This window comes from Rhamphochromis longiceps, linkage group LG20 (genome assembly GCF_057381845.1).
Source record: "Rhamphochromis longiceps isolate RC_006_pf linkage group LG20, R_longiceps_female_GT1.1, whole genome shotgun sequence".
Classification (NCBI taxonomy): Eukaryota; Metazoa; Chordata; class Actinopteri; order Cichliformes; family Cichlidae; genus Rhamphochromis; species Rhamphochromis longiceps.
In genome coordinates, this window is record NC_140576.1 from 20,642,845 (window position 1) to 20,768,846 (window position 126,002).

The following is a 126,002-nucleotide window of genomic DNA, read 5'->3' on the forward strand; positions in this document are numbered from 1 at the left end:
CCCCTCTTCTGTGGAACCAGCTTCCAGATTGGATTTGGGAGAAGGACGCTATCTCTACTTTTAAGATTAGGCTTCAAACTTTCCTTTTTCCTAAAGCATATAGTTAGGGCTGGATCAGGTGACCCTGAATCCTCCCTTAGTTATGCTGCAATAGGTGTAGCCTGCTGGGGGATTCCCATGATACATTGAGTTTTTCCTTTTCAGTCACCTTTCTCTCTCAACATGTGTTAATAGACCTCTCTGCATTGAGTCACGCTTGTTATTAATCTCTCTCTCTTCCACACCATGTCTTTATCTTGTCTTCCTTTTCTCACCCCAAGCCGTCGCAGCAGATGGCCCCTGAGCTGGAGGTTTCTTCCTATTAAAAGGGAGTTTTTCCTTCCACCTGTTGCCAAAGTGCTTGCTCATAGGGGGTCATATGATTGTTGGGTTTTTTTCTCTGTATGTATTATTGTAGGGTCTACCTTACAATATAAAGCGCCTTGAGGCAACTGTTGTTGTCATTTGGCACTGTATAAATAAAGCTGAATTGAACTGAATTGAATCCACTGCAAAAGAGCACAACTGATTGTTTGTGATAAGGTCTACAAAGCCGATATATTGGAGACTAAGCTAACTAACTAAGCGAGACAACAAGAATCTCAGCAGCACTGATAAGGGCGCGCAATAGGGGTGGGGGGAAAATTTGATTCTGTGTAGTATCGTGATATTTTGTTTGCTAATAATGTATCGATACAGGGACAGCAGAAATCGATATTTTGTTACAAAAAAGGTTTTTGTGCTCTGACTTCAGAGCATGTTGATCCTGACATTCCTTCACTGTCCAAATGTGTTTAACTTTTTTTTGGCAGCAATAAACATGACAGTTTACTTATTTAAATTTAAGACATGTTTTATTTTAATTAAGTTTAAAACTTTTTTATTTAATGTAAATTATATTTTGTTTTAATTTACTTTCAAATTCTTCAGTTGCTGAAGGGGCTGCATAGTTTTCATAAATTTCATAGTTCAGAATAGCTATAATTGTACCAGATGGTTGCATTCAGTTAAGTTGGACTAGACTGTAATACAAACCGTTCAGTTTGTCAACAATAAAACTGACTGAAATGAGAGAAACAAGGGGAAATCAAATAAGGAACAAAATACAAAAAGACATGAATACTAAGACTGCTGGGCCAACATGGCCCAGGATCATGACATCATCCCCCCCCCCCCCCCCCCCCCCTCAAGGGCTGGCTCCCGACAGCCCAAACCCGAGAACCAAAACACCAGACAAACAGAAAACAACCCACGCAGGGCGGGAGGCGGGGGACCAGGTCGGAGGGAACGAAACCAAACAAAAGACGAGGAGCATGAACCAAAACTGAGTCCACAAAGACACAAAAACAGTTCAAAATAGGGAGGCAAATGTCCAAAGAGGTCAGAAGGTCGACCCGGAGGGGCGACAGCACAAAAGTTGACAGTTCGGCCACGTGGAAAGTGGCAGTGGCAGCAGAGTGGGTCCGGAGGCCGGCCGCGTGGAAGACGGCGGCGGCAGCAATTAGACAGAATTCAGTAATTAAGGGCATAAAATGCAAGAACGTGGAACATAAAATCAGCCTTTATGCGGATGATGTGTTACTCTTTCTCCAAAATTCACAAACCAATATCTCTGGGGTGATTGAATTGATAAACTCTTTTGCAAGAATATCAGATTACTCAACTGGTCAAAATCTACAGTTCTACCGATTAATTGCTCCCTCCATAATTCCTCTTCTACACCACTGCAATCGGGAAATATAAAATATTTAGGTATTAATGTTTCTCCCAAGCTTGCAGATCTAACTAAATTAAACCATATCCCACTTTTAAAGAAGGTAGAAGATGATCTGGCTAGATGGAAATGTCTACCCATATCACTCATGGGAAGGGTTGCCGCTATAAAAATGATGGTCTTACCAAAAATAAATTATTTATTCTCAATGATCCCAACTAAACCGCCACAAGATTGGTTCAGATCTCTAGATTCATGTATGTCCAAATTCCTTTGGAAAAATAAACCCCCACGTATAAGCTTAAAAACACTACAAAAGACCAAGGATAAAGGAGGACTAGAACTGCCTAACTTTCAGCACTACTTCTTAGCCAACAGGCTTCAGTTTATCTCAGGATGGCTAAAACATACCCTCTTAGATGAACCTTGGCTAGATGTAAAACAAGCACTTTGCAATAATCTAGAGATCTCAGACCTACCATTTATCAGCTCAAACATCCAACGACATGAATGCTTTAAAAGCATCAACATCAGCGCTTCTCTGACAGCATGGTGGGAGTTTCTAAAATTGACAGCGTCTTCATTAATCCCATGCAAACATACACCTATCTGGAACAACCCTGACATATTACAAAACAATAATATGATAAACTTTTCAGATTGGAGTGGTAAAGGAATCAAATATTTAGAACATATACTAGAAGGAACAGAATTTATTTCATTTGACAGACTAGTTACACAATATGGGATCAACAAGAAAAGATTTTTAGAATATCAACAAATTAAATCCATAGTAAAAAAGAAATTTAAACCGGGTCAAGTTGAACTACAAACACCACCAAGTGTGGTTCAATTTCTTACTCTTAAAACCCCCAAATTACTATCCAAAATATACAGAATGCTTTCTAAAACAGATGAATCAATATCACTTCCTATTGCAAAATGGGAAGCGGATTTATCAGTTAACTTAGACCTAAACTTCTGGTCTCAGATTTGCTTAAAAACCTTTCATCTAATTAGAAATCCCAGTCTTCAATTAATTCAATACAAAATATTACATAGAGTGCACTATACAGCTCATCGGATGTTCAAGATGGGCTTTACGTCTACCAACAACTGCTCACACTGCCAAACCAATTCACCGGACAATTATATCCATGCTCTTTGGTTCTGTCCACCAGTTCAGAAGTTTTGGCGCGAGATATGTGAAGACTTATCGAAGTGTCTGAAATGTAACATTCCAACTTCCCCCTTAGTGTGTTGGTTGGGCAGCTTAGATAATGTCACTTCAGAAAAGAATATCGCCCATATGGTTTTCACTGCCCTATGCATAGCCAAGAAAACAGTCCTCATGAACTGGAAAAATAAAAATAATCTTAATTCTAACCAATATAGAAATTATCTATTAGATTACATTAGTCTTGATACAGCCTCTGCCACCACATCAGATCAATTGCTCTGGGCTCCTTTGATCAGCTCCATCACCTAGTGGGGGTGGGGGGTCATAGTTTGGTCCCGCCTTCACTGTTGTGATTGGTGTGGGGGTAGGGACAGGCTTAGGGCGTCGGGGGGTTCCCCGGAGGCATTTTCCTTGGGGGGCTCAACCCGGGGTAGCGGTCATGTCCGGTAAGGGGCTCTGTTGGCTCTCAGGTGACTGTTTCCTCGCGGCTGCGTGCAGCGGGACTAGGGGAGGGTCTGTGCTGACGGACGTGAGTTACTGACCTGGTAGCCTGGCTGCCCCTGGGTGGGTCCGGGATGGGCGTGAGGTTCTGGGGGCGCTCCGTCTCTGGGCTGGGGCCCGGGCCGGGTCTCGGGGGCTTGGGTCCTGGTTGGTGTGTTGCCGGGGTTGTGGGCGGGTGGGTGCATGGGGGCCCAGCCCTGGAGCAGGGTGCCGCCGGTGCATCGAGCCACCTGGGGGGCTCTTCAACTGGTGGGGAAGATTGTCACATCTTGCAGGAGCTTTCCTCTCCTCAGGGGCTCTCTCTACAGGAGGGGGAGATACAGGAGAGGTGGAGGAAGATCTCAGCCTGGGTGTTTATTGTCTTATGTAGTCTGGAAGAAGAGTGGATGGTGGGGTGGGTGCAGTTTTCTCTGTGGTGGGGTTGGGTGGACTGTCCTGGGCTCTGTGGGGCCGGGAGGCGCTGCTGCGCTGGGCCCCGGTCTGGATGGGCCTGGGCCCCCTTTCCCTGGTGGGTCGCGGAGTATGGGGGTGCCTACTGGGGTCAGCGGGGGAGCTGGTCCCAGGGAGGGGTCACTTGCCCCTCCCTTCCTTCCCTCCCCATCTCCAGCTGCCTCCCTCTTCCCGCTCCACCACAACCACCCACACATGCAGGACCTTGGAGTAGGGGTATGTCACCAGGGTGCAGAGGAGGCCACCCCCACCCCCCTGTCCCCTTCTGGCTGCCTCTGCCTCAATTTTATCCCACAACTTAGACATTCACATTACTCACACTCTCATTACACATACATATAGGATCTTGGGGGTGGGCACGATACACGGAATCCAAAGTACCATCAGGGTGTACACCCCACCCCTGGCGTCGTTGCCCACCTCTCAATGTTAAATACACGTAGACATTGAGGGCCAGCAGGAGGGACCATGCGCTTACCTGCTGCTCTCTGGCAGGTAGCTCCATGCCCTCCTGGGTTTTAAATGCACCTTAGAACACACATGCATCAACACTACAATGAGCGGGTGGAGGGAGGTTTGGAGTCTTCTCTCACCCCCATTCTCTGCGGTCTGCTGGAGCGGGGGGGCTAGGAGGAGGAGTTGGCCGTCCGACTGCAGTCTGGAGTGTGGGGCCTCCCTGCCGCTGCGGAGTCGGGGCGGTCTGCCTCTCCCCACCGCAGGGAAAAGGGTAACACCACCTGGGTCTGGGTGCAGTTCCCCCCTCCAGGGACAAGGGTACCTAGACCCGGGGCTTAGAGTACGCTTGGGGAGTGTGATCGTGTGTACAGCGTCTCTTTATGTCTGTCTCCACGTTGGTTGAGTGTGGAGTAAGTGTATATGAGAGCATGAGGGTGGGAATGGATGTTTGTATATGTGTGTGCCTGTATTTCTGTGTCTATATGTCAGGTTGGGTGTCAGGCGCCACCTCTCTGGGGACATCTTAGGCCCTCCAAGGTATGGAGGCCTATCTCCCCCTACCACCACTTCCCCTGCCAGTGGCGGACTCCCTCAGACATCGGTGCGTTGGTGGTTCTTTGTGTCCGGGGATGGACGTCCAGGTACACACCGGCTCACTCCTTGGCGGCCGCTTATCGGGGCCTGGAGCCTGGGGCTTGCTCGGGCCACTTCGGAGGTGGGGTGCCCCCGGCCTCTCGGCCTGGGGCTCGGTCACTCAGGCATGGCTGGCTGCCGGCGGAGCTCACGGGCGCGTCACTGCAACTCCCCCTGGCTTCTGCTCCGCGGCTGCTGAGTGAGCCCTCATCTGGGACTGTCCTCAGCTCTTTCTGGGACAGTGGCGCGGCTGCCCCTCTGTTGGTCTTCCTTGGTCTCTTGTGTTCTGGGGGCCTCTGGATGTCTGGAGTTTTGATCTCCTCCATACCTGCTTCATGCCCTGGAGGACGGGGCTGTGGCCCCCCCACACCCTCTAGCAGATCATTACATGAAGGAACCTTTTAAAAAACAAAAAAACAAACGCGTCCATGCTCACAGGTGTACACACGGGTGATCACACCCACAAACTAGACCCTTTTTGGCTCCTACCTCAAAGCACACTGTGTTCTGTTGATCTTATGTGCTGCACAATAATGTTTAATATTTAGTATTTACTGTCATATTCCCATATATCATTGTGATGTTGTTAATTCTATTACTCTTGTTCTCTTCTGCTTGTTTTCTTTTTTCTTTCTCAGCAGGTGACCCAGGTGATTGATATATGCATTTTTTTTCTTTTTTTCGTCTTTTTTTTTCTTTTTCTGCTCATTCTGTTGGTTTTTGGTTTTTGCCCTTCTCCCCCGTCCCTCTTCTCAGCTGTTTCTCTTTCCCTCTTTCTTTCTCCCCTTCTTTCCCCCAGTCAAGTCTGTCCCATATTCAGTAAGTGAAAATAAAATAAACAATAAAAGGTGAAAAAAAAAAAAAGAAGACGGCGGCGGCGGCAGCAGAGCGGGTCCGGAGGCCGGCCGCGTGGAAGACGGCGGCGCCGGCAGCAGAGCGGGTCCGGAGGCCGGCCGTGGGGAAGACGGCGGCGGCTCTTAAGCGTCGGGCGTACTGGTCGAGGCTTGGTGGGCGCAGGATCAAACGAGGCAGGACCAGACGGTGGCATGGCAGCCACAGGCGACGGAACTGGACCAGATGACGTTGAAGGCGAAGCATAGGCCGGACCGGGCGTGGGTGCAGCTGATGCAGAGGCCGGACCAGGCGAAGGCGGAGCTGAAGCCGATGCAGAGGCCGGACCGGGCAAAGGCGGAGCTGAAGCCGATGCAGAGGCCGGATGGGCGAAGGTGGAGCTGAAGCCGATGCAGGGGCCGGACCGAGTGAAGGCGGAGCTGAAGCCGATGCAGGGACCGGGCGAAGGCGGAGCTGAAGCCGATGCAGGGGCCAGACCGGGCGAAGGCGGAGATGAAGCCAATGCAGACCCTCCAGCGGAGACGATGAGGTGCTGGCCGGGCTGACCAGAGCCGCCAGCGGAGACGACGAGGTGCGGCTGGAGAGGTTCCCCTGAACCCCCAGCGGAGACGAGGAGCGGCTGGAGAGGTTCCCCTGAACCCCCAGCGGAGACGAGGAGCGGCTGGAGAGGTTCGCCTGAACCCCCAGCGAGAACAGACGCAGAGCCAGCTGGTGCGGAGACCTCTTGCTCAGCGGACGCTAACTGTAGCTGCACAGAGCACGCAGTCGGCTTGGGATGCAACGGCTGGGGCTGTGCAGGGCAAACAGTCTGTCCAAAGTCCGTCAGTACCACGCAGTCCTCAGCTGGCGGAGCGGATGACTGAGCAACTAATGGAGCTGATAACTGTGCTAGAGACTGCTGGTGACAAAACAGGAAACTGTGCTAATAACTGAGCTAATGACTGCGCTATGGACAGAAGTGCAAGTTGTAGTGGTGGTTGCAGTGATGGTGGGTCAGCAGGTAGTTGAACTGGTGACTGAGCAGGTGACTGGCTCTTGGCTGCTCTCCTCCGGGGAACAGGAACGGGTGCTAGGCCTGGGCGAACACCAGCCATCCCCACCCAAGGAACAGATATGGGTGCAGGGACGAGCTGGGCTCTGGCTGCCTTTACCCTGGAGGCCGGTGTAGGTGCAGGAGCTAGCTGGACCTCTGCCGCTCCCACCCGAGGAACTGGGATGGGTGCAGGAGCCAGCAGGGTCACAGTTGACCTCACCCGGGGAGCCGGAACAGGCGACGGCTGGGTGTCCATCAACCCCACCCGAGGAGCAGGTACGGGTGCTGGGATGAACGGAGCCTCTGCCAGGCTGGGGACAGTAGCAGGGACCAGCTGGACCTCAGCCACCCTCTCCCGAGGAACTGATACGGGAGCAGGGGAAAGCTGGACCCGCGTTGCCCTGGTTACAGGAACTGGAGTTGGAGAGCTGAGCTCAGGAGCAGTAACAGACACTGGGAAAACCAAGTTAGTGGAGCGAAACACAGTTTCAGCAAACAGAGACTTATGGCAGGCCAATCTTAGCAACTCTGCTGTTCTTAAGCTGTCCATGTTAGAGGTAGCAGTCTTTAAAACAGTCATTGTACAGAAAGATCTAGGCTTAGCAGAGTTAGAGTCTGTAATTCTTGGCTCAGAAGGAGCGGTTATAGAAATAGAAGCATTCTCATAGACTGTTTCTAAATACGCAGGTTGGAGAGCAGCATAGTCCAGGAGTGTAACAACTGTGATTGAATGCACAGTCTTATTGTTTTCAAAACCTGAGTTAACAGACTTCGCATCAGCTATTGTTAACTCGAGAGGAGCAACATTCTTTATCCCTGGAGAAACAGAGTCAGAGCTAACAGACAAGGCAGGAAAAGCTAGATGTGACAGAGGGTCAAAAGCAACCTGAAGAACAGAAAGCGCAGCCTTTGAAGGTTGGAAGACACACAGGTCATTTTCCAGGGGGTCCCCTCCGGTTTCAGCAGGAACCTCAGGACTGTTTGTTTTAATATTTAGTTCACAAGTATGCAACTCAAAAATAGTCTTTTGCTTTTCTAAGGTGAGATTATCAGTCTGTGTGTTAATTACCGCTGACCTGGGAGGAGCAAAGGAAAAACAGTCATTCTCAAACATGGGCGTGAGGGTAGGTAATGCAGACCCTGGATTAACTGACCCAGAATTATTAGACACAGTGTTAACGGGCTCTGGGATGACGCACACAGGATTTAGAGCGACAGATTTATGTAGTTCAGCCTGAACAGCGGTCTCTTGGGGGACAATGAAATCAGTCTCATGCTTAATAGGTGCAGAGTCGAACTTAGAAACATTATGAGGCCTGGAAACACAGTCATTTTCAAACTTACTATTCGTCTCTGAAGAGTTACAGACGTGGAAAACTGCGGACTCAGGAACAGAATATTGTCCGAGCCGGTCTGACTTGGAAGTGGTGTGGAAGAAACAGTCAGATTCACTCACCACCGGAGTTTGCTCAGTAACTTTAGGGTGGCGACGGCGTGAGCGCTGTTTTTTCCTGGGAACTGTGCTGTGAGTTCCTGAGGCTGTAGACGCAGGCACCTCAGAGACGTCGGCTGACTGAGCCGATGACTGGCTGGGCTGCGTTGAAGAGACAGGGAGCTTGTGCAGCTCCGAGCGTGGAAGTCCTAGGAAGAGCGCAAAGGACTGCAGCGGAGATAGGCTGCTTGTCGGAGGCACGAAATCTCTCCTTTGCGCGGGACGTGGGCGGCGACTGGGGAGGTGAACCGGAAGGTGAGAAGGCCGGAGGAGTTGTGGCAGGCGATAGGCTGAATCCTCCAACTCTTATCACCGTGGGACGATGTGGGGAAAAGGCAGCAGCGTTTGCAGTTTGGAGGCTGCGCGGCCCACCTAGAGCCAATCGAGTCCCATAAAAGGCAGACTCGCGCTCCCAGGCATGCTGAGCCTCCTGCCTTCTCCTCTCGTTAGGGAAGGCGGGGTCTGCACGCTGCCGGTTCCGTAGGGAGTTTGCTGGGTCCATTATTGGTCGCATCGTACTATCATGAACTGGCTGCGTGGAGGCAGAAGAGGACCTAAACGCAAAACTCACGGAGACAAAAAGCTGAACTCAAAAACACTGCTTTATTGCAGGCCTTAAAAACGAAACAGAACTAAACTGGGAATGCTAACAGAAGCCCGAGGGAACACAGAAAGACACACAGGTTCGGGGAGGAGACATTGACGACGCGACACCGAACTGAGGGAGGCACGCACATAAATACACAGAGGGTTAACGAGGGAAGTGGAAGCACACGGGGAACACAGCTGACACAGATGAACTTAACGAGACATGGCAGGAGTAAACAACACTGGCTGTCATGATACGTTGTGTGGCAGGCAGGGGAAGGACCCAAGATGCAGATTCACAGACACGGGGATAAACTCAAAAAACACAGCTTTATTGCTGGCCACGAGAAGTAATACAAAATAACCTAAAACTGGGAAAACTAAAGCATGAGCTGTACAAGGAACCGAACCACGGGGAGAATTACACACAACATGAGGGAGAACGCGACGCCGAACAGAGGGAGACTCAGACAGAAATACACAGAGGGTAAACGAGGAAAGTGGGCACACACGGGGAACACAGGTGACACTGATAATCATAACGAGACAGGGCGGGGTGAACTGAACATGACATGTACAGGCACAGAGGTTCAGACAGGAGGAGAGAGAGCACGGGGAAAACACAGACATAACGGGCTGGGGAAACATGAAACAACCACAAAGGGAGACGAGGGCTCATAAATACATAGAGGGGCACACAGGGGGTAAAAGCCATGAAGGGAAAACACTTAGGGAACAACACAACAGGGCAACTCAGAAAACATGGCCTAAATAAGGAACGAAATACAAAAATACAAGGAACTAAGAATACTGGGCCCACATGGCCCAGGACCATGACACTGGCAGGAGTAAACAACACTGACGGGAGACTGTCAAAGTAAAACAGGAAGTACACAGAGGTGCAGACAGGAGGAGAGAGAGCACGGGCATAGTGGGCTGGGGAAACATGGAATGAAACACGAGGGGAGACGAGGGCTCACAGATACATAGAGGGGGACACAGGGGATAAAAGTCAAATCAAAGGGAAATCAAATAAGGAACAAAATACAAAAAGACATGAATACTAAGACTGCTGGGCCAACATGGCCCAGGATCATGACAGAAAGACTGAGTGCGAGACTTTGACATTAGATAAAATGAATATTGATAAAGTTTACCTTTATGTACAGAATCTGAATATCGCAAAATAGTTTTAAAAATTGCAATAATATCGTATCGTGCGTTAAGTATTGTGATAATATCGTATCGTGGGATGTATGGTGATTCCCACCTCTAGCGCGCAACTGATTGAAAGAATTTCGGCCACTAAGTTTCTCCACTAGTTTACTACTTGAAGCTTTAAAGGTAATAGAAACAACAATTGTAGCTATATTTCAATTGACTGCACTCTGGAAGACCGTGAAGGAGATATAGACATTTTACAGTATTCGACAATCTTGAGCATAATGTTATGGTGAGACCAACAAACAAGGTGCCGATTCCCTCCAGCAGCAAATTGGCTCTGTCCATCATGAAAAGTTACCCAGAAGAGCCAGCCTCTTCACAGACTGGCAGCAAAGTGTACATTTTAGAGTCTATGGACAAAAGCCTGTTCAGCTTTGACACATGCCTGGCCCAGCTGGAATAGCTCAGTAGGTAGAGTGGTGGCCCCATGATCGGAAGGTCAGGGGTTCGACTCCACTGAACGGCTACCCTGAGGTACCCCTGAGCAAGGTACCGTCCCTACACACTGCTCCCCGGGCGCTGCACTGGTGGCTGCCCACTGCTTCACTGGGTGAATGGGTTAAATGCAGAGGAACTATTTCCCTATGGGGACTAACACGCACACTTTACACTTTATACTTCATAAAGATTGTCTGGTGCTGCAGGAGTCTGGGGAGTTCAGCCAGCACCAGGTGGAAACATTCGCTCCTGAAAACACTGCTGAAAAGTTAATTCAAGGAGGCTCCCAAGCTGTCATCGTGTTCGATAAGCTGAACATCAAAGGGCAGCTTTGCCATGGCTGTACTGAGTTAGATGATCTGTATCAATCCTTTTTCTAATTTTCTCCTTTCACTTTTCACTTTTCATTTTAAGTCATTTCAAACTTGGTAGCTGCAGCAGCAGGTATTCCCCCTTGTCACTTTTCACATTTTTCCCTTCTCTTTCTGCACTCAGCATTATGTTTGCTCTGCCTTCAGTGCTGCAAATTAGTACATAAATAAACAACACAGGCACATATACAGAGGCACAGACCTGACATCCCAAACAATGGTCCCTCTAAGCTGCGCGCGTGCGCAATTGCGCACTGCTGCATTTTGTGCACAGAAAATCTGCGTTGCGCACAAAAATTTTTTTTAACCTAAATTGAAATTAAAATTAATACTTTAACAATTCTGTTTTGCAATGTTAGTCAGTAGGTGACTGGCTGCTCCCATATGGGATTAGAATCATGCCACCTTATCCCATAGTCCAGCCAATAATGCAATTGACATTCATATATACACAGCTAATCAACGTCGTTGACAGGCTATGACAGCGTCCTTATGTGCCGACACCGGTGTTTTAGCTAGCAAAGCGGCGTGGCTGATGTGGAGTGAAGCCACTTTAATGACAACGTGTACAACCATTGGAGATGTGAGCAGGACAGACGGAACAATTGACGGGAAAAGTGTGGACTATACCACAATTTAAAAACTATACCAGTTTTTAAATTGTGTTGATAGGTCACGTAAAACAAGAGTTATGATAAAAATATATGCAATGTTTGGTTTTCTTGCTGAATACTATCGTTGTTTATATTTAGTGCAGTAAGAAATGGTAAAAACGGCATTTTATAAGGAAAACGCTGGAGAGCACTCTCCGCCTGTGAGCAAAAACAAAACCATTTTTCGACCCTTTCCTATTGGTCGAAAAATGTACCATGTCAACCAATCAAAAAATGATATGGCAACATGGCATTTAGTTGTTTAGGAAGGGGGGAAGTTTCAGGAGTTTTGAGATGTGAGAGATTTGGAACGTTTAGCGCAAATCTTGTGTAGTTAGTGTGTAGTGTAGTCAATAGTTTTGTTGTGTGTCAGAACAATGAGGCGACTACTGAATGTTACAGGTGTTACAGGAGTGATACATCTCCTGTTGTCAGGCCTGCAGGTATCAGGCTGTTGTTCTCCTTTATCTCATAGTGGACAGAAGTTATTTTTTGGAGTGGCACAAATAATTTGTGTGGCATCAAATTTGATGCAGAACAGCTGATTGTTCTGTAAATAGTTTGAAATGTTTATTTAAAAAAAAACGCCTTGGCTGCATTTCTTGGCAAACAGCTGCAAAAAACTTTGTTGTTTGCAAAACTCAGTTACTTTTTCGAAGAAGTAACTATATAATTAATTGCCCAACATTGGTCATTATATACTGTATTTTGCAGACAGAGAGTTACAGGACTCTCTCCCAGACCACAGACTCATACTCATAATACAAGTCAGAGAAAGAAAGGGGGAAAAAAGTTGTGTTTTCAAAATTGGAGTTCAAGTTATTTTTACTTCCAATAGTGTTAACATACTACACAGGTCATGAACAAGATTTTTTTTTAATTTCCATTGTAAGTGGGCTAAAGCAGTTTATTAAAAGTAGTCTAACATAAATGTAAATGCTGTAATTTGATTATTTTAATAAACCATGTAACTTGGATGGATTCGATGCTGGCATGACCACAGTGCACACGTCTGCTGTTGCTCACAGTGGTCCAAGGGAATTTGTTTGTTCACTCGACCCATGAAAAATTAGAGGGAACATTGATCCCGACGTAAGCCAACTCACCCCAAATGGTGGGGGAGCCAAAGGGGCAAAGACCAGAAAATGAGCAGTCCTGAGAAACGGAGCCCCAGGCCCTGCACTTGGACCCACACAGAAGAAGACATCCACCCAACCTGGGGCCACCACCCACAACCACAAGCCACAAGTGAGTTCTATCTCCATAAAAAACATTAATTTTAGTTGTGCTTACTCTTCCCATGAGTGATATACTGTAGTTAAAGTTTGCCAACGTGTGAGATGATCTTTTACTGTTTTTAATAGAGGAAAATAGTTAAATCCTACCAAGTCTGAGAACCTGGTGGAAAAACCTATACCTAAATATCTAATGTTGCCTGACTGTAGTGGGGTAGGTCTGAAATTACAATTCAGAGGCAGAACTGTTGATTAAGAGAACGTATCTATGAGTGTGACTGTCTTTGTCATTGTCCTGAGTTTGATGACTCAGTGTTTTGTGTTGACGACTCAGTGTTTTGTGCAATGATCAAATGTGTGAGGATTCAGTGTTAACTTTTTGTTGCAAATGTGACAGTAATTGGTTTTTCAAAATGACAAACTACTGTCTTTAAAGTTGCATGGCTAGATACTATAGCAATGGACTACTTGCACAATCACTTCCGCGTTCTATGTAGTCCTGCCCCAGTGCTTCCGGTGTGGTTAAACCATGGCGATGTTCTACACTCGCTGCCTACAAGAGCTCCCAAAATTGAACATCACTGATGATCATCGGATTTGCAGAGTAACGACTACCCCCGCCAGCAAATTAGATAAAGGATTTAAGTTATATGCTGCATCATATATACACAACTACGAAGGTAAGAAAACGTAAATTAACCGACAAAGAAACGCTAGCTAACGTCAAATGCAAACACTACGTTACTCCGCTATGTCCTTCATTTGATGTCAATTCTCTATATTACATGTTTTCTTAAACGGTATTTTATGTCGTCTGAAACTATAGTTGAGGTTTTCTTAATTAATGTCACTTTTGTTGTTAGACACTGTTATAATAGCGATAGGTAGTTGGCTAACTAAGGAGGTAGTTAACTACCTAATGCTACTCTTGCTAAGTGTAAAGTATATATGTTTAAGACGTGCTGACATGAGTAATACAGAAATAATGCTAATGGTACTTGTATCTTTATTCAGTGTCCAAACAGGTTGTCAGGGGAGGTCGGTGTGAGAGCCTTGTGCTACAGGTCAATGAGGAAGAGTGAGGCACCACACAGACTAAGTGTAGGCAGGAAGCTGTGTAAAGTTGTTAATCCCCGTTCAGTGGGGTTCAGTTCATTTAAACTTACCGAAAGCTCATAAAGTTGCTTTTACTGTGTTTCCAGCACTCTTGCAAGATGGCCTTTGCAGTGTGAGCCTCACCATGCCTCTGTATATTACCCAGTATGTAACCATAAGCTTAACTCCTGTTATTGTCAAGGGCATTTCTCCCAGTTACACATGCACAGTTGTAAATTCCCTTCAGGGACTGCCTTGCTGCCCCCAAAATCTAAGATTGTTGATCTTCTTGCTTTTTTTTAATTTTTTATAAGGTCTCCAAGAGAGCTTTTCGTCAAACAAAACACCTAGAAATTTGACTATATTAAATGGACTACTTGCACTAGGGCATGTGACGTATTTCCGTTTCCAAATACTACCGCTTGGGCGTTTCCGGTATGTTTGTTTATCTGTCGGTAGCTATGCTAATGTCGCTTCAGAATGAGTATAAAAAGGAAAGTATTTAAAACAGAACATTTTCAAAAGCAGGAGAAGAAATACTCCGAGCATTGCTGTGTCCCACTTTGTTCGGCTTCAGCCAAATTTAACAGCATACTAAGTTTTCATGGCTTTCCGACCCATTCCGACTTGAGAAGACAATGGCTGGTAAACATACGCCGGGATCATTTCACGATTACCTCTCACACCAGAGTCTGCTGCAGACACTTTGCCAGTGATCAACTCATAGAGCCAACAACCCTCGATGGTCGAAGGCGGCTTATTAAAGGTGCTGTACCAACACTTTTTGAGTGGAATGGCTATAAAGTTGAACCACCGCGGCGTAGTGTTTGGGAGAGAACGGAGCAACGCCCTGAACAAGTTCCTCCTGACGATCAAGAAGACCACAGTCTTACAAGAGATCATGACTACTGCTCAGTCCCTGAGCCGTCTGCATTGGACATATCTGCATCAGCTGCAGAAGACCTGTCCAAAGATGTGGAGACTCTGAGAAAGGAAATACAGGAGTTACGTGTCCAGCGAGAATTTGGGTTACAGCGTTTTGCTGGCTCCGACAGTGACATCCGATTCTATACCAGGTACACCTAAGTTCTATTCAAGCTAACTGTTTAAAATATACCAAGGTCACCATCAGTTAAATTTCAAGTGTTTCCAGTCTTAATGAAACACAATAGAAATTTACTTTTTCTCTGCTGATTGTATGTTTCATGTAGATGCTTTGGTATTTAAACGATATCCTAATGCTACAGGTAAAATACAACACCAAATAGACTCTTAATCAGACTATTTTATACAGCATACCATTAGCATATTTGTCACAGTTTACATTATTTTTATGCCAATGTTGGATGTTAATTAATGATTGACACGATGTATGTCTCTCTCGTGAATAGATTTCCAAGCTATGATCATTTAATGGCATTTTGGTTTTTGATTGAGCCTTGCATCTATAAAATGATCCGGGTTTCAAGAGCCAAGTCAGCTGCCAATCAGAACAAAGAAGCGTTGACACCTGCACGCACATCAACGGTAGTTGGTAGTTAGAACTAGAGGTGTAATGTTATTGTATTTATGTATAATAACATTACATAATGTACAATAGCATACATACACAGGTGTATGTATGCTAGACTCAGTATCCTTTACATACTTTTTCGCTACAGCACCTCATTGTTTACCCCATGGTACAGTATGGTATGCATAACCATTACAAAACATTTAGCCAAGAAAAGCATAATTTTACTAGTTCATAGCTTAAGGAGTAACATTTTCCCTTTTGTTTTCACCTTCCAGAGGCAGCTGCTACAGCCAATTGACGAGTTTTTTCTTTTCCTGGTTTTCCTGTCAGTTGGTTTGAAGGTGAGGGACCTAGCACACCGATTTAACATACACCAGTCCACAGTGAGCCGCATTATTGCAACATGGACAAATTTTCTTGCCACTGCACTGGGGTCTCAATGCATTTGGCTTACACGTGAAGAAGTGCAAGCTTACCTCCCTGAGGAATTCAAAGATTTCTCAGACACCCAGATGATCCTTGACTGTACAGAGCTGAGGTGTCAGACACCATCCTCACCACTTCTCCAAAGTGAAATGTACTCTTCGTACAAATCCCACTGTACGATGAAAGCCCTGGTTGGCATAGCTCCTCATGGTCCAGTGATATTCATCTCTAATCTGTATGCTGGTTCGGTTAGTGACAAGGAACTATTCAAACAATCAGGCATTGCTGAGAAGTTGACTGAAGACATGGCAGTGATGGTAGATAAGGGCTTCCTAATCACCGATTGTTGTAAATGCAAAGTGTACTGCCCACTTTTTCTATCTAAGCAGAAGCAGATGCCAGCATACCAGGTTAAGGAGACACAGGCCACAGCCAGACTCAGGGTGCATGTGGAGCGAGTCATTAGGAGGATCACACAGAACAAACTTTTTGATAGCATCATTACCATGTCACATGTTTACAATATCAACCAACTGTTGATGTTGTAATTTGACTAGCATGTATGCTGTCAAATTACCAGAACACAGCATTAGTTAAAAAATGGGTTAAGTGAGACAAGATGGATTTTTCCCAAGACACCAGTGCCAGTAACTTATGGAAAATGACCTGCAGCTGAGGCCACTACAGTTGCATTTCTTCCTTCTCAGCTGACAATACTTGATTACAGAACTGGTACTTGAGTGCTGATAGTTGAGTTTCAGTTATTGATAATTCAAATTCAATGCAAATGTTGAATGTTAATAATACTGTTTAATTATACTACTATATTACTATTCAGATTCAACAAAATTGTTTATCAAAATTATAAAGTAAATCACTAAATCGTTTTAAAATCATAAGTGACATTGTGCTTTTGTAACATCAAAAATACCATTTGTCATTTTCTTCATTCAGTCGTGTTATTGTCTAAATGTATATCAGTATGCTAGGCATGGAGTTTTAAATACCATGTAAATAAGTTCTACACAAATTCAATGTTTTGTGTGTTTTTAAAAAATGAAATTGATGCCATTGCTTAAAATATAAAGGCTTATCATCTGTACTTATATAATGCAAAGTACTGTCCAACAGTCTCTTTTTCATGTATTGGATGTTTATTATGCCATCTGTGGACTTGATAAAAGGTAATAAGAGGAAATGTCCAGGAAAGTTCAGTATATATCAAAAAGTGATGTAGAAACTATATAAAGATAAAGTCCTAATATTTACAAATGGGTCAAAATACATCAATACACACAGTAGAGCTGCTGGCCTTAAAACTGTGTTTGCGGTGGGCAGAAGGAAATAATCAAGAAGATATAGTTATTGCATCTGACAGTTTATCAGCACTAATGAGTATTAGACTGGGAAATAATGCAGGTTAGATACTATTCATGAAATATATATTAGTTTTGAATGCTCGGAAAGCTCCCGGCCCAGACGGTGTGTCTCCTGCCACCCTCAGACACTGTGCAAACGAGCTGGCCCCAGTGTTTTCTGGCATTTTCAACTCCTCACTGCAGGCATGTCATGTGCCTGCCTGCTTCAAGTCCTCCACCATAATCCCTGTCCCCAAGAAATCTAGGATCACTGGACTAAATGACTACAGACCCGTGGCTCTGACATCTGTGGTCATGAAGTCTTTTGAGCGCCTAGTTCTCTCCCATCTCAGGACCCTCACGGCCCCCCTCCTGGACCCCCTGCAGTTTGCATATAGAGCCAACAGGTCTGTAGACGACGCCATCAACATGGCCCTACACTTCATCCTGCAGCATCTGGACTCCCCAGGAACCTACGCCAGGATCCTGTTTGTGGACTTCAGCTCTGCCTTCAACACCATCCTTCCAGACCATCTCCGAGACAAGCTTTCCCAGATGAATGTGCCTGATCCCATCTGCCGGTGGATCACTGACTTCCTGACGGACAGGAAGCAGCATGTGAGGCTGGGAAAGAATGTCTCGGACTCCCAGACCATCAGCACCGGCTCCCCTCAGGGCTGTGTTCTTTCTCCTCTGCTCTTCTCCCTGTACACCAACTGCTGCACCTCCACCCACCAGTCTGTCAAGCTAATCAAGTTTGCAGATGACACCACCGTTATTGGACTCATCTCGGACGGGGACAAGTCTGCCTACAGGAGGGAGGTTGAACGTCTGGTGTCCTGGTGCAGCCACAACAACCTAGTGCTGAATGCCCAGAAGACAGTGGAGATTATTGTGGACTTCAGGAAGCACACAGCCCCATTCCCCCCCATCATCCTGACTGACACCCCCATCACCTCTGTGGACTCATTCCGCTTCCTGGGTACCACCATCACCCAGGACCTGAAGTGGGAGCCCACCATCACCTCCGTCATCAAGAAAGCCCAGCAGAGGATGTACTTCCTGAGGCAGCTGAAGAAATTCAACCTGCCAACACGGACGATGATGCAATTCTACACTGCAATGATCGAGTCCATCCTCACCTCCTCCATCACCGTGTGGTACGCTGGAGCCACTATCAGGGACAAACAGAGACTGCAGCGTGTTGTGCGCTCTGCTGAGAAGGTGATTGGCTGCAGACTCCCATCTTTGCAGGACCTGTACACCTCCAGGACATTGCGGCGTGCAGCTCGGATCTCAGCTGACCCTTCTCACCCTGGACACAGTCTGTTTGACCTGCTCCCCTCAGGCAGGAGGCTCCGGTCCATTCGCACCAGAACCTCTCGCCATAAGAACAGTTTCTTCCCCTCTGCTGTTGGACACATGAACAATAACCATATGACTGTACCCGCCACTAACACATGACCCTACGCTGTGTTCACTGCATCATTCTATGTTTGGCACTGATCACCACCTGCACTCATGTATATATCTTTCAACGTAGCACTCTTAATTCTTATTCTCATGTATATATCTCATGTATATCTCATGCACATATCTTTCCACGTAGCACTTTTAATTCTTATCCCTACTTTTATTTTTTTCCATGTCTATTTAAGTGCTATTTATGACAGCATGTTTGCACTGAAGCACCGCAGCAATTTCCTAATGTTGTAAACCTGCTCAACATTTGGCAATAAACCCCTTTCTGATTCTGATTCTGATTCTGAGTTTTCAAAGATTGTGCATTAGAGCTGTAAATGTTGGTAGGTGTGGAAGGAAATGCCACTGAAGGTGCTCAAGAACTTCTACTCCTGCACCATCAAGAGCGTCCTGACGGCAAACATCTGCACCTGGTTTGGGAACAGCACCAAGCAGGACAGGCGAGATCTGCAAAGAGTGGTGCGCTCAGCCGAACACATCATTCAATCAGAGCTCCCTGACCTGCTGTCCATCTACACTAAGCGGTGCAAGTCCAAAGCTAGGAAGATTATGATGGACCTCTCCCATCCCAACAATGGACTCTTCTCACTGTTGAGGCCTGGGAAGCGCTTCCGCTCCCTTAAGGCCAAAACAGAGAGAATGCCCCCAGGCTATTCGGGCCCTGAACCAGTTGTAGGACTGGACTCTCCCACACATCACATCACCACATGCACCACCACACATTTCCTATGATCCTATAATTCCTATAATTTATCATCTTTATAATCTTTACAATCTCTTCTGCTATTTGCACATTCTTTACTGTAAATTCCTAAGTTAATTTGTAAATTTTGTAGTAACCTGTAAATTGCAAATATTGTAAAACTTTTTTTCTGTCATTTAATGGTCGGGCATTGTACAGCTACAAGCATTTCACCCCCATGTCATACTGTGTATGGTTGTGTGTGTGTGACAAAAAAAAAATTTGAATTTGAATTTGAATTTGAAATGAGGATGTTCAAATACCGGCCAAACAGTCATTGAAATTACAGTCATTTGATTCACAGATACCATGCTGAAGTTAAAAACATTTTACTGGTCAAATTCAAGGAATGTGGCAGGAGCACTGGGGCATTAATAATACAGGAAGGCATATATACAGGGTGGGCCATTTATATGGATACATCGTAATAAAATGGGAATGGTTGGTGATATTAAAGTCCTGTTTGTGGCACATTAGTATATGTGAGGGGTCAAACTCCTCAAGATGGGTGGTGACCATGGTGGCCATTTAGAAGTCGGCCATCTTGGATAGAACTTTTGTTTTTTCAATAGGAAGAGGGCCATGTGACACATCAAACTTATTGGTAATGTCACAAGAAAAACAATGGTGTGCTTGATTTCAACATAACTTTATTCTTTCATGAGTTATTTACAAGTTTCTGACCACTTATAAAATGTGTTCAATGTCCTGCCCATTGTGTTGGATTGTAATGCAACCCTCTTCTCCCACTCTTCACACACTGATAGCAACACCGCAGGAGAAATGCCAGCACAGGCATCCAGTATCCGTAGTTTCAGGTGCTGCACATCTCGTATCTCCACACCATAGACAATTGCCTTCAGATGACCCCAAAGATAAAAGTCTAAGGGGGTCAGATCGGGAGACCTTGGGGGCCATTCAACTGGCCCACGAAGACTAATCCACTTTCCAGGAAACTGTTCATCTAGGAATGCTCGGACCTGGCACCCATACTGTGGTGGTGCACCATCTTGCTGGAAAAACTCAGGGAACGTGCCAGCTTCAGTGCATAAAGAGGGAAACACATGTAGCAATTTCAAATATCCAGTGGCCTTGAGGTTTCCATTGATGAAGAATGGACCCACTATCGTTGTACCCCATATACTACACCAAACCATCACTTTTGTTGGTCCAACAGTCTTGGAGGGATCCATCCAATGTGGGTTAGTGTCAGACCAATAGCGGTGGTTTTGTTTGTTAACTTCACCATTCACATAAAAGTTTGCCTCATCACTGAACAAAATCTTCTGCGTGAACTGAGGGTCCTGTTCCAATTTTTGTTTTGCCCATTCTGCAAATTCTGTGCACCGATCTGGGTCATCCTCGTTGAGATGCTGCAGTAGCTGGAGTTTGTAAGGGTGCCATTTGTGAGTAGCTAATATCCACCGAAGGGATGTTCGACTAATGCCACTCTCCAGTGACATGCGGCGAGTGCTATGCTGTGGGCTCTTGCTGAATGAAACTAGGACAGCCACTGATGTTTCTTCATTAGTGACAGTTTTCTTGCGTCCACATTTTGGCAAATCCAACACTGAACCAGTTTCACAAAACTTAGCAAGCAGTTTGCTAACTGTAGCATGGGAGATGTAGGGTGTCTTGCATTGAAATCTGCTTTCAAATGCCCACATATAATCTTGTCAACGGCTGTGAACAAAGAGAAACTTGTAAATAACTCATGAAAGAATAAAGTTACGTTGAAACCAAGCACACCATTGTTTTTCTTGTGACATTACCAATAAGTTTGATGTGTCACATGGCCCTCTTCCTATTGAAAAAACAAAAGTTGTATCCAAGATGGCCGACTTCTAAATGGCCACCATGGTCACCACCAGTGTTGGTCAAGTTACTTGAAAAAAGTAATCAGTAACTAATTACTGATTACTTCCCCCAAAAAGTAATCCCGTTACTTTACTGATTACTTATTTTCAAAAGTAATTAATTACTTAGTTACTTAGTTACTTTTTAAAAACACGATTTACAACCTGAAGAGGTGATAAAGCGATAGATCTTTCAGCCCAATTCTACTTTTTCTACATAATCCATCATACAAAATGTAATCAAATGGAAAAGTCTCTTTTTTAAAACTTGTTTTATCAGTTTTAATTGATAGAGTTGTATTGTTGATTGTCATTTATGCTTAGAAACATTTACTCATTTATGCTTAGAAATATTTAACCATAGATGCTTAGAAGTGTATAATCAATTGTGTAGTGATAAGTTGTGTGATCTTTAACAGGCTACAGAGGCCTGGTGTGCATTCCACACTGGGAGCATGGGAAAGTTCGTACCTTGTTTAATTGTTATGGTAGGATTAACGTAGTTACATTTGTTTTAGTCTAAGTGCTTTTTGTGTATAAATGAACTGCTAGACTTCCTTACTGTGTTATCTAGGATGAGGGGGGGTCTACCCTCTTCCTGACCAAGGATGTTTGCTTGTGTGCTTTTATGACCCTTTGATCAGCAGTAACACACACACACACACACACACACACACACAGGCAAGGTACTCTTTGTGTATGTAGACGTCATATGTTAATGAACCTATGCATATTCATGTAACCTCAATAAAAGGACAGTGTACGGGAGAACGGACGAGAGCAACTGGGGCCAAGCGAAGGAACGGCGTTTGTCCGGTTCTCTCCCGTGCACGAGTACCATGAAGAAGTTTGCCTACTTGCGTCTTGCTTTGCGGTGTAATTATATTGTCTTCAACGTTCCAGCGAATAGGTTTATGCTACAAACCCATCATTAATCTTTTAACTTTATGCATCAAGCAAAAATTTAATTATATGCAACATTCTCTGACTTGAATAAATTAGTTTAACATTTAAACCTATTTTCTGCACATTCCAGCATATAAAATAAAATGTTTTTTGTGTTTACACTCACTCTTTCAAATAGATACTTTACTCGTTACTTGAAAAAAGTAATCAGATTACAGTAACGCGTTACAAGTAACGCGTTACTGCCCATCTCTGGTCACCACCCATCTTGAGGAGTTTTCCCCCTCACATATACTAATGTGCCACAAACAGGACTTTAATATCACCAACCATTCCCATTTTATTACGATGTATCCATATAAATGGCCCACCCTGTACAACATTCAAAACCATGTAAGTTCAAGTCAAGTCAAGTCGGCTTTATTGTCACTTCAACCATATACAGTTTAACAGTACACAGTGAGGTGAAACAACGTTCCTCCATGAACCAAGGTGCTACATGCAACATAAACTTACAACATAAATTAACAGAAAACCACTAAACTAGCTAACTAAGAGGCCTAGTTAGCTGGCTAGCAGAGACAAGACAGACTGACCTAACATAAATTACAACATAAATTAACAACAACAAAAAAAACTATCTAACTATCTAAGGAAGACTTTTTTTTTGTTATCAGACAGCAGACAACAAAGTGCACGTGCAAATGTGCAAACAAGAGCAGCAAAGTGACAGAATGATAGAAAAACACAACGTAACATAATAATAAGGTTTTGTGATGATGAGTTGAGGTAGTGGAGGAACAGTAAACATTCTTTAGTGTAGCAGCAAAAATTAGGAAGTACAGAAGTTAGTGCAAAAAGTCCAGTAATAATATTGTGCAAAAGAGCATTTACAGGTTGGTGTGTACGATGGTTTGGTGGCGTAGGTCAGTGTGTTTGCGCTTGTGTTGATTAGTCAGTCCAGTCTCAATGTTTTGAGGTAGTTGAGTTAAGCTGAGTGATAGTGTGTGTGTGTGTGTGTGTGTGTGTTTATCAGTCAGTCCCTTTTGGCTTGTGGAAAAAAGCTGTTGCACAGTCTAGATGTGTGTGCCCGAATGCTTCGGTACCTTTTTCCAGATGGCAGGAGTGTGAAGAGTGTGTGAGAGGGGTGTGTCCGATCAGCCACAATGCTGGTGGCTTTGCGAATGCAGCGTGTAAATGGTAAATGGCCTGTATTTATATAGTGCTTTTCTAGTCCCTAAGGACCCCAAAGCGCTTTACATATCCAGTCATCCACCCATTCACACACACATTCACACACTGGTGATGGCAAGCTACATTGTAGCCACAGCCACCCTGGGGCGCACTGACAGAGGCGAGGCTGCCGGACACTGGCGCCACCGGGCCCTCTGACCACCACCAGTAGGCAACGGGTGAAGTGTCTTGCCCAAGGACACACGACCGAGACTGTCCAAGCCGGGGCTCAAACCGGCAACCTTCCGATTACAAGGCGAACTCCCAACTCTTGAGCCATGATCGCCCCGGTGGGCGATCATGGCTTGAGGACATGTGGTGTAGATGTCCTCAATAGAGGGGAGAGAGACCCCGATGATCTTCTCTGCTGTTCCCACTATCCGCTGTAGGGTCTTGCGGTCCGATATGGCACAGTTCCCAAACCAGACAGTGATGCAGCCGCTCAGGATGCTCTCGATAGTTCCTCTATAGAAGGTGGTCTGGATCGGTGGTGGAAGCCGGGCCTTTCTCAGTCTTCTCAGAAAGAAGAGACGCTGTTGGGCTTTCTTGTGCAGGGAGCTGGTGTTGAGGGACCAGCTGAGGTCCTTCTCCAGGTGGACGCCCAGGAATTTGGTGCTATCGACGATCTCCACAGAGGAGCCGTTGATGCTCAGCGGTGAGTGGTCGCCTCGTGTCCTCCTAAAGTCAACAACCATCTCTTTTGTCTTGTCAACATTCAGAGACAGGTTGTTGTCTTTACACCAGTCCGTTAGTCTCTGCACTTCCTCTCTGTACGCTGACTCGTCGTTCTTGCTAATGAGACCCACCACAGTCGTGTCATCAGCGAACTTAATGATGTGATTTGAACTGTGTGTTGCTACACAGTCATGAGTCAGCAGTGTGAACAGCAGAGGACTGAGCACACAGCCTTGTGGGGCCCCAGTGCTCAGTGTGGTGGTGCTGGAGGTGCAGTTCCCGATCCGTACTGACTGAGGCCTTCCGGTCAGAAAGTCCAGGATCCAGTTGCAGAGGGAGGTGTTCAGGCCCAACAGGCTCAGCTTTCCGATCAGTTGTTGGGGGATGATCATGTTGAATGCTGAGCTGAAATCTATGTACAGCATTCGGACGTGTGAGTCCTTCTTGTCCAAGTGTGTCAGGGCAAGATGGAGTGCAGTGGAGATGGCGTCGTCCGTTGAGCGGTTACGGCGGTATGCAAATTGCAGTGGGTCCAGTGAGGGGGGCAGCAGGGTCTTGATGTGTCTCATGACGAGCCGCTCGAAGCACTTCATGATGGTGGGTGTAAGTGCAACAGGACGGTAGTCGTTGAGACAGGACACAGAAGACTTCTTGGGCACGGGGACGATGGTGGTGGCCTTGAAGCACGTGGGAACAACGGCACTGCTCAGAGAGATGTTGAAGATGTCGGTGAGAACATCTGCCAGCTGATCAGCACATTCTCTGAGCACTCTGCCTGGGATGTTGTCTGGTCCAGCAGCTTTACGTGGGTTGACTCTGCGTAGAGTTTTCCTCACATCAGCTGTAGTGAGACACAGGACCTGGTCGTTCGGAGGAGGGGTGGTCTTCCTCGCCGCCATGTCGTTCTGCCTGTCGAACCGAGCGTAGAAGTTGTTCAGCGCATCTGGGAGGGAGCCGTCACTGTCACAAGCAGGTGATGTCGTCCTGTAGTTAGTGATGGCTTGTAAGCCCTGCTACATGCGCCGTGTGTCGCCGCTGTCCTTGAAGTGGTTGTGGATTCTCTGGGCGTATGCGTGCTTCGCCTCTCTGATGGCCCGAGAAAGTTCGGCCCTAGCTCTTATAAGCGCCTTATAAGCTTATAAGTTGTGGGAGAGTGGGCAGGATCTGAAAAGAAGAAATAGCAATCAATGATGTACAGGTCTTAATAAGACACTGCAGTCGATAGGCAAGCACTCAACTGGACAACATGTGCACTGTAATGGACCTGAATCTGTTCAGTATGTGCTGTTAGAGTGCTGGGCTTATGACCAGGAACAAAAAACATTGATAGCAACCTTTAAGACTAAAGACTAATTTTACGTTGGAAGGCATGCTTAAAAAGACAGGAGAGGAAAAGTATTTAATTTCTTTATTGTCCGAATTTATGGAATGAAAAGTTGAACGCACTACTATCAGTGCGTCTATACTAAAAATACCCAACTATCATTTTGTTTACAAACATTTAATAAAATACATAATTTTTTGGTAAGTTAAACTTACATCTTCTATAAAATGCTCTCAGGTAATCAAGCAGAGATGCAGCAGAGTAGAATGACAACTGAAATGCTACTGATGAGCTCCTACTGTCTAGCATGTGCTCTGCTGATACGCTGTTTTGCAGCCTCTACATCATGTGATAGATTTGTTGCTTATTTTTGAAATAATCAGTTAGATCTGGCTCGCTTTCACAAATACCAAAAAGAAAAGAGTCTGTGTGAGCCACATGAAAGTAGCAGCACTCATTTACCATGCAGTGTGTCGATTGGTTTCACTTAATCGATCTTGATGACTGAGCCATGAAAAATGATGTGCCTGCCTCACAAGGCCCCAGTTCACCAAACAGCAAAAGTCCCAAGCCTTTAAGCAACATGGGCTTAAATATATGTCAACAACAACAGAAAATAGTTTTAAAATATACCAGTGTTTTTGCCCATCTGTTCATGTTTTCAAACATTTTCTTTCACTACTTTACAATGTAAGAGACATAAATACCTGAAGTCCAGTGCAACAGCAAGCGTCCCCTTCATGGCCTATTTGGAGGCTGCAGGGACATGGCCAGCTATCAGCAGATCATTTCACAGAATTCACTACTGTAAGAAGATTTTAGAGCAAAACTGAAAAAAATGTATATTTGACTAGATTTGAGACAGGGTGTCAAAGTAAAAAGTCCATTTTCCATCACAAATATGGTTACAAATACACATAACTTATTTTCTTATCTTAGCTGTTTGACAGGATGTTCCATAAACAGACAGAATTATGCGACTAAATTGGCTGCTGTCTTTTTGCTTCTGTGTCTGAAAGCATGGAGGTTTCACTAAACAAGTGAAACATAAACGTTAGCCCAAACACTAATCCAATTTCAGCTGAAGGAAATTATTTCCATACAATTTCAATATCCATTTTCAAGTTGTGCGGGGAGGGGGACGACTGACCAAACGTCTGTAATCAAGATTATATGTGGACATTTGATACAGGGTTATGGTGTGTAACAGGCATTGGGTTTGAGCGTTCCACTGCAGTGTGCCAAAAAAAACCAGATGTGTGGCTGACAGCTTAGTTCAAACTTGTACAAGGAACCACAGAGAACATCTCACTGGGCCTGGAAGGTCCCCAGCAGGATGAACTTACGCAGACCACAGTGATGGCAAACACTGATGTAGCACTTGAAGTAACACTGAGGTGATGAAGAGTAAAAAGATTTAAGCCATCTATACAGAATTCAAACATCTCGTTCCACTGTTCCTTTTGTAGGTTATTGTATATAAGAGGAAATATGTAAATCCGTCATACAGAGCATAATCAGAAAGAGTAAAAAGATTTCCAAAAGTTAAAGCTGGAAACATAGCTAATTTCCTACGGTCAGATATTTATTACTGGTGCTGGAATAGTTTTTCTCTGTTGAAAGCATTGCTAACTTGTTTTTTCACAGGCGATTACAGCGAGAACAAGACCAGCTCACAGGCCAGCAGAGCATGAGACCTTCATGAGGCTGAGAGCCACCTCTGGGATCAATGTTGCCATTTTGTTGATCAAGCAACACAGATTTACCATGTAAGATGCATTTTGTTGGCTAAATAGCTGTCTGTAGTGCCCATTCATTGAGCAATTTTTCACAGGAGTAAAAGTGGACAGTGTAACGATGAGTGGTTGAATAACATCTCCAGTCTGCATGAGATCTATTTGGTACATTTAGCACAATGTTTGTATTGTAACAACTAGGATAAACTTGAAACTTGAAGTTTATCTAGGCTTTGTATCAGACTGTTGGAGCAATTTATTGAAAATAGTTGAATTTAGCCTCAATTTAGCATTTTGTTTTAACTTTAAAAACAAGGAACCAGACACTGAAGAGAAATGAAAAGGAAGAAAAATGAATGAATCCAGTTTTATTCACTGGCACGTTTTGATCATTTATCTCGAGCCTGTGGTAATGGGGCTGGGAGTCTGCGTTCTGTGAATGCGGTGTGATCTGGATGTTGCCCTGGATTATCAGTTCTTCACAGCAACTTAAAATGCACCAGAGCACAAAGTCCTGTTTACTCACTATTAGTGAGTAAGACGTTACTTAAAGTTTATTTCAAATGCAAATATAGAAATTACAGAAAATTGCTAAAGCTTATTTTGATTTGAAAATTAAAATTCCACAAATGCTAAAAAGATATCTGTGCATGACTAAGCAGGCCTATAGTGGCAAATCGGTACATCTAAAATATATTGATTGCAAAAATGCATTCTCATAGTTGAAAATCGCCTAACCCTAATCCCTTAGTTATTTTTAGGTGCGTTTTAAAATACGCAAAACTGACATTTATTTAGAAGTAGGTAGCAGTGGTCCAGGTGGTAGACTGGGTTGTCTACTGATCAGCACATGGACCAGAGGAGTCAGGGACCCTGAGTTGGGTCCATGTATTTCTGTCAGTGTGTGTGCAAATGTTAGAAAGAGCTACAGTTATTGGGTGAATGAGACTTAGTGGTACTAGAAAGCACTTTAAGAGCGCAACTCAGTAGCAAGTTGCTATATCAGTACAAGCACACATTTTAACTACAAGCTACAATTAATCCAACACAGGCATTCATACTGTAATTTTTGTGTTACACACAGGGGGGAAAAGTCATGACCCAAAGCATCTATCCGTGTCTTTAAAAAGAGAGAGGGCATGAAGTAGACGAAAATTGATATTACAGTTGAAAATTGATATTCAGTTTGTAGAGTAACTGAAGTCATAACAAAATTTTGTTGGTGGTGGCGGTGGGGGGGGGGGGGGGGGGGGGGGGGGTTAATGTGACAACAGTAGCTAACATATTTCTGTAGAATTACAAAATGTGCTTATATATAACATTTATAACTATTGACAGTGCAAATGGGCAGTGGCCCAAAGCATACTGCACAAGCAACCCAAGATTGGGATATTCTTCCATGGTCACACCCAACAGAACAGTTTTCAAATACTATATGCAAAACCAAATGCAGAGAGACTCACAAATAAGCAGCAGCTGCTATAAAGGACTGGAAGAGCACCTCAAGGGAGGAAAGTGGGTTCTAGACTTCAGATAGTAATTGACTGAAACTATTTTCACCTCAGAATTTAAAACAGCCCTTGTACCCAAAATGATGTGTTTACTTTTGAGACTCTCAAAACAGTTGTGATTTGGTGTCATATAAATCAAAGTGATCTAAAATTTAGTTTACTGGATGAGAGTAAACACACAGTTTACACTACATTACACTTTTTGGACATGACAACATGTATTTTCTCACCTGTGTACTGTATTGTGCTTATATAATATACTATATTATACTTTCTAATATCCCAGAAACATTATTGTTAATGCTTGTGTCCTTTTATATAAGTAAAGGGTCAAAAACATGCCTTCCTGCAGTTTAGGTTTTTTTTTTTTTTTTACTATTACCAGTTGTCAGTATTCTAGTGAAGTGTTTATGAAAGTGTTTTAAAAATGTCCATAGAAAGGTTAGCAGCCTGGTGACCATCTTAAACCTCCTCCATAGGGGAAACTCTGTCTGTTACAGTTGGTGTCCTCACTTCATATACCCACTCATTTTGCCTACTTTCAGAAATGGTGTTGTCCTGTACAAAGAGCCAAAAAGCAGAACATATTTTATATTTCTATGTATATTTTATATACAATCACGATGTTTTCACTTCTATATGAAAATGCATGTACGGGATGTTTTTATTACCAGTAGTGTGGCTGCTCTGTTGGAAGTGTGTCATCAGTAATATTACCAGCACATTACAGCCTCGGCCACTACGAAGGATAGGATCGTGGACAGGATGATGTAGTTTCTACAGTCAGGGGAATCTACACAGACCCAAGCGTTAGTGTAGCAGTAATCCCAATGGTGTCTACCATGTTTGCAAGCATTGAAAATATATTTAATCAAATTAAATTAAAGCTTTGAGCTTCCAGCTAATCGAAGCTCTATATTCAGCACAGTAATGACCTGCCTAGCCTTTCATTTTGTGGGACAGTAAATAGCGTACACAGCATTTAGAATGCTGCTCACTTCTTCCTGGACCTACATATTCCACCCTTTATACACAGTGAAAGTGGTTAACCAGCAATAACTTTTAAAACAAAAATGAGTTTGTTACAATCAAAGTCCTGCTAGTGAAAACTTAGAGTCAGTTTTACTATTGTTATAATATACAAAGAACATTTAATTTTGTGGCATATACCTGATGTTGGTCCTACCATGAGTAGTTCCTCCACAGTGGGTTCTACAGGTGCTATACTGATGTGAGTATTAATACATGTATGTGTTTCACTGACACAGAAAATCATTAGAAAGATAAATCTTTGTAAAGCGCTTTGAGGGCCCTGAAATTCGGTCCCGGTAGGAAATTCTCAGGATTGGCTGCAGGCCGCATTGTTGACGCGCGTTCAGGTGTCAAGTAATTGCATTTGTTGAGCACCAGGTTTCACTAGCGTATAGTGCAGTAGGAATGACGATAGAGTTCAATAGTCTGATCCTGACCCTAACATTCAGGGAGGTCGAGTTCCAAATAGGTTGGAGACATCGCAGGACACAGACAGCCTTCCCTACTGTGACGTCGACATCTCAGTCAGAGATCCCGTCATTCGAGATGATGCTGCCAAGATATGTGAAATTCTCCACCTCTTCAGCATATTGTTGGTTGATCATTACAGGAACGCGGGCACGTGCATAGCCAACTCGGAGTACCTTGGTCTTCTTGGCGCTGATTCTTAATCTGACTTTCGTCACCTCCCTCTGCAGGGCCGCGCTCAACTCTTGGAGGTCTTCCTGAGTCGAGACGAGCAGGGCGATGTCATACACAAAGTCCAAGTCAGTGAGATTACGCGCTTCTTGCCAGGGGACACCAATGCCAGCTTGGTCAACTGATTGTCGCATGATGAAGTCAGTCACCAACAGGAAGAGGAAAGGGGATAGCACGCATCCTTGTCGGACGCAAGTGTTGATCTTGAAGAAATCTGTGCAGCCGTCATCCATCCAGACGCAGCAACGGGAGTTGGAGTAGAGACCACGAAAGGCATCTACAAACTGCTGAGGGACTCCATAGTGGCTTAGGATAGCCCATAGAGTCGACCGGTGGACGCTGTCAAAAGCCTTCTCGAAGTCAATGAAATTAATAGAAATCTTCCTTTGGTATTCCAATGTTTGTTCAATGATCATGCGGAGGGTGAAGATTTGCTCGAAGATTATAAAGTCTAATAAATAATTAACATAATTGCATTGATGTGTATGTCTGTATTTCTCTGCTCAGACCTTCTAAAGACTGGTTTGCTTTGACTGATCTACATATTTTGTAAACTTTGTAAAATATTGTGTTATTTATTTTATTTCTGTCTGTTACTGTTCTTATGGTCTTAGAGCAACTGTAACCACATAATTTCCTTAGGGATTAATAAAGTATTATAATTCTGATTTTAGTATTTGGTGAGTATAACTCAAAATAGATCATTTCTTTTCACTGAACACATTTTAATTTACTTGTTGACATTTTAATTAGCTGCTTTAGATATTACAGATACAAAGGGAAAAAAGTTACTTGTTTTTTAAAAAAACAAGAAGTTAGTTATATGTAAACATTTGATTTTTAAACTCGTATTTTCCCATATTTTGACGCGTATATTAGTTGTCACACAAACATATATAGAATAGCTTTTTTTCATGCACAAGTTGCATGTGTGTTTATAGTCAGAGTTAAGAAAGAATGTGAATGTGCTGCATGCAGTTCTTCTCTTGGGTGAAAATTAAATTGTTTTAACTATAATTCATAATTTTGATATTTTACAGCTCTGATATTCCTCCTATAAAAAACTATATACTGGTGTTCATTTCACTCTGAATACTCACCAGTACTACCAGTGTTGGTCAAGTTACTTGAAAAAGTAATCAGTAACTAATTACTGATTACTTCCCCCAAAAAGTAATCCTGTTACTTTACCGATTACTTATTTTCAAAAGTAATTAGTTACCTAGTTACTTTTTAAAAACACGATTTACAACCTGAATAGGTGATAAAGCAATAGATCTTTCAGCCCAATTCTACTTTTTCTACATAATCCATCATACAAAATGTAATCAAATGGAAAAGTCCCTTTTTAAAACTTGTTTTATTAGTTTTAATCTTTTAACTTTATGCATCAAGCAAAAATTTAATTATATGCAACATTCTCTGACTGGAAGAAATTTGTTTAATATTTAAACCTATTTTCTGCACATTCCAGCACATTTTTTGTGTGTTTACACTCACTCTTTCAAATAGATGCAAGTAAAACACAGCAGAAAAAAAAAGCAGTCAAAGACTCAGCGGTCCTTTTGCTCTATTTTCACCTGTAGGTGTAGGCGGAGGTTTACCCTGGTGCAGGTGTGCCGCAGCGGTCAGTGGAAGAATCTGCGAGTTTCTCTGTGAATTTCCCATTATGTCGTAGTGCACTCTGTGTTTGCTTGGAAGTTTAGGGTTTTTTTCGCTGTAAAAAGAAGTTTTCTTCCCACGCACAACGGACACTAATGTTTTTGTCAATTTTTATGGAATCAAACTTAAAGTAAGGTCAGTACTTCCACGCTTTAAACGCTGCATGCTCATACTCTCTCCTGCACTCGATATATTATCCATTGTTGCTCTGTACACAGCTGTTTTCACGAACGTCGCACTTGCTTACGTCACTGTCATGAGACATTCTCGCAAAAAAATCACGGTTTTAGTAACGCAGTAACGCGGCGTTCCTACGGGTAAGTAACGGTAATCTAATTACCGCTTTTGCAATAGTAATCCCTTACTTTACTCGTTACTTGAAAAAAGTAATCGGATTACAGTAACACGTTACGTGTTACTGCCCATCTCTGAGTACTACAGGGCCTTTGCAGTGACACTCGAAGTGTATTTACTGTAGCTGTCACACTGTCTGTGTGGCTGGCAGAGTTGGATTTAAACCCTGGACTCCAAAAGCTCCAAATAAAACTCAAAACAGCTTTAGTCCAACTTCTAAGTAAATTACAAAGATTGCAAAGGTAAGCAAACTAAAAATACACAGGGAACAGGGACAGGGCTGACATGGCATGGCAATAGACTATGTGCACGTTAGCATATGCTACTTCCGGTGCGGAAACTCCTGTGGGGAGCTTTGTTTCCGGTGTCCTATTCGCGCCTTGTTTACGGTCCAAAACAAGTTAAGCAAATGAATGAATCAAGCGGCGATTTGCATTTCTATAAATGTCTTGGGCATTTACCCAATATATCTGTAAATGATGTTCATCGACTTGTCAATATTTTTCCCCCGCGCCTCAGAGCAAAAGAGAAAAGGGATTCAAATTTTATATTTCTCAGTATCTGTAAACAGCGGTCCCTCGTTCATCGCGGGTGTTATGTTCTAAAAATAACCAGTGATAGGTGAAATCCATCCATCCATCCATCTTCATCCGCTTTATCCGAGGCCGGGTCGCGGGGGCACCAGCCTAAGCAAAGAGGCCCAGACCTCCCTCTCCCTAGCCACCTCCTCCAGTTTATCCGGGGGAATACCAAGGCGTTCCCAGGCCAGCCGAGAGATATAATCTCTCCAGCGTGTCCTGGGTCTGCCCCGGGGCCTCCTCCCGGTGGGACATGCCTGGAACACCTCACCCAGGAGGCGCCCAGGGGGCATCCTTGTCAGATGCCCGAACCACCTCAGCTGGCTCCTTTCGATGTGGAGCAGCAGCTGCTCTACTCTGAGCCCCTCCCGGATGGCCGAACTTCTCACCCTATCTCTAAGGGAGAGGCCAGCCACCCTTCGGAGGAAGCTCATTTCTGCCGCTTGTATCCGCGATCTCGTTCTTTCGGTCACTACCCACAGCTCGTGGCCATAGGTGAGGGCAGGGACGTAGATCGACCGGTAAATTGAGAGCTTCGCTTTTACACTCAGCTCCCTCTTCACCACGACGGACCGGTGCAGCGTCTGCATTACTGCAGCTGCAGCCCCAATCCGTCTGTCGATCTCCGGCTCCCTTCTCCCATCACTCGCGAACAAGACCCCGAGATACTTGAACTCCTCCACTTGGGGCAGGAACTCATTCCCGACCCGGAGTGGGCACTCCACCCTTTTCCGGCTGAGAACCATGGCCTCAGATTTGGAGGTGCTGATCCTCATTCCCGCTGCTTCACACTCGGCTGCGAACCGTTCCAGTGCGAGCTGGAGGCCCTCACCCGATGAAGCCAACAGAACCACATCATCCGCAAAAATCAGAGATGAGATTCTGAGGCCACCAAAGCGAAAGCCCTCCGCCACTTGGCTGCGCCTAGAAATCCTGTCCATAAAAATTATGAACAGAACCGGAGACAAAGGGCAGTCCTGGCGGAGCCCATCACCCACCGGGAACGAGTCCGACTTATTGCCGGCAATGCGAACCAAGCTCTTGCAACGGTTGTATAGGGATCGAATGGCCCGTAGCAATGGGCCAGACACCCCATACTCCCGCAACACCTCCCACAGGACACCCCGAGGGACACGGTCGAATGCCTTCTCCAAGTCCACAAAACACATGTAGACTGGTTGGGCAAACTCCCATGCACCCTCAAGTATCCTCGAGAGGATAAAGAGCTGGTCCAGTGTTCCGCGACCAGGACGAAAACCGCATTGTTCCTCCTGTATCCGAGGTTCGACTAGCGGACGAACTCTCCTTTCCAGCACCCTGGCATAGACTTTCCCAGGGAGGCTGAGGAGTGTGATCCCCCTGTAGTTGGAACACACCCTCCGGTCCCCCTTCGGGCGGACCTCATCAACACCAGGGGCTCTGCCACCAAGGAGTTGTTTAACTGCCTCAGTGACCTCGCCCCCGGAAATTGGCGGGTCATTCCCCTCATCCCCAGACTCTGCTTCCTCCTCGGAAGACGTGTCAGTGGGATTAAGGAGGTCCTCGAAGTATTCCTTCCACCGCCTGACAATTTTCTCAGTCGACGTCAGCAGCGCTCCGCCAGCACTATCACAGTGAAATCAAGTAGCCAATTTTATTTTTTGACGGTGCAAAACGTTTCATCGACATACACTACTGCACTCCAGAGTCACACTGCTAGCGATCAATGCAGCAATTCTGTATTGTACAGGAGAGACGTCACGGAGGAGATCGTCTGCAGCGATCAGGACGCAGGACACAATGTGATGTAAAAAAAAAAAAAGCATGCAAACTTGCACTAAAAATCTGCAAAACAGCGAGGTGAAAGGTGAACCACGTTATAGTGAGGGACCACTGTAATTTTGAAGGCAAGTCACAACATACCCTTCGTAAATACTAATGTATAGAAACCCTTACCAGCAATCATTCATTTTTTGTGTGGCTCTTTTTCACAGTTTGTTAACATGCTGTGTAGGTGTGTACTTGACTAGCTGATATCAACATAACGGGGAAACATCTGGTTTGACTATTCTTCACCTGTAGTTTGAATGCTGAACATTTGCCTGTTTAAATCATAAGACCAGTCACTATACAGAGATGTGCTTCTGAATGTGGACGATGTGTATCTGCATGCAGTAATGCAGTTCTGCTTGTATTGAGTGATGTAAACAACTGATCAATCTAAACTCTTTAAACGTCAAAATTGATCATTAGATTTTTTATGACAAACAGTGGTGAGTGTTCCCACCTTCTTCTCTTTGTAACTTAACGCGATCTTTCCGTTTTCGAGTTTTGGACATGATTTTGGAGTATATCTTGGCAGTAGCGATTGACCGCAAAGTAAAGCTACCGGAAATGTACAACCCTACATCCGGTCTCAAACGAGGAAGTTAGCATTTTCTCGTGCACAGGGTCCGTGGACATTCAGTACTCAGCTCAGAGTTTAACACATAAAGCAAAAAATACAACTAGCTTACGCACTTACTATACTCTTGCTCTCTCTCCCAGCTGTCACTGCCACAACTTTCCCCTCTTCCTAAGCAACCAAATGCGTGTGTTGCCATATTTTTGGATTGACTGATGTGGTGCATTTTTCCACCAATAGGAGAGGGGGTACGATGTTTTTTGTTCTTTTCGGTTTGCAAGCATTTTCAGCTTGTGAAAGTCCAGCTTTTACTCTTTCTTTTTGCACTAAATGTGACAACAGTATTTGGAAAAAGCATGGTACAAAATATTTATCATAGCACTGGTTTTACTTGGTCTGTCAACCCAGTTTAAAAACTGTTATGTAGTTTGGCTCGCAGCGAAGGCGGTCGCACTTTTTCTCCTCTCCTCTCCCTTATCTTCCCTGCTTAGCTCGGATAAGATCTTGGAGAGGCTACGGCTGCTGTGAATACTCAGAATAAGCTCTCTGACTGCAGACTGGATACATCTTGGAAGGGCTAGCTCGGAATAAGATCTCTGGGCGCAAATTGAATGACATCTCGGGGAGGCACACTGCCGTGAGTTCTCAGAAATCGGCTCCTTGAGCACAAGAGATGACAACATCACAGAACGCAAGTATGGCGAAGCTCGTGGCTCTCCAACATGAGATTGAGAGACCAGTGTTGGACTGTAGAACTGGGCCCTATTAAGCTTTGATTGATTGATTGTCAAAAGTTGAAAAGGAAAGCTCTGTATGATGATGACAAATGTATTTATTTTTCTCTCCCCTCAACAGTGTGTGGATGAAAATACAGTAATATGTTCCTGTTAATAATATGAAGTATAACAACAAAGGTTTTTGTAATCTCTTAAATAGATCGATGCCTGATGTCCGGTCCTTGAAGACGTCATTGGTCATACACACACACACACACACGCACACACACAAAATTTGGTATTAACTTTATAGTTGATAATTTCTCTTTATTTACTTTTACACATACATACACATTTTAATAGGGCAAGAAATTACACTAGTTGCATGTAAAGGCTGCATGCAGGTACTGTCAATGTCCCAAAGGCAGAAAACTGTTCTGTTGGTGTACACTTGCTTTAGGGCAAAACAAAAGAAACAGAGCAAATGGATGAAAAAGCATATATTTGCCCTAAAAAACACCCCCCCCCCCCCCAAAAAAAAACCAAAAAAAAAAAAACCCCCAAACAAAACAGGGTTATTACAGCAGCATCATTTGGCAACACAAACAGTATACAACCGTGGACAATTAAATCACATCTACTGTGATGTTTCTTCTTTGTCACTGCTTCTAGTTCAAAATGATAATTTCATTCTGCTCACACTTCTGAAAGCACAACATTTAATGGAAGTGAAAAAATGTTACTCCACACATACTGCACAGTGCTAAACTTTCAAATTGGCTTTGTTAAAGGAAGAGCCAAACACCAAACACAAAGATGTTGTGATGTCCGTGAGAAGCTGGGACTAGAAATCAGCTCAAAAAATATCTAATAAATAAAAATCTAATAAAGTTGCATGTTCTTTACTTTAGCTAGTCTAAGCTCAACTGTGTGGCTCTAGTCTTTTTTTTCTGCAATTCTGCTAAATGGTGCAGGTGAAGCAAACCATTTCTAAAAGTTTCTAAATGTTCTTCTAATCAGAGAGCATCAGAAAGCAAACAAACAGTGAATGTTTGCTCTTAACAAGTACTCTGTGAGTATCCAAAACCTGCTGTATCTTATTATTCACTGCTACTGCTTAACAAAGGCCCAACTGTGCAGCTGTCCTCTGTCATTTTACAAGTCGGAGCAACAATGACCAGCTGTTTTAAAGAGACTAAAAATAAATAAATAAATAATAACAATCAAAGTGTTCTGACATATCAAGACATGGACCAGACTTCTGGGGGGCAGTGTCCACTAATGTCTGGCCCCAGATCCTTTAAGGTAAGACTGAGCTTGCTCCGATTAGACTCTGGAGGCTGGGTCAACATCCTTTTGTCTTTCCTCAGACGTTCGTTGTTATGGTGGAAATGCTGTCTCACTCAAGTGTGTGTGGTTTATCTATAACAATGTGTAAGCAGGTGGGACATATCAAAGTAAAGCCTTACATCTGCAACAGCAAGAGTGGCTTAATCTGACAACGTCACAAGAAAAAGAATAAAAGGTTATATAAAATCTCCTATTATTTAACTGCAAAGCAATTTCTGATGTTTTTAGTCATTCGGATGTGTGGTGTCTTATCAGTAGCAATAATAAAGGAAATGCACATCAAATGTCTGTGTGTGTCATCATGACGCAATGGAATATCATGGACTACCATGACTACACACACACACACACACACACACACACACACACACACACACACACACACACACACACACACACACACTTTCCCATTCACTGGTGGAGTGTCTTACTTCTGTATTTGTCCAGTGTTCACATGTATACACAAAATCACATCTATACAGGCGGAAAGTACCAGGTTAAGCAGAATTCCATTAAAGGACAGCGTGACAGAGTTTTTGACAGAAGGTGGTGGGTGTGACCTATCAGTGCTGATGAGCCATCAACAGATGGCCAGTTCATGTTCATTTGCACATTACCACAACTGAACACGGACAAGCTCAACAGACTGATCCTGGCATCACGTCTACACAACTACATGACAACTAATTAGCAGCTCCTTCAACTTATGTCAGATATCCAAACCACGCCTTCTGTTAAAAGTAATGTTAGTATTTCTCTCAGTGACTTCAAATACACCTGTGAGGAACCATTAACAGATGTACAAAACGTTGCTCCGGTGCCACTCTTTCCCTCTGAGGATGTTCCACCTGGTTTTACTTGCTGTGATGAAGATACTGCTGGGTGAACATGTTGAGCTCACTGTCCAGCCAGCCCGCTTTATTCCTGAAAAGGCACAAATGCAAACACACGTTTAAAAAAAAAAAAAAAAAATAGACAATTATGCAACAAGTTGCATGTTTAAAAGAGACACCTGCAAACAGCATGTGTTGATCAGAAATATAGTCACCCTGAGATCATGCTTGAACATGGCATAGTGCAAAAAACACTCTGACCCTGCTGTGAATGGCTGCACAACTCAGTTTGGAACCTGGCACAGCCTGGTGTAGTTGGTGGACTTCGAGGTTCCAGTTTATGTGCTGCTTTTTCTTTTTGGACCAGAAACATGTTTTCTTTCACTCTCTGCAGTTGTGTTATCAATGTTTTTGCTAAAAACTGGGGGCTGTCTGGGTTTAATGTTGTCAGGAGTTTTATTCACATGCTGCTGTTAATTACATTTCTGTTGCAGGTCTTTTTTTAGTCACACATGTGGGCAAAACTCATGTTTACATCATCATATAAAAGCATAGAATGTGTCCATTTTTAAATGAATTACTTGATGAATCACACCAGCCCTACAAAATTATTTAGTGTGAAGCATGCATCACCAGTTTCACGGGGCTAATGCAAACAACTGTTCATATTCACACCTATGGCCAATTCCAAATCATAAATTAGTCTAATGTGCCTGTCTTTGAACTGTGGTAGCAAGCCCAGATACTGAAGAGAACCCATTTAGGCACAGGGAGGACATGCAAACACCACATAGAAAGACCCCAGCTTGTCAGCAGGTTGGAACCTAGAACTCTTTGAAATAGCTTGTCACCTGTAACCTGTGAACAAAATGTTTAATAATGCCTAGTGTTTTACAAGTTTGACAGTTAACTCGCTCTTTCCACCACTGCAATTTCATTTTAACTGGAAATATGTTGATAGTCAGGACTTTGCTCCTCATCACTCCGCCCAAGACTCTACATTGTAAAGAGAGACACACAGCATGCATGAGCAAAGAGCCACAGTTGAGGTTAGCATTTTTACCGTAGCAGCTTAGCCTTGCTCTGGAGGCTGTCCAGCAGCTCGATCTTGCTGTTCATGTCAGTGATGTCATCTTCAAGATTTTGACGGGTGATGTCTACCTGCTGGCAGAGCTGAGCAAATACCCCAGCCAATTCCCTGTCAACCACACACAGCGTTAGAAAGGCTCGACAATATTCAGTGCTGGATCACAAATATACTTGGCATTCTCTCCTGTAACATTAGTCTAATTATGTGTGCTCACTGCTGGACTTGGTGGCTGCAGTTGGATCCAGTGTAACTGACAATGAGCTGTAGCTTCTCACTGGCGTAATCCACAAACTGCCTCTTAAAGGCTCTTTCTTTGGCCTTGGTGGTCCAGGTGAGCCGCTCATAGATGTAGAGGAGCCCATAAAGGCCCAGTGACAAAGCGATGAGACGCCAGCCCACTGCTTTCCAGATCTACACAGAATGAAAGACCAAGGTCAGGCTGAAACATAGGCTGAGCACTAAGTCTACGTTTAATGGTTGGCTATTATGAAATAACAAAAGGCATGAGGAAATAAAATCAGCATTCAAAAAGTTAGTTTGGAATCTTCATAGTGCAAAAATTTGAATAACTCTTTAATAAAAACTATGATAAAATGATGAACTTAATGAGAAAGCCTTTCTGGCAAGTGTTACAGGTGGTGAGTAAACACTGTTGCTGTGGTTTTATTGTGCTTTTTGCCAGCACGTAATCAAAAACATCACAGTTCAGATCATTTCAACTCCCATCCCACAACAGGAAAAGCAAGTACTGTCCCATTTTCAGAGCTTTGCAATTCACTCTGTAGAGCATTATAATACATTTGTTGCCCATCACTACCTCTTTGATTCTGGAACACCAAAACACATCTGTTTCCTTAATATTTCATTCAATTCTAATTGTGTGCGGTGTGTTTGTAGATCCTCACCACTCCACCAACGACAAGAACACCCATGGAAGTACGGGAGGTGAGGGAAGCAAGACCGGTCACCATAGAGACCATCAGCTCCTCCTGGGTCATGGCGCTTTGTGGAATTGGAGGCATGCTGGTGCTGACCGGTGTCAAGGCCATTGGGCGAGGAACCTGTATGGACAACACAGCGAATAACCTCACAAAGCACACGGCCCTGTACAGATCAATCCAGCTCTGGTCTTTTTGTCCTGGTTTTATTCTAGTCATGTCCAACAGTAGGACACAGCTGAAGGTGAAAAGGAAGCTGTCTATATCAATTTAGGTATGTGATTATGCTTTTTGTTTCAGGATTCTATGCATCAAATATGCTTTTTAATTGTATACAATGTTGCTTATGTAGACACTTTGAGGAAGTTTATGCTTCTGGCAATGTTACCTGGTCATTGTAGCCCATGAGAACGCGTCGGGTATTCTTGGGTCCAAGGAAGCGGTTGACCAGCATGGTCCAGCCCAGAGAGAAGTGGAAGCTGATATCTTCTTGAAAGTCACTGCAAAGCTTGTCACAGGCGAGGTCATAACTGAGGCTGAAGCACTGACTTCGAGGCACCAGCTTGTCAACCTGCTCTCTCACGGCACTGGGCAGCAAAGGCTTCAGACCCTCTGCACACATGAACAGAAAACAGCAGCGTCATTGTGAAAATAAATAATTATTTTCTGCTTGGCTTTGAATTACAACACAACAGCAATAACGACAACAACACAATTTTCAAACAATAACTATTCCATATAGCAGGGGTGGGCAACTCCAGGCCTCAAGGGCCAGTGTCCCTGCAGGTTTTAGATGTGTCCTTGATCCAACACAGCTGATTTAAATGGCTAAATTAGCTCCTCAACATGTCCTGAAGTTCTTCAGAGGCCTGGTAACGAACAAATCATTTGATTCAGGTGTGTTGACCCAAGGTGAGATTTAAAACCTGCAGGACACCGGCCCTCGAGGCCTGGAATTGCCCACCCCTGCCATATAGTGTAACTAGTTGCATGCCACAAATACACATGTGTTTGGCAATCATAGCTGAAAACCTCATAGTGGCTTAACGTAAACCAGAGCCTGTTGAAGTAGAAAGGTGGACATATTACCAATCATGTCATTCTGTGTGGTCTGCAGTGCACTGCTGATGGAGGTGGAGCACCTCTCCGACATGTTCTTGCCCAGGCCCTCCTCTATGTGCCGATGGAGTTCCTACAACAAACAATGACAAAGAAATGTTAAAGCATTAGTTTTTTTGAAAGGTTTAACGACAATCCCTTATATAAGATGTCATTACAGACCACAATCTGCATGTCTCTTTCACTGACACCTTTGATTATTGATATACCTTTATTAGTCCCACAAGGGGAAATTGACAACCTTTTTTCTACTGTGTAGGTTCAGGGCCGCTAACAAACATCTAAACTAAATGATGATATGGAAAAAGGTATATTTTATTGGCCGGGCATCCAAAAGAATGTGCGCTGATGGTGTGCATCCTGCCTGAAGTGTCAGATGGTTAACCAGCCGACCATTCCAAAAGCCTCTTTGTACCCATTATCAGGTCTTATTTGACTGCACACTTAAATGGTAAATGGTAACTGAAGTCTTATGATTCTTATGTAGCGCTTTTCTACTCTCCCGCACTCAGGACTCAGGGCTTTATACAACATGCCACATTCACCCATTCACACAAGCACTTCTTCTGTGCTTTTAAGATTCTAACATTAAAAGGTGGATGCATGAGAGAGCAACTTTGGGTTAAAATCTTGATATTTATATCTTAATATCAAAGATATTTGGCATGCAGTCTGGGGGAGCCAGAGTTCAAACCACCAACCTTCCGGTCAGTAGATGACCTGCTCTACCTCCTGAGGCTACACCCCTTCTGAGCTACACTTAAAGAGCTGTATGAATTATTTGGCATTAAATCTGTTTGGACTAGTGTCTACCACCCTCAGACTGACAGGCTGGTGGAGAGGCTGAAAAAGACTTTAAAGTCCATGATTTGAAAGTTCATTCACGAGGATTTACGCAATTGGATCGCTGATTAGACCCTCAGTTGTTTGCTGAGGTACTCCAGGTCACGGGGGTGTTGGACCTGGTTAAGGGAAGCTGGAAGGAAGGTCCAAGCCCAGCTAAAAGCCAGATTTAATACGTCTTGGACCTTAGAGCAAAGCTGCACACACTGGGGAGGTTGGTATGTGAAAATCAGCTTCAGGCCCAGGAACGTTAACTTACTGCCAATTCCAGTCTCTGCTCGAGGAGATGGATAGCTCATACAAAGACATCCCGCTCCACTGTGCTGTTAGATGGCTTATCTGTAGAAAGTATCTTGCTGATAGAACTGGACATCTCAACGAGCATAATCTCAAATTGCAGGAATCAGGACAAAATGTTTCAGATATACGCGACAAGTGGGAGGCTTTGGTTCAAAAGCTGGCAGTTTTTTTTCAAGCGATGTTGAAACATTCTGCTACTTCAAATGCCCCAAGGAGCTGTCCACGGTCCTGATATCATCCCTTATATGACCCTGGGATGAAACTGTGGAGTCCAAAGTGAGACCCAGATTGTGACTTTCTGTGGATGGTGGGATGGGGCAAGTGTCAATGTCAGTGAGTAGATTTCCATCTTTTGGAGAAGGGCTTTTGGGGGCCACAACTGACCTGACTAAACATAAAAGGCAAAATGTTTAGAGAGAATTGGCCAAAATGCTGAAAAAGGGGTTGAAGAGTTGCCCAGCGCGTCATAGTTCATGTAGTGAAGGGTCTATAAACATCACAAACAATGTGGTCTGTGCAGCAGGGAAAATGAGTGGGACTGCCCCACTCATATTGTGTGTGTGTGTGTGTGTGTGTGTGTGTGTGTGTGTGTGTGTGTGTGTGAGAGAGAGAGTGTGAGAGAGAGAGAGAGAACGGAGAGTTGAAAACAAGTCGCGACCGATGAGAAACGGAAGATGAAGCACGTAAATATAATAACCACTACAGTCATTGCAGAGTGCCTGACGAGCCCAGTTGTAAGTAAGCTGTTAAGAGTCAACTGTACACTGTGTTCGCCGCCTCCGAAACAATAAAGTCCTGTTGGAGCAGCCTTTTAACGCCTCTCTCTGTCTCTCGCTAGCAAAGTTGACCCAGACAGTAAAGCTAACTACCGGCTACCAGCCCGACACGGAACCCGACGTATTAACCAGAGGTCTCTTTACCATGGTTCAGAGTCGTGGACCTGGCCGAGGTAAAAACAGAGTACAAACTGTGTTAGTTCAGTAAGAGAGTCAAACACTAATGTGTACACTCATGTCTGCAAATGATAGCAGAAGTGCTGCCCCGTGTCTGGCCAGAAAGAGAGTACAAATTTGTTTATTTGGTAGTTCAATGAAAGGCTTCAGTTAGCTAAGAGTGAGGGGGGAAAACAATTGTGCTTACTTTTGCAGATTTTTCTTATCATAGAATATTTAAAATAAAGAAAAGCACTACATTTTTGGAAATATTTGTGGATATTTTCTTGGTTTTTCTTTTTGTTCTACTTGATCACTTAAGTGGCCCTCCAATGAGATGACAGTGGTGGCAGCAGCAGCCCACAGCTCCTCTGAGTTTGAGACCCCCTGGTCTATATGGTTCTGTGTCTACTCTCTGACATAGATGTTTCCTGTGTGAAAAAGTGATTGCCCTCTAAATCATCACTGGTTATACCACTCTTTGTCAGCAAGAATTGCAATCAAGTATCTGTGATAACTGGCAATGAGTTTTCCACATCACTGAAGAGAAATTTTGGCCGACTCTTCTTTGCAGAATTATTTTAATACAGTTATAATGGAGGCGTTTTTAGGAATGAATGGGCTGTTTAACGTCATGCCAAAGCATCACAATCAGATTTAAGACCAGAGTTTGACTACACCACTCCAAAACCTTCATTTTGTTTTTCTGGGAAATTCAGAGGTGGACTTGCTTCTGTTTTTCAGATCACTGTTGTGCTGCATAACCCAGGTGGCTTGAGCTTCAGAGCATGAACTGATGGTCAAACATTCTCTTTCAGGATTTTCTGGCAGAGAGTAGAATTCATGGACAATATTGTGCAATTAACATACCTTGATGTACTTTCACTACACCTGAAAAGTTGATTCTGTTCATCTGGACGTAGCATTGTCAGTAGGAGAAATATTTCATCACTCATTCAAGTTTGCATAATGACTGGAACTAGCACCAGTGGTGAACAATGGGCTGTGAGGTCAGTTCCTTAATGATTGACCAGGGAGGATATGAAAAAAATGATAGGTTAGCCTTGTTAGACTGTGAGATTTCCATCAGTAATAGGGTACATTTAAAAGTTGACGTGTACTGGAGACCAAAGCATACGGATCAGTATTTAGAGTTTGACTCTCATCATCCACTGGAGCACAAACTGGGTGCCCTCAGGATGCTACAACACACAACGAATAGCATCCTCACAGACACAGCGGCCAGGGAAGCAGAAGAACGTCATATCGAGAAGGCCCTGAGTAAATGTAAAAGTCTAAGAATATGCTAAAGTTAAACTCACATTTTTGTAGACCTTGAGCACCACTGGTGATGGATGGAAGTCCATATGGAAGTCGTCCACCAGCACATGGAGCTTCCTGATTTCCTCTGCCATGGCATTAGAAACCTAAAAGAACAGCCACCCTCTTTTTAGCTGAATCCACATAAACCAGGACAGTCACACTGTGCCAGAATTCACCTGTCTCTCCACCTCCTCAGTAATCTTCTTGATCTTGGACTTGCAGTCCATGGTCAGTAGATCCAACTGCTTGTCGATGAACTCTAATCGGTCCTGACGGTCCTCTTTGGTCTCCAAACAATAGACTCTACACACCAACCCACACAGCTTTTTAAGTTTAAAATGAAAGTCTATTAAAGATGGAGATGTGCTGCACACATGGGTCTTAATCACAATGAAAACCATTTATGGGAATTCTTTCCCCAGGCACTCTGTGGCTAAAAGAGGAGGGCAATGCTTTTTGGGGGTCTGTGGTTTAAAGTCTCAGCATATACAAATACTGCTTTTAATCACAGACTCACCTCTGCTCCTGTGCAGCAATGTATACCGAATCCATAATGTGACGCAGGGCTTCAGAGATCTGCTTGGCCCTCACTGTATGCTGCTCAAATTTGGTCTTCACTGCAGACTGTGATATACACTCCTAAATACAGCAGACAGACAGCAATTCAGATATCAAATCAAGAAAAATGACAGAATGCAACTGAATGACCCTGGATCTGATGGAATTGAAGGTAAATTTCCAGCTTTAAATCACAAATGTAGTTAGACTAAGTTACATAATCTGCATAAGAATATTTTTTTTATTTCAACGGGACAATGCGCATTAATTAACATGATAGTCGTTATTTACAGATAGGGATATATAATCATGTATAATACCCCATACCCCAGTCCTGTCTATTCTGATTGTAATAACAGAACCGAAGTAAAAACATAAAAATCCTGAAATCTATTAAAGTATGACATCAAGTGGACCAGTATAGCAAAAGCAGTAATGGTGCACTTGGAAAAATAAATCTGTTGGGCATTTTTATTGGCCTTCAGACAATAATTCTGATTGCTACAGTCACAGACAGGACAGTGAAAAAAATAAATAAAAATACAATGACATGATGAGTGCAGGCACAGAAAGCTCTATGTGAAAGCTAATTTACACCATGGAGCCCTGCTTTCAAAAACTGGCATAGATAAAACTCTATGTAGCTGGATTTATGAAATAAGTGCTTTTTATAACATGTTTAGCGCCATCTTTTTCCAGTACAAAATGTGACATCCCAGAGTTTGTTGGTTGGTTGGTTGCGGTCAATAAGAACAGTAAAACTAAAAAACAGTTTAAGAGGATAACTGTTGTGCTGTCCCTGGCTACAACAATGGATTTTATGGTAACAAATCAAGAATATCTGCTTTCTCCGTCTCCCCCTTTACCAGTAATTGACTCTGTGTTGTTTGGCTAGCTGCACTGAGAAAGTAAAATGCATCTGCTGGTCATAATGTTCGGGTTTGTAAAACACTTTATGAATGAGTACTGTGGACGAGACTGTTTCAAGTTGGGTGACAGGTGGTTCACCAGACCGACAAGCTGGAGTCAGAAACTCTGATTTTTACACCATCTTACTACCAAGCCGTGCAAGCAGCTGATGGGATCAGGTTAATGCATGTGAATCACACCAGAAACATAACACAATCTGGAACCCTATCAGTATATCTGCAAGAAAAATAGCTAGAAAACGGAGGCTCAGGGGAAGAGATACCACCCTTTGTGGAAACCTCCCCCCCCCCTCACTGACTGGATTACTTTATATTAAAATTAATAAAACAAAAGCAAAGCCCAAATTTAAGTGTAGGAAAGTATAAGGTGGACATTTTTTGAATATATTTTCCCACTGACGTACAGATGGATATTAGGATTTCCAATTGTGCGTTTCACATAGATGTATGAAATTTCACATAGATGTATGCTACATATGTTTGAATCATATGTAGCATACCGATTCAAACATACAGAAATTAGATCAAATCTCATTTCTAGTTTTGAGGATCTTACCTCGAAACGCCGTTCAAAGTTCTGGAACTCAAACATTCTGGCCTGAAATCCTTCAGCAAGAGCGCCACCTGAAACAGCACAGGAGTGAGAATGTGCGCTACAGTGGGTTTCACACTTTTTATCACCTCACTTTAAAGTCTATTCAAACTCAAAAAACTATACAGATCACATACAACTTTTACGTGGCACAAGAATTCTGTGTTTTTTTAAATCTATTTAAACACAAAGAATAAGCCAAATTAAACATTTTCTAATACTTATCAGTAATCTAATAATTAATTAATATAAATATATCCATTTATTTTTATATTAAAAAATAAATTCCCCCCTCGCCCCTCCGGGCAGTCTATCCTTCAAGCTTGGGGCCTCTACCAGAGGCCTGGGAGCTTGAAGGTCCTACACAGTATCTAGGACGGTGTTCCTCTGGACGGAGTTCTTGGATGTTGTTCCTGAGATCTGCTGGAGCCACTCGCCTAGCTTGTAGGTCATTGCACCAAGTGCTCCAATTACCACTGGGACCACTGTTACCCCTCACCCTCCACCTCTTCTCTGAACCCTCGGTACTTCTCCTGCTTCTCATGTTCCTTCTTCCTGATGTTGCTTTCATTCGGTATAGCCATCTGGCTATCTTGGTTAGCCATTACCAATTTGTCCATTTGTATCTGGAAATCTAACAGGATCTTAGCTCGGACATTCTTCAACGCCGTCGGGTGGTGACCTCGGGACTTGTACACTATGCCGGCCACTTGGTTATGGCGCTCTATGTATGTCCTGCCTGCTAGCATCTTGCACCCTGCTGTTATGCGCTGGATTGTCTCATGAGCATCTCTACACAGCCTGCACCTGGGGTCTTACCTGGTCAATTTCTTGATCATAAAGAGCAGATTGTAACCATGATCATGACCATTGATCAATAATTAGTGATCAAAGATCATTATGGACCTGGCAGTCATAGGCTACGTACATACATACACGGATTTTCGAAAACTGCGATTTTCCATTTTCGTTTAAAAAAAAAAAAAAAAAAAAAAAAAAAAATCTCCATCCACATGTAAACGCCAAAAACAAAGTTAAACGCTCTGAAGAACATGCCAATCCATGCCATCCTAACCATGTAGAAGTGTTGGCCAATCAGAAGTCAAGAAGTCTGGGAGGGAAAGAGTAAACCGGGTTTTGTACGTTCATAAAATCTCAAGTACTTCTGAAAAGTTTGTGTTTTTCTGAAAAGGCAGCTAATTTTGCGTTACTTTTCAAGTGCCGTCATCATTTCAAATGTTAATAACTAAAGACAGTATTTTGGCTGGTGTAGACTCACAACTTAGGAATGAAAAAAAATGTATACAACATACATAAATTTAATTTAAAAGAAATTACATTTATTTAAAACCAATTTGCGTTGTGAGAGCGTCTGTATTGAATGTAGAAGCCACGTCCGAAGTTCACTCTGATGCCTCTGTCTTTGTAAATGGAGGGACAGTAACTGTGTGTGTGTATATGTAAGCGTGTAAAAACTGCAGATAGTAAGATTAACAGCGACAGTATTTTTTTATTCTAGAAATTTCTCTCATGTAAACAACAACGTGGCATCACAGCGTGACGCCACGTTATTTCCATTTAAATGAAAAATCTCAGTTTTTAAAAATACCCGTGTATGTATTCCGATTCACAAGGTCCTGAATCGATTCGATCCTCGATTCGATTCAATTTAATTCAATTCAATTTGAATCTGGGAAATTTTGCCTCAGACAGTCAGAAATATTATAATTCAGATCGGTACATTTACATATTTTTGTATCTATAAAAAGGAAGCTGACACTTTCCAGACTTTATCAAAGGTGTAAGCATCACAGCAGATGCCTTTGTGTCAAAGTAGCTGAAGATAAAACAGAAAAACATGAAGGCGACTTTCCTGGCCTGGGATTTTATAAAAATATTCTGCAGTACATCAAAAACAAAATAAAACCATTAATCAACATATGAACATTACCTCTGAAGTTACAGCGGTTTTATTAGAGACACGGCTAAGCATTTTGCATTTTGCATAATTTTAAAAAGTTTAAATTTGTTCAGAAGCCTATTGAACGGCAGAAATGAGGCTTTCTTTTGGAAGTAAGTGAAAGGAAAAAAACAGCAGCCGACAGCGCTGTAAACAACTTGTGCGTAATAAGAAAGCGAATAATACAGAAAAAAGAGATTTTAGACTGGAAACTGTTCTTGAAGTACAGAGAGAGCAAGAGAGAGAGAGAGAGAGCTGTGCATGAAGTGTGGTGGAAGCAAAACAGCAAAAGTCAGAGTGAATTCATGACGATGTTTATGTGAAGCGTAGTTTGGATCTTCTTTTGCTGCTGGTTCGGTCAATATTGTTTGGAGAGAGATAAAACTAACACCTTTAGAATCAGCGCAAAATGGGCATAAACACAAAGTGTGGACCCGCTGAAACATCAGAATCAGTGAGCTGTCGGTTTTCAGCCCCGACCATGTCCGTGCCGTCGGGTGAGAAAGGCGACATCTCACTGATTCTGATCCGCAGGTCCGCGCTTTGTGTTTAAGTCTTTGTGCAGAATCCGTGTACCTGCTCTCATTTAAAGCTGTTTTAGCTGTTTGGTGGTTTTCGAAATTTTGTGATTCTGGCATTTCGGGCAAAATTAATTTATATTAAAAAAATCGATTCAGGATTTTAATGAATCGATATCACGTTATCCAAGCCAGAATCGATTTTAATCGATAAATCGATTATCAAAACCCACCCCTACTATGACTGCCAGGTTCATAACGGTCTTTGATCACTGGTTATTGATCGGTGGTCATGATCATGGTTACAATCTGCATTTTATGATCAAGTTTTCCGTGACTGAAAGCACAGTTTACGTGTGGACGAAAGGCCCAAACGCATAGAAGAATCTGCGTTTTCAAAAATATCTGTGTATGTGTGGACATAGCCATAGAAACCTATGTATGCAGAGGTGCTGTGCGTGTGATATTTTATTTATATACTAAAGTCAATTGCACTTTTAGTCCACCAGATGGTGCTGTTGAGGTTTAGTGAGTGAGCAGAGCTGAGTGCTGCATAAAGAAAGAAGCTGGTAAAAACACAAACAGAGCCATTGGAGAAACAAACAGCACACAATTCAACACACAGGCTTTCCAAAGAGTGGCGTATGAAAGTAAAATATTTAGAGGATACTAAATCATGTTTAAGACAGGGATGTGACCCCATCCCACCTTTTTTTCTCCACTGACAAAACTAACAGCATGCTACAAGGAAGTCAAAGGTAAAGTTGAAGTTTTAAATGGACATTGCATGTACATTACAGACTTCGTATTTATGACTAGACTTGTTAATGTTACATTGTTACTGGTCAAGCCTACTATGTTATAGACTGGTTGTTATATAGCGCTTTTATATTCGAGCACTCAAAGCAATTAACACAACACGCCTCATTCAGCCATTCATACAAGGACTTTTCTTTCTACACGAAGTACATTTTTTCTAACATTAACACTCCAATAAATGCACCAGAGAGAAACTTGGGGTTTAGTAGTACTCCTAAGGATACTTTGGCATGCAGAATGGAGATGGGAACAGCTTTTCTGATTAGATAAATGACCTCCTCTACCTCCTTAGCTACAGACACTCACAAATGGCTGTGTGGCACCATGATGGGATTAATAACCTTGTCACATGGCTGTAAAGAAAAGCAGAAAATGTTTTCTGGCCTTGCTTACCTTCCACTCTGTCTCCTGCATGCACAAAACATCTACCTTCATCCTGTCCATCACATCAGTCATGGTCCTTACATTTAAAGTACCCACTCCTCCACAATCCTGCCTTTTCTCCTCTCTCACCGTCTCATCTTCAGCCAACAGTAGCCCAGTACCTACCAGCCTTCCACTGGCCAACAGCACCAGAGGCAGTCAACAACTTGGGCCCCGATCGATCTAGTACAATCTTATCATTGTACAGAGCTTGTCAAGGAACTTTTTTTGCTGCGTATTTCAAAATTCAAACCTTTCCAGAGTTTTGATTGCGCAGACTGGTTCCCTCACCTGCTTCAGGCATTCCTTGAGCCTTTTGCACACGAGCCTGAAGTACTTCCTTGGCAGAAACGAAGAATATACGGTCACCAGCCTGGGCTCGGTCCACTACACCCAATTCATCCACCAGAAAATTAGTGCAACGGTCCATATGCTGCCCACGGACCTGGTTGAGCAAGAACACACTTAAATTAGCAAGAATCACAAAGGCAAAGCCTACCAGAACAAAGCTTTCTTTGGATGAGGAAGTGATGCCACATTGAGATTTATACATTTACGGTATTAAGAAAAATTAAATAGAAACGTTTCATAAACTCTCTTAGAAACTTCTAATACAAGGCAAAGAGGACACACTGCAGCATCAGACTAACACATTATTAAAAAAATGAATCTTTAGACAGGTATTGAGAGTTTTGAGGTGATTTCTCCTGGAACAGTGCCCTTTAGTGTGTAACCAACAAGCCACAATAAGGACCATCTTAAGGTTTGTAGTACCTCCTGACAGCTAATACGCATTCATGCACACACAACTTTAACAAAGTCATCATCGTGTCTTTAAATTTGCCCACCACAGCAACAAGGACACCTCTTTAGCTGTTAGGAGACCAAAATGTCCCATGTGAGACATCAAATGGTAAATGCTAAACTGAAGTGGACACTCTTGCTAGTGTTACAACAGCCATAAAGAAGTACTTTGTGTATACACCATAACTGACCTCCTCCATATATTCAGGTTCTGAGGCAGAAGCATCCCAGCGGTTGTTGAGGATGAAAATGTTGGGACTGGAAAGTCGCTCATTGACCTTGTGAAAGAAGGACTTCTCCTGCAGGATGAAAATGTACCAATGTTTGAAAAAAAAAGGAATCCGTGAATGAGAAAATGCAAATGGTTGGCAAAAAAAAAAAAAAAAAAGTTAGATTCACATTTCTTTATACTCAAACCACCATTATTGAGGGAGGCACTGTTACTCTGAATGAGACCCATCAGGACAGAAATCTTTCATCATAAGAAAAAGAACCCTTTGAAATACTTTGGATTCATCTGTGATGACCTTTCCTGATGGCAACTATAGAATTATTCTTCTGTCAAAGGTCATGTGCCAAAAAAAAAACAAAAACAAAACAACAATCCAAGTAAATAATTTCAAGGTAGTATGTTTTCATTGGCACTCATACAATTAAATTCCTGCTTCCAAACAGTCAAAAGGGAGTTCATTTGAGCAAGCAAGATTCAGCTGTGAGCACCAACAGCTACCCACAAGAGCATCAAACTGCAGCAGTGTGCAAAAACCAGGCTTCTTTGTGCACAAAGCTGTAGAGTTCTACGCATGTCAGTTGTTGAATTTATTTGTGTTGGCGGTAAAGCATGAATACCTGTCCCTGTTAAAAGAAATTATTTGTCTGGATTATGTTTTCTCCTCACACGACTTTTGACAGGGAAAACACCATATAAGCAAAATGTTCCCAATGCACAGCAGTGTCACACAATCCCCTCACTCAGATTGTTTTGACATGTCATCAACAGTCCTGTTTGAACCTCATCTCTTCATGCAGTTCTTACCGTTTGCATCAGCGTGGATTCAGAGTTTGCCACAAGAACAAACACATCAGCATCCAGACAGAACTTGTCGATCCAGCTGTCGAGCTCTGTGGTAACATCAATCCCTGGGCTTGAGATGCAAACATGATGTTAAACAACAGAATCAGAGTCCTCGCCAAGTCAGCACAGCCACTTTCATTAAAAAGAAAATTTAAATCCAATATCAAATACTCTTATAGTGAAGCAAAAATACGGTTTGGGACATTTTTGTGAGACAAGCCTCGGTCTCACTCTGCTTCAAGTCAGCCAACATCTTTCCATAAAGTCAGCCACCTACAGTAACGAAGCCGCCACCTTGTTTGCCCAGCTTTTCCCTTTAGGGGTCGCCACAGCAGATTATCTGCCTTCATCTCACACTATCCCAGAATCCTCCTCTGTCACACCAACACTCTGCATCTCCTCCTCTGCAGTTACCCTTAGCACTACAGCTGAACTTCCCCAGAGCTTGTCTCAACTCCTTTCTGAACTCTGAACAACGTTCTTGCTACTTCAGCTTCCAGCATTTAACTCTTGCCTCTGCCTTCACTCACTTTGGAGATCAAAAGAGGTTCCTGACTTCCAAAGTCATCCCACAGACTAGCATGATGCCATCCACATTATCCTCTCTAACTGTTAAACATTTCTCCTGAAAAAACTACCCAGGCTACTTGTGTTCACAGCTGTCTTACACTGTATCACTGTATATAATGCTGCTGTTGGCACTGTAAGGCATAGATTCAGATTGGCAGAGTGGCAGTGTGCCATCAATGAGAGTAGCTCATTCTTTATTTTTGCATTAATAAATGCTGCTGTCTGTGAGCTGCAATCAGTCATCCATTCTTTTTTTCTGCATCATCACAAATTTCCCTCATATCCTGTGATATAAATTTGAGGCTCTGATATCCCACCCCTGGTTCGGTCAACTTCCCAAATGTCTCAGGAAGAAAAACTAGGATCAAAAGCTGGAGGTGACCTTTTTAGTGCTCCTCCATAGAGAGTACACTTCCCTCTACCTCAGCAGGAGCAAAAGCATGTTAAACTTCTTCTTGCATCCTGGTTTTCACTTGTCTGATGCTCTTTGGCCCTACAGGTCCTTCAGTCACAGCTTCTGTCAAAGTCCCATAACAACAATGTACTTCAACATGCACTGACTGTGTCTCTGTCTGTCACCTCTCTCTGGCAAACATTTGACTAAATGTGCTATGACACCGTTTTACACAGGAAAAGCTGATGTCACGAGGATTCCCAGGCATCGACATTAAGAACAAAAAGAAGAAAACCCATAGATGACGTAGTAGCTCATCACTGATCCAACACAGTTCGCAGGTTGGTCCCAATAACCTGACAAATATGACCCCGACCATCAGGTGATCTCGGGGTGGCTGTAGCTCAGGTGGTAGAGTAGGTCATCCACTGATCGGAAGGTTGGTGGTTCGATTCCTGGCTTCCCCTAGTCTACATGCCAAATATCCCTGGGTAAGATACTAATCCTCAATTGCTCTCCAATGCATCCATCGGAGTATGAATGTTAGCTATGAAGCACTTAGAAAGATGTGCATTCACCCATTCGTACAAGCACAAGTTGTGTAAAGTGCTTTAAGTGCACAGATGAGTAGAAAAGCGAAGCAGCCTTTCATATATGCAACCTGCTGAGTGTTACCTAATTAAAACAGAATGAAGCTCTGCTGTAAAGCTATAGGGTTGCAAACTGTTTTCAAGCATTCAGTTGATAATGCAGAAATCTTTTTGTGTATTCCTAGTGCTACTGAGTCTGTTACACCGTTTATAGCTAGGGTTGCAAAATTCCCGGAATTTTCAAAGATGGAATCTTTCCATGGGAATTAATGGGAATTTATGGGAATAAAGTGGGAATTTTCAAAATTGAAGGTTGGCTCTTCTTAGGGAACTTAAATATAGTTGAGCAAAGTATATTTTAGCATAATATTGACAAAAACAAACAAATGCAATTCAAATACACTTGAATATCCATGCCATTCCTTAATCACATGTACAGAGCACAAGCTTGCTGCATGGCTATTGAGACCACCTACTGGCACTGTGCATGCCTCCATCACATGTACACATGGACCACACTTTTGAGCCTGAAGGACAAAGAGTATTAAAGGCACACATTTGAGCCTGTGGACTTAACAAGTGAGGTAAGTTTTGATGATATTATGGGAAAATATATTCATTAAATGTTTAAATTGTGAATATCACATAAAATGTATTAATCTGGTAGATAGCAATCTGATAAGATGCTAAATAAAATGCTAGCATCTGTTAGATGCTAAATAAGCCATAGCTAGTATAACATAAAGAAGATGCTAGCTTCCTCATTTGGCTGTTTTGTTTTGAAGATCATTCCAGTTGTTTAGCTAGTCTTACTATTTATATCTGTTTATTATCATATTGCAATTGTATTATTACGATCTCTTGCATTGCATTAGCATTTTTACAAGCTCTTGTTTTATTTTACAGAAAAATGCCATGTGCGCCATCTGATGTGTGGAGACATTTTACACCAGCTAATGTACAAGGGAAATCTGTATATATGTGTAAGTATTGTGATAAGACGTACGTGAAGAATGCCACAAAAATGCAGCAGCACATTGCAAAGTGAAAAAAAATTCCTCAAGGCCCAACACATGCAGCAGCCAGGAGTTCCACTCAAGGGGAAAATGAATCTGTTTCAGCTGTATCAGAATCAGATACCCACTCATCAGCTCCTGGTCCCTCTGGCATCAGAGGATTCTTTGATTTTATGGATGACACTAGCCAGAAAAACGCAGATGAGTGTTTTGCTCGTGCAGTCTATGCAGCTGGCTCACCCCTGATGCTGACATCCAATGTGTACTGGAAGAGATTTTTGAATGTTCTCCGACCAGCATACATTCCCCCAACCAGACATGCATTGTCTACTCATCTACTGGATGAAGAGTTCAGTCGAGTTCAAGAAAAGGTGAAACAGACCATTAACCAAGCTGACTGTATTTCAGTCATCTCTGATGGATGGTCCAATATCAGGGGACAAGGAATTATTAACTACATAATCACCACTCCTCAGCCTGTGTTCTACAAGAGTGTAGACACAAAGGAAAACGGACACACAGGCCAATACATTGCAGATGAGCTAAAAGTGATCATCAATGACCTTGGACCAGATAAGGTTTTTGCACTGGTCACTGACAATGCAGCCAACATGAAGGTTGCCTGGGCACATGTGGAGGAGACCTACCCACATATAACTACTATTGGCTGTGCTGCCCATACACTAAACCTTCTCCTAAAAGACATAATGGCACTAAAAACAATGGACACTCTGAATAAGAGAGTGAAGCAAGTTCTGAAATATGTTAAAGGCAAACAAGTAACATCCGCTACATTTCTGTCAAAGCAAAAGGAAAAGAACAAGAGTACTACACTGAAGCTTCCCAGCATAACGCGATGGGGTGGTGTTGTTATCATGTTTGACAGCCTTCTGGAGGGAAAGGAGTCTCTGCAAGAGATGGCCATATCCCAGTCTGTAGGCATCGACAGTGACATCAAGAAGGTCATCTTGGATGATGTGTTCTGGGAAAGAGTATCTAGCAGTCGGAAAACCCTCAAACCTATTGCAGCAGCAATAGCGAAGATAGAGGGGGATGGTGCCATCTTGTCAGATGTCCAGTGCCTTTTTGCAAAACTCAAAGAAGAAATCCAGACAATTCTGCCCACTCCCCTACTACTGAAAGGAGAGGAAACGGCTGTGGTCAAGTCATTGGAACAGCGGAGGGAGTTCTGCATGAAGCCAGTGCATGCAGCAGCATACATGCTGGACCCCAAATATGACAAGGGCATACTTTCTGGGGAAGAGATCAACGGTGCCTATGCGGTCATTACAGCCATGTCTGACCACCTGGGTCTCGATAAAGGCAAAGTTCTAGGCAGTTTGGCAAAGTATCGAACAAAGCAAGGCCTTTGGAAAGGGGATGGAATATGGCAGTCATGCCAGCACATATCTGCAGCCACCTGGTGGAAGGGACTATGTGAATCTGAGGCCCTTGCACCTGTAGCCTCCATCCTCCTCCAAATCCCACCATCATCAGCCGCCTCCGAGCGCAACTGGTCACCGTTTGGGAACACCCACACAAAGGTTCGCAACAGGCTCACAAATGTGAGAGTGGAAAAGCTGGTCGGCATTCAGGCAAACCTACGGCTCTTTGAGCCTGACACAGAGCCATCCTCAACAAGGCTGGAAACTGACACTGAAGAGGAAGACTCAGAGTTGGATGCTGAAGAAGTGGACATGTTGTTGGATGATGATGAGGTCCAGGAAGAGTCTATTGACTGAGCAAAAATGAGAAAAGAGGATTGCTTGAAGGAAGATTTGCATGTTTAATGGGACGTTTTGGAGGATAAGTGGCATTTTTCATTTAACCTTTTGAATGGGACTTTGTGGAGATTTTTGGACAGGGGGCAATTTTGAATGAGCGGGGTTAGGGGATGGTAATATTGAACTCAACATTTCTGTTTTTATTCATCCATGAAACAAGTTATTGAAACGTGTTCTATTCTACTGTACTTACAAATAAATCTGTTGAAATATCTGTTGAAAACATTTTGCATGGAGGTTTTCTTATGATTTCTGTTTATATTTATGCTTGGAAATAATATATTCCCAGTTAGTTCTCCTAAATTCCCATTAATTTCCATAATTCCCATTATTTCCATGGAAAGTTTCCAATATGGAATATTTCCAAAATTCCCAAGCTTAACTTACCATGGAAATTTACCGGAAATTTTCCGCCCCTTTGCAACCCTATTTATAGCTACCACAACGCAGACTGATCAGTTACATCTATAGGCCATTCATGACCATTAATAACTGTTCAGTCAGTTCATTTCGCTGTGGTGTTCTTTATTAGGCTATGCCAGAGTTAGAATTGAGCACACCGAGTAACCATTGAAAATTGAAATGGATCAAATTTAAAGTCATGCATGCAGCTGTCACGCTAGAACAGGGGTGGGCAATTCCAGGCCTCGAGGGCCGGTGTCCTGCAGGTTTTAGATCTCACCTTGGGTCAACACACCTGAATCACATGATTAGTTCATTACCAGGCCTCTGGAGAACTTCAAGACATGCTGAGGAGGTCATTTAGCCATTTAAATCAGCTGTGTTGGATCAAGGACACAACTAAAAAACCTGCAGGACACAGGCCCTCGAGGCCTGGAGTTGCCCACCCCTGCGCTAAAATAAAGCTTAGATTTCAAGGGGGCAGCTAAATAAATATAAAACAGCTTCTGTGTTTGACTGAGGCTGCTTGGAGAGGTCGTCAGCCTTAGCTAAAGCTCTGATTTGTTTTTTAGCGTACTGCTGTCTTCATATTGTGCTTTGCTTGCAGAGATTTAATCCAAATTCTTTGAATGACATGTTTATATGTGATGCAATCTCAAAATCTGACTTCAGAAATACTATTCTTATATTGCTTAACTTCACAACTTTACTGACTATTACACACACAATTCAAATGATTTCCAAATCACTGCAATTTGATTTACATTTTCAGTGGGACCACACATTTTCTGGAAATGGAACTGGACTTTAAAAATGGCCTCAACTACTTGCAAGACCCCTAGAATTATTCCACAAAACATGTATCTGACCTGTCCACCAGCACTAGATCATCCCTGAGCAGAGCACACTTGGCCTTAGGCCACATGACACAAACAAGGCTGCCAGCATCCAGATCTTCATCCTGGTGGAGAGCATGGGCCAGCTGGTTCACTGTCTGGAACCACAGACAACATAAGAGTCAGATATGAAGCTTCCTTTCCACACAGAGTCGACTTCGTCGGCTTTGCTCACCTTTATGTTCTTCCTCTCCTCAGAGCCTCCAGTGAGGATGAAGGCCTCATTCCCATCTGTGCCCTCCACCCTCAGAAAGCAGTTGGTAGTGTGTCCTATCCCAGATGGCAGAACCTTGTCACACAGCATGGCATTGATTACTGAGCTCTTCCCATTACTGGTCCTGAAGAACATGTAGCAAAGCTGTGATCAGCATCTCACACAATTCTACTTCGAGTCATGAAATAAACTCGCACTTATTTTAAGTGTACATACCTTCCAAAGAAAACCACCTTCATATGCCGGCGGGCTAGAACTTCTCCAATGCCGGTCACCTTGGCAAGATAACCCTGGACCTCCTGGACCTGCTCCTCCGTGGCAACCGGGTCTAGCTCTTCACTTTTGTATGCCTCTAATATGTCAAAGTCATCAGGCGGAGGTTAGCTTTTCATGCTGAAAGTTATCATATTCATTCAAAGTGATTTATGCCACCTTCTCAAGATCAAAACACAGACCTTCAATGACAAAAAAGGCCTGACTGAGAAAGAAATAGTATGACGCTGGACAGATCACCTCATTCAAACTCTGTGAGCACTGATGGCTGTAGCATGAACAACAGAACACACACTCAAAACACACTAAGCAACCAGCCACAGATTATCAGAGGTTTTGGTTCAGGCGTGCGGGGGTGGAGGTGGGGGGGTGGGGTAATCTGACAAAGAAGATCTTTGAGATCTTTTTTGTCTTTGTCCAGACATGTGCTTGCGTTCAACATGATCTTACTGCGTTAATTGGATTTCCTGTGTTGTGTAGTGCCGTATCAGAATCAGAATCAGAAAGGGGTTTATTGCCAAATGTTGAGCAGGTTTACAACATTAGGAAATTGCTGCGGTGCTTCAGTGCAAACATAGTGTCATAAATAGCACTTAAATAGACATGAAAAAATAAAAGTAGGAATAAGAATTAAAAGTGTATATCAGGCTTGTGCTGATAAATTTTCCCTGTGAACTTCAGTGTGCCTCGACTATAAGCCACAGCTCATCGTCTGCAGGATGTAGCACACTCACATAATTCAGTGTGAAACAGACTAGGGTTACGACTATCGATTATTTTAGTAATCCATCGGTTAATAGAGTAATCGGATAAGAAACACTTTTTTTTTTTTTTTTTTAAATTAATGAGTCTAGTCCCCCCCGCCCCCTCGGGATTTTGGGGTCTGATGCTTAGGTCATAAACATGACACAGTTGATCGATCAATCAATCAATCAATCATCGATCCAAATGCATTTGAAAACTGAAGAATGTGCTACTTCTGTGGCCAGCTGACCTTAATGAATGCAAGGGTCCCTGTTGTCTTTTTGTGTCTCCAAGTAATGTTCTGACTGTACTACGTGCCCACAGCAGGCTTAAAGCGTCTCTATGACAAAAAGCATGCAGGCTGCTGTCATGCTATCTGTACTGCGGGGAAATAAAATAACAACAGTCTATCCCAGCTGACAGCACAAAGGTTACCTGGGACTGGCCAGCGCATGGTAGCAGGATCAAAGATACAAGCTGGGAAAGCACTGCAACACTGATAGCGGTTTGGACAGAGTCCAGAAAAATATCAATTCAAGCAAGACTCTTTACATTTGTGACTTTTACGTGTAGTAAAGTGGTAAGAGTGTGTGTTCGGTGTTGTAGTACCTTCCAGGAAGGAAGCACTCTCCTTGATGTAAGCCCCCAGCTGCTCAAAGATCCCGTTGATCTTCTTCTTTGCTGTGACAAAATGTTTAAGCGGTGATGCGTTCACTTCCGCCATGATTCTTTTTTCCTTCTTGCTATGAAATGGGTTGGTGCTGAGTCGTGGAAATACCAGAGACATGGCACTAGAGAGATAAAACATCACAGACACGCCCAGTATGTTTAGCAAAAGCGACACATTATTCAGTGCAAGCACATTTACTTTCTTACTGCAAACTGGACTGACAAGCTGTCTGAAATAGGAATTCGGCCAATACTCGTCTAATAGTGCACTGCATGCTAGCCAGGGGTAGCCTTAAAAGACCATTTCATTGGTGACAGCCTATTATTTGTTGTAAACGAAAACTGTTATCTTTACAATTATCATTATCACACTCTCTCACACCATTTTTCTAATAAAGAAACCAAAACAACCGTTGAGGCATGGCTTATTGTTAATAAAGTCTTAACATTTATTACCAAACATCTTCATTCATATCAATAATCTGTCAATTTTCTTACTCTAGGCATCTTTCCTCCCAAACATTTGACATAGAGAGGTCATTCCACATCGAATCAACCTGACAGCAATGGACTGATTTAGGCAACAGGCTGGGCAGAAAATAAATCTAATTAAATTTTTCTCTTCAACCAGCAGGGGAATCCACAATTTTCAATCTAGAGCCATCATTTGATCCTCAAATTGTAGGAAAATGTGTCCCCTTTCCCACAAGGTGCTCCTCAAAGGCAACAGATGTATACTTTTTGATCTGGAGGTATTTGAATGAAAGGAGTGCCATTTCAGTGCTTGATGCAGTTCTATTATATTTAGATTGGTTTAAGAAAAGCAGAAAGCAGCTGTTTTTCACTCTCTCTCTCTTTGAATACATTTTCACAGCACAGAACACACATGTAATGCCACTGTTTTGCACATGTCTCAACTCTGTATATTTTTATATATTTTATTTGTTTACTCTATTTAATTTGTAAAATATGTGTACACACACACACACACACACACACACACACAGAAAAATATTTAGTATACACATCCAGAAATGCATATACTATTATATATTGTACATATATTTATTAGTTTCAGATGTAGCCATTCTTGTATTTTGCTTGTTTACATTATTGTATTTTGCACAACTCTGTTGCTTGTGAAGCTCATACACAAGAATTTCACTCACATGTACTGTACCAATGTACCTGCACATGTGATGTGACAATAAAAGTGATTTGATTTGATTTGATGTAGAGCAACTTCTTCTCTTGATCTCTAAAGCAAGAAGATACCATTTACAGTCTGGGTCTTATAAGCCTTTAAGCGCCAAGCCAAATAATGTTGTCACTATGGTAACTTTGCTGATGTTCTGACAGCTGATTATCTGATTTATTTAAATATTATCATTGGCCAACACTCTGCTCTGAGTGTTTTTAAGCACAGCCTTGTTTCCCTCTCTCAGACTAATGGCTCCTAAATGTAAAAAAAGACCAAATTAAAGGGTCATCTTCAGAAGGAAGAGGATGGCTACACAGTCCGTGTCTATCCTGGGACAAGGAGTAAAAGTACTTGGGCGTCCACATCCACAACAGGGTGAAGTGGATGACCAACAAAAGCCTGGAAACAAGAACGGAATGAGAAGCCCCTATTTGCTAAGAAGCCGATATCCTTCAACATGGGCAGCAATATGATGGAGATTACCTGTCAGTCAGTTGTGGTAAGCTTACTGTACTTTTTCTTTGCCGTCGTCTGCTGGGGCAACAGCATCAGAGCTGGTAAAAGTAACACACTGAATAAACTTACTAGGAAGGCTGGCTCTGTGATTTTAGAACCTAAATAAACAAGCAATATAACAAACAGCAAAATACCTAACATCTGAAATGTATTTTCAAAAGTTACAAATAAACTTTGGATGAAGCATAGTACAAATAATAATAAGTTAAAATAAAGAAGATTTAAAAAAAAAAAAAAAAAAAAAAAAAAAAAGAGTGCCCACTGTGAAAGACTGTAGCAGTCACTGACCTCACAACTGCTATATCTAAATCAGAAACAAATTATCAGCCTCGAACCACAAATGAACACTAAGCAAGTTTCTTTTATCATTTTTAGCGGCACCCCCGCTATGTGAGTGCGGGTTTATGAGAATACCGACAAAGATGGCACTGCAGATCTATGAAAGCTTCACCTCATCCATGCAGAGTCAAAACCAGCTAAACATGCTGGTTGCGCTCCGTCACCGCCCCTGCGACCTTTCACACAGTGCTGAAGATAATATTGCAGCAGTGCCATCAAGCTCTTCTTAATGCTGCTTTTAATATAAACACAAATAAAATAGAAACACTCGGCACGTTGCGCCAAGTTCTTGTAACACTGACGCTTTCCTCATCTTTGTGCAAGCTAATCTATGTCATCAAGTACTCCGGCTGCACAATCTCTGATTAAGCTTCTGTTTCTCATATGTTCCTCCATCTTTGTTCTTGACCATGACACAAAGTCCTGTTAACAGTCTGGAGTAGCTGCTCAAGGATAAATTACGAGCTACGAGCTGACCTGTCAACCAACTTCGATAGGAGCTAAGGCTAGCTTCACTAACGACTTGCTAAGTCAAAGCCGTGGGTGTGCCTTACCGTGGATGGAGTCGTTCTTCACAAACAGTCCTCTTACATTGTGCCCCCGAGGCTTCTGAATACTCTACAAGTCACCGAGCTCCCCACGACCCCACACACCTGTACGTTATACTGATAACTCAAGTTAGCTGCTACTGCAAGGGGCGTCTCCGCGTGTTCCAAGGACCTTAAAGCACTGACTTTGACTGCGTTGGTTTTTAGTAAACCCCAAAGACGTCAAACAGTATACTTTAAAGGTTGATCTTTATATAGTTTCCCAGCGCACACTACGTTCCAGCATTGTGTCGACTATTCCGTTTACTATCTGCGCGACCCGCTCTCTTCTTTAGTGTCAATGGCAAACAGCTCTAAGGTGGAATACCGCCACCTGCTGGATTGGAGAACAGCTGCTGCAGCCAGGTCCTCTTGCCTCTGGTGGCACGAAGTAGCAGGGGCGTGGCTTTTAGCTGATGCTTCCTGCTACCCATGAACAAAAATATTTGTGCTTACAGTATTTTGTGCTCTTTTCATAAAGTCTGTAAGTTTGAATGAGTCGTCAGTACTATATTTTAGAAAAAGAAATAACATCAACCAGAGACAGTCTAGAGCAGGGGTGTCAAACTCAAATACACAGTGGCCAAAATTCAAAACTGGAACAAAGTTGCGGGCTAACATTAATATTTATTGAAAAAAAAATCTTCCTCCAGATATGAGAATGAATCTTTTCTTATGGACCCAAACAAGTTTTGCTGAAAAACTGAATATGGAACAAGCATAGCTTAATACTAAACAATATATATATTAGCTGTATAATACCAGTAGGCATACCAAATAGTAATTTAGTATGGCTTCGCGGGCCAAATGTAATTAGGCTGCGGGCCAAATTTGGCCCGTGTGCCTAGTGATGGGACGTTCTGTATCGAGGCTTCGGAGCGTGTGTCGAGTAATGGAGGGGGCGTTTCCGCGAAGCGCGTATCGAGGCTTGCTTCATTTATGGGAGGAGCTGAAAATGATGACGTCCGAAGCCTCGCTGCCCGGCTGTACCACGTGACTGGTTCATGAAGTGGTTCGAACTTTGCCGCGAGATATGACAGCGATATAAACCCCTCAGACTTCATTCAAAAATGTGGGTGTTTGATGGAGAGTTGCGGTTAGTGAGAGTTTGGAGACCGTTTGGAGGTTTATGAGAGTGAGGAAAGTCAGGAGAGAATGGAGCCAGCTAAGAAGAGGAGGATGTCCTCCCCTGTGTGGGAACATTTTGATCTTATTCCTCCCAACAAGGTATGTAAATTTCTACAGAAGATGTATTTTCATGATACTGATGGTGCAATACAATTTATGTTGAGCTGTCTTGACTTTTGTACAAGGTGAAGTGTTTGCTATGTGCCAGGGAGCTGGGATATGACAACAACAACACCTCATCCATGCTTAGGCACTACAGAGCTTTGCATGAGAATAAGGGGGACACCGATTGTGGAGCAAGACCAGGTGAGCCATCAAATGCAATGATAATATAGGATGCAGTAATGTTACTAAATGATATAACAATATTATACAACTGTTATAAGTTACGTGTGTGATATTTATATTTGTGCTTTATCTTTATTGTCTTTCCTCAGGAGAACAATCTCAAATAGATGAAGACCTGGTCAGCATGGTGATTGAGGACTCCCAGCTATTTAGCATTGTGGAGGACAAAGGATTCAAAAGATTTGTTAAATCATTAAATCCTAGCTATGTTCTCCCCACTAAAAAGGTCATAAAAGCAGTGAAAATTTAGTTTTTACAGAATAAAATGTGAACAGGCAGGACTGAGGCTCAAAGCCTCAGTGTGTAGCTGTCCATACCTCAACGTTACAAAAGCACAACTACTGTCCACACCCCAACCACACCTCACCTCACAGTAAATGATCATTTCCATTTCAAGCATTTCCAAATAATCATTTCCCATACTGCCACTATAAATATACACAGTATACTGCCATCACTACAATATACATGTTTTACACACTCCTTTTGTTGTTGACATTTACAGGCTGTGTGCAAAATGCCACACTCTTCAAATTCATGCCAGCTATTATTTTTACGTCCAGTAGGTGTCCTGCTAGAGCAAATGAAGCTTCATGAAGCTTCGCGTTGGGGTGAACCAATTGGATGAAAAGCTTCAGTGCTTCATGGGGCTTCATCTGCCCATCACTACGTGTGCCAGAGTTTGACACCTATGGTCTAGAGAAACCCACAGTTACTATCATTATCAGAATGATCTGAAATACAGGGAGTGCAGAATTATTAGGCAAAAGAGTATTTTGTCCACATCATCCTCTTCATGCATGTTGTCTTACTCCAAGCTGTATAGGCTCGAAAGCCTACTACCAAATAAGCATATTGGGTGATGTGCATCTCTGTAATGAGAAGGGGTGTGGTCTAATGACATCAACACCCTATATCAGGTGTGCAGAATTATTAGGCAACGTCCTTTCCTTTGGCAAAATGGGTCAAAAGAAGGACTTGACAGGCTCAGAAAAGTCAAAAATAGTGAGATATCTTGCAGAGGGATGCAGCAGTCTCAAAATTGCAAAGCTTCTGAAGCGTGATCATCGAACAATCAAGCGTGTCATTCAAAATAGTCAACAGGGTCGCAAGAAGCGTGTGGAAAAACCAAGGCGCAAAATAACTGCCCATGAACTGAGAAAAGTCAAGCGTGCAGCTGCCAAGATGCCACTTGCCACCAGTTTGGCCATATTTCAGAGCTGCAACATCACTGGAGTGCCCAAAAGCACAAGGTGTGCAATACTCAGAGACATGGCCAAGGTAAGAAAGGCTGAAAGACGACCACCACTGAACAAGACACACAAGCTGAAACGTCAAGACTGGGCCAAGAAATATCTCAAGACTGGTTTTTCTAAGGTTTTATGGACTGATGAAATGAGAGTGAGTCTTGATGGGCCAGATGGATGGGCCCGTGGCTGGATTGGTAAAGGGCAGAGAGCTCCAGTCCGACTCAGACGCCAGCAAGGTGGAGGTGGAGTACTGGTTTGGGCTGGTATCATCAAAGATGAGCTTGTGGGGCCTTTTCAGGTTGAGGGTGGAGTCAAGCTCAACTCCCAGTCCTACTGCCAGTTTCTGGAAGACACCTTCTTCAAGCAGTGGTACAGGAAGAAGTCTGCATCCTTCAAGAAAAACATGATTTTCATGCAGGACAATGCTCCATCACACACGTCCAAGTACTCCACAGCGTGGCTGGCAAGAAAGGGTATAAAATAAGAAAAACTAATGACATGGCCTCCTTGTTCACCTGATCTGAACCCCATTGAGAACCTGTGGTCCATCATCAAATGTGAGATTTACAAGGAGGGAAAACAGTACACCTCTCTGAACAGTGTCTGGGAGGCTATGTTTGCTGCTGCACGCAATGTTGATGGTGAACAGATCAAAACACTGACAGAATCCATGGATGGCAGGCTTTTGAGTGTCCTTGCAAAGAAAGGTGGCTATATTGGTCGCTGATTTGTTTTTCTTTTGTTTTTGAATGTCAGAAATGTATATTTGTGAATGTGGAGATGTTATATTGGTTTCACTGGTAAAAATAAATAATTGAAATGGGTATATATTTGTTTTTTGTTAAGTTGCCTAATAATTATGCACAGTAATAGTCACCTGCACACACAGATATCCCCCTAAAATAGCTAAAACTAAAAACAAACTAAAAACTACTTCCAAAAACATTCAGCTTTGATATTAATGAGTTTTTTGGGTTCATTGAGAACATGGTTGTTGTTGTTCAATAATAAAATTATTCCTCAAAAATACAACTTGCCTAATAATTCTGCACTCCCTGTAGCTTGTATTTTGGCATTTTTAGCATTAGACTGGTTTTACAACAGCTTCACACACACACAGTATTTTAACAGTATTTAACAAACCAGCTTACAGGTGTTGTGCTTTAATTTAACAATCAACAAGACCCAATTCCACATTACTGTGAACAGCTACATTCACCTACACCAAATGCCAGATGTGTTATTCACTGAGATAGACATGTCAGAATCCTCACCATGGAGATCTGACAGGATGTATGATCATGAAGTGCCAGCAGATTATTCATGGGAATCTTCTCTAGACCTCCAACATAGGCCTGCTCCAAGTAATGGAAAAATCTCAGCACTATAAGAACAATGTGAGAGCAGCCTTTGTTTTGTGAAATGTTAGAAGCCCTGAATGCCATCCTCAGATAAAGCAAAGAGGCTTCTGATTGCTTTTTACAAAAGTTACATTTACTCATGTAGAAAATTTAAAATATGTACAATATAGTGCAAATGTCTAGAGCTACCTAATTTCTTTATACACTGCTAAAATAAATAAATAAATAAAAGAAAGAAAGTCAAAGGAGCTTGCAAAGAAAAGCGTCTGGAGAAGTCCAGACGCTTTTCTTTGCAAGCTCCTTTGACTACGATGACCTGGATGACTGAGAACCTTCACAGACATAAATAAAAGAAACACATTTTATGTAGCATCAAGTCAGTTAAATTTCTGAAATATTTATCTGGTCAGTTAAGTAGGAGAGGGAGCTATTAAACAGTTTCAGCTGCTTTGGTTGCACTAGAGGGGCGACAATGAGACAACTCTCAAAACACTAACGGTTTTGCAGGTCGGGCCACTAACTTTTTTTTGCCCATCCTAGTCGCTTCTGTTTTTCACTAGTTTTGTATTTGTCTAGGGTCAGTGTCACTATGACAGCTATCATAGGCTCCAGCCCCAAATAGAAATGCTGCACCTGTAAGAACCTCCCCCCAAAACATACAGCTCAAAAATATTAAAATGCACAGATGCATAATTTAACAATCTTCTTGTAGAGTGTGAGTGTGTGTGTGAGAGAGAGAGATAGAAAGTGTCTGTATGTGTTTTTGTCATGAAACGTACTTAAAAATTAGGGGGGGAAGCCGCAATACAGCACAACACAGGGCTGATATGGTACTATGAGGTCTTTAACTATGAGATCTCGTGGGAAAACCAAAGTGCATCATTACAAACCATCTGGGAATTGTTAGTCTGCTTTATCGGGAGCAACAAAGGTACATACAGGAAGAAGGTGCTTTGTTCTGGACTATTTGAGAACACAGAGCCTATATGATCATTCACAGCTAGTTACCGCATACAGATCTTGGCACATCTATATTACCTTGCTGCATCCCAGAATGCAAAGCATACTGGCTCAAACTTGTAGTGTACACTTGGTAGTTGGTTTGACTCTACATTAATATTTAATGTATTGACAATAGTCATATTTTAAAATGACATTTTGATGGGATTAACAGAAATATCTGAAAAGCTTCTGGCTTTAAGGCCACAGATTCTGCCTTCTTATGCTTGTATTTAAGTGTAATTCACTCACTAATAAAAAGTAAACTAAATCTGGTTTAAAAATAATCTATAGGTAGCGTCAGCATGCAGAAGACCAGCACAGTTACTATCCTATTCACCTTGTTTCTGTATACAAATACAGCTTACATGAAGGTACTCCAAGTCTGGTTAAATACATATACTCCAACTTTGCAATTTGATTTACATAAAAATGCACATAGACACAGACAGTGTAAATCTAAAGATTTTATTTTGTATGACTTTATGTTCAGATAATTAGAAAATGACAACTCCTTTTCTTGTCACAGTCTCCTAGTCTATTAAACTAGAATATAAATCCCTAAAGCAAAAAGTAACTAAGTTTAAGGTGGCTAAACCTGCACTGGACTGGCTCTCAAAGCCGGGCTAAATGCAGGCACCACAGTCATTAGTGAGGTGAAACCTTGTTTCTGCCCTTCTCCGCCATCAGTCTGGAGTGCGTTTGATCACATTTGCCATAGTTGCTTAAGCTACCTTTCCAGGGTGTACCCCGCCTCTCGGTCTACGGTAGCTGGGATAGGCTTCAGAGGCCGACAGAGCAGCGAGCAGTGCAACCAGTTGTAGTCACAGCTCAGGTGAAGACCATCTGTGTTTGCTGGCAAACTTTTCAAACATACATTCTCAAACAATTATGCCAAATTTGGGACAGCCTCTCTGTGGCTGTCCAGCTTATTGTTCTTCACACGTATCGTATGTAGAGTTCCATACGACTGTTGATTTTGTTTTGTGTTCTGGAGACTTATTAGATTTTTGATCAATCTGCTACGCTCACTGTAGGAACATTTATTTGGAATATTCCATGTCAGCACTCCCTTCAATTTCATCTCAGCATTCCAATAAAGAGTTGTGAAATTCCTTTAGATGGAGGCCTGATCTCTAACCGAAACAAGTGTTAAACAGGCTGAGGCACGAGCAGTGAACGCACAGGCTGTAGCATCAGCTGCAGCAGCTAGCTTCAATAAAAACTACAGAACTACAAAGTACATGTGCTTGTGACAAAAATAAAACTACACAGAGAAATTTCTCTGCAGTTAGATGGACAGTTTCCCGTCTCATCTGAGGTAGTAAATAAGTAGAAATATCATTAAAGGCAAGTACAGAAATGACTCTCCAATATAGCACTCAAGCCCACGTGTATACGCAGGCCGTCAGAATGACTTCTGAATAATTCCCCTTCTTCAGTGCTAAAAACTGCTTCATGTTAAAACAATTTCTAATGATTGCTGCAAAAGTTACGTGACAATGTAGAGGTAGAAGGTTTGAATTATGTCTGCAACTACATAAAGAACAAATCTACCTTTAAAGTTTCAATATAATGGCACCAAAAGAGTCCAAACAACTAAAAGCAAACAGAAATAAAGCAGAAAGCCACAGTTCCAGGTCTGAGGTACACATCAAATTCAAACTTTTTGAGAATTGTCCTAAGTGCTTCAACCCAGTCACGAGATTAGACACTCTTAGAGAGGCACAACAGTAGCATTTTAAGACAATGTGAAGCCTGGCACAGTTCTAATTAGAGGGGTTTATGAATGAAGGTTGAGGAAAGAGTCATCTAAATGACTCCCTCTCTAAAGATCACATCAGTCACTTCACACCAGTTGAAGACTTAAAACCATTCCACCAGCCCTGACACATTGGGTGAATGTCAGGTAACTGGGTCTGTTACTGGAGGCTTCTTGTTTTCCTGTGACACCATCCACTCTTTAGCTGCTTCCCCGTGTATCAGCAGCAAAGGTGAGACCAGGACAAGAGGGATGAGGGTGCTTATAGTGCTAATTTTATCAGATTCAGAGTCCAGCACCACAGCCACTGAAGAACGGTGTTAATAGCAACAGTGAAATGGGTAGAAATGCTCCACGTGGATGTTCGTGCTCGGTTCTAACAGTGCTCACATCCAGTGGTCCAGTTCAGAAAAAAGAAAACACAGGTAACAGGGTGGAATGTGAAGCTTCCTTCTGCTTAAATCAGTTCCCAGCTGCCCCACGTCAGGTCACGAAGCCAGGGCGGCCACCGTCCAACCAATACTTTCTACCATTTCCAGCAATCCCTTGATTCACATGTGTACATTTAAAAGGTTTCTCGTCATGCTGTGGTCATTGCAGCAGCAGCCGCCAATGAGAAAAATAATATTAAGCTGACTTGAAAAAACACACCCAAACCTAGAAAACATGGGATCCAGTGGTTTGTTTAAATATTCCCCATAAATATGAAAGTAACAGATTTTTCTCTGTAATACTGCATCCTGTTCATACTGGCCGTTAAATGACACCCCCAGTAATGTATTTCAGCCTCCTAAATGTCCATATTTTGTTTCTCCCTGCTAGTCTGTCCAGAGTGGAGGCCACTTTTCAGCCCCTCTGGGACAGGCTCCAGCAACCTGGACTCCGAGATGGTTTAAGAAACTGAATAGCTGGAGAGCAAACTGTGATTCACCCAGTTGCTCTTTACAGGTAATCCATTGCTGCAACTCAAAAACAGAAATATTTGGAACAAAACAGGTAGTACTGCACAATGAGTTCATTTTGCTCTAAGGAAACTTTGTCTTATCAGTTCCTATTGTGTCAAATATTCTGGTTCAGAGTCAGAACATTTCGAAACCTGTTTCCCCATCGGTAACAGTGGAGCAGCCCCCCCCATGTGTTTTGGCATGTCTTCGGTGAAAATAAAAAATAAAAGATTTATGACTAAATGTCCCTAAGCTTCTAAAAAGGGACTGTGTTAATGGTCACAAAGCTCATTGTATTTCATTTGTGCTTCATTTCCAGTAAGATGGATGAGATGTTTGATCTGACAGACATTTGTACAGGGTTGCTGAAACTTGAAGCAGACAAAATACGCTTCATTTTGAAAGACAATAACATGTGGATACATCGTATGGATGATGCACGGCATTGACAGGAAGCTGATCCAAATGTCAAACAAACAGGTGCTCTGAGGCTTAGTCTTTTCGGTAGTGCTCGCTCTCTGTAATGCGCCAATGTTTTCACATCCACCTGAGTAAGGAAGGTGTCCGTTTCTCACAGATGACAGGCTCAGTGAGAGCACTGAGCAGCACCCGTATGAAGTGCATCTACTGTTTCTAGATGGAGAAGTACAAGTATATTTTGGTTGCAGTTAAAACATCTACACCTTCTTAAACATTCAAGCTTACTTTAAATAATGAGGTAATACTGCTGAGGTGATTTGTTGCGTTCAACAATATCTAAAACAAGACATCTGTTTTACAGTAAAGACGCCGTTCCTTAATTTGACTATTTTCATGAACAAAGACATCGAGCACTGCGCGGGGACAGCTGCTTACTGCTGAAAGGCCTGGTAGTAATGAGGTAGGGAAGTGGATGTGCTCATAGCAGGACTGCTGTATGCCTGAGGTAGTTGGGTGTGGTTGTGGGGCCCAGGGCCCTGTGGTGCATTAGCCTGCGGAGACTGGAAGAAGGTGAACGGCCCTGGAGCCTGGGAGGACAGCCCGGTGGAAGAGGATGGAGAGCACGCGGTGGTGGTGGTGGTAGTTGGATAGCTCATCACTAAGCTTCCCATCCCCATGTGAGGGCTGTACGGTGGCAGGCTGAAAGGTAAGAAGCTCAGCAGGGGTCCCAGGTCCATGTTAGTGGTGCAGGACAACTCAGCTGAGGGCACAGCAGGGCTCCTGGACATCAAGTGTGGGTCACCACCAGCACTCACCCCTTCAGCCAGAACGTCCCTCTGAGGGGAAGCAGAAGTAGAGGTAGAGGAGTTTACTGCACTCAGGTGAGGCGCGGGGGCACTCTGCAGGTCCAGCAGGAAGCTGTCCACGTCGCCACGAGGATATGAGGTAGAGCCGTGGTGCTGGTACCGTGGCATGTTGCTGTAATGCTGCTGCTGCGGAGATGCCGATGGTGCCAGGTGATGATGGTGGGGTTGGGAAGACTGAGCGGGCATGTGGCGAGCCACACCCATGCTCGAGGACAAGGAGCCTTGAATAAGGCCATGAGGTTGGCCCATGCCAGGGACAGGACTGGCCATGTGGTATGAGGAGTACATTTCCCTGGAAAAAGACTCCATGGGCTCCTTGGAGACAGAGGCCATCTCAGTGGTGACTGGGCTGGGCTCCTCTTTTACTGGGCACATAGTGGAGGGGCTCGGTGTAGCCACAGGAGTGCTGGAACTGCAGGGTGGCATCAACCCCGTCTCCTGGGCATGGCTCTTCTTCAAATGGCGAGTCAGGTGGTCTCTGCGGCCAAAGCGTTGGGCACAGCGCGGACACAGGAAGTCACGGCGTCCTGTGTGCACCACCGCATGACGGCGCACATCCTTACGTGTGTAAAAACGGCGGTCGCATCTCTCACAGGAGTACTTCCTCTCTCTTACTGGCACCACAACATTAATGCTTCCCTCTGACGGTGGAGGCCTGTCAATATGGCCACCCAGGTGCTCCAGCAGGGAAGGAGCGACATCTGAGCAGGGCAGGGCTGCTGCAGCACTGTGAGCTGCCACGAGGTGGCGTCTGTAACCTAGCTGGGTGTTGTACTGCTTCCCACAGTCCTGGCAGTGAAAAAGCTGCCGAACGGCAGGATGGCTCTCCTGTGGCTGGCTCTTTAGATGGTCTTGCTGGTGGAACATGGTCTAATACAATGGTGGGTTTCGGCTTTGCTGCTCAGGGACTCTGGCCACGAGCCTGCGCTGATAAACACAAAACTCATGAGGAGACGGTACTATCAGCCCACGGAGTTCGGATCGTTTGTTAAAGTGCACGATAAATGCTAAGTGCTGTCTGACGGTCTCTTGCAGCAATGACTAGAGGTCTGTCCTGCCTTACTGGGGCAAGCCTGTGTCCAGCACTTGGTTTCTGTGACAGCAGCTGCCATAGCAACCCCAAAAGGGCTGTTGTGATGAGGAGCTGTGGAAGCTGAGACTGGGTCTGTGTGTTTCCTGAGAAATGTTCTTGTGTTGGCCTGCAGTCTAATTTAGCATTCAGTAGCTGAATGACAGGAAGCCCGGCATCTTCACAGACCTGCAAAACAGAAAAGTGCAGGAAAATGCGTCAGTGTGTTCACATGAAACCTCTGGGCTTAGATGGCGTGCTGCAGACGTCACATGACAACTACAACAACAACAATAATAGTAATAGTACCACTATATCACCAAAAGATGGTTCTCTCAGAGCTCAAACACTTAAAGCTACAACTGTTAAGTTATTAGACTACTGTTCTCGTTTGTACACACGCATGCACAGAGTTATCAAAGCAATTAAAACTGTTTTCTGTTTAGCTGATACATGCCTACTCGTGTATGCAGTGAGGTAATCATATACATAACATTGGCATTTGTCTTTCTTTACTGTGCCAGAATTTTAATAGTTTCAGAACACAAAAACAGGTAAATTATTTGTGCCAAAGGAGAAACAGTTTAGACATGAGCTGCCAGTAGAAGAAGGTTTGAGGGTTCACCTTTATTAGAGAACACATAGTGATAGCGCATAGACTAGACACAAACGCAGTGAGCGAGCAGAGGGAGACACCCAGCAAGGAAGCACTGCTGCATCTAGCCATGCAGACATTTCTGCATCTTTGCCATTCAAAGACACGTGTATATGGTTTATTTTATGTAATATTAAATACTGAACTGTAAATTTTCAAGAAGAAATTTTTTATTCAGGGGTTTCATAAAAGCCTTATTTTTAATATATTTATTACTACTTGGGAGAATGCACGAGGTTTAAGTCAATGTCAAAGAAAACTAAATAAACATGCAATCTAAACAAAATGCATCTTTACTCTGTCTTTTTGGAAGGCTTTTTTGACTTTTGTTTATTTCTGTGTGTTTAAGTGTACAAGTGAATGAGTGAGTTTGTGTCTGTAAGCCCTTAAAGGAGAATGTGGTAGCTCCAATGAAGAGAAGCAAGCATATCAGCATTCTGAAGTTTGCCCTGTGCTTTGATGCAATGTTTCTGTGCTGTTGAAAACAAGACGTTATGATAGAGTAGACATTAATATTTACTGTCCAACCTAAAATCACTCAGGTCAGTGTGTATATGAACACAATTTAACTGAGATAGTATTTTATATTATTTCATTTTCAATCTGGAAAAAAAAAAAAAAAAGACATGAAAACCTTGAAATAAATTACACGCCGTGCCCCATTTTTTGCCCGTTTGCTTCCACAATAAGACGGCTGACATCAGCCTTCAGCAAACATGTATCAGACCACATTAAGAGTTTATCTGCATATCTTAATGCATCTTCTGGATGCTTACTGCAGATTTTTCTCTGTGTAAAACAAAGAGCGGTGGATGGAACAGCTACAAAGTTTGCTTGTCTTCATGTCGGAGTTTGTTGATCAGGTGCTTTGATGAAGAACTTGGTTAGTTTCTGCCAGCAAAGGTTTTAATGGTGATTACGGGAACAGCGCTAGTGTTTTGAACACGAGAAACACATTTTCTTTCACTCAAGCTGAGTTCACAAAGTATCAAAGCAAAGAATTTGTGTCTAAATTTTTTTTATAATTAAATTATTCGAAATACCCGATGAATCACTGCGGCCCTAGTTGCATGCCCACGTGAGGTTTTCAGACAAATTCACGTCGTGGTAGTCTACCATGACCACTGTGACCTGGATGACTAAGAACCTACACTGACATCTTAGGGATATTTCATTACAATGTTTTTGTTTTCGTTCAAGTTTTCTCTTTCATCCCTCCCTCCTTTTCCATGGTTTTCTTACTTCTTTCACTGCACCGATCACCTGTTTTCCTACACAGTCACAAACCACCCCCCTGATTTTTACACATCGGCATGGCACAATCACACACACACGCACTCAGTGTCAGCACATCCACTATAGCCTCACAGACAAGTACGTACATGCTCCATCCATCTATTCTCTTCCACTTATCCTTGCCAGGGTCGCAGGGGGGCTGAAGCCTATTCCAGCTGTCCTAGAGAGGAAGGATACTCCCTGGACAGGTCGCCAGGCATCCGCAGGGTTAACAGATAGAGACACACAACCACTCACACTCACACCTATGGGCAATTTAGAGCTTCCAGTTAACCTATCCCCACTAACTGCATGTCTTTGGACTGTGAGAGGAAGCCGGAGCGCCCGGAAAGAACCCATGCAAACATGGGAAGAACATGCAAACTCCACACAGAAAGACCCTGGCTTGATGGTGGAATTGAACTCACTGTTGCCTCACACCTCTTGGTGTAACAGTGCAAACCACAGTGCCACTGTGCTACCCTTACTCATTTCCATTAGTATTATTATACTCACAGTACATTCATAATGTAACAATGTAATATATCACTTGTTCTTGGGGGTGACCTCAACTTGGGACTAATTGAAGAAATGGACAGGAGCAAATTCTGTGTCGATAAATTTTTATAATTGATGTTAGGGCTGCACGATTAATCGTTAGAAAATCGCGATCTCGATTCATACAACGATAAAAAAAATTTTTTTAAAAAAAGACGACGACGACTGTACCGCATTTTGATCCGGGACGTACTCTGCATGAAAACAAGCGCTCACTCTTCCTGCTCAACAAATGACAAGGGCGGAGCCTTATACCACGTGATACAGAAGCTGTGCCGTGTGATGCTAAAATTAGCAGGGAAAAAAACAACGGAGAGCACGTCAGGGATGACGAGAAAGTGACAGGAGAAAATCCGTCCCGGTCAACCACCCAAACATCAATATCGGTAACCTTATACAGCGCTTCCCTTAGAGCTGGGCGATATGAGATTTTTTCATATCACGATATGTTTTTTTCATTTCAGGCGATAACGATATCTATCACGATATAAGCCAAATAACTATATTTGTAAGATTTAAATGTGCCGTTGCTCACAAGTAAAATGTGAAATAATCAGCAGCTTGTTTTTATTTAAATATTTATTTCCCATAATAAGTTCAACAGGGTAGATGTACTTAAGGAACATGAGACTTTTTCAGATAAATAAAGGCAAATATTGCAAACTACACAAAAGGCAGCCGCTAAAGCGTTTAAGTTTCAAAATAGAACAAACGAAACAGACTACTAAATTGTCAATTCCACTTAGAAACAAAATATTAATTCTAAAAATAAATCTTAGTTTGTTTTACAGAAGAACAGACAAAACTAACTTTTGTCAGTATCAAATAAACTGAGAACTAAAAGGAAATTCTCAATCTCTCCTTGTTGTATAGCTTAGCTTTTCAAACAGTTTTAACAGTTACTTTAGTCTGACAAAAGTCGAATGACGAATTAGCGCTTCCAGTCAGAGACTGAGGCTACGTCCACACGTACACGAGTGTTTTTGAAAACGGAGATTTTCCGTTTTCGTTTTAAAAAATAATCCCGTCCACACATAAAGGCAGAAATGAAGGAAAACGCTGCTATGAACATGCCAAAGCAGCAGGTGGCGCTAGATTCCTAACCGTGCAGAAATGTTGGCCAATCAGAAGTCTAGAAGCCTCGGTGGGAAAAAGTAAACAAAGCTGGGGCATAGAAGCAGACCCGAGTCGTATGTGTGGAGGGACAGTAACTGTGTGTATATGTAAGCATTTAAACACTGCAGAGTAGAATTAACAGTAACAGTATTGTAGAAATTAATTTCACCGAAACAATAACGTGGCGCACAGTGTGACGCATGCACCAGTTTATTGTATTTCCAGACTTGCTTTCGTGCCGAGTAGCGTGCAATTTACAGTGCACGCTACTCTGTTTTTTGTCAGACTTGAAATAGCCGAAATACCTTCACACTACGGAACTTCTATGGCTCTTCCGTTCGACAATCTCTCCGGCATTGGAACCGTCATCTGTTTTCTCTTCGGTCACGCTCGGTTGATTTTTCTAGTCGGCACACTCATTTCCTCCATTACGCGCTGGCTCCATTACCCACTGCCTGCTTCCCAAACAAACACACGTGCGGCTTGGCACTTGTGCTGTACGTAACAAGTCACGCGACGTGACGCTGCGGCTGTGATTGGTTCGGCTCTGCGCTACTTAGTTTGGATTGGCTGACCTTTTTTAAAAAAAAAAATTTATTTTAAGAGGACAAGAGCGGAGAAGTCTATCGCGATAGCTTAATTTCTCTATCGAGTAAAAGTTATATCGCGATACATATCGTTATCGTTCTATCGCCCAGCTCTAGCTTCCCTATACCCGTCGAACTCCCGCAGGCACAAAGAAATTACGGAGGCTATCACTTATCACCTGACCAAAGATATGGCTCCCATCAACACTGTGCAAAACGAGGGATTTAGGAAAATGATCAACACCCTAGACAAATGCTACACAGTGCCGTCCCGCAACTATTTTTCTATTGTTGCACTACCTGCTCTATACACGCAGTGTCGAGCAACGGTGGAGACGGAATTTCAAGCAGTACAACATTTTGCGGCAACAACAAAACGTGAGACATTTGTTGTTTTTATGTTTATTTATTGTTTTTATGTTCAGTCTCAACTGTTACGAAGTTGATGTGCAGTTAATAAATGCAATAAATATTTATACTGGAAAAGAAAATCGTGAGAGAATCGTGATCTCAATTCTAAGCCAAAAAATCGTGATTCTCATTTTATTCAAAATCGTGCAGCCCTAATTGATGTCATCGATTATGCTGATGAATCGTTGCAGCCCAAGTGGAAAGTTAAAGTTTTTGTACCACAAAATGTTTATGCAAATTGGAGATGGTTGAGCAAACAGCCCAAATTGATTTGAGATGGAGTGACTCAATTAGGTGGTTAGGCACAGAGAAAGTGAGGCACAGAAAAATTAGATTAGATAAATAACATTTTTGTACAGAAAGGAAGCCAGCTAATGTGTCTCTCTATGAATCTCTGTGAATGTTGGATAGAAACCACTTAAGCATAGAAAAAAGTGCTTATATAAATGAGTGTATGAGACATGTTGTATAAAGCACTTTGAGTGCTCAGGTAGAGAAGAAATTGAGGTAGACTCCAATTACCAAAAGGGACAGAGAGCACAAGGATGTCAAACATCTACTGTAGGGTTGCAAAATTCCCGGAATTTTCAAAGATGGAAACTTTCCATGGGAATTAACGGGAATTTATGGGAATAAAGTGGGAATTTTCAAAATTGAAGGTTGGCTCTTCTTAGGGAACTTAAATATAGTTGAGCAAAGTATATTTTAGCATAATATTGACAAAAACAAACAAATGCAATTCAAATACACTTGAATATCCATGCCATTCCTTAATCACATGTACAGAGAACAAGCTTGCTGCATGGCTATTGAGACCACCTACTGGCACTGTGCATGCCTCCATCACATGTACACATGGACCACACTTTTGAGCCTGAAGGACAAAGAGTATTAAAGGCACACATTTGAGCCTGTGGACTTAACAAGTGAGGTAAGTTTTGATGATATTATGGGAAAATATATTCATTAAATGTTTAAATTGTGAATATCACATAAAATGTATTAATCTGGTAGATAGCAATCTGATAAGATGCTAAATAAAATGCTAGCATCTGTTAGATGCTAAATAAGCCATAGCTAGTATAACATAAAGAAGATGCTAGCTTCCTCATTTGGCTGTTTTGTTTTGAAGATCATTCCAGTTGTTTAGCTAGTCTTACTATTTATATCTGTTTATTATCATATTGCAATTGTATTATTACGATCTCTTGCATTGCATTAGCATTTTTACAAGCTCTTGTTTTATTTTACAGAAAAATGCCATGTGCGCCATCTGATGTGTGGAGACATTTTACACCAGCTAATGTACAAGGGAAATCTGTATATATGTGTAAGTATTGTGATAAGACGTACGTGAAGAATGCCACAAAAATGCAGCAGCACATTGCAAAGTGCAAAAAAATTCCTCAAGGCCCAACACATGCAGCAGCCAGGAGTTCCACTCAAGGGGAAAATGAATCTGTTTCAGCTGTATCAGAATCAGATACCCACTCATCAGCTCCTGGTCCCTCTGGCATCAGAGGATTCTTTGATTTTATGGATGACACTAGCCAGAAAAACGCAGATGAGTGTTTTGCTCGTGCAGTCTATGCAGCTGGCTCACCCCTGATGCTGACATCCAATGTGTACTGGAAGAGATTTTTGAATGTTCTCCGACCAGCATACATTCCCCCAACCAGACATGCATTGTCTACTCATCTACTGGATGAAGAGTTCAGTCGAGTTCAAGAAAAGGTGAAACAGACCATTAACCAAGCTGACTGTATTTCAGTCATCTCTGATGGATGGTCCAATATCAGGGGACAAGGAATTATTAACTACATAATCACCACTCCTCAGCCTGTGTTCTACAAGAGTGTAGACACAAAGGAAAACGGACACACAGGCCAATACATTGCAGATGAGCTAAAAGTGATCATCAATGACCTTGGACCAGATAAGGTTTTTGCACTGGTCACTGACAATGCAGCCAACATGAAGGTTGCCTGGGCACATGTGGAGGAGACCTACCCACATATAACTACTATTGGCTGTGCTGCCCATACACTAAACCTTCTCCTAAAAGACATAATGGCACTAAAAACAATGGACACTCTGAATAAGAGAGTGAAGCAAGTTCTGAAATATGTTAAAGGCAAACAAGTAACATCCGCTACATTTCTGTCAAAGCAAAAGGAAAAGAACAAGAGTACTACACTGAAGCTTCCCAGCATAACGCGATGGGGTGGTGTTGTTATCATGTTTGACAGCCTTCTGGAGGGAAAGGAGTCTCTGCAAGAGATGGCCATATCCCAGTCTGTAGGCATCGACAGTGACATCAAGAAGGTCATCTTGGATGATGTGTTCTGGGAAAGAGTATCTAGCAGTCGGAAAACCCTCAAACCTATTGCAGCAGCAATAGCGAAGATAGAGGGGGATGGTGCCATCTTGTCAGATGTCCAGTGCCTTTTTGCAAAACTCAAAGAAGAAATCCAGACAATTCTGCCCACTCCCCTACTACTGAAAGGAGAGGAAACGGCTGTGGTCAAGTCATTGGAACAGCGTAGGGAGTTCTGCATGAAGCCAGTGCATGCAGCAGCATACATGCTGGACCCCAAATATGACAAGGGCATACTTTCTGGGGAAGAGATCAACGGTGCCTATGCGGTCATTACAGCCATGTCTGACCACCTGGGTCTCGATAAAGGCAAAGTTCTAGGCAGTTTGGCAAAGTATCGAACAAAGCAAGGCCTTTGGAAAGGGGATGGAATATGGCAGTCATGCCAGCACATATCTGCAGCCACCTGGTGGAAGGGACTATGTGAATCTGAGGCCCTTGCACCTGTAGCCTCCATCCTCCTCCAAATCCCACCATCATCAGCCGCCTCCGAGCGCAACTGGTCACCGTTTGGGAACACCCACACAAAGGTTCGCAACAGGCTCACAAATGTGAGAGTGGAAAAGCTGGTCGGCATTCAGGCAAACCTACGGCTCTTTGAGCCTGACACAGAGCCATCCTCAACAAGGCTGGAAACTGACACTGAAGAGGAAGACTCAGAGTTGGATGCTGAAGAAGTGGACATGTTGTTGGATGATGATGAGGTCCAGGAAGAGTCTATTGACTGAGCAAAAATGAGAAAAGAGGATTGCTTGAAGGAAGATTTGCATGTTTAATGGGACGTTTTGGAGGATAAGTGGCATTTTTCATTTAACCTTTTGAATGGGACTTTGTGGAGATTTTTGGACAGGGGGCAATTTTGAATGAGCGGGGTTAGGGGATGGTAATATTGAACTCAACATTTCTGTTTTTATTCATCCATGAAACAAGTTATTGAAACGTGTTCTATTCTACTGTACTTACAAATAAATCTGTTGAAATATCTGTTGAAAACATTTTGCATGGAGGTTTTCTTATGATTTCTGTTTATATTTATGCTTGGAAATAATATATTCCCAGTTAGTTCTCCTAAATTCCCATTAATTTCCATAATTCCCATTATTTCCATGGAAAGTTTCCAATATGGAATATTTCCAAAATTCCCAAGCTTAACTTACCATGGAAATTTACCAGAAACTTTTCGGAAATTTACCGGCAATTTTACGCCCCTGTGCAACCCTACAAACATCTGTCAATTCGTAAGCTCAAAGTCTTGATTTTTTTTTCCACCTTGAAAATAATCAACAATTCTTTAATGAGGTCTTACAAAATTGTGCTTGTTCATGCCGTGAATGTTTCACAAGTGTTGCAAAGATTAGGCTTTAACCTCCTAAGACCCAAACTCTTTCATGGCATGCATTTTTAATTTTTCTTTGGCATTTGGGTTGATTGGGACCTGATGAATGTAAAAACAAAGAATTACCAGATTTTTTTTTTTTACCAAATTTTTGTTTAGGTTAGTTAACCTCCAAGGACCTGGCGTCCACATATGAGGACATTCGTTTTAAATTTTGATAGAACAGTGGCAGTATAATGTCCTTGTAAGTGGATATCAGGCCCTTCTAGAGAAAAATTAAGTATTTTGGTCTAGACAACCCAAAATGTGATGTCCACATATGTGGACGCCAGGTCCTTGGAGGTTAACTAACCTAATTTTTTAGATAAAAACAAGATGACAATGATGGCTGACTGCTATCCTTATTCAGTATCACCTGACTCTAATATAAGCAAGTTAACCAATCCTTTTTTGCCCTCAACTATATTTATTACTGACCATTTCCCTAAATAAATTCATGAATGGACGGGTGTTGTTTATTTTTAATATTCAACAATTAGTTGGATTTTAATCTTGATCACAATTTTGGCTTTCTACAATTAAATGGACATGATGGAGCGATACTAAAAATGAGTGTTCCAAATACAGAACACAAAGCAGAAGAAAATCAAGTACTCCCTCAGACAGCCCCTGATGACATGCCTGCTTGTGCCAATTAGAGCGGTCCCCTGCAACATGCAGCATGAAGATTCCTGGACTAGTCTGGACGAGTAACACTATGTACAAAGACAGATAAACAACCAAATTCACGCGTCTGACACAGCAGAAGCTGAAGAGATTGTCCCTCAATGTGGATCATTATCTGTTGTTTAGACATACTGTGGCCATACTGGGAAAGTGACACTAAGCAAGACCAAATGATATGCAAAGCATGCTATGGAGTTTTGTCTGCACTGCAAAACGACAACTAATTCAAAAACAACAACAACAACCCCCTGAAAACACACAATAAAGTGCAGTATGAATGCATGAAGACCAAGAAAAACAGTGCGACAAGATCAAAGTGAAAGGTGTGCTATCCTGATTGCATTTGGGTAAAATGCGCCCAGCTACCTCACTGTACACTGTACACTCCTTGTCGTGCATTAAGATCATCAGGTCAATTACTCCTGGCCCAACCTAAGTTTAGACTGAAGACCAGAGGCGATCGTGCCTTTGCTTCAGCTGCACCCAACCTTTGGAATAGCCTCCCTGCTTCTATTCGAGCCTTGGACTCTATCCAATCCTTTAAATGAAAGCATATCTATTTGACTTGGCTTTCCTGACCAGTTAATACCCTTTTAAATCTTTTAAATTTTAAACTTTTAAATCTTTTATTAAATTGTATTAAATTTATTATTTTATTATTCATTTTACTGCTGTTTTTGTCTTCTTAGCAGATTTTGTATTTATCTAACTCTTCTGGTCTGTTAGTGCCTCTATCCTGTCTGTGCTAGTGCCCGATTTGTACCCTGTTATTGACTCATGCTGACTCTCCATATTACTGTGAAGCACTTTGGTGTGCCTTCGGGTTTTTAAATGTTCTATATAAATAAAACTGTATTGTATTGTATTGTACTGTAAAATCTTTTCATTTATACTTTTTTTCTTCTATGAGATGCACTCAATTTGTTTAAATGAACAGGAATTGGCTTTATTTTGATGCAAAGATTTCTGCAAAAATGAAAAATGTGAATGCAGTGTTTATGACATGGAAATAAAAACATTTTTGTCACCAAATTCAATGAGTAATTGTCAAAAATAACTGCAATCGAAGTACTGATAAAAATAGTTGTGATAATCGTTTTGGCCATAATCATGGAGCCCTACTACTCGCAATGTGTTGATGTAAAAGTGATTATGGCTGCTACTTATGACTTATTAGGAAGCTCACAGATTATTCTTTTTATGTTATTCTCACATTCACATTTGTGAGCGTGTTTGGAAATGTGGCTATGGGGTCAAAGCCTGTGATCAGTCATCTCCATCAGCCTAAACCAGTGGCCACTGCGTGTGCGTTTACATGTTTGGGCCCGTTAGTAATAACCAAACGTTTGCTATATAACTTCTCTAGTTAGTACATGCAGTTTTACTGTCAAGTGCATCATTAAGTTCACTTCACACATACAAATTCACGAGCAGGCTTTGGTGCTGGGCTAACTGCTTTTACTCTGTGCAGAGAATAAGTCACGGTTTTTTGTTTCCATTTAAAGCATTTAAACCGTGATGTTAGACTAAATATTTTATTCCCATGTATAAAAATGTGTGTTCACTTTCAATAATGTTGTTGGTAAATATATTTTTAAAGCGTTAGAATTCACCAATGTTTATTTTCATAGCTCTCGCTCAGTTTCACTTGTTTAGCTGACACTGTGACTGGGAGAAAGTTGGTGCTTTTCCACGATGCTCGCTGAACACGAGGTCCCCGTTCTTCTAACTTGGACAGAGGCACTGAATGAAGCTGACACGAAAAGTAGCGCCGGGATATCGCAGTGCCATCTTGTGGGTCCTAAGTATTGAGCTGCAATCAAATTAATTTCTGCCTAATAACTTTCAGTTCCTGAACTCAACTACTAAGTACCTTCCTGGTGAAGGAGCCAAACTGATGAGTTGACGAGCGCCGGGAAACTGAGCCCACGCAGCTTTGTGGACTGACAAGAGTGGGGGGGGCGGGGGCGGGTGGACAGGGTCATTACCACATCGGGCTAAATATGACCGCTAGCCTGCCTGCGTTTACAACATTCGGCAGTGGATGTGAAATCAGGTTTAGTACTTGTGTATTACCATGTTTATTGGGTCTATAATACACGTGCTTTATATCAGGGACATCCACAGACTGGTGTCAGTGCAACTAAGGATGAAGTCCCGATATTAACCGAGCCAACAAGCTGATTAAACAACAAAAGATGAACGCTTCACTAACTTGCGTCGGAGTTTGTCTCGCAGGAGCTAACTCACATACTTTGCCCAGCAGCGTTAAACTCCAGCTCGGCCGATCAGACGAGGGATCGGTGGTACTTACCGACTGAGCCTAGGTCCACCTCTCCGTCCAGCCTCCGCTCCGACTCCATGTCGACATTTTGCAACAAGTTTAAAGGTGTTTGTTGGACTTCGGGCCTTGACTGCTGGGCGCCGCGCTGGAAGCCAGGCATTCTGGGAGAGTGACGTCACACGGATTTAGAACTGTAGAAAACGGGCTGTGAACACACACACACACACACACACACACGGAGATTCAGAATCGCGCTGCTTTTGATGTGACCACTGTTGACAATTTAAACGTAGAACTCACTGAGCAGTGTTCCTGAGTTTGTTACTTTTAAACTACGCATCATTGTTAGACCATAGTTGGCACAATCTTCAGTCCTAAAAATAGGAATCATTTAAATATTGCCCCAGCAAAATGCCCTGTTGGTGCCCATGTGGGGCTACTGTGAGCAGTTGCCCACAGTGGACAGTTCACTGGTCAGGGCTCTTGGACGCCAATTCGAAGTGTTCTACTGTTTTTGTAGTGTTTTTTGTTTTGTTTTTTTATCTAGGTATGGTTTTACTGTATTGCCACTGGTTTTGGTATCATAGTCATGTTGAAAAATTAGCTGTTGCCACTCAGATGCTTTCCATGTAGTATTGCACGGTGCATGAAACTTTGACAATGCTTATATCTATTTATAATTCCATCAATTTTGACAAGATCTCCAACAACTTTTTAAATAGACTGACAATGATGTGGAGTTGTTGCTGCCAGTAACACAAAAGTACAAAGTTGCAAAAGCAAGTGAGAATTAAAGAATTTGAAGAAAAGCTATGTGGAGCATGTACGAACTGATATTAATCTTTAATAGGGTTGTCAAAGTTGAGATCAAACAAAACAACTGCCTCCGCCATCTTAGTTTAATTGGTCACATGACTGCATCGTATGACTAAAATTCATCATCGTTTTCGAAAGCCTCCGCGTTTTCGCAGTCCACACTGCGACGTGAAAACGCTGTTTTCAAATGTATGCACTTTGGAGAGCATTTTCAAAAAGCCCTGTTTGCCTTGACCAAAAACGCAGTCTCAGTGTGGAGGGAAGGCCAAAACGGAGAGAAAAAGATGCGCTTTCAAACAAAAATGTATTAATGTGGACATTACTAGAAACCAAATGTGCTAGCTACTTCAGTCACTTTAATGTACAATTTAGGTTCTTGTTCTCACTATAGCAAAATAGTGCTGACAGATCTAAACTTGAAGTAGCCCTTATACTTGTATGGAGGAGCAAATACTACTGTATGGAGAAGAGCCCTAACTATCACTTCATCACAGAGCGTGCCCGCTCTGACCGGCTCTAAAGGGTTAATATTGAACTGATCAATTGGGCTAAAAGAGGTATGTCAGCAAAGGTTTTGGTTGAAATTTAACATAGAATGAAATTAGATTTATCATGAACCTTGTGGCAGGGTGTGGTTGGTGGCTCAGCTGCAGGGGAGGAGTGGAGCAGTGGGCTCAGGGTGTGGTGTCAGGGGAGGCTGTCAAGGCAAGCCGAGGCCAGTATGTAAATGTGAATCCAAATGCAGACTCAGACAGGACAGCAGGGATTAGGTTAATGTGACTTTATTAACACAAGTGAAAACTGTACACAAAGGAATTATGCGTGGTGCATGAAACTTAAAAAGGGGTCTCTGAAACAGAGGGAAAGAGAGCTTAGAAGTGATACTGTGGTAAGGAGACAGGAGGAGATGTAACCGGAATGCCTAGGGGGGAGGCAATGTTGGCCGGGTGAGTGTCCAAAGGGATGAGAGTGAGCTGAGAGTACATCCTGATGATTCAGTGATCCAGGGACTGCAGTGGCAGGAGGGCAGGGAGGTGAGGAGTGGTGAGTCAATGAGCAGCAGTTAGAGTTTCTAAGGTTGACCAGCATCCAGGTGGACACAGAGGACTAGAGAGCACTGGTTTTAACTGGTCCAGAAACTCGAAAGGTGGGATGAAACCGAGGCGATGAAGGAAGCTTCAGCTTGACCGCTGAAGTGCTGATGGCTTTGTCCACTTCAAAAGGTCAGATGTAGCATGGCAATAGCTTGCAAGAAGTTGGATGTCCTTAGCTGCAAGCCATACCTTTTGTCCAGGAGTGTATGTGGGAGTCAGAGCAAGCTCGACCTTATGTTCCTGAAACAGTGGGGGTTGATACCCTAAGGAGGCTTTAAAGGGAGACATAGCTGTAGCAGAGGAGGTAATGAGTTATGTGCATATTCCACCCAAGGAAGATAAGGTGACCAAGCAGCAGAGGGTGGTTTTCAGTTCTTTATTAAGGCATTCTGTTTGACTGTTAGTTTGTGGGTAATAACCTGAGGTGAGGTAGGGTTTATCTCCAAGAGCGGAGCAGAAAGTTTTCCACACCTGTGATGTGAATTGAGGGCCTGAACACCTGTTCCATTATGATTCAGGCAGTCTCTGTGGTTGTGGCAAGCTTATCTAATGCTATGAAATGCGCAGCCTTGGAAAATCTGTCACTGACGGTGAGGATGGTAGTCTTTCCTCATGAGACAAGTAGCCCTGTGACAAAGTCTAATGCTATTTGCGACCAAGGCCAGTGAGGCGTAACCAAGGGCTGCAACAGACCCGTGCGGTGCTGAGTGGAGTTTTTATAGTATGCGCAGGTAGTGCAGGCTGCCACATAATCCCTGGCATCCTCGTCAACAGTGTCCCACCAGAAGTATCTCCTAATTAAGGAAGGGGTCCTACCTCTTCCTGGATGACATGAGAACATGGCTGTGTGGACCCAGTTCATTGCCACGGGGTGTGCAGCTGCTGCAACATTGTGCCAATTTGCTGGGGACCAGAATGTTGGCAAAGGACTGGCCCTAACCCAGTGTCTAAAGCAGGGCTAGGCAACCTTTCTGATGGCGAGTGTCATTTTATAATTTCCTCAGAGGTCAGTGTGCCATATGATTGCGTTAGCAATAAATTTAATAACGCTCTATATTAACAGTTACACACTATATAGAACCACTTTCTAGAATTATATTTGTTCGCAGATGTTGGCAGCTATCAGCGAATAGTTATCAGCTATTTTGAAACAAAAAAAGACACTTTTTATCCATAACAAATAAACTAATTATTTTACATACTAATAATAATGTATAATAATAATAATAAACTAAGCCAATATGGCATGTTTGTTAATACAGAGACACACATGTTAATATGATCTCTGGTCTCCCACTCAGAGACACAGGTCTCCGAGTGTCCAGCATTCAGACAGCTACCTGAGGACACTCATGTGAGAGAAAATCGTGATCCGCCCACGATTATCCCCGAACGTACCTGTGGGTGGAGCCTTTTATACATTTGGAGCAGGAAGCTAGGAGTTGATCAGACGAGCTACAATAAAAACATTTGCAGATGCAAAATCACTGTTCCCGTTCCTCGGGTGAGAGCTGGGACCGGCCAGATTACTTAGGTTATGTGGCTGTATTGCAATAGTGGTTTGCAGATGTGTTCTCCTCCGAGCCCGGATGTGCAAAATCTCATAGAGTGGTATTTTAAAACGCAGCCTGGTGTAACAGTGTGTTCCCTGCCATACAGGTTACCTGAGGATAAGAGTCAAATTATTCGGAGAGAATTGGCCAAAATGCTGAAAATGGGGGTAATAGAGGAGTCGGACACCGCATGGTGTAGCCCCATAGTTCTTGTAGTACAGAAAGATGGGTCTATATGAGTCCGTGTTGACTACTGCAAGGTGAATGAGGTGTCACAGTTTGATGCCTATCCCATGCCCCGGGTTGATGAGCTCCTGGACCAGTTTTACTAAACTGGATTTGACCAAGAACAACTGGCAGTTCCCCTTCTCTGCAGAGTCCAAGGATAAAGCAGCCTTCTCCACTCCATATGGTTTGTACCAGTTGTCCCAGCCATTTTCCAGCAACTCATGAACTGGGTGCTGCCTCCACATGGTGCATATGTGGCCACCTACTAAGATGACGGTGTCATTCTACCAGGACTGCAGTTGGTGGCTGCAGTCCTGGTGACCCTGAGGCAGGCAGGGCTCACGACCCACCAAAAAAAGTGTGCGGTTGGACGCAGGAAGGTACAGTATCTGGTGTACCTCTTGGGAGGAAGGCAGGCCCGCCCTTAGATGGCTAAAACAGCACCCATTGCATCCTGCCTACATCCCAAGACCAAAAAAGAGCTCTCTTCTCCTCCTTAGCCACCTTTTGACCCTCTGTTTGGATAATGCCCCTCCAGTGGAGGGTGTAGTGGGAGGAGCAGTGGTGTCAGGGGAGGCTGATCCACTCACCTGACCTCATCGTGTCTAACCCATTTGAGATGGATGCAAGGACCTGAGGGAACAGGTGTGTGTGATGTGCAGCAGAGGAGGAAGCAGCTGAAAAACTGCTGCAAAGAGAAATTCAGCAAATACAGTAAAGTCATTCACCATACAACGCTATATGCGTGGGTCATTGTTTTATCACAGTGTATTTAAACCCTTTGTTTGTCTGTATTCTTTGTTGCGTCATCCCTCATGATTCCCGATGTGTGCCCTTCTGTTCTGTGATTTGGAGGTTCTGTGCTGGCCTCCAAAGTCCACCAGGTTCAAATCAAACTTCTAGAGGTGTCACGCCTCTGCCCCCACCGGGCTGGCTGTGGCACTAAACTGGATTTGCATGCCAAATGAAGAAATATGGTAGTGATCAGCATGAGTTTTTTTTTAATGCAATTAAAATAATTTTTTTATTATATGCAATTTTTTTTCCAGCTTAACCAGTCATGTTTTCCTGCACTTTCAATAAATGTATCATCTATATAAGCAAGTTGTCACAGGGTACATATGCATTAAACAATAATGTTTTCATGTGGTACTTGTGAAGTTTTTTATTGTCAATACAATTATCAAAGTATCAGTGGTCATTTTTATTATTTGATAGATCAACTTTTTTTTTTGTCTAAAAGCACGTTTAAAAAAATATTCCCTACAATGTCACATCCTCAAATAACAAATTCTTCCCTAATTGATCATTGGTTATTTAATCACAGATCCAATGAATTTAAGTGCTCACTTGTTTGTGCTGGCATTTGCCCATTTTTTTTATTGATATGATTGAATTAGCATTCAAAAACAACAACAAAAAACCCCTACGTCTCTTTACTTGGAAACATTCCTCAGATATTCTCGTCCATGCTGACATGACAGCATCACACAATTATTGTAAAGTTATTGGCTGCATCCATGATGTAGATCTCCGATTCAACCACATCTCAAAGGTGCTCTAATGGGATTTAGATCTACAGACCGTGGAGACCAATGGAGTACAGTGAACTAATTTTCATGTTCAACCCAGAGGAGAGTGAATGTACAGAGGGCAGCAGCCCCTCTTCACTAACCCCACAGTCATGTGCAAATGCTGTTTGTTGACTTCAGCTCAGCATTCAATATGATTATGCTGCATAAGCTATTGAGCATCACCACCCCCATATGTAACTAGCTGATGGACTCCCTCATTAATAGACCTATGTTTGTGACAGTGGGAAACAGAAGCTTTAGCAGCACCATCTCTCTCTCCATCAGCTCCCCTCAGGCTGTGTCCTGAGTCCACAGTTGTATGTGTTGCGTTGCATATGCTTCTAATCTCATCATCAAGTGTGTAGATGTCACAGTGGTGACAACAGTGGTGGGTCTCATTAAGGACAAGACATCACCACGAACTGTTCTCCCTGCTACCCTCTGGAAGGAGGTTTTGCAGCATCAGGATGAGGATAGACAAATTCAGCAAGTTTAATTCCCCAAGACATTAGACTCTTAATGACACACAAATAGCCCCCAAACTGCACCCCTCTCTCCAAATATGCACAAGGCACATTCCTTGAATTACTCCATGACTGTATACTTAAGGCAGTTGTTCTCTGCTGCTATTATTGCTGTGAAATATATTTATTTCATAATATTGTGTACGGTTTTACATACTAATAATAATGTATAATAATAATGTACCGGTACATTATACCTTGAAATTTACATGTATTTACATTATTTGTTTTGTGCAGTCCAATGACAAGTAAACGCCATGAACTTCTATATTGTGTGTATGTTCTAAATAACAATAAGGTGGCTATTCTATTCTATTCTATCTACTTCAAGATTTGACATGTTGTGCATTCGGAGGTACTCATCTGCAGACTTTGGTTGTAAGAATTAGTTCTTTGAGTTAATGCTATCTTCCCATCAGCTTCAAGCAGTCTGGCTGTCTCTATTGACCGCTGGCATCAACAAGGCATTTTCATCCAGAGAGCTGCTGGTCTGGGTAAAACCCTTGGCCGCGCAAGAAAATTATAACAGATCAGCAGTTTCTGAAAGAATCAGACCAGCCTGTCTAGTACCAAGAAGCATGCCACGTTCAAAGTCACTTAAATCATATTTCTTCCTCATTCTGATGCTCATGTGGAGCTTCAGTAGGTCCTCTTGACCCTGTCGATATGCCTAAATGCATTGAGTTACTGATTAGCAATGCGTGTATATGAGTCTTTGGTACGCCTAATGAACTGGCTACTGAGTGTATATGCACAGTGCAGCAGTGAAGAGGCCAGTTAGGAGCATCTTTCACAAAAAGCTGTGTACATATATTTCTGAGGTATAGGTACAGTATTCTGAAGTACTCTAATACAGCACCCTTGTACCAACTGAGTATCTGTTACATCTTTAATGACTTACCATGGTCCAAAATTAAATCTTAGTGTCCTAATTGTCTTGATTCCGATGTGTATTCATTTGGCTGGAGTTATCTGTTATTTGCAGACACATTTTAACTGAAATAAATAACTGAAACCATATTGAATTAATGATGAAAGGTTATCAATTCACCCTGAATTAAAGATTATTCTGTTCATATGAGCTCCATTACTACGTGCGAGCTTAACTCTGAAAATATCAGATAGTTTGCATGCAAAATGTGGTTAATTGCAGGATATGAAAGCGGAGGGCAGGGCTTGTTTTGTTGCATTCCTGCGGACGGTTTGACCTTTGACCTGGTTGTTGCATTCCAGAGAGGCTTGTCCTGCAGCAGCACAGTCATCCCTTTGGTCCACACGGCTTCTATGCTAGAAAGACTATGTATGTTGAGCTAATTAAGACCGAGTAGCGATTCTGAGAGACTCGCAGACACCGCAGCGTTCAGCCGAGCTAAAAGGAAGCTCTTGACTGGCATCTGCACAGTTATCCCATAGCTTAGTTAGCATTTTTGCTAAACAACTAAACCGCCATCGTATTTTGAGGTTGCTTTGTAGACACACAGCGACTAGCCGCAAACACCAGCGCAGAGGAAATGAAGGACAAACAAAAGAGAAAGAAGGAGCGGACCTGGGCTGAGGCTGCTCGCATGGTAATCTCATTTTTTAATGTATTCAGCTACATGCAAAATATATGTGGTTTAATGTGAATTGATGGGTCTAGATGTGTGGGTTTCGTTATTCTGCTCACGACTACAGCCTGGTTTCTGCTGTAGTATCAGCTAGCTATTGGCACTGTGGCGTTACTCTAACAACTTAAATACAGCCAGAAGGGTTGTGTTTAATATATATGGAAGAACGTAGCTACATTTTCCATCTTTTCCCGTTTCTTTCTGCTATTGACACAAAAAGCTACGTGACGCAGTATGCTAACGCTGGCTAGCATGCTATCGTGCACGTCTCCTGTTTTGAGCTCTTTGTTTGCTAGGGAGCTAGCTTGCTAGCTTTACGCTTATTACCATTCCAGCAACTTGAGTAAAAAACTAAATTAAAATAAAATAAAGAAGAAGAAGAAAAGCTAGGTAAACTCTAATGCAGGTTTACTACCCAATGTACCTCCATATCACTGAATCTGTTAAACCCAAATGTGCACGTTAATGTAGTGCACATTTGGTTCAATGCCGTGAATGTTGTTGACGATAATGCACGCTAACGTTAGCAAAGCTAACAGCTAAGGTTAACCACTAACTCAGCTTTAATTGGAATCCGCGTTAGTGCTGAATGGTGTCTTGTGTAAAGAGCCGTCCGGTACAGCAGGCTAAACGCTACAACGAGCAGAAACAACGTCGGACAGAAACCAAATATTAGTCCCATTATATAGCTACAAATTACACGTTAGGCACTAGCAGGATCTGGGTTGGGTTGGTTATGGTACATGTAATACGTGCACATGAAACAATGGAAATACACAGCTGTGAAACTGGTCACATGGCAGATAAGGCATATTCATGATTGTAGATTTGGGGTGAAGCTCAGACCGGCTAAGTTAAATGGCTTCGCTAGCTGTGTTTTGGCAAACTAGGCCTTCTTCTTTACTCCTCAAAGCCGGAACATAACATGTGGTGGGCAAAACATTAGAAACAGCGCCCTCAATACTCATGTCCATTTCACCAGTACTGGAAACTGAAATGTCAGGAACAGATCAGTGTTAACGGTGTGTTGATAGTGCCTGTCTAAAGGAGTCTTTTTCAGAAGTTTAGATTGTGGGACTCAGTGGACAGGTTTGATTTACTAGCTGGATTAAAGTAGTCAGAAGTGTATGCAAAAACCTCACACTGTTGACTACATGTTTAAACATATTTTCTCAGGTAAAAGTATGAGAAATGTTCACACTCTTCATCAGGAAATAATCCTTTTCAGAGATGAAAACTGTGAAAATGGTTTGGTTTGGTCTTCCTCTAGGATATTTGCCTCTGTGCAGCAGCAAGCAAGTTGTTTAGCCCATTATGCTAATCCTGAAGCCTTTGTTACTTAGTGTTTATAGCGTTTGGCATTTTAGTGCATCTTTGTAGATATGTTGTCATACTGTACACTTTTACGGACATCTGAGTTGATGTTGGATCATTCAAAACCATTGCAGTGTTTTCTTGGCCATCATGCCTTAGTTATACTGCAGTTTGTGGAGAAACAATGCTGCAGTACTCTGATTTGTTCTTGGTTCACATAACTGCTGCTGAGGTGTTTCTAAACAACAAATCACAAGGCGCTCAGCAATGTGCTTTTTGTTTTGATGGTCTCTTATCTTTTTCATCTGTCCTTCAGGGTTCCTTGTCCAGACTAGTTGAGGAAACTTGAAGCTGTGCGGTGTGGCAGTGATTGACATGTGCAGGCACATTTTATGGATAGCTGGATTTCATTGGCTTTGTTTTTTTTTTTTGGGGGGGGGGGGGGGGGGGGGTGCACATGTTTTCATTGCTTGTCTCGCCTGTGTCTGATGAAGATTTTCACATCACAACCTGTGTTGTGCCACACAATGTTTGTGGCATGTCGGTTGGCCGTGCACCTCTTGATTTTTGTAACATGGTGTGTTGCGCATGGCCGGCGCTGCTGGGTTGAAGACACAAGTGTATGATTGTGCCGCCATTTTAATGATAAACCTGCATATAAGCTCAGCGACATGCTGACACACAGAGGGAATGTTGCAGTTGTATGAAAACTTGAGTTTGTGCAAAGAACTTTGCAAAAAAAAACCCCACTTGGCAAAGTCTTGGCTTCTGGTTTTGACCACTTCTCCTCCTTATCAGCACATATCATGCGATATTGTCATTTAGGAGACCACTGCAGCGGCTTCTTGTGCCTTAACAGCAAGTATAAATGACTGCACCTGTGTTTAGATGGCATGGTGTGGAGTGAAGCGACCACTGCGGAGGGCATGTTGGCAGCTCTAGAAGGCATTCACAGCTGATGCTTCACATTACTTTTTAAGCTTTTGCCCATTTTTTTTTTTTTTTTTTTTTTTTTTCAGTCGGTTCCCTGATCTGAAACAAAGATTGAAGTTTTTTCTATAAAACAGTATAAAGTATTTCTAACTAGGGCTGGGCCATATCATACCGTTCACGGTAATACCGGTATAATGTTGGGCAAAGATAAGAAAATGAAATATCGCAATAGAATATGGGTAAAACACGCATGTGCAGTGCCTTTGTTTTCATACGCACATGTCGGAAAAAGCATGGCGGCGACGGAGAATGAGGAGGGCGAAAGCAGATCGTTGAATGAAACAGATGAACCAGAATTGGTTTGTAAAAATGCTGCAAATTCAGTGGTGTGGAACTGGTTTGGCTTTCGTCCGTCAGATACACAACAAAGCACTATTTTTGGTAGAGCATGCTAGCGGGCCATCGTTATTACCATGTTTTTTGGAAAATACGGCACATTTAAAATCAATCCTTTCATTTTTCTGAAAATCAACAGGGCCCTTATAATCCCGTGCGCCTTATGTATGAATTCTGGTTGTTTTTACTGACCTTGAAACGAGTTTATGTCGTACACGGCGCTCGAAAATCTGTCAAATGTTTTAGTACGACTTTGCTAAGCTACGAACCCGCACCGCTTGATGGATTGTCGGAGCATTACGGCTGTCGTAGACAGGAGCCTCGCAAAGTGTTACGTACTGTGCTTCAACATAATATTACCGTATTGTGTGTGTATAACTTCTTTTTAAGTTTTGTGGATATTATACTGTCAGCAAGGATTTTGCATTTGCACTGTTAAATTTTTATATAACTTTAATGCACATAAAAAACAGCTGCTTGTTCAAGTGAAAATACATTGATGGGGTTTTTTGCGCTAATAAAGTTGTGGAGTTGCAAAGTATTTTGTCTAGTGTCAATTATATATTTTCAAATGTATATTGTGATAAATATTTTTGGTTATAGCGCCCTGCTCTATTTCTAACTGTGGATTTCCAGTATCTGATATTTAGGACTTGCAAACTTGTGGCGAGTTTATAAGCCAAGCCAAGTCAAGTTCTGGACGGTAAGAAGACTGAGATTAGAGACCAGTCGTGGTAGTGCCCCACACCCAGCGTATTCACCTCCTCAAAGCAGTCAGCAGGAGAGGCAGTGTAGAATCATCGCAACGATTCTCTCTATCACTGTTAGCTTTGTAGCTTTGAAAAATAAAGATTCACCATTAAATACTTAAAGTACACTGAAGCCTAGCCTGAACATTGGTGAGGATCTGCCAGACAATCACAGATATTCTGCACACTCAGAATATTAGAATGGGATTTGCAGAAAATCTGCAATTTAAGATGAGAAATACTCTAAACAGATACTAATTGTTTCATTTCAATTCATCAGATTTACAAAGGGGAAAATAAAGCTCTGAACTGACCATTGTGTTATTCTCTAAGAGTTTGATGGGCAACATCTTTTTGTTAATCAAAATTATACAACTTTTCAGGAAACTTTAGTTTTCCAAACAATATATTTTTAGAGTGTCTTTTCATTTCTACTTACTGGAAGCTGGAAAAATGTTTTTGGTGCATGTAATAGACAGAAGCAAAAAGTTATGGGTGTATATAAAGCAAACTAAAACAAAGATCAATTGTCAGTATTTTGATTAATTACTCAACACATTAGTCTTGTGATTTCATTTTTGTTTTTTCCCCTTTCTAAAAACCCGAAGACAGCCCAGCTGTCTAGTTGTGTCAGTGCATTTAAATTTAAAACCTTTATAAGAATTATATGTTACTGTTCTCTGTGATAAGTCTCTGATGCATGTTTTTCATATAGAAAATGTTCACTACGTGCGTCATCTTGGTCAAATTTCTGAATTGATTACATTTTCAGAGTCAAATGAGGATTCGTCTAAGTTTCTGGAGGGCACAGGTGCTGTGTGTGGAGGAAGTCTAGGCTTTTAGGTGATCGTTTGGAGCTCATCATCTATTCCCTTTTTCAAGAATTTATTTTCTCATAAGCCTCACGGTCAGCTGTGATTTAACTGGGCTACTTAAATCTTTAGTTTTGAATAATTCTGAAAGAATAACTACAAATTGACCAACATCCTAGCAACATGAAGGCTACATGACAGAATTGCACGCTCAATACAGGAAATCTCTCATTCTCTAGTACAACATAACCACTTTCGTGTGCTATCCTCCTTTAACGCTAAAACATCTAGGCGTGGCCTTTTGTCAGTGTCCACGCTGCTCCGCCTAAGTCTGCAGCTTCAGCTCCACAGCTTTGCTGCTCAGACCTAAAACTATTTGACTCTGGGTTTCCTTCTTTATTTGCTTGGATTAGTTCTACACACCCTGGACTATTTCTCAGTTCAGCTACGTTTAACCCATTACGTCAAAGCTAATTACCTTACTTCTTAGGCAGTTGCTCTTGACTTTACACAAGTTTAATTTGAGTAAACAGCTTTAGATTCCTCGGTAGTCTTTGTACATTTGCACCCTGATCATTGAAAAGCTCAGAAATGAGCGTACTTGCTATAAAACTTTAGGATGCTGTTCTTATCCTTACATACGTGTGTGTGTCTGTGTGATAAAGATATTTATATCTAATGTAAATTGCACCCAAAATGTCTTTTTGTGTTAGTTTACCTGTTTTGTTTTGCAGCATGACGGACTAAATCTGAATTTAATTTTGTGCTGTTATACAACATAAAATGAATCTATAATTTTATTTATATAATGCCAAATCACAGCAACAGTCACCTCAAGACCTTTTATATTGTAAGGCGAAGACCATATAATAATGCTAACCTTGTATTTAGTAGGGGTGCAACTAGGGCTGAACGATTATGGAAAATAATCTAATTGCGATTTTTTTGCCCCAATATTGCGATTGCGATGCGATATGCGATTATTTTTTAAGGTCTTTGTCTTCTGTATTATTAAACAAAGACAAGCAATACATCATATAGTATGGCCAATACTATATTACATTAATTTTAAACTGTTCTTTCCTGGAAGACAGACCTCTGTTATGATGACATGAGGTGATGCATGAATTGATGACTGACATTTTTATTTAACTTCTTCAATCACAACAGTATATTTGAACATACACAATAGTTTATTTTTAGCTTACAAACATCTGAGCATAAAGTGCTGACAAGGAACCCTGGTGTAAACATTAAAATGAAAGTCAGTACAATGTGCAGATTGCAGAAATATACATAAAAAAAATCAGTGGCTTTACCACACTCAGTTTTTCGACATCTGTGAACTACTAGACAGTCATTCAATTAAAAAATAATATTAAATAAATAAAACTAATAAATAAAAAATACACACATCTTACTGATCTCTGCAGTCAGTAACATTACACATAAAGTGCAAACATAATAGCAATTGTATAAACACACACACAAACACGCCTTTAAAGTTTAAAGGCGTGAAATTGGACGGTCTAGCCTTCTGATTAGCGTCACCGCTGTCTCGGTGGAGTTTAATAAACTCGGCCGTCTGCTTCTTGCTATCTAAAATATAACCAGACACTGGTGTAAATTCTCGACTGTCTCATACTTCTGTTTAATAAGTTTTCTGTTTGACGTTTAGTCAGCTGTGTGAAAACCAAGGAGGAACCCACCCGGGGGATTAATAAAGTTTTATTTTATCTAATCTAATAACTTTAATCTCAGCCAAACCGATTTACTCACGAACAAACAAAACACTGAAAAAAGCCCAACAATAACATTTTTAGGTTGTCTAAGTGACTTATATATTACGTTTAACCCGAGCAGCGAAACTCCGCGGTGATCTGAAAATGATGTGCCGGGAGTTGTGCCGTTCTCGGCCGCATCAGTAACCCTCGAGCTCCCGGCTAGCTGTCGAGCTGGTGGGTAGCAGACGCCTCTGAAAACGTCGAAGCACTTTTGCAAATATGGGATATCTTGATAAACCGAGCAGATATTTGATGTTTACACAACTACTTTCTCGCCTGAAAATATGTTAAAAGTTTATTTTGTGACCCAGAAAGATTAGTATGAGTAATTTTAAAACTTAGTAGCGGCCGCCATTGCTGGAAACTGGAGTTTGGCAGGGCCGCGCTATGAATTCTGGGATATGGTAGTAATTTGGACAGCCTTCGGCGCGTCGCTGTGACGTAATCGGTCTACAAATGCGGCCTCAGGAGGATGCAGCCCATGAATTGTATAATATAATCGCAGTATAATCGCAGCCTTTGCGGTTAGAAAATTGCACTTGATCATGTCGCGATATTATCGCAAATGCGATATATCGTTCAGCCCTAGGTGCAACGATACACAAAATTCACGGTTTGGTTCGATACTTTTTGTCACGGTTCGATATTTTTTCGATACAAAAAAAATGTTCATGCCTTTTTAATTTGTCATTTATTAAAATTATGAATATATATTTTAACTCAAAAGTACAGTTTTTAAATTTAACCCTAACCCTTGTGCGTGTTTTGACAGCGAATGCGCACCTGCGGACCACTTATGTGCAGCCCTGGTTATTTAGCTCATCATATCACAGCCACAGAAATTATTTTGTCCATGAAACCATAAAGCTGCACTTTCTTTTTGCCTTATAGTCTGATTTGTCATAACTTTTCCGTTTTGTGGTAAGCTTTTCTTTGGCTGTCACTTCTTCACCCTGACCTGTCTTATTTGGCTCAGCAGAACTAAAATATATATCCTGCTGCTTTTACACACGCACTCACATACAGTGGGGCAAAAAAGTATTTAGTCAGCCACCGATTGTGCAAGTTCCCCCACTTAAAATGATGACAGAGGTCAGTAATTTGCACCAGAGGTACACTTCAACTGTGAGAGACAGAATGTGAAAAAAAAATCCATGAATTCACATGGTAGGATTTGTAAAGAATTTATTCGTAAATTAGGGTGGAAAATAAGTATTTGGTCACCTCAAACAAGGAAAATCTCTGGCTCTCACAGACCTGTAACGTCTTCTGTAAGAAGCTTTTCTGTCCCCCACTCGTTACCTGTATGAATGGCACCTGTTTGAACTCATCATCTGTATAAAAGACACCTGTCCACAGCCTCAAACAGTCAGACTCCAAACTCCGCCATGGCCAAGACCAAAGAGCTTTCGAAGGACACCAGGAAAAGTATTGTAGACCTGCACCAGACTGGGAAGAGTGAATCTACAATAGGCAAGCAGCTTGGTGTGAAAAAATCAACTGTGGGAGCAATCATCAGAAAATGGAAGACATACAAGACCACTGATAATCTCCCTCGATCTGGGGCTCCACGCAAGATCTCATCCCGTGGGGTCAAAATGATCATGAGAACGGTGAGCAAAGATCCCAGAACCACACGGGGGGACCTGGTGAATGACCTGCAGAGAGCTGGGACCAAAGTAACAAAGGTCACCATCAGTAACACACTACAACGGCAGGGAATCAAATCCCGCAGTGCCAGACGTGTTCCGCTGCTGAAGCCAGTGCATGTCCAGGCCCGTCTGAAGTTTGCCAGAGAGCACATGGATGATACAGCAGAGGATTGGGAGAATGTCATGTGGTCAGATGAAACCAAAGTAGAACTTTTTGGTATAAACTCAACTCGTCGTGTTTGGAGGAAGAAGAATACTGAGTTGCATCCCAAGAACACCATACCTACTGTGAAGCATGGGGGTGGAAACATCATGCTATGGGGCTGTTTTTCTGCCAAGGGGACAGGACGACTGATCCGTGTTAAGGACAGAATGAATGGGGCCATGTATCGTGAGATTTTGAGCCAAAACCTCCTTCCATCAGTGAGAACTTTGAAGATGAAACGAGGCTGGGTCTTCCAACATGACAATGATCCAAAACACACCGCCCGGGCAACAAAGGAGTGGCTCCGTAAGAAGCATTTGAAAGTCCTGGAGTGGCCTAGCCAGTCTCCAGACCTCAACCCCATAGAAAATCTGTGGCGGGAGTTGAAAGTCCGTGTTGCTCAGCGACAACCCCAAAACATCACTGCTCTCGAGAAGATCTGCATGGAGGAATGGGCCAAAATACCAGCTACTGTGTGTGCAAACCTGGTAAAGACCTATAGTAAACATTTGACCTCTGTTATTGCCAACAAAGGTTATGTTACAAAGTATTGAGTTGTATTTTTGTTATTGACCAAATACTTATTTTCCACCCTGATTTACGAATAAATTCTTTACAAATCCTACCATGTGGATTCATGGATTTTTTTTTCACATTCTGTCTCTCACAGTTGAAGTGTACCTCTGGTGCAAATTACTGACCTCTGTCATCATTTTAGGTGGGGGAACTTGCACAATCGGTGGCTGACTAAATACTTTTTTGCCCCACTGTAAGCTCAGCGATTCTCTGTGCGATCAACCTCTCACATGTTTAAGCTTGCTGCGGGAGATTTCACTTGTCATGTTTGCGTAGTAAGCTAACGATTGATAAGATGATGTCAGAGGAATTGGTGCGCAAATTATCATCACTCACCAATCAGTGCTGTCGCTCTCTATACACAGTTCGCGCGATTGCAAAGTGAAAGCAAAAAAACAAGCGCAAATTCAAACGCGACTTCAATATGTCACATATTGACAGTGGCTCACCGATGCCAATGACATAATTACCCAGCTACATTTCCGAAAGAATGCAAAAGCATTGACATATATTTTTCCTTCCTACAATAGCCCGACGGGCAGGGCAGAGATAGATTTTGGTAGCCCGACTGGAAAAATTGCTAGCCCCAAGACGTCGGGCTAGCGATATTGCGAGCCCTGTATCTGATTGAGGAATCACTCATCTTTGGAAAAGAGAGTTTATTACAGAGAAATGTCTCTTTCCAAAATAAAAGCTATACTATACGCTTCTTCTGGGCTATATTCTCAGCAGCATATTAAACATATCAGGTCCCCATAAGGAGAATCATGTGCTAACGGCTGTCTAAATGACTCGGGTAAAGTTTGTAGCATGCGTGCTTGTTGTTTTTGTCTGCTTCCACTTGTCTTTGCACTAGGATGATGTCGGCGTAAATGTGCAGTCATATTCGTTGTGTTCCCACTAGTGCTTTCAGCGTTAATCTCGTTGAAATGACCTTAACGCCACAACACGGCAAATCTCCGTTAACGAGCTACCCCTGATCGCCCCGTGCGTGGGGCTAGACAGCCAACACGTTAACGAGCTAACTGCGCTAACACACTAGTTCCCACCCATGTAATTAAGCATTGCGTGGCACATCCAACATACCGTTTTACTTTAGTCCATGACGCGCTTACCTTCAGGGTCATACGTCACATGAAAACCAAAATAATTCCAAACGCCAGATCTGAATGAGGGTGGGGGAGGTTCAATTTGCCATGTTGCAATGAGAGCTTAACTTGCCCTGCGCTCTTCCTTCTGACGATGCGGTCTGTGTTGAGTGCTCAGTGGATCTGCGCTTGACAGTGCAGCCTAGGCGGAGTAGTCGAACGCAGCTTCACTGAGCGCTCAACACAGACCGCATCGTCAGAAGGAAAGTTGATAAAATAAATTACAAATTTTGTATTGTTCAATACATATGTGTACCGAACCGAAAGCACTGTATCGAACGGTTCAATATCGACACGAATATCGTTGCACCCCTAGCATTTAGGTATTTTCTTAGTGGAGTGTTTGACAGTTTGTTTTCTTAAAATCTTTTACAGGTTTTAGAAAACTTTTCAGATGCACCCATGACTCCTAAACAAATTCTGCATGTCATCCAGACCAAGGGGCTGAAGGAGATGAGGTCAGAAACACGCACACTCATGCACACACACAAAAATTTGCAAGCTGATAATAATAATAGCAGGCTGCAAATGTATGCACACACTCACCTGAGAATAACAGATGAGGATCTATGATAAAGTGCAGTGACAGTGACAACTATTTGTCCATTATTTATCCTGATTGAAAAAGCCATATTTATAAGTAGTAGTGTAATCTTAGATGAAGTACTGATTGATAGATGACAAACTATATGTGGTGCTGAAGTTGTAGTAGTAGTTTTTTCTAAAACATTGTGGTTTACAAATTCACAGAATTTTAACCTTATATATTTTTAATGCTCTTATTCTGTTTTTAGCAGGAAATGAACTGATCACGTATTAGCTGAAATGTCACTGTGTTTATAAATTAAGTTTTTTTTTCCCCCTCTTTACATGGACGGTTTGGCCTGCTGCTGATCTAAACAGAAGGTATGTTGGTCAATACATATTATTGTATATGTTACACATTGATATGCATTTTTTTACAATTGGGTGTTCGTGAAACGTCATGGTGGCACACCAAGTTTTCGATTGTTTGCCATGAAGTACGAAGCTGCTGTAACTGGAAGTGTGTTCGTGTGTGTGTGTGTGTTCGTGTGTGTGTGTGTGTGTGTGTGTGTGTGTGTGTGTACATGTGTACAGTGGTACAGCTCCTTTGGCCTGCCTGGTCACCATGCTGCATTCCCAAGTGAGAGGGGATCGAGTCAAGAACAGCATCTTCTTCAAGCTACCTGGACGAATGAGTCTTTTTACTCTCAAGGTACTGAATCAACAATTCCCAAAATAATATTCTCCCAAATTCTGATGCAACTCTCAGCTTGTGTTCGTTATATTCACAGTGGTGAATCTTTGCTACAAAAGTACTTGCTCACTGACTTATTACTAAATATTTGTACTAGTAGCTCCTGAAGTGCTCCACTTTTTTCCTAAACACCTGATGTTTTGATTGTTTAAAATTCTTCTTTGCACTGTTGGATTTGACAGCGTACATTATGCCTGCGGAGAATACTGTTATTAAGAAGGGCATCGCCTACTCTGCACTCTTTTGCTCTGTAGAAAAACGCTCCCCAGTGGACAAAGGCAACCTCGGAGTCAGAGACACCATCAGAGCTGGCTGGGGGTACGACACCCCCAGCTTCCAGCAGCAGCACCCCGGCAGCAGGCTCAGCCGTGGCCCCAGTTGGTCCCACTGAGGCCACTGAACAGGAGAGCTGCGACTCCACTGAGACTACTGCTGCTGCCAGTGTGGACAATGATGGTAACATCATTAAGCCATGTGCTGGTCACCTCTTAGTGTGCATACCACATCCAGGGCTCTAGACTAACTTTTTGCCATGGGCGTACCGGTACGCCTAACTTTAAAAAGTTAGGCGTTCGGCACAAAAGTTAGGCGCACACAAATTTTATAATTTATACAATAGAATGTGTTTTTCTGGATACACTGTGCTTTTTCAGCTTTCAAAGATTGATGACACCGTGTCAGAGCACTGGCTATGAATTTCAGAAGGATCAGGCCTTAACTTAACAGAAAAGTTAGCAATAGTTCTTTTCCTATTACAGCTACATCCACTTCTGTCGTGCCTAGGCTGCTCACTAGGGCTGGGTATCATCACTGATTTCTATAATCCATTCGATTCGATTCAACTTAGCCTCAGACAGTCAGAAATATTATAATTCTGATCATTTATCAGTACTGACTTCATCAGAATTGTGAACATCACAGCAGATGCCTTTGTGTGAAAGTAACTGAGAATAAAACAGAAAAACATGAAGGAGATTTTCCTGGTCTGGCTTTTTATAGCAGATAACCTTAAAAATATTCTACAATGTTCTGCATATAAAGTTTAAATTTCTTCAGTATTGAATAACAGAAAAAATGGACTTTCTTGTCCGAGGTCATTTAAGTGAAGAAAAGAAAAAGACAGCAGCCACAGCGCTGTAAACAACGGTAGACTGGTGGGTAATAAGCAAATGAATAATACAGAAAACAGAGATTGGAGACGGGAAACTGTTCTTGAAGTACAGAGAGAGATAGAGAGAGAGCTAGCTGTGCATGAAGCATTGTAATAGTGCATTTTAATAGTCGTGGAAGCAAAACAGCAAAATTCATGACGACATTGATCAAATGTGAAGCGCAGTTTGCTGCTTCTTTTGCTGCTGGCTCGGTGAATTTTGGTTGGAGAGACAAAACCTGCAGCTCAGAATCAGCGCAAAAAGACGTAAACACAGCGCGGACCGGACGCATCAGCATCGCTAAGCTCCGACAGCGTGTCCGTCTACGGGCCGTCGGGTGAGAAAGCCGAGAAAGACAAAGCTGATTCTGATGCGTCGATCCGCTCTGTGTTTACGTCTTTGTGTGGAATCCGTGTACCTGCTCTCATTTGCTGTTTGGTTGTTGTTGAAATGGTTTTGTGAGCTTTAATCTGAGAATCTGGCGTTTCTGGCAAAACACAGTTATATTTAAAAGTCGATTCAGGATTTAATGAATTGATATCGCTTTATTCAAGCTACTCACCTCCCACTTCCACCTGCACTTTCAACTGGACCACGGCCAATCAGAGAGGTCCCGCCCTGACCATCTCTGATTGGTTTAGTCCACGATAGGGGCATAATGTGTGTCTGTTGTTGACCACAGGGAAGGTTGCAGATTTATTTATTTATTTATTTATTTATTTATTTTTGGCTACCTGTTCAGGTAGCCAAAAAAAAAAAAAAAAAAAAAAAAAAGTTGGTCGCACAGGTGCAACCAATTTTTTTTTTTTTTTTTTTTTTGCAGTCGCACCACTGAAAAATTTGGTCGCATTTGCGACCAAATTGGTCGCACTCTAGAGCCCTGACATCCCTTTGTCTTTTCCTTAATGATGCTATGCAGTCATTCTGTTAGTCTAGTTGTTTGCAGCTCCACCTCAGCAGTGGTGCTTTGCTAGTCAGAGAGCTAAAACAAAAGGTAAACAGTAAATGATGGCAGGATAGTGTCCTGTATACTGAACTGCATATCAGTAAGACGTACCAATTTAGCACATTTATATTCTCAGATGTGTTCGTTACATTGAATTAATTAGGATGTCCGAGTCTGATGTGGCCTTACAGATAAAAAGTGTCTGTCACTCCAGACCAGACCATGTAAATCATGAAGATGACTTGATTCCTTGGCCCCTGTTATGCAGCAGCCAGCAGTAAACACAAGCCCAATGTTTTCCATCAATCAATAAAAACTTTGTTTTATAAATATGGGGGAGTCTGGGCAGTGGGCTACCAGAACTTAAATAATTTTGCACATTTATCATGTAAAAACACTGACATGCACTGTTATATTAAGTTATATTAAGATCTGTCAGGGATTAAATGTGTAGTTACAGTTCTTTTCTTTTTTTTCTTTTTTCTGTCTTATCTCCTGGTCAGTATTACTCTGTGATGCAGTGCCTGTCCTCTGTTTGTTTTCCTGGGGCATTCAAACTATTTGAAACATTGTTTCTGATATTTTGTAATCAAAGCTGAGAAATGTAAATGAAATGAGAATCCCCTTTGAGGCTCAGTGCAATAACACTTCCCAGAGAACTGCATGTGGGTTGACTTGATTCATTTATAAATGTGCATAAGAGTCAAAACCACAAGATCTGTTGACAGAACTGTACAAAGACGCTTTTATGTACTTTATTTATTTTAAAGTAACCATTTTACTAGACTGAAAACAATAATGGTGTCATTAATAGAGATTAAGGTCAAATTTGTCAATATTGGGTAGAAGCCACAAATAAGCTTGAGTTTGGGTAGAAGCCATTTCATCGTCTTAGTTAAGACGTAAAAAATGTAAGTTCTTTGCTACTTGCGGCTGCACTCCCACCTTGTAAATGTTAAGTGTATCTGCTGTTTGCAAACATGTGGAATAGTGATTATTTTTCTTTGGCTTGAAGCTTCGGTTGATGAGAGTTCATCCAGCGCCTCCTGCTCCGTGGAGCTACAGGCTCCCAGCAGCCAGCCTCAGACTCGCCTCAGCAGGTCAGCAGGACAGCAGGGTCGCACTGACACACAGCAGACCCAGCACGCGCAGACCAGACTGAGCCGCTCAAGACAGGTAGGGCCCTGCATGACACTATTTGTGGCTCCATGTCTAAAAAGAAATGTGATGTGTTTACTAGTCACACTTTTTAAGCAATCTGCAATGTCATGCTGTACGGTACTTATACTGTGCTGCTGCCTAATTGTGTGTAACATAGATATACAACACTTCATTCAGTCATTTCAGAATCATTTTTTATATAGCAGAATTAAAAGTAATGTATATAATTTAGCTAAGAAGGTAGACCAGTTTATCTACTAAACAAAAGCCTGGTGGTGTGATTCCAGTCTGCATACCAAATCCAAAGCCTTGAGCAAGGTACTAACCCCAAGGTACTATCAAGAGTGTAAATGTTGGCTAGAAAAAGTTGGTGTGAAGCATGTTGTGTGAAGAGTGCTCAGCTAGAATAGAAAAGCACTATATAGGAAATGCTCCTTTTACCGTTTGGCTTATTTTGCAAAAAATTAAAAACATTTAAAACTGTTGAGTAGGGCTGCCACAAACGATTATTTTGATAGTAGACTAGTCACCGATTATTTTTGTGATTAGTCAACTAATCAGATCATGCATCCATTGGACGTTAAACACACAGCTTATTGCACCAGCATGCGTCTGCTCTTATATGACTATCATTACATTAAACACTTCAAGCTGTAAGCTATGTGCTAACTAAAAATAAAGACAAGATGATAGTTTATTAAAGTTTTAATGAAATTTGCAGATGGTCTCGGTGGAGTTTAATAAACTCGGCCGTCTGTTCTTTCTATGTAAAATATAACAGGACACTGGAGTAAACTCTCGACCATCTCACACTTCTGTTTAATCAGTTCTTATATATCATGTTTAACCTGAGTAGCGAAAGACTGCGGGGGGTTTGAAAATGATGTGCCAGGAGTTCGCTGTTCTCGCCAGCTCTAGTGAGCCTTGAACCCTCTAGCTATCGAGCTGGTGGATAACAGACGTCTCTGAAAACATCGGAGCACTTTTACAAATATGTGATGTCTTGATAAACCGAGCAGATATTTCTGTCTTCGAATTTTGACATGCTTCGCTGCATCCCTGTAATGTAATTGGCCTACAAATGCGGCCTCTGAAGGATGCTGCCGCTGAATTTTCTTCTTATTCGGGGTTTAACGGCAGCTGGTATCCCTGGACATGCAGTGCTGCCATCTTCTGTTTCAGTCCGTTATTACACTCTTAAATCCTACTACTTATTCATGCGTCTTTCGGGATCTTACAAAGCTTCAAACGACGCGTCGATTATGAAATTACCGTATTTCCCGGACTACAAAGCGCACCTAAATATTAGCCGCACAAGCTAAAATCAGGGGAAAATCCTGATGTGTACATACATTAGCCGCACCTGACTAAAAGCCGCAGGTGTTTCAATGTTGACTTATCATATGCAAGAGAATATGCACAAAGGGAATTGTCAGGAAAGAGATGGCTGTTTGGAGACATCACTTTTATTAATATTTTGAAAAACAAGTTATGGGTACATATTTGCACATGTAGTACATAACAGTAGCCTACAGCACACCAGAAAAATAGATTCGGACTACCTTTTAGGCTCAGGTGCAGTGACACAGCTTTAACAAGAAGAAAAGTCAGTCATTCACCACCATCTTTCTCTTCTTCCTGCGCACTAAAACCACCAAAGTCCTCTTCTCCAGTGTCGGATACAAACAGGCTCAGGATGGTTTCGTCATCCACTCTCCGCTTCTCTCCTTCGTTGTCACTTTCAAAACCAAAGAAATCCTCATTGTCAGTGTCAGAGTCGAAAACCCTCAGAAGGGCCGTGGCGGTGTCATCCTCACCATCATGCAGCAGTCCAGCCCTTCAAAATCCGTTGGTGATCGTGGATGTTTTCACACTTTTCCACGCTGTCAGAATCCACCGGTGGAGTTGGGCATAACTTGCTTTTCGCAAGTTTATCGCCGCTCATCATCCACGCCTCCCGCTGAACGCGTACCGCTACTTTGAAGTTTGTTTTTCGCGCTACTTCGTACAGCACTACGTTGCCTGGCGGACGGACATCAAATTCAAATTCAAATTTTATTTGTCACGTACACAGTCATACACAGTACGATATGTAGTGAAATGCTTGGACAACTGCTCGTGACCTAAAGAAAACAAAAAAGGAAAGGCTATGAATAAGATAGGAAATAAATATGAAAAATTAAAAAGGGTAAATTTAACTAGGAAGGAATAAAATATAAATTAAGGTTAAAAATGAAATAACTGTACAACACAAATTAGAATGAAGGGTAAATTTAACTGGGAAGAATAAGATAAAATATATAAATTAAAGTTGAAAATAAAATAACTGTACAACAAAATACACAATACACAATATAGAACTATATAAGAATGTATGAAGAAATCTAAATCTAAATAAATATATACACAATAACAGCAGCTGTACAAGTATTAACTGGAAATGAAGAATATAGTGACCAGTGTTGTGCAAAACCAAAGTCCAGAAAGTCCAGTGTGTGTGTAAGAACCATATGTGTGGGTCAGTACTGTGTGGTGGTGTGATTGAGAGACCGTATCGCCTGCGGGAAGAAGCTCCTCCTCAGTCTCTCTGTGTTGGTCTTCAGGGAGCGGAATCGCTTTCCTGACCTCAACAGAGAGAACAGTCTGTTGTTGGGATGGCTGAGGTCCTTCACGATCTTCCTGGCCTTGGTCCAGCACCGCCTGCTGTAGATTGAGTGCAGGTCAGGGAGCTCGGAGCGGATGGTGCGCTCAGCTGACCGCACAACCCTCTGTAGAGCTCGTCTGTCCTGCATGGTGCTGTTCCCGAACCAGGTTAAGATGTTTCCCGCCAGGATGCTCTCTATGGTGCACGAGTAAAAGTTCCTGAGCACCTTGGAGGGCAGTTGGAAGTCTCTCAAGCGTCTGAGGTGGTAGAGACGCTGTCGGGCCTTTTTCACCACGGTGTTGATGTGACAGGACCATGACAGGTCCTGCGTGATGTGAACTCCGAGGTATTTGAAGCTGTCCACTCTCTCCACTGGGCACTCGTTGATGACGGGGGTCTGGTAGTTCCTCTCCTGCTTAGTGCTGAAGTCCACTATCAGCTCCTTTGTCTTACTGACGTTTAGAAGGAGGTTGTTCCTCTGGCACCAGTTCTCCAGATTCCTAATCTCCTTCACGTAGGCACATGTGACTAACATACCACTCTTGAACCCCGATCCTTCCGCCAGGCAACGTAGTGCCGTACAACAGCGGAACACACAAAACAAATCGTCTTACGATATGACAAAAATCATGGACAATCCATAGAAAAGCCGCACCTGACTAAAAGCCGCAGGGTTCAAAGCTTGTGCAAAAAGTAGCGGCTTATAGCCCGACAATTACGGTAGTCGTTAACGATTTTAATACTCGACGTAATCGCGACTAGTCGACTAATTGTGGCAGCCCTGCTGTTGAGCATAGTTCTTACTGTGTTACGTAATTGAGGTTAGTTTTATTTTAATTTTAGTTTTATTTCTATAGTTCACAACACCAGTTTTCTCAGCAGTCTGAGAACGAAATGCTCTTTTGGGGTGATGCGGTACTATGAGGGCTATGATCAAACTTGACCATTTAGTTTTTTGAGATGACAGATTATATTTATATCATCAGAGTTTATTTAATTCTGCGTTTAGCAGGGAGCCGATAGAACTGATGTAATGTGCCAGAGCTATAGTCCGCCTCACTGTTGCGACTGAATCTCTTGAAGGCTTTTCACTCAGCTTTTAGAACAGTCCTACATCAACGTTCAACTATAAAATGAAACATTTCAAGAATTCTCCATTTAGACAAGGAAACATACCAGTCAAAAGTTTGGACACACATTCTCATTTAATGGTTTTTCTTTATTTTTACTTTACTTCTCCTTGCTACATTGAAAACACATACTGGAGACATCAAATACATGAAGCAAGATATATGGAGTTATGTAGCAAAGGTTCCTCAAAGTAGCCGCCCTTTGCTTTGTTGACAGTGCTGCAAACCCTCGGCCTTCTCTCAGTGAGCTTCATGATGTCGTCACCTGAAATGGTTTCACTTCACAGGTGTGCCTTGTCAGGGTTCATTGTTTGTTGAATTTCTAAGACCTTGAATCCGCAGTTGAAAAAACCATCAAGCGTTATGATGAAACTGGCTCACATGAGGACTGTCCCATGAAAGAAAGACCCAGAGTCACCTCTGCTGCTGAGGATTAAAATTCATCAGAGTCACCAGCCTCAGAAATCACAAGTTAACAACAGCTCAGATTAGAGCCCAGATAAATGCCAAACAGAGCTCCAGTAGCAGACTGGAACGTCTTTTTTTGTTTACTACATAATTCCATATGTGTTCATTCATAATCTTGATGCCTTCAGTGAGAATATGCAGTGCGATATGTGAAATTTTTCCAACCGACAATCGTCAGTCCATTAACCGAGGATAGGCAACATATTCACGCAGGTGACTTTTTGATGGACAGAGCAATTAATTTTTTATCTGTTGTTTGGTCGAGTGTGTAAGACAGATAAATACTGGAACGGCATGTAAACATGGTTCCCTCCCCATCATTGTGTGGGGTGTTTTATTTTTTTTATTTTTATTTTTTATTTAAATAAAATATTTTTTTTCTTACCATAGGCTACTGCCTTTCTTTCTTTCTGTTATGAGTTTGAGTATTATTATTTATTTTTTCCGTTAACTGCTTCTCTTGGCTTCCACCAACATTATTAGCCAACTTACTCATGGGCAAATAAATAAACCGCTCTTGTAAAAACGATCGGTGAAAGGCTCAGCCTATTGTCAATGGTCGATATATTAGTGTAATCGCCCAACCTTAGTAAATAGTCATGAACATAAAGAAAAAACATTAGATGAGAAGGTGCGCTCACAAAGTGGGCTTTAATAAGCCAAACTAAATCAAATGTGACTTACTAAGTAGTCAGGTACAAGCGAACAGTTACATTATTCCACTAGTAACAGCACTTCTGCATATGTCTGCCGTTTGTTTTCTACAGTCAGGAAGGCAGAGGAAGAAAGCTGTTATGATGCCTCGCGTCGTCCTCACCCCTCTTAAGGTGAATGGAGAGCATGTCCCCTCAGGTAAGAGCCTCTCTTGAATTCTCACACAGAATCAAGAAAAACACCCATTGCAAAAGTTGGAATACAGACTGTTGGCCATCCTGATCCAAGAGATATCAGTGTTATTGAAATTCATACTCATTGCCAACAGAATCATGTAAAATATACTGAAAAAAATTCAAGGTTTGATTCACCAGCCATCATATGCTGGATTGTACCAGTGTACCGGTCATAAATGTATGCATGAAGAGTCATATTTTTAAACTTGTTGATTTGTTGTTACACACCAGGGCTGGTACCTGGAAGCTTGTGCTAAGAAAGGTGTTTATGAGCAGTGCATGACTTTGTTGCTTTGCAGCTGAACTACAGCATCTGTCTACATCATCTTGAGTTAAAAGTTTTCTGGGGGGTTTGTCATGAATAGGTCCCATGAAGCGGAGTCGGGGAGGGGTGGATGTAGACTTTGAAACGCCAGGCTCCATCCTGGTCAACACCAACATCAGAGCTCTCATCAATACGCGGACATTCTTAGCTTTCCCGGTACACTCACAACAGCAGCTGCTGCAGCTGCTGCCTGAGGTGGACCGACAAGTAAGCGGTCTTTCTATTCTTTATTCCAGTTTATGTTTACTGTAATATTATATGTGCCAATATCTAGCACAGGGCAAATGAGAAACGAATTAAACTGATATTTTTAACACTTACTGCAGGGAGGAAGAAAAAAAGAGAATTTTGAGCTTGTAGATTTTTGATGTACAGCAGTAATTTCAGTAGTGCGCAGCGGTGTGCCTGCTCTGCTACAGACTTTTTGTATTCTTGGAATAATGAAATTTTAAATTCCTTATACAGTTATTTTATATGTGTACTTAAACGTTTTTAGTGTTGTACTTAGGGCACCAAACACTCAACTGTGTACTCATCACTTGACTTGTTGTCTCACGTCATTTTGTCTCTGGTTGTAGATTGGACCTGATGGCATGGCCAGACTGAGCAGTTCAGCTCTTAACAATGAATTTTTTACTCACGCCTCCCAGAGCTGGAAAGAGAGGCTGGGTGATGGTAAGTTTCTGGTCATTCATAGACAGATTGCCATGCTTTACTGACTTCATCACTGTTCTTCAATAGGGTTTGACATAATCAGTGGCCCAATGCCCCAGAGCCAGTAAAACAAGATTGTTAGGCAAGTTGTTGGCCATCTGCTGTTTGCTCCAGTGGCCATGTTTCCACCTATTGCAATTCCACAACTTCCTGTCTAAAAGGAATCCTCACTCACACGTAGTTTCTTCTTCAATTTAGTATGAAAGAAATAGAGACTTCTTAGTGACTGTGAAAACAGGATAAAAGATCTTCAATGAATTTATACGCTTTATACAACATACCTCATTCACCTGTTCATAAAATACTTTTTCTGTGCCTGAGCATTTTGGATCTAACATTCACACACTTTCTTATTTCACTGAAGGCATGCAAATCAGTTGGTGTTTGGTTCATATTCTGTCTCTCTCCATTTAAATGAAACTACCATAAAAATTAGAGACTGTTCATTTCTACAGACATGAGCAAACTTACAAATTCAGCGGGGGATCAGATCATTATTTCCCCCACCGTGTGAATATACAAAATTAGAGATAGAAAATTAAACTACCTAGCAGTTTATACGGTATTTAAATGCCCGTGAAAATCTGCAAATCACTTTTCACTAATTGAGGCCATTTTATGTGCATAAAAATTCCCTCAAGCATGACTTTAGTGAATAGGTCTATTGAGGTTTATGGTTAAAAAAAAAAAAAAAAAAGTTGAGATTTTCTGAAGCATTCCTATGACTACTAACACCTTTTTGACTAAAAATGCTAAATCCTTGACATGTGTTTGATCTGTTTAGGTGAGTTCACCCATGAGATGCAAGTGCGTTTCCGACAGGAAATGGAGAAAGAGAAGAAGGTAGAGGTGTGGAAGGAGAAGTTTTTTGAAGAGTATCATGGGCAAAAGTAAGAGCCAAATCATTTCATCTAAATTTAATGTATTGTTCACGTTTCAGTATTATTGCTAGACATGTAGTATCCTTTTAACTGAAAATGTTTATATTTCTGCCCATACTGTTACATGTAATTGAGACATCAGCCTACAATAGCTTACATGTTATGTTCAGTCTGGTATTCACTGTGTGCTAAATTGTGTTGCTGTGTACTTGTAGGTCTGGCCTAACACAAGAAGAGTCACTAAAGCTTACCATGAGTGAAGCCAGCGAAGTTGCAGCTAGTGTGCTAGACAGTGATGTGACTGTGGTGGCAACCGGTGCCCCCAAAAGACGCAGCGTAGGTCGGCGGAGGCGAGATGGTAGGATGAGGAGACGTACGCGAGCTGACCTGCGCCGGAGGGCTCGCAGAACCATCTGCAAGACCACTCCATCCCTGCAGTCTGCAGAAGCAGCTGAGGCCAATGCAGCTGTGGATATTTCAGCAGTTTCTGTTGGCTCTCCCATGTCCGAAAACACAGTGGTTCAGGGAGAGGTAGTGCTGCAGACCGACTGTGGGGTGGAGCTCCCAGATGAGAGTGGTTTTACAGAGCCAAAGCCTTCTCCCATTCCAGAGCCAGTCACATTGCCACCCCCCACACCTGTTCCAACTCCCAGCCCCAGCCCAGCTTCAACCAGCGCTAATGAAGAGCATGAAGTCGCTGCTCGCTTGCTCCCCGAAGAGAGTGCACCTGTGTTGGCTTCCACCACTTCTCCATCCTCGTCCTCGTCCTCCTCCTCTTCATCTGCCTCTTCACCTGTTTCTTCACCATCTTCACCTTCTGATAGACAGGGGACATTTGTTGGAGTCCTGGACTCTTCTTCATCCTCCTCAGCCTCCTCAAGTGCTGCAGTTGCTGCAGATCCCCTGGACGATACCGCTTCTGTGATCACCTCCATCACAGGAGGAACTGCCACCAGCAGCCGTGAGAGCAGCCCATCTGTTAGTCCAGCTGCCACCCCTCTGCCCAGCACCCAGCTGAAAGAACAGAAGAGAAGGCCAGATGAGACTGAAGCCTTTTCTAGCTTCCCCGAAAAGAGGCCACGGCTTGACGACCGTCAGTCCTTTCGTACCACAATTGACAGTGTGTGTTCAGAAAAGCCGCAGCCGACAACAGAAGAACCCAAGGTGCCACCTATCCGGGTAAGTGTTAGTGAAATAATCCAGAAAGGTCCAGGATTACTTTCTGTCACACACAGTTCTTGGTGCACAAAGACAAGTAGTCTGTATAGATGAATGGATAGCTGCTTGTTATCAGATAAATTTTGACTTGCTGTCCCTGTGTTTGTTTCTCAGATTCAACTGTCCAGAATCAAACCTCCCTGGGTCAAAGGGCACCCCACCTACCAGATCTGTCCCCGGATCGTGCCGCCCGGCGAAGGCTCGCGCCGGTCGGGGACAGGGGGTGCGCGCACCTTGGCGGACATCAAAGCCCGTGCACAACAAGCCCGTGCCCAGCGCGAGGCCGCTGCTGCTGTTGCAGCCTCTGCCGACGGGACAAGCCCGGCCAGGGTCAGGCTGCGGCCTGGTGCTGGGCTACCGGATAGCAGCAATGGAAGACGATCGCGAGAGCATCCAGGACCTATCGAGCCCGGAGGAGGAGGAGGAGGTGGAGAAGAAGAAAGTGAAAATGGAAATGAAACAAGGGGAAGTAGTGGGATGGAAGAGCAGGGATCGTCTTCAGGCACTAATTCGTCTGGAACACAACTACAGCTTCTTAATGTAGAGCCTACATCTGAGCCTTCCCCTTCATTGTCCACTACCTCAACCTCCATGTCCTTGGAGCCCCCACAGACGCCAAGTCCTCAGCAAGCGGAACCAGTTGGGGGGGCAGATGGACAGTTAATTGAAGCAACCACAGCTAGTATCCAGAGCTCCTCCAACGGACTCACAGATGGGGCTGCCTCACTTTCTTCAGAGCCTGATGTGTCTGAGTCACCAGCCATGCAGTCTGCCAGAGAAAGCCAGGTAGTTGAAACTGGTGGCAGTGCCCCTACAGAGAGCGCAACTGTTGGTTGTGAAAAACCTTCATTAGCACAAACCTCTATCCCAGATTCCCTTCCGAGGTTTGGGGCTCAGGGTGTGGATGTTATTCAGACGCTGGCCAGTTCTTGTCATGCCAAGGACCAGGAGCAAGGGAAGGAGGCTGGATTGGGTAGTGTTATCCAGCATGGTTCTCACCATGTTGACCCCCAGGAGGCATTCTCCCGTACAGCCACTGAGAGACAGCGATCAGATGGATCTTCACCCCAACATGTGGATTCCTCTAGTGCTGAGAAAGATGAGGCTGGCACATATAGCGACTCAACAGAAACCGCTTCAGACTGTGAGAATGAAAGCCAGGAGGAAGAGCAGCAGCCTGGCCACGAATGGTGTCCTCAATTGAACACTCAGAGAAATGGCCAGCTGGTGATTTGTAGCCCTCCTCAGAAACAACAACCGGTCATCCAGACCCACATGACTAGCCGCCACGGCCAGACCGTCATTCAGCCTTGCTTCCCCAGCAGCATGACTCAGCCACAACACAGCCGTATCCATTCACAAGACTCTAATGCTCTGTCTGCACCCCTGCCACAAGGGCTAAGGGACACAACTGTTGTTAAAACTGAGTCTGGAGATGACTGTAGAGACTCCAGACTGAGCTCTGAAGAGGAGTGTCGTGGAGCTTTAAAGTCTCCTGCCACTCACTCAAATGCTGCATCTGCCTCCAAAAGACTGGCCAGTTCAGTCAGACTTGTGTCCAGTGTGGAGGCCAACAACCCTTTGGTCACTCAGTTACTTCAGGGCAGCCTGCCTCTGGAAAAAGTTCTACCCTTACACTCTGCCAACAGACTGGAGATTAGCAGATTACCAGGAACCCTGCCCAGGCCACCAGCAGCAAGAACCCCAGGGACTCGTAACAGGCCTGAGGTTTCAGCCAAATCTTCAAGCCCAGAGCTGACTACTCCAGTCCAGATCCATAAGTCCCCAACATCCCGCCCAGTTTCCTGTCTGATGGAAGCCCCAGCTGTACCGCAGTATCAGTCCTCCCAGGCCCCTGGAGCTGTTCCAGTCATCACCCCTCTGCCACCCTCCTCCAGCGGTTTATTGTCCTCCAGAGGTAAGCAAGACCTCATGCCTGGGTCTGCTGTGGAGTCTGCAGTTATCAAAGAGTCTCATGGTCAGCAGCCTTCCCAGGGAGCCACTCCAGACAGGCCTCAGTCAGCCCATCGGACCATGTGCAATGGACCCTCTCCTCCTCACGCAGACCCCTGCCCAACAGAGGTGATACCTTGTATTAAGATTAACTGGCGTCCCCCACAATCTCAGCTTCCTCACTCTCTGCAACAACCCCCGTCTCCTGCACCTACTGTAAAGAACGAAGTTGGTGCACGACCCTCTTGTCAAGCTATTGCCAAATCCTCACTCAGTGTACCCTTAAGTGTTACCAAAAAGGAACCTGGGAACTCTGTCGATGGCTATCTAAGCGGCGGGGCAATAGAAGGACTCATCAACATGGAGTTTACTTTGGCCAGGATGGCAAAGAAAGATCACAGCAAAGCTCCCTACTCCTCTGGCTCTCCCTCTTCTTCCTGTTCTCCCTCACCCTCCGCTCCCTCCCTTCCCTTCCATCTTTATGGGAAGCTCCCCAAGCAGGGTGGAGGAGTTGGAGGGGTAAGCTACACAGCCAATGTTTCAGTGATGGACAACAGCAGTTTCTCCCGGAGCATGGCAGACAGTGTGCTGCAGCTGCACCCCCGCTTGGGTCCCAGCCAGACTACCCTCAGCATTCAGGCCTTTACTGACAGTACGGCAGAGGAAGTGGCACTCAAGTGCTCGTGCCGCCTCAAAGCCATGATCATGTGCCAAGGCTGTGGTGCCTTCTGCCATGATGATTGCATCGGGCCCTCCAAACTCTGTGTGTCATGTCTGGTGGTCAGATAGTATGCTGAAGTTTCAGTGCACTGTAGAACTGCTGTTTGTATAGTGTGAGCAGCAGGGCCGCAGCTTTCAGAGTGTTGCCAGAAACCTAAGTATGGTAGAGAACACAGGAGAAGCCAGATGGTCAACATTTGCCTTGTAAAATATGACTGGTCTGTATTGTTGCAGATTTCCTGTTTTTGTTTGAGCTGTACTGATTGTTATTGTTGTTGTTGTTATTATTATTAATTATTATTATTATTATCATTATTATTATTATTGTGCATTGGGGCATGATTGATTGTAAATTGTGCCTTTTTTTTTCTCCTCAAAAACATTTACCTCATCTTATCTTGCTCCACCTGTTATCATTTGGTGGCCATCATTTTTTTTGGTCCCGTTTGTCAGTCAACGGGGAATTACTGTTGTCTCTGCGCAAAGAAGTATTTTTTTAACCATTAAAATGAGTAAATGACATTGTATCACCAGTTTGTTTTTTTTGACTCATTTTATGATTCCGTTGAGTTCTAGTTTGTAGTTACAGTTAATTACCAAGAACAAATAAAGTGAACGTTATGTGCTGTTAAAATTTGAATCCTTGATAACTTTCAGAGTTTTTACCAGCAATGGGGACTGTGTTAAAATACTGCACCTGCCACGTGGCAGGAGCAGCACAGGACTGGCTGGAAGAACACAATGATTTCAGGGTATCCACGGGATGTGCCGGAACAAGCCAGAGACCGGATGCAACCAACTGCACCCTAAGGATCTGCTGCCAGCATGGAATGGGACCCTGTGCCTTGAAGTGTCAGAGCTGATTGGTGATATGAGACAGAATTTGTATTCATTTTTGTATTTTTTTTTCGCGTTAAAATAAATTGTAGGCACAGAAACTGATAAATCAGTCAGACTGTATCAGTATAAACAGCTATACACACATTTCAGTAGCTAAAGGATAACCAAGGAGTCTGCTTCATACTCCAGAGTTGGTGGTGGGTTTCTACACCGTTCTGTGCTGGGATCTGTATAATGTACTTTCTGCACTGTACATGGCCCCTAAGGTAGTGTTATTAGAAATGTTATGAGAGAACAGTGCATATGTTTTCTTTGCTATGCACATTATCCACACAATCCTGGACACTTGTTCAAGGCATCTTTCAAAGTCAAAGACCTGGAAGCATTATATCTAATGAAACAGACTATAGCATGTAGTTAAGGCTACAGTAGGTGACCCTGAATCCTCCCGTAATTGTGCTGTGGCTGCTGGGGTTTCCCATCATGTACTGAGTGTTTCTTCTTCACTCACCATGTCTTTGTACACCACTCTGCATTGAATTACTAGTTATTAATCTCTGGCTCTCTTTCAGTGTGTGTCTTTGTCCTGTCTTCTGTCCCGCACTCCCTACCAGTCACAGCAAATGGTTGCCCCTCCCTGAGCCTGGTTCTCTAAAAGTTTTTTTCCTGTTTAAAGGGGAGTTTTTTCATCGCACTTTTGACAAGTGCTTTCTTACAGGGGGCCGTTTGATTGTTTTCTCTAGTATTGTTATTGTAAGGTCTCTATCTTACAATATAAAGCACCGCAAGGCAACTGTTGTTGTGATTTGGTGCTATATAAATAAAATTTATATCAGATGGATCTGTATGTTTGATTTGGATTTTATTCCAGATAGTGTTCCTGATGCAATTTACCTGAGGATTGGGACCACTAGCTTGTGATCGCATGGGGTCAGGTTTTTGTATCTAGAATAAAATTTAAAATCCTTCTTTCGTAGGATATGATGAAACCTGATATCTTAAAGACCTTTTAGTACTGTATTACCCCGACAGAGCACTTGCTTCCTCAAATTTCTAAAAGTAGAATGTGAGGCAGAACCTTCAGCTACCAGGCTCCCAGTTTGGTTTTGGCTGAAACCCTTGCTACTTTGAAAGTCACTTGGTTATGCACAGGCACTGTGGTGGACTTTCCTTGTTGCGCTGAACATTTCTTCTCCTTTCACCTCTATTTAATCCTGATGGTTATATATGTCACTACCACACGTCATTAATGTTTGTCTCCTCTCTCTCCTTGTGTTTTGGTCTTGCATCTCTTTCCTTTTGTTTTTCTCTTAACCCACCAAAGTAGTGACAGGCTGCCCCTCTTTGAGTCTGGTTCTGCAGAAAGTCTGTTCATGTTCAAATAAAACAACAACAGAAAACAGTTATTCCTTCCCATTGTTACAAAGTGCTGCTCATGGAAGTTTTTCCGATTGTTGGGGTATCTCTCTTATATTGTATATAGTATAAAGCACCTTGAGGTGACGGTTGTTGTGAAGTGATAATGTATGAATAAAAATAAACTGAACTGAATACAAGAGAATATTGGAAGTATACTAGAATTAGTCAAGGAGCTTGGAAAGAAAAGCGTCTGGACTTTTAAGTTGCTTGAAGACGTTTCACCTCTCGTCCAAGAAGCTTCTTCAGTTCTAGGGTCAAATGGTGGAGAGTCCCAGATTTAAGCCCTATGGGAGTGTCCCCAAGAGGCTCATGGAGCCCCTTATTGATCCTCTACCTACCGGTAATCAGACGAGAGATAGATGGCAAACTGTGTTGTAAGCTGCCCCCTCTTCAAAGGTGGTTGTTCACAGTGGACATAGATGGCTTCTTTCACACCACCTGTTTTCTCTGTCCAAAATATGAACATCTTGAAAGAGTGGCCTTTGTCCTTTAGATGCAGATGGACTGCCAAGTCTTGTCCCATCAAGGTGGCTCTTCTATGTTGTGTCATGCATTTATGAAATGGATGTTTGGCCTCTCCAATGTAGAGGTCTGAGCGTTCTTCGCTATAGAGGATCAATAGGGGGTCCATGTCCCTCTTGGGGTACACTCCCATAGAGCTTAAATCTGAGACTCCACCATTTGACCTTAGAACTGAAGAAGCTTCTTGGATGAGAGCTGAAACATCTTCAAGCAAGTAAAAAGTCCAGACGCTTTTCTTTCAAAGTTCCTTAGAGTACAATGACTTGGATGACTGAGAACCTTCACAGACATATACTAGAATTACACAAAACCTTGACCACACAGGCAGTTCTAACACTGATTGTGGTTTTCCAGAACCTTTAAGAGGTTTTAGCAGTAAAAGACTGTTTTACTGCTAAAAGACCTGGAAGCATACACTCAGTCCAGTCCATATTCATTTTGGGTTGACCTTTATTTCAAGAGCAAACATAAAGACTAATCCATACACAGCCATCATTAACACATAGACAGTACAAAATAAATATTCACCATCACTTTGTTCATCATTACCAGATAAATACTGAAATATGTGCAGCTCAATTTTCCCAGTGTATTGCAATGTACTCAAAATAGCTTGTGGAAAAAAGAAAACTCATATAAACAGAAGCACAAAAGATTTTTTAGAAAATTATTAAAAAACTTTCTGTTACAAAATATTTGCACTTAAAAAGATCCCAGTGTTTTAAATAAATAATAAGATATATAAAACAATTCATAGTTGATATCTTAAAATATTTCCTCTTTGTTAAGCGGTGCAGAGGAAATGACTCCCTTCTCTTAGTTTCTGGTTAAAATCTTCTCAGGTAGCACTTTGAAATAAAATGAAATCAATAATGAATAATAAATAGTCAACATAAAAATATTACCGCAGACATGAATAAATAAGTTATTAAACCAACATTTGCAGTCGACTTAAATAGATACACAGCAATAGTAACAATGAATCTACAAACTAGTCCTGGAAGTGCAACATCACTATGCTCATATAGAATACTATCAACATTACTGAGTGGAGATGGGAAATGTTCACTAACTAAGAATCTGCTCAGCTCAGGCGGGATACTGCACTCCTTTGTTCTGTTCTCTCTGTGCCTGTCTGTGTATACCTTGAGGTGCCGTTGCTTATGGCAACAGTTTGCTTTCAGTGTGCCTTGACACGCTTTACATCCACACATCTGTTCACGCTCACACCTTTATAAAGCAACATGCAAACAGGAAACAAATGCAAAGAACAGAGGACAAAACTCCAATGAGAAAAACTCATGATACAGAGTATCTAAAGGGTTTGGAAAAAAAGATTGGTGGCGTCACCGTGATGCCCTGCCACCTGTCATCCTCCAGTTTCTCTTACACCTCGATGCCCTTTACTGCCTGATTGATGGACTCTAGCAGAGCCCGGTTCTCGGGGTTCTGGTAGCAGTCTTTGTTGGTAAACATGTGGGTCAGGGTGTCCACATAGCTGTCAAAGTTCTGCTCTGATAGTGGCTCCTGCTAAAGACACGCACGTCAAGAGAATAAAAAGGTGTAACACCCAAAACAGTGCTAGTACACAATACTACTCACATGTTTTATCTCTTAAATGTACAGTGGGGCAAAAAAGTATTTAGTCAGCCACCGATTGTGCAAGTTCCCCCACTTAAAATGATGACAGAGGTCAGTAATTTGCACCAGAGGTACACTTCAACTGTGAGAGCTAGAATGTGAAAAAAAAATCCATGAATTCACATGGTAGGATTTGTAAAGAATTTATTCGTAAATTAGGGTGGAAAATAAGTATTTGGTCACCTCAAACAAGGAAAATCTCTGGCTCTCACAGACCTGTAACGTCTTCTGTAAGAAGCTTTTCTGTCCCCCAATCGTTACCTGTATGAATGGCACCTGTTTGAACTCATCATCTGTATAAAAGACACCTGTCCACAGCCTCAAACAGTCAGACTCCAAACTCTGCCATGGCCAAGACCAAAGAGCTTTCGAAGGACACCAGGAAAAGTATTGTAGACCTGCACCAGACTGGGAAGAGTGAATCTACAATAGGCAAGCAGCTTGGTGTGAAAAAAATCAACTATGGGAGCAATCATCAGAAAATGGAAGACATACAAGACCACTGATAATCTCCCTCGATCTGGGGCTCCACGCAAGATCTCATCCCGTGGGGTCAAAATGAGAACGGTGAGCAAAGATCCCAGAACCACACGGGGGGACCTGGTGAATGACCTGCAGAGAGCTGGGACCAAAGTAACAAAGGTCACCATCAGTAACACACTACAACGGCAGGGAATCAAATCCCGCAGTGCCAGACGTGTTCCGCTGCTGAAGCCAGTGCATGTCCAGGCCCGTCTGAAGTTTGCCAGAGAGCACATGGATGATACAGCAGAGGATTGGGAGAATGTCATGTGGTCAGATGAAACCAAAGTAGAACTTTTTGGTCGTGTTTGGAGGAAGAAGAATACTGAGTTGCATCCCAAGAACACCATACCTACTATGAAGCATGGGGGTGGAAACATCATGCTATGGGGCTGTTTTTCTGCCAAGGGGACAGGACGACTGATCCATGTTAAGGACAGAATGAATGGGGCCATGTATCGCGAGATTTTGAGCCAAAACCTCCTTCCATCAGTGAGAACTTTGAAGATGAAACGAGGCTGGGTCTTCCAACATGACAATGATCCAAAACACACCGCCCGGGCAACAAAGGAGTGGCTCCGTAAGAAGCATTTGAAAGTCCTGGAGTGGCCTAGCCAGTCTCCAGACCTCTACCCCATAGAAAATCTGTGGCGGGAGTTGAAAGTCCGTGTTGCTCGGCGACAGCCCCAAAACATCACTGCTCTCGAGAAGATCTGCATGGAGGAATGGGCCAAAATACCAGCTACTGTGTGTGCAAACCTGGTAAAGACCTATAGTAAACGTTTGACCTCTGTTATTGCCAACAAAGGTTATGTTACAAAGTATTGAGTTGTATTTTTGTTATTGACCAAATACTTATTTTCCACCCTGATTTACGAATAAATTCTTTACAAATCCTACCATGTGGATTCATGGATATTTTTTTTTTTCACATTCTGTCTCTCACAGTTGAAGTGTACCTCTGGTGCAAATTACTGACCTCTGTCATCATTTTAGGTGGGGGAACTTGCACAATCGGTGGCTGACTAAATACTTTTTTGCCCCACTGTATGCTATCATTAGTTTTCTTTGAGAGAGACACTTGCATGGGGTTTAAGTTATCAGCTGCTTTAAGCTGACTGTTCTGTTGTACTATGAAGCTATGCTGTAAAAAATATTCATCGCACAGGGTTGCTTACTGACAAACATTTGATTTGGGTAAAAATGCTAATTTGGAAAAAATGAAAGAAAGGCTATTTGATCTTACTCTATAAATCTTTTCAGACTAAAGTCTTCAAGGGGTTGAACCCAAGTTGAATTTCAAGTGAAATGTTTAAAGCTGCTGAAATGAGGAAGATGCTCAGGTCTCTTTTCTTAAAAAGCAGTAATGCTTACCATGGTAGGCAGGCTGATGTTGGCTAGGCTCCGGATCAAAGCCTGACTAAGGCCAGATAGCTCCAGGAACAAGGCCTCATTCCTTTCTTCTATCTGTTTGTTCTCCTCCTCCATGCTCTTCAGGTTCTTCTCCATAGAAGAAATCTAAAGCAGAGAAGGACGCAACACATTCTTGAAGTAGCACCACCGACAGCTCGAAAACTACAAACTCAATTCCAAAACTACTGGGATGCTTGTAAAATAGAAATGAAAACAGAATGTAATGACTGGCATAAACCCATATGTTATTCACAGCATATTCATAGCTTCTTTGTTGGTTGAATGGATGGAAATGTGTTTACAGACAGTGAAACTGGGTCCGCTGTCATAGACCGGCGAGCCTGGAAGTCATTCTTGCGAATGCCTGTTTTGTGGGTGCCGGGAAAAGCGGTGTTCAAAGACATTTTTCTGGTGCTCAGTGTGAGCTGTGACAGCGTTTAAAATGCAGTTTTCTTGAAATTATGCAAGGACCTCCCCATGGTTCTCTCATCCAATTATTTTCAACTCCTGTCACCCAATCAAAGAAGAAGTAGTGCAAACAACACAAATTCATCACCTGCTAAGTGACTGCTTATGTTTATCTGTTCTGTACCAATCCTTGTCACAGTTTTTACTTGTATACTAATCCCACTATGCATTTTGATGTCTTTAAAGCATAATCAAGCAAACAAACGACAGAATGCTCTGGTGATCTTACCTTTTATCAAAATACAGTTTTGCTCCATTTAAAGTAATGCCACAGTATAATAACCCTCAATTTTAATAATATTATTCACAGCGCCTCAAGAATATTTTTGCCCTTTCAACATGCATGTGTAAAAACCTGATATGCAGTTTGGAATTAGACCTTTATGTATATATATGTACTCACATGTTAACTAAACAAAAGAGTTTGAATTTAGAGATGCCATGTGTTTGTTTGGATGTTTTCTGAACTATGATGTCAATAAGTAATTTAAAGAACAGAAAATGGGGTGGCTGTAGCTCAGGAGGGAGAGCAGGCCATCTGCTGATCAGAAGGTTGGTGTTTTGATCCCTGGCTCCCCTTACTCTGCACGCCAAATATCCTTAGGCAAGATATCAACCCCAAGTTGCTCTAATTAAAATTGCATTCATCGAAGTGAGAATGTGTGTGAATGGTAGTTAGTAAGCATGCTTGTGTAAATGGGTGTGAATGGGTGAATGTGTCATGTTGTATAAAGCGCTTTGAGTACTCTGGGAGAGTAGAAAAGCGCTATGTAAGAATCAGTCCATGTAACATTTACTATTAAACTGGAGATGCCCTTCTCAGTGTTATCAGAGTACTCTGGAAGTCTTACATGAATTTAGAACTTAATACCAGAGGGTGTGACATAACAGCATTGTATGTCACATAACTAGCAGACCTGTAATGTCCTGAAGTTATAAAAAGAAATAATCCACGTACCTTGGTTGTGGCTTCTTTCTGATACCTGTAGATACAAATCGGCTACAGTGTGTATTATCGTGACAAAAGTATAACACACTCTATGCTCCAATGTGATGTGGTGGAGGAATACAAATACCTGGACACCCATATACACAACAGAGTGAACTAGTGTAGTATTCAGCTCATTCACCAACCTTACTCATAAACCAAAATAGGACAGAAGTAACAACGCAGGCTTTGGTAAATGTACCTCTCGGAAAAAAGAAGTCTTGATAAGGCAAGACATTCCATTGTTTTCCCAACGGTCATATAAGTGAATTCTGCATGGATTCATTAAAAACAAACAAACAAAGCCTTGTCAAGATTTTAAGGTTGGCAGTGTAGTGGACATTAGCAAAACTGTATTTTGATAAAAGTTAAGGTCTCCAAAGCATTCTGTCACTTGTTTGCTTGATTATGCTTTAAAGACATCAAAATGCATAGTGGGATTAGTATACAAGTAAAAACTGTGACAAGGATTGGCACAGAACAGATAAACATAAGAAATCACTTGGCAGCAAGGTGATGAATTAGGGTGGTCTGCACTTCTTCTTTGACTTTGTGACAGGAGTTGAAAATAATTGGATGAGCGAGCCATGGGAGGGCCCTGCAACCTTCTGCATTTTAAACGGCGTCATAGCTGGCACTGAGTACTGGGGAAAAAAAATTTTTTTTCTGTCCCCGAGAATCCTGAAGTGAATGGCACTGTTTCTGAGCCATGGCACGGGCGCCAGGGCAGGAGTGCTGGGAGTGAGTGCAGCCAGGACACCTGAAGTGGGAGTGTCTGCTGATTGAGGTGGGACAGGTGTTCCGCATCACTGGGGCTCCGGCACCCTCCCCGGTCCCTGAGGGACATACAGCATCCTCGTAAGGAGTCAAGTCTTTATTGAGTGAGTTGTGACACTCGCACAGAGGAGTGTCTTTGCGTCCACTGCCATAAATGGAGGTCCCGTTTGAGCCTGTTGGCATGGATCTGGCCATTTCACTGGATGCAGTTATCACTTTGTCTTAGTTCTAGTGGTTTATGCAACGTGATACCCAGAAGTAGTGCCACTGCGCACTGCAAAGAGAGTGGTGCAGGTGCTGCTTTTTCAGGTCATTTCAGTCTGTAAAATCCATGATTTGTAAGTTCATTCATGAGAATGAACATAGTTGGGATCGCTGGTTAGACCCTCTGTTGATTGTAGGCCTCCATGGAATTTTCTCCCTTCGAGTTACTGTTCTGCAGGAAGCTACAGGGCTGCTCAACCTAATCAAATAAAACTGGGAGGAAGGTCTGAGTCCCGCTAAAAATCCAATCCATTATTATTATTATTATTATTATTATTATAAAAACGACATTCAGTATGTCCTGGACTTGTGAGCAAAGCTGCATACTTTGGTGTGATCATTTTGAGAGAATTTGCACCAGGCCCAGGAGCGGCAGCAGTGCCAGTACAACAGACAGGCTAGACTTTGGCAAATTTTCACCTGGAGATAAAGTGCTTGTTTTGCTTCCTTCTTCTCGCTTGAAATTACTTGCCAATGGGCAAGGACC

General features: G+C 42.7%; 6 protein-coding genes across 13 annotated transcripts in view; 3 read left to right on the forward strand and 3 right to left on the reverse strand.

Moving 5' to 3' along the window:
• The first annotated feature begins 14,434 nt into the window (after window positions 1-14,434).
• Window positions 14,435-16,444, forward strand: LOC146645203 (uncharacterized). The gene is made up of 3 exons (XM_085394312.1): window positions 14,435-15,030; window positions 15,346-15,481; window positions 15,746-16,444. The coding sequence occupies exons 1-3, from the start codon at window positions 14,435-14,437 to the stop codon at window positions 16,442-16,444; spliced, it is 1,431 nt and encodes a 476-aa protein (XP_085250438.1).
• Window positions 16,445-36,434: 19,990 nt separating this feature from the next.
• Window positions 36,435-63,045, reverse strand: mfn2 (mitofusin 2). 2 transcript variants are annotated; one of them, XM_085392975.1, is made up of 19 exons: window positions 62,712-63,045; window positions 61,786-61,856; window positions 60,042-60,223; window positions 58,632-58,767; window positions 58,377-58,539; window positions 58,175-58,299; window positions 52,511-52,619; window positions 51,666-51,773; window positions 50,962-51,115; window positions 46,915-46,982; window positions 45,389-45,510; window positions 45,048-45,174; window positions 44,871-44,975; window positions 41,444-41,546; window positions 40,743-40,966; window positions 40,322-40,477; window positions 39,631-39,827; window positions 39,390-39,524; window positions 36,435-38,417 (listed from the first exon to the last, which is right to left on the reverse strand). In XM_085392975.1, the coding sequence occupies exons 3-19, from the start codon at window positions 60,217-60,219 to the stop codon at window positions 38,348-38,350; spliced, it is 2,280 nt and encodes a 759-aa protein (XP_085249101.1). In that variant the 5' UTR covers window positions 60,220-60,223; window positions 61,786-61,856; window positions 62,712-63,045; the 3' UTR covers window positions 36,435-38,347. The 2 variants fall into 2 exon arrangements, with proteins under 2 accessions (XP_085249101.1, XP_085249100.1); XM_085392974.1 differs by lacking the exon at window positions 61,786-61,856 and having other exon boundaries at window positions 36,436-38,417.
• A 550-nt stretch (window positions 63,046-63,595) lies between these two features.
• Window positions 63,596-64,854, forward strand: LOC146645205 (uncharacterized). Its single transcript, XM_085394306.1, has 3 exons — window positions 63,596-63,971; window positions 64,058-64,178; window positions 64,310-64,854. Exons 1-3 carry the CDS (start codon window positions 63,900-63,902, stop codon window positions 64,468-64,470), a joined length of 354 nt encoding a protein of 117 aa, XP_085250432.1. The 5' UTR covers window positions 63,596-63,899; the 3' UTR covers window positions 64,471-64,854.
• A 3,428-nt stretch (window positions 64,855-68,282) lies between these two features.
• Window positions 68,283-84,381, reverse strand: LOC146645206 (zinc finger protein PLAGL2-like). The gene is made up of 2 exons (XM_085394382.1): window positions 84,247-84,381; window positions 68,283-73,080 (listed from the first exon to the last, which is right to left on the reverse strand). The coding sequence occupies exon 2, from the start codon at window positions 72,687-72,689 to the stop codon at window positions 71,388-71,390; it is 1,302 nt and encodes a 433-aa protein (XP_085250508.1). The 5' UTR covers window positions 72,690-73,080; window positions 84,247-84,381; the 3' UTR covers window positions 68,283-71,387.
• A 17,919-nt stretch (window positions 84,382-102,300) lies between these two features.
• Window positions 102,301-119,018, forward strand: asxl1 (ASXL transcriptional regulator 1). The gene is made up of 9 exons (XM_085392934.1): window positions 102,301-102,418; window positions 102,715-102,916; window positions 105,573-105,733; window positions 110,728-110,812; window positions 111,216-111,382; window positions 111,754-111,850; window positions 112,674-112,779; window positions 112,986-113,949; window positions 114,103-119,018. Exons 1-9 carry the CDS (start codon window positions 102,332-102,334, stop codon window positions 116,728-116,730), a joined length of 4,497 nt encoding a protein of 1,498 aa, XP_085249060.1. The 5' UTR covers window positions 102,301-102,331; the 3' UTR covers window positions 116,731-119,018.
• Window positions 119,019-119,885: 867 nt separating this feature from the next.
• myt1a (myelin transcription factor 1a) overlaps window positions 119,886-126,002 on the reverse strand; it is a 77,991-nt gene continuing 71,874 nt past the window's right edge. For 5 of the 7 annotated variants that reach the window (XM_085394430.1, XM_085394427.1, XM_085394424.1 and 2 more), the window contains 2 exons: window positions 122,980-123,123; window positions 119,886-120,972 (listed from right to left, as the gene is read on the reverse strand). In XM_085394430.1, the coding sequence (XP_085250556.1) occupies window positions 120,829-120,972; window positions 122,980-123,123 (288 nt within the window). In that variant the 3' untranslated portion in view covers window positions 119,886-120,828. The remainder of the gene's footprint in view (window positions 120,973-122,979; window positions 123,124-126,002) is intronic. The other 2 variants (XM_085394429.1, XM_085394431.1) reach the window with 1 other exon arrangement.

Excerpts from the sequence above, each read along its gene's own strand:
- LOC146645203 (XM_085394312.1), top strand. The coding sequence starts at position 14,435 with ATGAGTATAAAAAGGAAAGTATTTAAAACAGAACATTTTCAAAAGCAG. Across the intron at positions 15,031-15,345 it reads GACATCCGATTCTATACCAG|ATTTCCAAGCTATGATCATT; the intron begins GTACACCTAAGT and ends TCTCGTGAATAG. Across the intron at positions 15,482-15,745 it reads CACCTGCACGCACATCAACG|AGGCAGCTGCTACAGCCAAT; the intron begins GTAGTTGGTAGT and ends TTCACCTTCCAG.
- mfn2 (XM_085392975.1), bottom strand. The coding sequence starts at position 60,219 with ATGTCTCTGGTATTTCCACGACTCAGCACCAACCCATTTCATAGCAAG. Across the intron at positions 51,116-51,665 it reads AACCTGAATATATGGAGGAG|GTCCGTGGGCAGCATATGGA; the intron begins GTCAGTTATGGT and ends TTGCTCAACCAG. Across the intron at positions 38,418-39,389 it reads AGCAAGGCTAAGCTGCTACG|GAATAAAGCGGGCTGGCTGG; the intron begins GTAAAAATGCTA and ends GTGCCTTTTCAG.
- LOC146645205 (XM_085394306.1), top strand. The coding sequence starts at position 63,900 with ATGGAGCCAGCTAAGAAGAGGAGGATGTCCTCCCCTGTGTGGGAACAT. Across the intron at positions 63,972-64,057 it reads ATCTTATTCCTCCCAACAAG|GTGAAGTGTTTGCTATGTGC; the intron begins GTATGTAAATTT and ends CTTTTGTACAAG. Across the intron at positions 64,179-64,309 it reads CGATTGTGGAGCAAGACCAG|GAGAACAATCTCAAATAGAT; the intron begins GTGAGCCATCAA and ends GTCTTTCCTCAG.
- LOC146645206 (XM_085394382.1), bottom strand. The coding sequence starts at position 72,689 with ATGTTCCACCAGCAAGACCATCTAAAGAGCCAGCCACAGGAGAGCCAT.
- asxl1 (XM_085392934.1), top strand. The coding sequence starts at position 102,332 with ATGCTGCATTCCCAAGTGAGAGGGGATCGAGTCAAGAACAGCATCTTC. Across the intron at positions 105,734-110,727 it reads GACTGAGCCGCTCAAGACAG|TCAGGAAGGCAGAGGAAGAA; the intron begins GTAGGGCCCTGC and ends TGTTTTCTACAG. Across the intron at positions 110,813-111,215 it reads TGGAGAGCATGTCCCCTCAG|GTCCCATGAAGCGGAGTCGG; the intron begins GTAAGAGCCTCT and ends TGTCATGAATAG.